The following is a 121896-nucleotide window of genomic DNA, read 5'->3' as shown; positions in this document are numbered from 1 at the left end:
AAAAATCCCGCTCAATAGCCTTTTAAAAGAATGGCAGAAAAGATGGGAAAGGAAAAGCACAGGGAGGAGAATCTACAAGTTGTTTCCGAAAGTTACATGCTCAGTTAATACATACAGCGGAGCACAAACTCAATTCTACACTGGTCATGGTCCCTTCCCACATTATCTTAAGAGATTCGGCAAACGAGCATCAGAACTGCGTGAACGCGGTGCGGTAGGTGACAACTGCCCACAAACCCATAAAATGCATTTAAAATTGTCAAGCAGTGAATACTGGCCACAATGGGTGGAGAATACCTCCGGCAACAAGCAGACGAAAATTAAAATAGAGGTGATCAGGCTATGCTCAGCAAGGCACTAAGAAATTCTCTCCCTCCCTTGAGAATTGTATCTTCGCAGCATAATTTTAATAGCAATTCAAAGTATTACAACAACTGAAAATCAACACTAGAAAAATAGCTCACCCCGTAGAATAGTAATAGGATTGTAAGAGAAAAACTATTGAAATGTAATTGATATGTACTTGATAAAAATAATATTGTAAAGCAATTTAAAATGATATTGAAAATCCAGTCAATGTGTAAATGAATTACAAGTTTACTTTGATTATCTCAGTAAAAGTATTGTAAATATGAATTCAGATAATGTTTAAATGTATATATAACTGTCATGATTTTATGTAACTATCACATGTAACTTGTACAAGACAATGTTTGTAATTAACATATCTATGCTTATACACAAGCCTTGTATGCCCATGTAATATTTATATATTTACACGGAAGAAATATTCCCTTCTGCCAGGATGACTATTAACACTGTAAGACTTTTACAACAAAGTCAAGTCAGTTGTTATCTCAGGCGGCACTCAGCAATTTCTGCAGTCCACTTTCTATATGCTCTCAAAAACTTGCTGACCAGGGCCCAAGAGGAGAATGGTGGTGAATTTCAGTATCTGCTATAATCAAAGTTAGTACTGTATTCCTTTTCCTTTGCTGTGTTTCTTTGTAATCTGGAACTTTGTTCTCTGGGCTTATTTTATTTGCTTCACACTGTATATCCTTCATCAAAATATGTCTACAGATAATTCAAAACACATGTGCTACATGCTGTAAAGAATCGTGTTCATTATTTTAAAAGTGAGTAATCTTTATATAAAATCTACGATAAGTATTATAGATAAAAAACATTTTTGATAATTTTGGGAGGAGGGACTTTTTTTTAACACGGAATCCGCTGCTGATTGAGCCTATATTTCTCTCGTTAATTCGGTGGTAAGCCGTGCCAGTTCTTAAATAATATCGCTTTAAGCTTATCTCTAGAATGCATACTTTTCTTTTTTTAATGTTGTATGCATCTAAATTTATCTTAAACATTTATTTCGCACGTGTTTGTAAATGACGTTTGTACCTTATTCATATAATATTCGCACCCTTTTAACTGTTTACATTAACTTTATTTATTTATTTCATTTGCACTAGTATCATGTTATATGAATTCATAAGTGATTAATTATTGCATGTTTACTTATTTTATTCATGCATAAGATAAGCAAATATGATATATATATATATATTATTGCAGCAAAATCTTTTTTTTTAACAATTAATCCGCCAGCACAACCCATTTTAGACAACCTTAATGTCTCACGTGTTTCTGTCTAGTACCTCCCATTTTGGAAAGTGAACTCTTTTTTATGGTTCGCCTATTTAGATTCCCAGTTTGGCACTGCCGGAATTAGTGTTAATTCTTAAATTCAGTCACGTGCTATCTGCAATCGAATCTTATTTCTTCAATATGTTTGTGATATCCTTTGTCATCCCCCATTCAATGGCAGATACAATACTCAAAAACATGTTTAACAGAGTTACAATCTGAGAATCAGGAGTCAAAAATTCATGCACTACTTCACGGGCACGAAATTGTCGACCAACGCCCTTCGCAATTGTTTTCCCGTATGCAAAATTTTGCTGGAGAAAGTGTTGAAGAACCCGTACTAAACTCCCTATGGATATCGCACCTCCCGAAAAGCAAGAAGCTTCTCCTCGCTGTTTTAAATGATGAACTCACAAAACTCGCGGTCACGTCAGACGAAATTAAGGATCTTACCAGTCTTCCTAACATCAGTAGTGCTGACATAACTTCTACTTATCTCTTTGAACAGCTTTGGCTAGCTGCAAAAACAAATGTTCCCGAGAAGGCTAAGAAAATTTCTCTCAAAATAAAAGAAGGTGTGAAGTCCAACGAACGCTATCGACAGTATGAAAAGCTGAGCAGTAACATTTGCTTCTGTAACACTAACTTTGGTTCTGTAGCACAAAAATTCGTTTCGCCATGCAGTTTCCAGCAGACGAAAAATGTAGACTGGCAATGGCCGATTGCGACTGCCACATTAATCGAATTCTTCTGGCGGATATGACCTTTTTATCCCGGCATCGATCAGTCGTTCCTAAGTTATTGTCGGCATTCAAACAATACTGCTGCAATTAGTCCTCTTTGCCGCCAGTGGCACAAAAATATCAATATATGGTACCAAATGCTTGAACATCAATTTAAAGTTACGTCGCTCATTTACCTAGCCTTTCATCATAGCAGACGTCAGTCAAAACATCATAGGTGCTGACTTTGTTATAAGATTAAGCTTACATACCGATGTTTACATGCCGAAAACAACCGTTTAATTGGTTAACGGTCAAACAAAATTATATTCTTGTGGCAGACTATCCTACGATAATCCGTTCAATACCAACATTCATATTCTGGTCGGTAACTCAAAATTTGACTAAATTCTTGCCGATTAAGCTGAATTCAAAAACCCTTTGCAAATTTTTGATAGGACTGATTTATTGCTTATTGTTCTGTTTTATTAAATATTTTCATTTAATATTTGTTTTCCATTTGAATAAGGAAGTCGAGTTGTTCAAACCATTTATTTTTAAATTTATAGTAAAAAATGCAGTAAAAAACTTAGAAGAAATTTAAATGCCTTATTTTTTTATGGCTTTTTATGGCTGTTTCGCATGAAAGTGCTATCTCGTGGTATCCAATTATGAGTTTTATTCAATTAAAAAAGCAGCTTTCTTTTGATTGTTATCTTGAAATACAGTAACTCATGCCTGCTCATTGCTGTCTTCCTTTAAGAATTACAAACATGAGCACAGAGGCAGCTGGAATGTCCCGTAGAGTAGGGTTTTAAATTCTTAAATTATGTTCCTAATTGAATTATTGTGAAGTTGTGCGTAGTAAGAACTTAAATAACTGTTATTTTGTATAAGAATGAACGTTTTTATAAATTCATGCGGTAAGTGCCACCATCTTCCCGTAGTGTGACGAAGATCCTTCATATTTAATAATGGAATGGAATGATCTCTATTTTCCAAGACTATATAATTGTAATTCTTAGGGACAACTACTTGCTTAATTACATTAGTAACATTTTTTTTGTAAGAGGTAAAAAAAATTGATCTGTATACCACATGACTTCTTTGCACGGAATATTAAATTATACGCATTTTTCCTGTATTTTATTTTAAACTTTATTGAACTGAATTAAATCTTTGCGCATAAAACACAATAGACTAAATGCACTCTTTAAAACTCACAATATTTATTTACCATAGCGATACTCTGGCACTATGTTCCCTTAACAGCGTTACATTCATGTAGATTCTTTATTATTTAGTTTATTCGTATATAATATAGGGAGATGATATTTGGTGGGAACAATTTAAAAAGCGATTCGACGCAAAATGCCATTTTCAGCCTATTAGCCCTTCTGGGCTGACGGCCGTTTGAACTAAAAAAAGAATATTAGAGCTGAATTAAATTTATCTAACTTTAAAAGGAAAATTAATTATTTGTTATTAATGCAGTCGAACCTCGCTTAATGAATACTGGCTATTAATGGACAGTTCCTAAACTCCTGATTTCTCGAAGCAGGAGATCAGTATACTCCCATATAACAGAAAAGTCCCGCAAACAGGCAAAATTCACGATCCCGTGGATTTCCGCTAAAAGGAAATTCATTTCTCTCTTATTTCAATTTCTTTTCTTCTGCCTTCATAAATAAAATTTAAATCACTGGGAAAATGTTTTAAACAGTCTAGACAGATCTACTTTAAGGAAGGCAAGTAAAAAAAAGTCTTACAAATTACGAATTTTTACTGCTTTATATGTGATTGTAATTGGAAATTCATCTAACTGTTTTATTTTTTATCATTTCTAAATGGTATTTTTTATTCTTGAAAGTAAGTTTCCACAAAATGCCTCATATTAGTTTTAACGGTAGAATATAACTCTGAAAAAATGATAATTATATGTGCCTTATACCTTCATTGCAAAACACTTTACTTTCTTAAAATATTTGTCTGCTTCAAGGCTTGCGTAATTGCTTTTAATAAACACTCTCATTTTTATGTTAAATGACATTTTATTTTCTTTGTGAAAATACATTGGTAAATAATTTTCTAAAGAATCTAATATTCAGGATAGAAGACAGTACATAAGGAGAGCACCAAGTTGAACACCACTTATTTAAATAAAGACCATATTTTCTTGTTCACATTAAAAGTTGCTTTATTTCTTTACAATTAAATAAAAAATGAGTTGTTATGGAAGTTAAGAATTATTTTTATGTCTTTTGCTTGCTAAACATATCTTCAGTGCAGAATCAAATTGTGTTTCAATGGTCGCTGTCATCCAAATATTCACGAGAACTGAACTTCATTGGAGCATATAAATTACGGCTGAGAGAATGTGGCAAGTCAGTGAGATTGTGTTTTGACTGGAATCTTGAAGGTGGCTGAAAAGAATAAAACATTTTTAAAATATTTATGTAGTATTATTTTATTTTTAGTTACATATTTAAATTCACCTATTTGAAAGCGTTCTGGTAACATGAGGTAGGAGGTAATAAATAAGAAATAATTTTAATATTTATTTTAAAATAAGCATATAATAAACCAAAAGTTCGGAATTATGTATTTACAATCAGCAGGAACAATAATTATAAAACTTTCACAAATATAAGAACTTAAAATTATAAGTTATACTAATAAATATATACTGGTTAACATGTCACTATAAAAGAGCCATAAATTCTCCAGTTTTAACTAAAATATTTAAGAAATCCTAGCTTAATCATGTGTTAATGCTCTGGAATAAATTTTTAAAGAAAGAAACGGATGTTATTCCTTCCTTACCTGGCTTAATTTCATTGACAGTAACATCTTTACCTGGCTTTATAACCATAACAATTTAGTTTACTAGCTTCGAAGGCATTGCGGATTTCCTCGATTTCCTTGTTTTGAAAAAGTCTTAAATGATTATACAATGGAGTCCGAACCGAAAGCTGTAGGATGTCTCTACCACCACGATTTGGCGATTGGGTCGCCTAATCCTCAATCGCCCTTTAAAAGGGGCAGTATATAAGGTATTTTCTGGGAGTATATATTTTTTCCCTGCTTTCTACATGCCTTTGTGCTGCAACGGTAGCACACTCTGCGGGTATTCGAGAGGTCCAGGGTCCGAGTCTCGGCCTTGCTCATTTTTCATATCTCCTACTTCAAAATAACCTAACCACTCTCCGTTTATTGCAACAACAGAAATGTTAAATTCAAAACAAGTTTGAAACAAATAATATTCAAGAAAGATTTTTCAACCTTTTTCAAAACCGGTGAAATATTTTAGTAGTACCCCATTGAGTGGGTATTAAAAAATTGATACTTTCAATTTAGAAAAATTTAAATTAATGTGTCACAGAGGCTTTATTGAAAAAAAATTATTACCTCTAAAGTAAAAACGTTAAAAGAATAAAAATGAAAAATTTTAGTGAAATCCATTAAACTTGTAGTGTATTAATTAGTTGCTAATTATGATAATTTTCATTTTAATGAAGCAGAAAAGATTTGATTACAGCTAATTCTTTTATATTTTCTTATAGTTACTTATAGTTACAAGCTAATTCTTTTATATTTTCTTCCGTTTCAAACAAATCTGGAACAAGAATTAGATTAGGTACGTAAAATCTACATCCATCTGATTAAAAGAAAATAGTTAGGGAATTTAGTAAACTGTAATATGTTACTTTAGAATAGCCGCCTTAGGCTAATTTTTCTTTTGTTTGGCTTGCCTAATAACAATGATAACGATAGCTGCGGCAGGTGGTCGATTGCCTTCCGTTTAGCATGTTTCGCTTCGTGAAAGCTTACGAATAAACGTTGTCTTGAACTATAGTCTCAAATGAGGTGGAGGATAAAAAGATGGACACGCGGTGATGAAGAGACGCGTCACGATTGTGGAGGAAAAATGAGGCAAGGTGAAAAACTTTGAAGTGTTATCGCACACGAGAGGGGTGTCATATCTTAAAATAACAGCTTGTAGGAGGCTTTGTGAATGAAATCCTTCATTCTTAAATTAATTCATAAATTAATTTATGAAAGAAGAATGTCTGAAATTAATTTTTAGAGTAAATTTAATTTAGGAAATAAATATTCCTGCAAAAAATAACTTCCGAGTTTTTCCCCTTTTTATTTGTAATGAGAGGTTGTAAATATCAAAACACATATTCAAATGTATGGAAATTTATTCATGCCTAAATGAACCTATTAAACATCAAAGAAAGTGGCAAGAATGTATTTCCGTTTCTTGTACAGTAAAACTTTATAAAAGTTTTGAAATGAGTTCAAAATATTTTTTTTCATGCATGTCTTTATTAAATAGTATTAATGTGAGTAGTGACTTCAAACTGCGCATTAAATTCACACGTGCATGCAGTAAAAATTCCAAATATTTACGTACGTGAAATGAGAATAAATCTGAAAACGTGTCTTTTACATTATATAAAAATAATTTAGATAAATATATAAAAATACCTCGAAACCGAATTTGAAATTTAGTGGTAGAGGCTACTGATTACTGCGTATATTCAAATTACTTTTTTATTCTAGAACGTAGGAGCTTTAGATTAAAGGGTCACAAAATCGCATCATTGCTTCAAAAGTGATATTAAATACTGTACTAGTAAATTTAAGTAGCAGGGGATAAACAAATATGCATTACTTAGTTTGAACCTGGTTTGAAAGCTTCTGTTTAAAATTTTAAAAATCAGTTTTACGATATTGATTTTCTTAATTTATTGATACGATATTTAGTTTGTATTCGCCTTTGAGGCTGAGGTAAAACATACGCTGTGTAAAGACTGTATCTAGTTTTTTATATTATTAAAAATTAAGAGCACATTCTAGAGATTTATTTTGTTTATAAGTCACACTCCTATGTTTGCGGTTAAAAGTAGCTAATTACGCAGAGCATATTAGAAGCAAATGCGTTGTGTATCACATCTAAGTTTTATTTTGATGATTTTATGCAGTTTTGATTTTATGCAGGCAAACTTGTTATTTCAAAGCCGTTATATCAATATTCGCAGAGCTCAATCAAATACATTAAAATTCTCACCTACAAGTAAGTATACACCAACTGTCAGATTTTTATTCATCAGATGCTTTAATTTTGCGAGTAACAGGTTTCACAATAGGCTATATATAAAATAAAGGATCAAAATTTCTCATATATAATAATCTCACTTGAGTAATATTTAAGGAGAAAAACAAAATCTAAAATTCATTAAACACTGCCTTGAAATTAATGCATCTGTTTCAGAAATGAATAAAATAACTTTTTATTAAGAAAAAATCGGAAATCAAATAGTTGAATATCTTTAAGTTCTGAAACTAACAGAGCTAGTGAGGATAATTGTATCATAATCTTATAAAACTTGAAATAATTATCAATTTATTAAAATTATTTTAACTAAGTAACGATTGAAACGAATGAGAATTATGCCTTATGACAACTGCTCATTCTTTAAATTCATGTAAACATGAAATACTGCATAGATTTGTCGAATTATAAATTTTTTCTATTACTCAATTTAAAGATAAAATCCGAAGACCTTTATTAATATTGAGCTTTAATTTTTAAAGTTAAAATAGTAAATTCTCTTAACAACGATTTTATTTATTTATTTATTTATTTTTGGAAGCCTTGACTTTAAAGCTGTTAAGTTATCCATATTGCCCTAAGATATTAATCTTCGTATCGTATTTCTTAAACTTATATCCAGCATTTTAAAATCCGTAAATCTAAGTTTTATGCAGCTTTAAATTAACTAAAGAATGCTTTTTCAGGGAAGGGAGGGATAGAACTTCTAAATTTATGCAGAAAATTTAATTCTTTCAGTTCTATGTAAATATATTTTTTATTATACATTTGCGATTCTTTTACAGAGCTTGTTTTATAATTCCTCAAAAATTTAGCTTTTTCTTCTTTCTTGAAAAATTACATATTAAAATCGGGAATATGGGAAATTGAATAAATTTTAATACTAGAAACTATTTAAGCTTTAAATACTTACACCAGGGCTGATTCCGCGACCAGATGATACGGAGCTTCGGTTTTTAGCCCTGAGTTTTGCAAGGGCTTGTTCAGACATATCTGCTCGTTCTTCAGCATCTTCGAGTTCTTGTTGCACTTTACGATACTTTGCGAGATTCAATGCCGCTATCTCTTCCTATAAAAATTAAATAAAAATTAAATTAAGCAAATAAAATATAAAAATGAATGAATTAAATAAAATAAAATGTAAACATAATAGTCATTAAATTTGTTTATCACGAATTGTTACCAGTGGTTAGTAGTCAGAATTCCATTAAAGCAGCAAATTCATTTGTCACTTTTGAAGTAATTGGAAAATTTAATTGTATTAATTTAAAATACTTAATCTGCAGTTCATTTGAATTAAATAACTATCAGTTTTATTTTTGAAATTTCGGAGCATATCTCGATCTGAGACAAATATAATTGTGTCTACATTTTAAATTAGGATTAAAAAAAAGAAAAGGCCTTCCAGATGAAATGAAAAGAATGGAAATGAAATAAATAAATACCTTTGAAATTAAGTTACATTTTAACTGATTAATTATGTATATTTAAAGAGCTAAAAATATACAGTCACTTAAAATGCAGCCTATGGATTTCTAACAGCAAATGTGTACCAGGCACAATTTTTAACAATACTAATGTTGTAAGGATCTTAAGTTGTAGTAACGTTTATTTTATTTTAAAACTTTACTATCCTCTCTATTTTCCACTTCCAGCCAGAATTAAACGCGTTAACTTGTTTTCTTGTTTATGCAAATTGTACTTGCTAACGCCCAAGTATGTGGCCAAGTTGTGGCTTTTTGCCATGAGTCAGAGAGGGAAAATGAGTCGCCTTGCCACTGCATTCCGCACCAGTTTTCAATCAGCTGCTGTCTGCCTTTAAGGCCAGAGGTTTAGTCCTCTTGATATTTAAAACGTATTGTAGTTTCGGCAGTGTGCGTACTACATACGTAATAATTTAAAAGGCCAGTTTTAGCGTTAGACCATTGTGTTAAACTAGTTCAAAGTTAACTCTTAGTTTTAGTTAGTTAGTAGTTTTTATATTTTTACGTTCAGATCACAAGTGGTTGGTCTTTGTATCCCGAAGTGTGGAAGCGCCTGTATTAGTGTGGAAAATAAAGGGTAACTAAACCCTTCTCATCTTGTTATCACTTCAATACTTCTTAAGAGTATTGAAGTGATAACAAGATGAGAAGTGATAACAAGACTTGTAGTCAAACTCCCTGTCCAGTCAGGACACGTCATGTTTCCAAAACAAATTAAAAGGAATACAAGTCCTGATAATGTGTACGTTAAGTATCCTAGCATTCTATAAACTGAGTGCATTCATAAATGTGAACAATAAGTTCTGATAAATTATACATAAATATTTTTGTAAATATGACATAAGATTGCGAATTAAACTGTCATGTAAAAATTTTCCATACGAGATAAATTATAACAGTTAACAACAATAACAGCTGCTTAAGAAGTTTTATTTAGCTTATGTAAGAGCTAATTTCCAATAAGCTAAACAATTAATAAATTAAAGCAAAAAAAAAAAAAAAAAAAAAAAAAAAAAAAAAAAAAAGAAGAAGAAGAAGATGGAAGTGCATTCACTTCACGGAACCGTCAGAAGGCATATGCAATTGAAACCATTATTGACATCATAAGTGGAAATTATAATTGTAGGATTTCCAATATTTAAGGTTTTGCATGAAATTTTTTATCTTTTTTGCAAGGCTTCCATAAATTATTCAGTTCTGAGGTCCTCATAGACTTTTAGCTTTGTTTAAAATCGGTTTATTCATTTTATACTTTAGAAAAGACGAATAGATCAAAAACGAATACATTTTTTATACCTGACCTTTCTAGGATATTTAAAATTAGCTACACTATAAGCAATTCTGTATAAACCATGATTCCTTTTTCTCCTATTTACAATATGGTGTCTTTGGTTTATTCCTTGAAGTTAATAGGGACGGTTAAATAGTGGACAGAATTTATATATGAATAATTATTCAAGAAAATAAAGTTAGAATGCATGTTGCCTATACATATTTCCTAAGAAAATGCAATATAATAATTTCTTAGAACAAAGGTTACAACCTTCACGAACAATAAATATTCATAACAGAAATCATTCAGAACTTGTTCATATTCAATACAATTAATCAATTTCAGATAACTTACAGCTTCTTCAATTTGCCTCTTGTAGGTTTTGATCTTCTGCTGAAGTTTATCTACAAGGTCTTGCATTCTTTCATGATTTTTGCGATCTTCTTCCATCTGGAACTGCACTTCTTTAAGTCTTCTTTCGGCCTTACGGTAATTTTTGGAAGCTTCCGCATGCTTTCTATTTTCATTTTCGACATCATTCTCGAGTTCCCTGACCTGCGAATAAATCCTTTACAGTTGTAATATAAAATGTATCAGAAATTATATTTAGCAAAATATATAGTACAGAATTACTCTAACGTATTCTAGTATGCATTTTACTAAAGAAAATATATTAAAGTTTTTCCCATTTCCTTGTTAGGATCAGAGCGTTGAAACTCTCATTGCAATACGAGTTTTTACGTTTCGTTAGAATTTCGATTTTATTAATTGCTTGACATTTCTCAGTAGCTATGATGCATCACAGACGGCCTCAGTGGTCGAAACTACGGAGATAAGACACTTTTATTATTAAGGATGTGTTCTGGCCATGAATTTTAGACCGTAGAGGTGCTTAAGTATAAGAAGAAAGAAACTTCTTACTTAAGGTACTTGGATTCTCCAGAAAATTTCTTTTTACTTCAAATATTTCCATGGGCCAAACTAGATCTTCTTTTCCAACAGGCGAACAACTTTTGTTAACCATCATACCTTTCGGGTTTCATAATTTTCATTCTTTTTTATGTTTAATTCTTTTAGTGCCAAGCGAAAGTATTATATTTATGCGAAGAATAGTTTGAGGAATTTGTTAAATTTTGGGATAAAGCTCATAATAACCAAACTAAGAATGATATTTGTAAAATTCCAAAAGCAGCATATTAGGAAATAAAGAAAGAATAAAGTATTGCCAATTTGTGCTTGTAAATAACCTCACTATAAAACATTATGAATACCCAAAAACAATTTAGTTAATTCTTTTGCAATGAAATTAGACCATTTATAATGTTTTATAAATTTATTTTGAGTTCTCTCGCAATGAGAATAGAAAGTGCCATCGGATACGCACCGCTATATCGTCATTCGGCACTAAAAGGTAAAAATAGGGTACATGCGTTTTGAGTAATATTCCACTAAATATAGAAATCAATTACAATTTTTAAATTTCTTTTATTTACCTTTTGTTCAAGTTTCTGTATAATTTTCTTTCCGCCTTTCAAAGCAGCAGCTTCAGCTTCGTCTAACCTAACTTGCAAGTCCTTCATTTGTTGTTCTAATGCTTTACGCATTTTCTCTTGCTGCAAGGCATGCTCTTGTTCTGATCTTAATTCATCAGCCAGACGAGCAGCGTCAACCATTGCTTTCTTTGCCTTTTCTTCAGAATTCTTTGCTTCGTTAAGCATTTCATCAAGATCAGCCTATACAGAAAAAAAGTGTTAAACATGAATTTATGTATGCAATGTGTATTAAATGAATATTAATGTCCGAATTTCCAACCATTTTTTATTTATATCTCGTAATTTCTTTTATATATTTTCTTCTAATACATCTGGATTTTATTTGGCTTAAGCAAAATTTTAATACGTCTCTTGCTGATGTATATTTTACGAAATTCTGAACCTTACGTTATGCAAAGTGATTAACATTAGAAATTAATAATGAAAAATATTAATTTTCCGATTAGTTTTTCATCTTCTTGATGTTAGTTTTAGAATTATAAAGTAATATGAATTTTTTAATTTATGGCTAAATTACATATAAAGGAAGAATTCTATTACTTAATGATATTGTTAGTTAAATAATAAATTTCCATTTTAGAATTAAACTAAAACTCAGATATAATAAGTTATTATTTACGTGTAATGCTTGCATCTCGCCTTCAAGCTTTCTCTTCGCCATAGATAAGGAAGCATTGCTTGCTGTAAGTTCGTTCAATTGTTCTCTTAATTCTGCTAATTCAGATTCAGCAGCTCTACGGGCTCTATCGGACTGCAAAAAAAGGATATCATATTTAAAACTGAGCAACATTTAGCAAAGTAAATATTAGACAATGTTATTTATAAGCATTTTGCAAGTTTATAAATTTGGGTAGATCTCAAACCTGTTCCATAAGTTGTCGACTTTCTTCCAATTCACCATGCAGAGCATTGCAGTGTCTTTCAGACATTGCATATTGCTCTCTTAACTCATCTCTAGCACGCTGTTCTTCTTCTAATGCTGCTTGAAGCTCCTTTAAGCTCAACTGGTATTTCTTGAGATTCTTTTGTGCTTCTGCATTAGCCTTGTTGGCATGGTCCAAAGCAATTTCTAGTTCATTAATATCACTTTCCAATTTCTTTTTCAGTCTTAAAGCTTCTGCTTTGCCACGAGCTTCAGCTTCCAGGCTAGCTTGCATGGAATCGATTGCTCGTTGATGATTTTTTCTGAAAATATTAATTGTGTTAAAAATGAAAGAATTTCAATCATTAATAATTTTCAATTGAAAATCGTAGGATATAATTTTAGTTATATGTGTAAGAAATATTAAATAAAACTGACTTTGAATACATTTTTCCACGAATGACATCCACCATTTACAATGGAAGATAATAAAGATAATAATATTATATATAATACTAAAAAAATGTTTAATTATCCACCATTTATAATGGAAGATAATAGAATATATATAATACTCAAAAAATGTTTAATTATCATCGATAATTTTGATTTTATGCAAACAAAATATTATTTTTTCGTTTTTTTTTATTTAAAATTTTAAATGAAGATTTCAAAGAATGACAAAAGAGAAACTATTGTAAACATTAAAAGGAGATAATATTGCACTTATGGTCTATGAAATTTTTATTTGAAATTTGTAATTATCATCAAATTTGACACCGAAACAATATAATTATGCTGAACCAACAGATCCGTATAATGAAGTTCGTTGTTTTTTGTTTGTTGCTTGAAGTTTGTTGTTGCAGTTGTTTAACGTTATATGACTGCAGAAAGGATGATACTGAGCTTCGAATCCATCTTCAAACGAAATAAATATTTCATGAATTCTTAATTCCAAAAATATCCAAGAAAACATTCTCAAATTATACTTTCCCTTTTTGCACTCATTAAATTTTTCTTGTAAATATATAATATTATGAAGAAATTATCATTAATTCATGTTATGTATCTTAATAATTCCAAGTAATATTTCAGTTTCTTACCTAGTGTTTTCAAATTCTTCTTCTTTTTCTTGCAATCTTCTATCGATCTCCTGTCTTATTTGAGATAATTCTAATTGAGCTCGAAGTACTTTGTTTTCCTCTTGTTCCAGTGCAGCTTCGGCTTCTTCCAATGCAGCTTGCAGCTCTTCTTTCTCCATTTCAAGGCGCTTACGAGATTTTTCTAACTCATGGACATTTCTTCCACCTTCTCCTAATTGGTCCATCAAATCTTTAATTTCATCTATTTTATAAAAAGATCATTATTAGTTTTTGATTAAGAATGAGCAGAAGTTCAGTAATTAAAAAAATCTGCAGTTTTAAGAGGAAAAGTTAATGGTTAAAATGTAAAGTTTTTACTTCTTTACATGAAGTAAAAAAAAGTATTGTAATCGTGAAAATTTCGAATATCATATTTCAACAAAAATATTCATTTTGACTGTTCGTTAATCCATTTGGATGATGTTTTTGCTGCACGTCTGTACGTATGCACAGAGTAAATGGACAATTTTTTTTTCTAAAGCAGATTGTAAAATGGATTCAAAAGGGATTTCTTCGTGCCGTCTGTACATACACATAGACGTACAGACGTATATAGGTATATATACTTACGCAAAATTCTCGCATAACTCAAAAAAGATTAACCGTAGAACGTTGAAATGTTGTTTATGAGATTGATGTAACGTCTAGCTGTGTACCTCCTTTTTTAATTACAGTAGGCAGTACCAAACGCATATATATACACCAATCCTCTTACCCAGCTTAAAAGTTCTTAGCCTGCCTTTATTTTCGCAGTCGTTGATCGCAATCATGTACTTCCAATTTTCAGCAAGTATTTTAAATAACGAAAATATTCAAGTTTTGGCAATGTCAAATTAAAAAAAAATTAGTTTTGGACAAATAACGACATCTAACTTTTAATGCGGCCTCCCGGTTCCTACACTTAGATTTTGGAAAGCTTCATATTCGTTATGAAAAAATAAAATTATAAGAACTTTGACTCTACTCCCGTGCGACAAAAATTGACTGGCATATTTTATTTCAAAATTTAAAATTTTTTATGTCATTTTCAACTTGCGTTGAAGGATCCGTTAATTAAGTTAGATGAAAACGTCTAAATGAACTAGAAAAAACGTTTAAATGAAATGCAGTGTGTATATTTTAATAGGCCGTACGAGGAATCATGTTGTGCCCACGTCAGATTCCTTTTAATGCTTTCATTCAAAATTTGATAAATAAAATGATTTATCAAAATGAAGTGCATTATGGAATAATAATTGAATTATTGCTTGTAGAATTCCTAGTTGTACATTAGTTTGCAATTCAAAATCAATACATTAACTAAAAAGTAAATTTCTGAGGAAGCTCTGTTGCAGTAACTAAAAAAAAGATGTTAACGTCTTTTACTCGTTATATACTTAATTCAGCACTGTTTCATTATGATACAGTCAAATGCACAATGTGTGGATATCAAAACAAAAACAAAAGAAAATTGAAAAACCTTGGAGATTTTTGTTTTCCCTTTTAACAGATTCATATTGTTCTTGGCTTTCTTCGTACTGCGTTCTGAGTTTGAAAACTTCTGTCGAATAATTTCTGCATTCCCTCTGAGAAGCGTCTAACTCAGCAGCTAAATCATCAACTCGTTGTTTCCATTCAGCTACTATTTTGTCAAAAGATTTCTGTTTCTTCTCCAAAGCATTTGCGAGAGAATTTGCCTGAAATGATTCAGTAATCCAATAAGTTTTCACAGAATGTGTGACTAATTGAAAAAGTTCGGTTCTTTATGACTTCTAACTTTACCTTTTCGACTTCTATAGACATATCCTCCAACTCGCCTTGAAGTCTGGTTTTTGTTTTTTCTAAGCTACTGCATTTGGCATTCAGTTGTTCAATGGTTTCATCTGCTTCTTGTAATTTTGCTTGCAGTTTTCTCCTTAAAAAAATAAATAAATAAATAAATAAATAAAATAAAATAAATCATGTTTTACGAGCAAAATAAATTACAGGAAACGTAAAATTCTAATAATTAAAGAAGAGGCATGTTTATCATGTAAATCTTGTCGAGATATAAAATATAAGAACATTGAGTAAATTAAATATTTTACTTGGAATCTTCTAGCTCTTCCAGTCGAGCTAAGCCTTCACTTTCGTATTTGTTTCTCCACAGCTGGACTTCGGCATTAACCTTACTTAATTGCCTTTGCAGATCTGCCTTAGCCTCTTGTTCTTCCTCCAACTGTTCCCTAAGTGTGTCCATATCGTGCTCTAAATTACGGAACTTGCCCATAATAGCTGCTCGTTCCTAAACGAAGTAATACATATAATATTTTTTTAGAATATTAAAATTATAAATAAACAAACAAAAACGTAATTCTGAACACATACACATTTTTCCTCTTTATTTGAAATAATACCCCCTCCGGTCTTATCCTTTCCTCCCCTCTACATTATTCCTCTATATGATGTCCGGAATTTAAATCCACATCAGATCGCATCATATTATTATATTTTGTAAGAGATTTTTCTCCTTCCTCACCGCGTACTTTCGCGGTGCAGTTGGAAGCACGTCCAGCTAGCAGTTGGATGATCAGGAGTTCGAATCCCATCGGAAGCTTTGCTTATGTTTTATGCTTCCTGCTATGAATTAAACACCTGTTCCCTGTATGGGTGTCCTTGAACAAAAATGTGGTCAACGATAATTCGTCACATCTTGGATTTGGCTTATTTATCCCACCTCCTCACTTTCCTTTTAAATGAGAGAGCATATAAGGAATTTTTCTCCTTTTTTACCGTGATCTAATTAGAAGTACATCCTGCTAGAAATCGAGAGATCCGGGCGAATCCAGGCTAGAACGCTGTTCATTTTTTATGTGTCCTCCTCTAAAATAAATACCTAATTTCTAATATTCTAAAGAGATTGGTTAACGAAGGCTGAATACCTATTGGTCATTATGAACATTAAATGCGAATTAATAAAATCTACTTATTGCTTAATGCAGAGTTTTTAATACATACTTATTGCTTAATTCTTAAAGCAGAATTTTATAATCCAGTGGGTTGATGTGATATGAGCTATCAGTTGCGGTTCTGATGTGATATGAGCTGTCCATTATTCTTTCGGATTACATTTGATACTTGAATGTTAAAAGGTTTAATATTTTCGCCAGTTGGTCAATTTTTGACAATAAGGTAGGTTGTCACATTAAGAATAATTTAGAGGCGGAATTACTTTTTTTAAAAATTTTATATTCAAAGATATTTATCTTTTGCATTACAAAGAGTACAATACATCAAAGAGTATTGATTGCTTTTATAATATTAACCATATTTTAATTTTAATTATTTATTTAGCAGAAAATTTTGTGTGAAAGAATGTAAAGCGAATCAGCTTTTTTTTTAACCTCAGGTGTTTGAGAGTGATGGCTAAATTAGTATTGAAAATCGTACACTGAAAACGTTCTATAGGTAGAAACTAATAATTTAGAACAGTGGTAAACGAGTTGCAACTTTTAAGCGAAAGTAACGTATACTTAAGTGAGTCATTTTCCAAGCTTATATTTTTAGATGTGAAAAATCTGTTTGAAAACATTGAAATTTAGCTTGTACCGCTACTTGGATTTCTCTATATTTTATCTTAATATGGCATTTTGCAATAACTGATTGTCATGTGCACGATTTGAACTTTTAGTCATGTCATGCACAGAAATATTTATCCAAATGCGATGTTAGAACATTTTTTTCTGTATTTAATGTGTGTTTAACTGAATCGGAAGATGTAAAAAGAAGCTATATGACAAAAGTCAAATTTACAGCAGCAACAAAAAACTATCAAATCTTCTGACAAGAATGGCGGAAGACGTTTGAAAACTAGTTATATCAATCTCAATTTTTACTTCCTTGTACGAAGTAAAGGAAGTATTGTAATTTCGAAAAATTTCGAGTATCATATTACAACAATAATATCCATCTGACCGCTTTCGAATCCATTTGAACAATGTCTTTGTGTGACTTCTGTACGTACGCACAGAATAAAGGACTCTTTTTCCCAAAACGGATTGTAAATTGGATTTCAAATGATTCAAAAGAGATTTTTTTTTTGTGTGTGTGTGATATCTATACGTACGGAAGTATATATCTCGCATAACTCAAAAACGAGTAGCCTTAGAATATTGAAATTTCGTATATGGGGGCTGCTATAACATTCAACTGTGCACGTCCATTTTTTGATTGCAATCAGTCTCAATAAACTTATATATGTATTCCCAATCTGTAACCAGGCTCGGGGAGATCAGTATTTTTATTCTGATGTGTTATTAAATTGTGCATTTTTTTGCTTTAAAAGTTATTTATTTATGTTGGTCTTATGTTCTGGTTAAGGTTTTCATGCTTTTAATTAATCTGTATGCAATAGTATAGAATTATCAATAATTAAAAAGTTGTTAAGTGCTACTAAGCCTAACGAAGTCGCAATTCTTTTACGTTTGAAATCTTTTTTGTAGAAAAGTGAATTAAATCAGTTTTTCCACGAACTTCAGTATCTTTTTGCCGAGTGGAACCAAAAGTAAGCGTTCAGTTTTGAGCACCAAAAAATATGTCTTCCAGCCCGCTGCCTGAATTGCTTGTTTTTGCGCAGAAACTCTAATTTTAATTGTAAATGTTTTTTAACTGCATTTAGTGTTTTATATTCTTCTGTATTTTACAATTTTTAAAGATGATGGTTTGAGTTTTTATGCATTTTTGCCTTGCCGCGAAGTTAGAACTGAATTGATTGAATGAGAAATATATCTCTAATGAAATTCGATGAAAATAAGTTTTAACGAAATGCAGCAAAAAAATTGTATAATTTAATAGACCGTACAAGTAAGTCATGTGGTGTTCATATCAGATTTTTATTCTTATTAATTTGGTAAATTGTGCATTTTTTGCTTTGAACGTTATTGATGTATGTTATTAATAGGTTATGGTTAAAGTTTTTATGCCTTTAGTTAATTTGCATGAAATAGTTATAGAATTTTTGATAGTTTAAAAGAGTAAGTAGCGTTATTCCTGTAGTGGAGGCTATTTTTTTTACATTTGAAGTTCATAGAAGTATAATGAATTCAGTTGGGGCACCATATTCAGTGCCTTTTCCCCCTGTGGGACCAAAGGCTAACTTTAAATGTTTTTGTGCCGAAAATTCTATGTTTCTGCCCGTTGGTCGAATTGCTTGTTTTTTTATTAGAAACTCTAATTTTTAATGTGAAAATAGTTTCTCTAACTGCTTTTAAATGTATTTACTGTTTTAGATTTTCCAAAATTTTACAATTTTTAATAAAGATGTTTTGAGGTTTTACGTATTTTTGCCTTATTGCGAAGTGAGAACTGCAATGACTCAATGAAAATTAGAAAACTATATCTGTCATGAAATTCGTGGAAATAAGTTTAAACTAATAGCAGCAAAAAATGTGTGTAATTTAATAAGCCGTACAAGGAAGCTATGTGGTGTCCACATCAGGTATTTTGTTTTGTCTTCTGACATTCTTGCGAGGAATGGGATAGCGATTTTTTTTGGCTTCATAAAAAATTTACTTTTGTCACATAGTTCCTTTTTACTGCTTCCGATTCAATTTATCTGGCTTTTTAAATCTTTTGGCTTAAACTGAGCAGCAGGAATATTAAATTAAGAAAGTTAAGAATTAAAATTAATTATTTTTGGTTATTTAATTTAAAACCTTTACAGCAACTTGTATTCTGCTTTAGCTGTTAAAATTGAAGTAAAACTCTTATTTTCTTGAATTTCCAAGGTCAAAGTTATTTTACATTACGCGCAGATTCTTATAAAGTTTGTAAATTTATAGATATATTGAAATTTCAAAAATAGCTGCAAGGAAACTTTTAAAATAGAATGTAAAAGTTCAGTGCAAAGACCGGACTTTTATTTTCTGATTCAGGGGTAGAAAATTGTCACCACATCTCTACTAACTTCCTATTCTTATTTAAAAATATAACGTTAAGTTCCATAGTTTCTAAACAAAGCTATAGGTTAATAGTAAAAATAATTAAGCCTCATGGTTTTCAAGGATCTAAGAACAAAGAATAATGAAAGTATACAAAACTGGTCACTTCAAAATATGTTTAATTATTTGTACGTTAAGATAATAATATTCGATTTTAAAAGCTGGTGTTACAAACGTATTCGCCAAGACATTGAGTTGACTGCATTTCTCACTATTCATTAAAATTTAGGCCTTTTACTGACTTTGAATGTTAAAAATGCCAACATGCAAAATTATTGGAAAACTCTAAAAATTCAGTATTTGTACGTAACTATAAAAATCACAATTTACATGGATCTAAATTCTTCATTTTCTAATTTTAGTTTTACTTCTAATTTGAATACGCTGATTAAATGAGTTTCTGATATTTCAAACAGTATTATCATAACTTCTTTTATATTTAATCTCTATTTTCTACAGTTTGCCTCTGATAAACGTACACTATAAATTTCTGATAACTTATGACCAAAATTTCAATAAAACATAATAAAAGGTATTGTATATGAAGTATATGCTACATGAAATATTGGTATATGTTATCATCTTAAGTAATATCTTTGAGAAATATATTTGAAAATAAACTGATGTAATATATAGAAAGGGATTTTTTAGGTGACTGAAAATAAAATAAAAATCTTACCCGGCTTTCTTCGTCAGCAGTTCGTTTAGCATCATCAAGTTGCGATGCTAGGGATGTTTTCAATTTCGTTAATTGTGAAACTTGTGCTTCAGCTTCCTCAAGTTGTCTCAACAGCTCACCATTTTCAACAGTAAGCCTTTTCTTGGCGGCATCGAAATCTGCAAGTGAGCGGTTAGCTTCGTCCATCTTTCCTTGCAAATCCATCAATTGGATTTCCATCTGTTTCGCTTGCTTTTCAGCGTTTGCCTTATTAAGAAAAGCCAAATTTAAACTTTAATTTTCAAGCAGGAATGAGAAATTATTTCGTAAATAAAAAAATCAAGTAAATGTAAACTGATGTTATTATATTGGGTAATACGTGCGCAATTATTTTTTCTCAAAATTAAAAATGCAAGTAAAAATACAATAATTGGAACAAAATGTTTCATGTTATTTGAAAAAAAAAATTGCTTGAACTTCATTTTTTTGTGATGCATTTTTTACGACATTATACACGTATTATTGCAATAGCTCTTCGCTAAACTTTTTGATTTAAGAATTGTCTCCAAGAAGAAATCTATATAAATGTTCACCATTTTAATTAAACCTAATTTGAAACATGCTGATGTCGTTCATTCAAATATTTTGAAGAATTCGTAGTTTGCCAGCATACGAGATTGTTCACTTATTCACAACCGGGCATTAGTTAAGACGAATAACAGAGAGTTCAGAGTAATTTTAACAGCATATAGGCGTAAAATTTGGTTGACAATTACTAATAACTGTGGATTTACGACAGTTAAAGATCAACTTACTTTTTCTTTATTTACATGGTCTACACTGGAGCGTAAATCATCTAATTCACCTTTCATTTGTAATTTTTCTTTTTCTAGCCTGAAATTAAAACATGACAAATATGAAAAACATCAATGCAAGAAAAAAAAACAGTCTTATTTTTTATACTTTGTTAAGATTCGATATGCTATCAGCACTACACCAAAATCAAGAATTTGCAAAATGATTAGATTATGTAGAGAAAAAAAAATTTAGAGATTGTAGAATCAACCATTTCAGCAAGTTAATAAATTTGAGGCAAATCGAATTAAAACTTCTGCACAATAACTTCCTTACATGTATCTCTACATGTATGCATATTACATGTATGCATACTTTTTATGGAAAGAAAAAAATCAGAGAAAATCAACACAGGACTTGTGTTTAAGGTATAAAAAGGCAAAAAATGCAGATTTGGAGTTTTTAATGATACCTAAGTATAATTTATTTTGCTTTAAAGAAAGTTATTACGAAAAAAAAACCTTAAATTAGAAAACAATTTTAGAATATAACATTTGCTGAAGAACTGAATATTATACTTCCTGAAAACAATTTTAGAATATTATACTTGCTAAAGTTTAAAGAAGTAAATTAATATATATTTTAAACATATTTATTGATTATTAATTTTTTATTAAATTCGAAGTCATTGTTTCCAGATTAAAAATGATTTCGTTTTACTTTTCATGCTTATATATGGCACTTTTTTTTATTGATACATATTCTTACCTAGCTTTGTGTTTGTTCATTTGATCTAACTGCTCACTCAACTCTGCAACAACATCATTGTGTTTTTTCCTTAGATTAGATAAAACTTGTTCATGTTGCAAATTAGCTTCTTCTAAGTCGCGTCTCAGTTTACTCATCTCAGCTTCCCTTCTTTTGTTTAGTTCAACCTGTAGCAAATATAAAGCTGAGATTAATCGTCTGATTGTATTTAGCAGGGTATATTAACATTTCAAAGTAAAATTAAACATTTTTTAGAATGATAGAAGTCATACTTATTTTATATTAAAAAATGCTTTAATAGGAATCAAACAGTATATGGAAATTTGTCTTTTTTGAGATTCCTTCACGCATGAGAGATTATTTAATTTTTTTAATCTTTAAATTCTTAGCATGCTAGTTATCTTTTCACTGTAAGGCCAAAGCATTGTCTACATCACGGGTTCTCAACCAGGGAGTAATTTCATAGTTTTTTTTTTTTTTTTGAAGGGGGGAGTAATGGGATCAAACTTTTATTTAGCTTTTAGTTTATGAATATAAAAATATGACTTTTATTCAAGTTTTGCTGTTTTCCAATATTTTCTCTCTATATATATATGTTGTTATAAAATACATTCAAAATAATCTAAATCTAAATAAATTTATATATGCCTTTTTTAAGTCTTGGAAAAGAATGGGGAATGATCTTCTAGTCATGGTTAAAGAGATGCACGGGGGAAAGAAGTTGAGAGCCACCGTCTATATTATTTTAAATGCGGATGAAAAACATTATTCACTTTTAAACATGAATAAAACTAATCTGATACCGAATAAAATGATTTGTTTAGCTCTTTTGTATTGTTGAAAACGTATTTAATAAAATGATTAACACACAAGACAAATTTATTACTTATTCTTAATGCAGTAGATTGTCGATTATTCGAATTTCAGTTATCTGCATTATTAACACTCCAGTTCGAAGGTTAAACTACGCATCAGAATGATCTGGACGATTACATATGCCATGTAATGAAGAATATCTGGAATGCAAATTGATCCAATGAAGGCGATTAGAAAAAATCCTAAGTTTTGATTAAAAAAAAGTATGAGACTTGTTAGTACTTGCATGTTGATGATACAAATAACGCTAACTCAATAGTTATGAAGTAAATGGACAGAGAGGCATGGAGATTCTGATCTAATACAGCTTCATAAATAATTCCTGATACAGCCATATTCAAAGGAATAGCTCTTTTTTGAGTTCCAGTTTCTTTTTTAATAATTAAAACTTACTTAAGTCGAGTTTCTTATTTCTTTATATTGTATATTTTAGAGCGGTAGAAGGCGTTCAATTTTGTAATGATCCCGAATGTTCCCTGAGAGTAAGCGGTTCAGAATAAATTTTAATTGAGCTGTCTAGTTATCCGAAATGTGTTAGGTATTGGCAGATTTCGATAGTTAGAGTTGTACTGTGTGTTAGAATTATGTATCTGCCAATCTGAAACTTCAATATGTTTCAAGTTTCTGATTTCATTTGTTTAATATTAATTCCAGAGTTTCAGAAGAATGATTAGATATTATTCCCTTACATAAAATGTTTATGCTCTCATTTTTGAATCGATTTTGTGATTATTTAAACAGAAAAAAATCTTTAAGTTTTTAGATAATCGATTACCTGTGCTGATGTTGCTCCTCCAGCTTCTTCAAGTCTTTCACTAAGCTCTTCAATTTCTCTTGCAAGATCAGCTCTTTGTTTCTCTGCCTAAATAAAACAAAAAACCAAAATGATACTTAAAATACATTTACATTTTATTTTTCAAAATTTTCTTTAATGCGATGAACTTCAGAATAATAAAAAATGTCTTTCGTGCATTTTATGAGGTATAAATTAAATCTGAAGCACTTTCACAAATTTAAGAATTTTAACATTAGGCTTCTTCCCTTTTTAATTTTTTGACTTACTTTCGCTCTCGCTTGCCTTTCAGCTTCAAGTTCTTCTTCAAGCTCTTCTATTCTTGCCTAAGGAAATAAAATATATCGAATCCTTAATTTTTTATTTAAAGTTAATTTTGCAAAATACTTTTGTTTATTAATAAATAATAAAGCTAATAAATTAATACAATTAATACATAAATAATTAATTTTTAATTAATAAGTAAATTGTAAAATGATAAAAATTAATTGAAATTTTAGCCTTTTTTCGTTCTGATAATTCTTTTTATGGGAATGTTTTTATTAGCACAGTTACCTGAAGTTCCTTAATTTGCTTTTGTAGTTTAGCAACCAAGCTTTGTTCATCCTCTAATTTGGCTGCTAGACTGGCCATTTCCTTCTCTTTTCTAATAAATAAAATATTTTTCATAAATTAATGATACAAGTGTTTAAGTAGATCATAAATAATTGAAAACATTTAATTTAACGAGAAAAAAATTATGGTTCTAATATTAAATAAACCTTTGGCTGGTCTGCTCGATCTCTTTTTTTGCTTTTTCCAGGTCAGCCAAAGCTTCTTGAGCTAACTTCAGATCTCCTTCTGTTTTTCGTTTCATTTTTTCCATTTCAGCTCTACATTTCTTTTCACGCTCAAGACTGTCTTCCAGCTGTCAAACACATACAAAGTAAATGACATAATGTATTTTAAGTATTTGTAAGTATTAGTGCCGAGTTTTGCTGCTTCATAAAAATTTTTGGACACCTATAATTCAATGAAGTGTATGGAATACTAAATAAAGGTGTTTTAAAAATCGGAATTTACATAAAAAATATTGGAATATTTTTAAGGTAAACTATTGGGATGAAAAGTACAAGCAATAAAGCATGTAATAACAGATTTTAGTTAAGAATAAAATAATCTTAAAATGAAGGGAAAAATACTGACCTCATCTAGAGTTTGTTCCAATTTAACCTTGACCTTATTCAAATGATTGACCTTGTCCTCTGTAACTTGTAAATCTTCAGCTGTTTTCTAAAAATACACAGATTGATGATTACCACTTAAGAAAAGTACTTAACATTTGTGAGAATATTAAAATATGTAATAAGTCAACATACATTCTGATTTCTAATTACTCTGCATGCAATCTCATGCCTATTCTGCAATTTTTCTTCTTCTAATAATATTTTAGATTTTAATTATTTATTATCTCTGAAAAACATTACTTGATTAATCTCCTGTAAATGCTTTTTCTCTTTTGTTAATTTGTTTATTAGGTCATCTTGATGAGAAATTTCTTCGTTTAAGTTTCTGATCTGGTGGTCCCTTGATGCTTTATCTTGTTCAGCCTTTAAACAGAAAAGTTTTAGAGAATAAAGGAAATACCAACAATTAAATTTAAGAGTTATATATTTACCGCATACAGTAAATTATTAAATTATTAAAAATAGTAAAATAAAAATATTTAACTCTTTTTGGAAAAGTTTCGTTCGTAAAAAAAATATTTACTTTTTGTATAGTTAGTTCCAAATCCTCGACTTCTTTTTTCAGAGCATTAACGTCAGTTTCTAACTTTTTCTTAATTTGAGCCATCTGGGTATGAGCGTCTTCCTCGTGTGTGAGTCGTTCTTGTACATCCTAATGAGTTTAGAAAAGAAGCAAGTAAAAACATTAGATAGTAAAGTTTAAATTGTATTCGTTATTATTGAGAAAAACTGGAGAATTTGTTTTACCTGTAGCTGGCAAGCTAAATCAGCTTTTTGCGCCAATGCTCTGTTTAGACGTTCTTCTAAGTCACCCGCACTCGAACGTTCAGCCTCTAATTGTAAAAATAAGTCGTTTTTCTCTTGTAAAAGTTTTACATTTGTAGTTTCTAGTTCCTTACGAACTTTTTCTTCTTTCACTAAAGCTTCATGCTCAACTTTCAATTTCTCTTCCAATGCTCTTAATTCATCTTCTACTCGAGCAATACTGAGAAGTGGTTTAACCTTTAAAAAAATCATATTACTGTTTTTAAGGTATAATGTTTCAATATTTTTGAAAACATTAAACTTAATAAATTAATTTATTTGTATCTACCACTTACATCATTGAACATGTGGATTTAACCTAAGATCATACTAAATTTAGGGGGAAGATTTGTAGCAAAAAAACTTTATCTTAACATAAAGCGAAGTTTGATTTTTTTTTTAAAGCGTTAACAGCCAATAACTTCATGTAGCACGTAGAGTAATTTAAGTAGTTGTTTGTCTGTCTTATTTTTTTATCCTTTACAATAAAAGCTTTCTGCAACTTAAATTATTTTTACAAGATGCAGTAAAAATTTCCATTTATTAACTGAAACATTAAAACACTGACAGACCGCTGTTTGCTTTAGCAAAAACACTAACAGAAATCAAAACAGAAGAGAAATACACCAAAATGAAACATAAAATTAGCAAAATAAAAACCGTGTGCTGGGCACAGATTCTAAGAATTTGACTCAATCTACACCAAACATAAAGTTGTTGTTTTGCTAATTTTACTAGTAGAAATATTATGAAGACATTACTAAAAATGCAGAGAAGAGTAAAACTTCAATAAGTTAGTGGTAAAATGTGCCAATCAGTTCGCGACTGAAGCAAATGTTTAAATAATATATTTTGTATCTTGCATTTTATTAAATATTTTTTTATAATCTTTCCAAAACTATTAGTGAATATAGCTATCAAAGTCTAGCTTAATTCAAATTATTTGATTCTTTAATTCAAGCTAAATTATAATCATTAATACTTTTTTTATTGAACATTCTCTCAGAATGCAATTATTCTTAAAGATATGATAAAAGTGAAGATATGATAAAGGATATGATCGAACAGCAGATCAATTTCGCTTCATTTATATTTTTAATATTTTTATGAGGCTGAATGTTTTATGGCTAAGGTTAGGTTGAATATAATATTTTCGTAAATGTTTTTCGAATGGGATTCTTTTCCTGTCTTTGAATATTGCAAATCAGTGCTACAAATTTCCCTACAGTGTGAGAATTAATTTCAGAATTTTATTTATGAACTTTCCATAATTTTTTATCATTGCATTTAGATTAATGTATTGATAAATGTATTAATGGTACACTGAATATTTCTCAGTTTATATGAAAAAACAATTTATAAAATGAATGAAACAATTTACAGAACATATTTTTTGAAATTTTTAATGGAGAATTGTCAAAAAACTATTTAAATTTAAAATAATGCTTGAATGTTATTATAACTCGTATCAGTGCCAGATTTGAAAATTTATTTACATAATGCATTCAAATTGCAATATATAACACCAAAATTAAATGAAAAATTATCTCTACATATTTATTATTATAAAAAGTTGTGGTCGTATTTACGAAAAAAATCATTTTATTCAATAGGAAAGGTGATAAGGTTGAAAATTATGGAAAATTTGCTGACATAACCATTACTTCAGTCAGTTAAAAAAAATAACAAATAATCTTCTATAATTTTCTTGATTGAATAATGACAACATAAGTTTTTACCTTAGAATACAACTTCCACCATAACCAATTCCTGAGCTGCAAAAACTTTCGTAGATTTCTTTGGATCACAAGTAGTGCAATTCTAAAATGATAATAAAATTTACATGCGATAAAATCTAACAAGAATTTTATATTTAGTTTCTGTCCTTTTTATATATTATGTTATTAATTTTTACGAACTAAAATTTTAATCATTTATGCTCTGACAATGTAAATATTTCTCTAAATAATTTATAACAATTTTTTAATTGAAATTTATGTTCAGTTCTTTATAATCTTCCAAAAGAACATTTTGGTAAACGTTATTAAAAATACTTAATTCGAAAGTTATATAATAGATATTTAAACATAAAACACACGGATATGAATAAAGTAAACAGTGTATGCAGGAAGAATTCGCGATTACTTACTTCTATATGATTGCATTTTGTTCTAAAGTTATTGAAGATAATTTTAAGCTATTAGCAGAAACATATCGCTAATTGCAGTTTTTAAATTTTCTGATGGTTTAATAATACAATAAACGTTAATAAAACAAGTTGTTTAGCTCACAAATTATTCATATTTAACAATATCAATATTACTTCGATACTGTAGAGAGAATTAATATAATCTATTTTATTATAACTTAAATTCTGAGAAATGAAAACACTCATATTAAAGAAAACGTTTCAACTTTTATCCTTATTTTAATTATAAATAAAAACATGAAGTAATTACCTTTGTTCTTGTAATTTCTTGAATTCTTTTTTGCATTCGTACCACCTAATCCAAGCTTGAAGCCATGTAATTATCTTTCCTAATCTCTCATCTCTCATTTCTTCTAATCGACCTAAAACTCCAGCTCGGAAAAATACCTGTTTTTGCAAAAATATATTATTTAAAACAAAATGCTAGTAAAGGTGTTCAGTGTGATATTTAAATAATATCTCTTTGCTAAAAGTAAGATTAAAATGAAATTTAGAAGACTTCTAAAATAAATTGAAATTTAAGTTACTTCCAATATCAAATTTTAATAAAAATGCTTTGAGAAATAAATGTTTTATTAATAGCATTCAGAATAACTTACCAGTTTAAAGTAAATAAAGCAGAAGTGAGATAGAGGTCAAAAGGATGTTAAAAGCAGTATACAGTGCAGTTATCCTTGATTAAGCAAAGCTGCGTACCAGTATGAAACAGCATAACTATTTCTGAACGTATCCTTACTATTATTTTGCAGTATTTCAAAAGAAATCAAGTTATATTAATATAAACTCAATACATTATTTTACTCAAAAATATTGTTATTATTTGTGAAAAGTGTTTGTGAGATATCAAATAATTCTTTTGAAAATAACGCAGAGCTTTTAGAAATAGTATTCTGTTTATGTGTGTGTGTGTACTCGAAACATTTTCTCTGTTTTTCTGAGTCATTTAATACACAAAGGAAGATTAACTTTAAAGACATTAATAGCAAAGCTATAGAAGTTGTAAATAAAGAGCATTCAGCACTTAAATATCCAAAGCCGAAAAGACATAATTATAAAACAGAATTTAACTTTCATTAGTTCTCTCAGGCATACCTTAGTGAGTCCTAAACGATACTCATTGGGATCCAATTTTATTGCTTCACAAAGCTTTTCTGTGGCAGCCTTTGCATCAATGAAGCCTTTAGGTAGGGAATTAGGTGCCAGAATGGTATATCTACAGAGTATAGTGCACTAATAACTATTACAATTATACTTTTATTTTTGAAACACGTGGATACTTTTTGCAGTTTTGGGAGAGGTACATATTATTCTTTAAATTGTGAAAATTTAAGATTATTAAAACTTACCTGTTTTGTAGCGTATATAAAATCCATATTATTACACATCACTTTTTTTATACAGAAATCACGTACAACACTTATGTCCCATTTTTAAAAAACACTACCTAATTTAAGAAACTTCAGACTGTTTTTAGTCTTTTTTTCAGTATACAATTCGTAGTTCCAGAAAATGGGGAAGGGTCAGTGATGCACTTTATGTCCCATGTCATTTAGATTATTTGGGATAAGAAGAATAGGGAGAGAACTAACGCACAAAAGTTTTCCTGTAGTGCAAGGCATTTAATTTCACTCACTTACTTTTGCTTTGCAAAGGAGATGATTTTGGATGATTGCGACGTTAGAATGCGCAGAAGTGGGCAAACACAAGTCAGGAGAAATGTCATGCTATTTTTTAAACTGCTATTTTAATTATCAGAAATACTACATTTTATTTGATATCTTACAAACTCAGATTTGGTGAAACTGATATTAGTAATTCGAACATTAATATTTCGATAAATTTTTATGGCATTTGTCTGTAGACAAAACATTACGCTTAAATTTCCGTAATATATTCAAAGCAGTACAGTTCTCAAAACATTTTTTCAAGTTAAAATTTAAATTTTTAATCGAAATTTAAACAACGAAATGCTTTTATTCTTTGTTTAAATAAATTTTGATTTATAATAAAAATTATTATGGACAGTAAGTTAGAATCCAATTAAGATTTAATTTCTCAGATTGTTTCAGTTACTGAAGTTTTTAAAGAAAAAACATTTTATGCATCAAATTATTTTACCTGCATTAAAACCAAACCAAGTTATAAAGTAAATAATTTTAGTATGAAGTAAATTCCTCTTACTAAGTTAGCTTTACTACCACGAAAAAGCATGCTATGCGAGGAAAAGTACTCTACTCAAATTACATGCCTTTGTATGACCATATCGAAATTCATTTTGATCCAGTGCTATCGCATCCAAAATCTTTTCGGTAGCATTCTTTGCATCCACAAAACCTTTGGGAACTGCATTAGGAGCAAGGATAGTATATCTGAGGAAAGGATAACAGCATGCATTGAAACAGAGTGGTAAAAGAAACATAAATTAAGATGAATAAAAAATAGTTAACCCCTAATACTTTTTAATAGTCTTATGCCATCTGATCTAGAGCTAAATATAGAAGAAAATTTAAGCAATCGATTAAAACAGTCTTGCTTTCTATAGTATGGCTTAAAACTGCTGCAATTTTGAAGTATTAGATGACAAAAATAATAAGGGGTTTACCTTAAGCCAAATGTGAAATATTACAAAAATAATATTCTGAGGTTAGAAACTGAAAATTTGTTTTCTCTCTTTTGCGGTATAATCAAAAGTTTTAAACCATTAATATTGCTAAATAGTAATTTATCTCAGATTCAAATAAAGTATCTTAATAGTGTTAATAGATAGTATCTTAATAGATTCATCAAAATGTTAAAGGGGAATTTTTTTAACATTTAAATCATTTAAAGGGGCTTACGTAATCCTTTCTGAGGTTATAATTTTGAAAGTTTTCCAATTTCTAAATTTTTTTGAGGTTATAATTTATTATTTTACTTTAAAACGTCACATAATTAAGTTTATTTCCTATATTGATATAATATATTTAATGCAAATAATATTTCAAAATAGAGTACATGATTTTGGGTACATTTGAGTACATTTCAAAATGCTTAATTTCATTTTTAAAGTTTTATTTATCAGTTCTGTTAAAAACCGTAAATAAAAAATGCAGAAATGTATTTTCATATTTCTCCGATAATCAACTCCAGTTGTGTTGCTGATATTTTTACCTATCTTTTCTCTGCTTTAAATTAAAAAAAGGTGTACAGGCGTCCATCTACGTATAATTTTTATGCTATGCAAAGGTACTATTATTTCATTTTTTTAACTTACTGACAATAAGAAACTAAGTATTTTTACACGATTGTTGCATCTTTATTAAAAGTGTAAATGTTTTATTAAAAAGTATTGAAGTAAACCAATTTCAGGCTGGTTTTGTTAACAGTAGGGCATATTATTGGGATGGGAACAGAATTCAAAGAGAGATAAAGCTAGAAGAAGGAATGAGGAACGAAAGGTAGGTTTGATAATGGGGAAGTGGATTTTCTAGACTAGGTTTAGGGCTGAAGACCTATGGGACAGGCACAAACAGGTTATAGAGGACTAATGGTTAGTTAGACATTTTTAGGATATTAATAGATTACTAAGCAGCTTGAATGTCTATAGAAATTCATGCAGCATAAATTAATAAAAACAAGTTATTTTAATAACTAAATATTATAAAACAATTGGATACATAAGAAGTGTAAGTAAGCTATGCTAAATTTTCTTAATAAACTTTTATTGGGAAAAAATATAATTAATAAATTAAAAAAAATGTTACTTTTAATATTAATGTTAATATTATATGAATAATCAATCATTTATATTTAAATATTATTTAAACAGTCAATTTTCTGTTACATTTTGTTAAGTTAATGAAGCATTTTAAAATTATATATTTTTAAAAATTGTTATTCATAAAATTTAAAAGCCATAATTTGCTGTATTTATTTGCACAAGTCCTCTACTTGTTGTAGATTCCTATACGTGCCTTGGTGTGTCCCAACCTATAGTCATTTGCTTCTAGTTGAATAGCTGTAAGAATGCATTCCGTAGCTTTTTTTGCATCAACAAAACCCGCTGGGATGGAATTTGGAGCCAGAATTGTATATCTGTACGCGTTTACAAAACAAATCAAACAAATCTTATTACATATGTCAGACAAAAAATTATTATAATAAAAACATAATTGTAAAGAAAAAATAATTCTGAGTTTCTTTTGTGAATTATATTATGTATAACAATCTCTATATACCGCATGAGTGAAAATGAAATAAAAATGAAAAATAATTCAATATATTTTTTAAGACAAATGAACAAAAGAAAAGAAGAGAGACAGAGTAAAAGAGATCAATTTGTAAACAAATTTGGTAAAATAAATACTTATATTCATAAAGAAAAAAATCCATTTTGTCACTGTTACGAATGCAAAAAGAAATACTGAAAATGTATTTAACAAACAATTTTACCTGTGTTTGAAATCTGGGTAGACCATTCGGTTTGGAAACCCTTTACGGCAGATACGGATGCCTTCTAATACACCGTTGCAGGTAAGTTGATGCATAACCAAATGTGAATCAATTACACCTGAAATATTTTTTGAGACATGCTGTATTTAAAATATACGGGAAAGAAATTTTTTTTTTTAATTCACAAAAAAATATATAATACTGCTTTGCTTTAATGAAAAGTGACTTGTCTAATATATAAGTCAGATTTATTTAATTAATCACTAAAACCTTCATCTGCCTATGAAAGTGCTTAATGTGATGAAAGGGAATTAATTGTATCATTATGAATTACAATAATAATGAATTAATTTAATATTTTTCAAATTAGATAAATGACCATTAGATTTTTAGTTGACAGTCATTAGATTTGTAGTTATAAAATACTTCATATGCATAGTCAAGAACACATTTGCCATCACAATCCATATTTGAATGCTAAAAACAAAATCACATGTTATTCAGTAATATTTATAAAGGTGTTTGGACCTTTAAAAATCTATATAAAATTTAGTTCTGAATAAAATGAATATAAATTCCAAAGTATAGACAACGAAATCACAGCGAAATTTAATTCTTACCTGGAGATTTTGTTTCATTGGGAATAATACAACGAACAAAATGTGGCGCAGTACTGTGTAATGTAGTCATCAACTTGTTCAATTGTTCCTAATAATTGAGTAGAAGCATAGCAAAGCAGATGTTAAAATTACATTATATATTTGTTAAAAGAAAATGCTGCTTTTTTCATCTTTAATGCAAAGTAGTTTTTTAGGCTGAAAAATTTGATAACAAAAGCAGAAAACAGATATATAATGCAAACAAAAAGCAAAACATCTTAATAAGCAAAATTAATGTTCAAAAAATGTGAATAAAAATTACATGAAAAATAGTTCAGAAACATTACAAGAAAGTAGGCCATAAAAGGATAAAAAATATAAAAACAAAACATGTATTAAACCGAAAACTTCATTTTTACTGCTTGAAATAGCTGTTGAAAACCTTCTTCTTTGAGAAAAAACACTAATGGGTAGATAGTCACCCGTGTACAGACAGGACAACAAAGGAAATTTTTTTCTGAATACACACAATGCATAAAGTTTAATCAGAGCACGCAGGATGCTAAAAGCATGCTAACATCAATGATTATGTTATAGCATAACAATACATTTTGCATGCAGAAATGTTTTGCGTGTATCTTGTAGACTTAGAAGATATTAATCTGCTTATTAAAAGCTATGTGGGCTAATTAAACACAGAGTTTAACAGAGATTATGAAACAGAAAATTTCTGACTTGCTTATTTGAATCTTTGTTCGAAGTTTAATATTAACACTTCCTTAACTGCTTCGTTTAAATCAGTGAATCGAAAAATTAAAGTAAATATACTTTTTACAATATCTAACATTTTAGTGTAGTATGTAAATGTATATTATATTTAACGTGCATGCTGAAATAATTCAGATAATGGGGAGTATCACAAACATATCATACACATAATAATTAGCAAACTAATACTATATCTATCTACCTGGGGATTTGGTTTCATTGGGAATAATACAACGGACAAAATGAGGTTGAGTTTGTCTCAGAGTTGTCATCAACTTGTTAAGTTGTTCCTATGAAAAAAAGGTTCATCACGTAAAACACATTTAGAGAGAGAAGATAAAGTAGTGATTCATACTCTACATGCGTTAACAAACGACAAAAATTAATTAGCTATTTCTTTTATGAGTCGAACAAGTAACACAAACATACAAATTAAAATGAAAGATAACATTCTCAACATTTTTATAAAATACAGAAATTTTACACTTCTAGTATAAAGTAAGCACAGAAATAATTCACTACATGTGCATTATAATGAAAGTATAATGAAACATGAAAATTACTGAAAGTCACTCAATATGTTAATCTGTTTTTTTAATTCAAAATTATTTTTAGATTTATTTCAAGTTTAGATTTACTACAGTTTTTATTTAAATTGAAGAAGATTTATCAAATTTCTACCCTGTACAACGCAGAGACGGTCTGGAAACCAGATCCCTTCTTGCGGCCACCACCTATAAATAAACAAAAAAGCATTAAAGGTAATCATAATATATCTTGTCATATTCAAGCAAACGAGTAAAGTAGATTACTTTAATTAATTCTTATTAAAATAGCGAAAAAAGAAAATTATAAAAAATAACCTTTCTTGGGATCATCTACTCCTAAACCGGAGTGATCTTCAAAGATGTCATTGAGCAATTTATTTGATGCATGCTTGAACTGATCAACAACCGTATCATTTAGAGGATCTTTGTTCTTTTCCAGCCAGCCGCAGAGATTATAAGGCACCTTTAAGCCAGAATAAATATTTTAATAGCTGACAAAATGGAAAAGTGAAAAACTGAAGGAAACTTATTCATCATAATATTCACTAAATAACCGAAATTTTCTGTTAAATATAAAAAGGCTTCGTTAATGTACTAGTAGAAAGTTAAAATGTAACTCACTGTTCCGGCGTAATGTACAATGGCAAAGTGAGCTTCTTGCTGTCCAGGTTTGGGTGGTTTAGGTTTTACAAAATTAGGTGATTTGCCTAGATGATTAGCTTTAAGCTTCTCCTCAAAGGTTTTATCACTTGCTTTAGGAAACATAGATTCTTCTTCTAAAATTGAGAGGACACCCATGGGCTGCAACGAAGTGACAAACGTACTAGTTAATAAAATATTTGTTTAAATTATAATACGTTATACTCATGTTAATGAGCACAAAGATAAAAACAAACGATACTATCTCGTAAACAAAAGATACTATCTCGTATATTATCTCATGTAAATATTGCATAGATTGCTTAAAAATTAAGCATAAAATAAACGAAACAATTAGCTCCAATTTTTAAGAAAGCTTTGAAAACCACTTTATGCGGAAGTTCATTGTAATGATTAAAATTATTATTCAAATCAATCAGTTTATTTACAACTAAAGAAATCAGTTTAATTACAACTAAAGAAGTCATACTGTAAGAATTAGGTAGTAAATAAAAACCATTAAATTCGTTGAATGAAAACGATTATGATTTCGGGGAATTTAAATATTTGATTCTATAAACTGAAATGATTCTGTCATACGTTGTTTTATTTGTATTTGTTTATTCAGTAAATTTATTTCAATGAACTTAGCAGTGTACTATAAATCTAAAAATAAATACTATAGGAAAAACTACGCTTTAGAATTTGTTCTTTTATTGCTAAAAATGATAAAATACTCTGTTCAGAAAAACGCCACCTAATAATGTTTCACTATTATGCGGTAGTTTGGGTATTCCCTGAAATTGCATGCGGTATCGGTAATGCTGGGTTGGTTTAGGATTTAAAGCTGCTAAAGATTGTTTAAGACTTCTAACTTCTACTGGGTGGAAACGCAATGGAAATTTTAAATAAGAAACACTTCTTATTTATAATTTCAAAATCCCCAAAACATTGAAGGGAATTTCAAAATCGGGAGTCTTATAAAAAGCTTGAATTGCTATAAAACTTTACCTAGAGCTGGTTTACCGAATATTCTGCCATTTGTAAAACGCCAATTTCGAATTAAAAAAAAAACTTTACTTTTGATAAATAATGCTCCAAGCCATCCAACGCATTTTTTCGTCTTAACAACCATTTAGCCACTGTAACAAAAATTATAACTCTTTATAAACTGATAGAGTTTATAAAGAATGACTTGAATTTTAATAGAAGTTCGAACGCAAGATGAAATGTCATTAATGCAATGTCGAAAACCTGTTGCTGAAGGGAAAAGGCAAGCAATGCTAAACGATTTCTCCAAGGAGAAAAAAAATGAAGTGAGGAAGAATCTTCCTCATCACAAAAATAACTTCTTTATTTGAACCTTTCTTTTTTTGGTTTTCGTAAATGTTTCATGAATAAAAATTGATATTAGCAATAAATAATTCTATTCTTAAGGTAATAAAGTAACATTTAAAATAAATATTACAAAATAAAAAATAAAATTAATAAATTTTCTTATTCTTTCTCCTATTTCACTTATTGCTAGTACTTATGTGTTAAGATGTCCTCCTTTAATGCCATTTCGCTTAGCGCTGGAACTTATCAAAACGTGTCCCTCGCATTAAGAGGGGTCTTAATGTATCATGTGACAAGAATGAAATACCAAATTTAAATTACATTCAGAATTTTTATTGCCATTTTTATGTCTCTCAGTAGACCGAACTATTGAATGACTCTGATTTATTAAACTTAAAACATGAACTGACCTCAAATTTAAGTTTGTATAGTAAAATCAAATTTAGAAAAGCAACTTTTAATTACGAATACTATTTTATATTTAATAAATTGCCCACTGATGTTTTCTGTCTATGAATTAAAACTTATAAATTCAGTAAGAAAGGCATCAATAATCCGGTATTACTAATCTATACACAAAGTAGAAGACTTATAATGCAGATTATTTGGCTGTTATTTGGAAATGCTAAACCAAGTTAATCATCTTCAGATGCGATGTGAGAAAATATTGGCAGATAATTCATTAATTTAAAACACTGAGTATGGGAACGAGTGTATTCTACATCTATATCAAATACAATTTAGAGGTTAAAAACACAAATACTAGCTAAACAAACACCGTAGAAAACAGTAAGAATTTCTGAAGTTAAAAAAAAAAAAAAAAAAGAGTTTCTATACGAGAAGATAAAAATTTCATCTTCTTTTCTATTTTAATTGGAAAATTAGGGTCTACTTAATAGGAAAATTCTACGTTTGATTAAATGAAAAGCTAAAAATGCTCTTAATTTATTGTAGAAAGCTATCTAAACAGCGAATGACTTTAAAGCTACAGCATCATGCTGAAGTCTGAGTTATCGGCAAGCAGCATTCTTCGTTACCTTTTCTATGAGTTCAATGCAGGCTTGTAAATCAAGGCCAAAATCAATGAATGTCCATTCAATGCCTTCTCGCTTGTATTCTTCTTGCTCCAGCACAAACATGTGATGGTTGAAGAATTGCTGAAGTTTTTCATTTGTAAAGTTGATGCAAAGCTGCTCAAAGCCATTAAACTGCAAGTGCATATTTTATTAAGCAAGCAAAAAGAAAAAGTGAATTGAAGTAAGCGCAGTGCACAATAAACATAGTTCTAGTTGTAGTAAATATACCTTCGAACGCAATCGGATGTCGAAAGTAAATACTTTCGGCTCATTAAGTTTCGAAAACTTAGATATATATGCGTCTTATCTCATATGACAGAACTTGTTTCTCATCTGTTAGAATCTGATTTCATTCGCAGCATAGCGCCGTATAGGATAGTTTCAAAGCATTAAAAAGTATTTTAGACAAGCGTGTATAGTAAGAGACATGTATTTTTTTCTTTTCGTCCTCAACAGCGTAGTTTCTAGTCAGTTTTATTTTTTTATTACTTTTTTTTACATATCCTACCTTTTCTATTAGATCTATACACGCCTGTAGATCCAAACCAAAATCAATGAAGGTCCACTCAATGCCTTCGCGTTTGTACTCTTCTTGTTCCAAAACAAACATGTGATGATTGAAGAATTGTTGTAATTTTTCATTAGTGAAGTTGATACACAGCTGCTCGAAACTATTGAACTATTAAAAAATACGAAGAGTTAATGGTGCAAATAACAAATTTTTAAAAAATAACGTAAACAGATAAGTGATTATATCTTTTCAAATTTAATTAAATTAAATATTTTATTATTTATTATTATAGAAATATATTTTTCTTTTAAATATATTTCAAAAGCTAGAATGATATGTTATTTACATTAAAAATATGTACAGAAAATAAGTTCATTAAAACGCAAAATATATTAACTTTCAAGCAATAACGATTTTAAATTTTATGACTGAATTCTCAAAAATTATATTTCGTATTATTAATGTTTTAAATGTTGCCTTTGATGAGGTCTTTTATAAATAGGCAGGGGGATTAAGATGCGTTAAATCCCATACACTAAAAGTTCTTTTTTTTTTACCATTCGTATTATTTATTATCTTTGCTGATTTAACCAATTCTTGAGTAGAAATTTTACTTGAACATAGCTGAATTTTTTAAAAACAAAGAGATGCCTTCAGCGCTTTCGGTTTAAAAAAATAAATGAGTTAAAATAAATAAAGCATTGAAAGAAACATGTATACATAAAGAATATTATCAACAATTAAATCTATGATTTTAATAAATAAATGTTTAAACGAAAATAAACATTTTAATGTTTAATAATGAAAATGAAGTGATCATGATTATAATATAAAACAATAAAGAAAAATATGTACATAAAAATAACATTTCTTGAAATTTCAAGAATTTGATTTCATACGTAATCAAAATGCTCAGATGTCAAAATCAATATATATATATTGATTAGATTCGGAGTATTGACATTTATTCAAAAATCCTAGATATAATTTTGTATTGTTTTAACAGATATAAATAACAAAAATTATGAAAAATTTCTCCAAAACCATACTTACGTCAAAAATTTCAAACCCAGCTATATCCAATACACCAATGAAATATTGCCTTTTCTGTTTAGTATCTAAAGTTTCATTGACCCTCTTGACAAGCCATTTAAACAATCTATCATACATTGCTTTTGAAAGAGCTCCCACAGAATATACAACCTTTAAAATAAAGGATAAAACATTAAATTTCTCATAATACACCTGTAATATACTAGAAACACGTGAATGATTTAATAATATTTTTCGAACTATTTGTTGCTTTAATAATTTAAATGGAATATTTGAGCAATAGTTCAATCCGTAATAATTCTGCAGAATGAAGTTCATAGGCATTAAACTGATAATTAGAATGTTTTTCTAATGTAAAACATTCTCACTAAATATTTATTACTTAAATACTCGGCTATTTCAACTAATGAGATTTTGTTATACAGTCTTGGCAATAGCATTGTTTAAAAAAAAATTGACAAAGATTCCAAAGCAAATATTAATGTAATTGCACAAACTAGTAGGCAGCGGGAGTAATATTTCACTGTTTTTATGTACGAAACATAATTTATCCACGTGACTCATACATCTATCTAATTATGTATCAGGTTATCAGTTATTTACACACTCATGTGGCAAAAGTCATGGAATAGAAATATGCAAATATACAGATTATAGAAGTATCGCATAAAAATAGTATAAATGTGTAGGGCATTGGCAAGGCTTTCATTTGTATTAAAATTATTTACATTAAAAGGTTTCTGATGTGATTATGGCCGCACGACAGGAATTAACAGACTTTGAATGCGGAATGGTAGTTGGAGCTAGACCCAATCGGATATTTCATTTCGGAAATCGTTAGGGAATTCAACATTCCGAGATCCATAGTGCCAAGGATGTGCCGAGAATACCTAAATTCAGGCATAACCTCCCATCATAGACAACGCAGTCCTACCGCCTGCATTTAAGGACCAAGACCGGCGACGTGTGCTTAGACTTGTCAGTATTAACAGGCAAATAATACTGTGGGAAACAACCGCAGAAATCCATGTGGGACGTACGACGGACGTGTCTGGTAGAACAGTACTGTGAAATATTGCTTTAATAGGCTATGGCAGCAGAGACCAAGTCGAGTGCCTTTATTAAAAGAATGACATCGTTTCGTGGCCAATACCTGTAGGACACAGTACTAAGCTCTTTATTTATGTTTATTCATGTACTTATTTTTATTTCCATCGACGGGATCAAACAGGCTGAAAAGCACCTAACTCAGTGGGCCAGCTGTTCCGTCAATGGTGAAAAGAAAGAAAAAATGACATCGCCTCTCGTGGGCTCGTGCTATATCGGTTGGACCCTAGACTACTGGAAAACCATGGCTTGGTCAAAAGAGTAACGATTTCAGTTGCTAATAGCTGATGTAAGGTTTGAGTGTGGCGCAGACCCCACAAAGCCATGGATTCAAGTTGCCAACAAGGCACCGTGCAAGCGCCATAATGGTGTAGGCTGTTTTTTCATGGCATAGCCTGGGTCTTCTGATCCAACTGAACCGATCATTGAATGGAAATGGTTATGTTCAGCTATTTTGAGACCACTTGCAGTTCATGAACTTCATGTACCCAAACAATGATGGAATTTTTATGGATGTCAATGCGCCATGTCACCGGGCCATACCTGTTCGCGATTGGTTTGAAGAACATTCTGGACAGTTCCAGCGAATGGTTTGGCCACCTAAATGAACCGACAGGAATCCCATCGAACATTTATGGGACATAATCGAGAGGTCAGTTCGTGAGCAAAATCTTGCAACGGCAACGCTTTCGCAATTATAGACGTCTATAGAGGCAACAAGGCGCAATATTTTTGCAGGGACTTTCAACGACTTGTTGACTCCATGCCATGTCGAGCTGCTGCGCTTCACCGGGCAAATGTAGATCCGACACGGAATTAGGAGGTATCCCATGATTTTTGTCACATCAGTGCTTATAAATCCGTTTAAGTAGTTTGTTGAATCTAGAAAAACAGAAAGAAAAGTCTTAAGATTTTTAATAATAAATTATTTCAGCACTACCAACTGATACGTTCTAGAATTCTCATTTTTTTTCCGAGCATATAAAAGTATGGAGATTTTTTAAATGCATGTTTCATCATATCCTCTTCATTTGGCATGGAAAGGCAAATCAGGTACATAATAAAATGTACACATTAGGCGGATTGTTTACGGCAGATTGTTTCAGTTTTATTAAAAACACTCCTCTTAATTTCTGATAATAAAGTGACCGTTTAGATCTTTCATAGGTAAATCGTTTGCTACCAAATATTTTCATGCTAGAATAGCTGTTAACTACAATCATCTTATTGTGATCTCAAGGAATTCTGCATACCGTTTTTCAGAAGTGAGAGGGGAAAAAAGTCTTTAATTCTACAAAATATTAAATTGTTTTGACATCTTTTCAAAGCGTATGCATTAGAAATAAAATTTTGAAAGCCTCAGAGGCAGCATATTTTTTGCCGTTTTTTTTATACTCAATGACAAAAACACAAATTCTTTGATATTACTGCCTAATAGGGCCGCAAAATCCCTGAATACTGATAGTTCGACTCGGTTTCAAATCCCTGTAAACTGGCTGGCTGCAAAGGAACTTTCATTGTTTTCCTTGCATGTAACGTGAATACGAGCCACCTTTACATTAGGAAGAAGGCAAATAGCTTTCAGGTCCTTTCCCTTAAACAATTAACCTAACCTAATTTTACTGCTTGCGGTATTATTAAGTTTTGGAGAACATTACAAGTAAAGTAATCGGCTATTAGTTAAAGAATGTTAATAACAAACCTGCTCTTTGTTTCTTCCTTGTGTAACAAGTTCGTTGCCAACTCTAATTTTTGGCTTCAATAAATTTTTGTATAAATCAGCAGCATTAAGCCCGAGAAGATGAGCAACTTTTTCTCCTGCTTCAGTTCCATCAGCTTCTGCCTGTTCTTCTCGAGGTCTTTGCTTAAATTTTAACTCTCCTAAGTGCATAACTGAAGCCGTGATTTTGTAAATATTGAGCTTTTCTTCATCTGTGAAACCCAGCACATCAAAACCATTCTAGAGATAACGAAAAGAAAACAAAAAAGTTTTGCTATTCCAGTTCTAAAAAAAAATTATGCTTCGAAATCTGTATTGTTGAGATCAAATTATTTTGCATTTTACTGTAATGAAATAAAAGAAAGAAATGAATTAATCGGCAATATATTTATTAAATACAATTGCTAATGAATCCATAATCTTTCAAGGGATAGCTAAATTTGAATTTAAATGAAATTACTTAGTGATAACCTCGTTATATTATATATATATTTAATTCCTAGTGACTAATGTGAAACTACATGCAAAAATTTCGAAGTTTATTATTTTGGGGAAAAATAAGATGAAAATTGTCCTTTAGCCTCTTTGAAAAAAGGAAAAATGTTTTTAAAATGAGTTTTAAGTTCCAATAATTAACTGCGTTTACATAGTTATGTCAAAACAAATTTCATGTTAAAATTAAATATTAACTAAAAGCTGTATTAACATACTCTTTCTCTTTACTTAAATTAATTATGGTTGCAGAAAATAGTTTCTTAACGATTTAAAATAGGGTTTTAAATAAAATGTCATTTATAAGTATTATATTTATTATTATTAATTTGTATCTCTGACTTTCTGTGTCTTCTCAAACATAACAAAGTTTTTTCATTAAAATATAGAAACCGAAAAATATATTAGCACTGTGTCGACTTATATTGAATACATAACGAAGAAAATCGTGGTATTTGGAAACTTTCCAGTAAAAAAAAAGATAAATTTTTTATTACTGGAACATCTCGTAAAATTTTCGAAATTTAAGCAACTCTCTTTTGTGATACTGAAAATATTAAAACTCTGAGCAAGATGTTTATTAACGAAATTAAATACAAGAGCTTGAAGGAATATGATGGATCATCTAAAATGAATATTATGAAATAAATTCCTGGGGAAGAACAAGGTCAAGTGAGAAACTTGCTTAGTGAGGTTCCTTTACGTTATTTAACCAGTTATTTTGTTTTGAATCTGTACTGTCATCATTGCTACCTTTCCGTTTTCCCGCCAGAATGCAAATTAGTTCATGTCTACTTAAGGTGTGGGTTTTGAGATTATAAGACAGAACGTGTTCTGTCTGTCGTGCCCAAGGTACTAAGTCGCTATCTTACATAAGAGTGCTTGTCTTCGGACTTAAATTATAATTGTCTATAGTTGAATTCCCTGCCGGTTACGTTCTGGGCCAACTTCGAGTTAAATCGATTGTATAGCCTTCGAACACTAGTTTATTTTAATTTTAATTTCAAATTTTACTTACTGTTACTTTAAGTTATCTCACCGCTAGTGGTTGGCTTAGTTGTAAGTGCAAGTTGGTCTTCTGTTCTTATTTAGTTTCAATAAAGTGTCTTTTACACCCTTCTCCAGTTTCAGTTACTACTTAGTCATAACTTGCTTCCCCTCTACCAAGAATTATACTTCAGTTGATTGCCGAGAATACTAAACTCTACAACTTGAACATCTCTTCTAAATTTATAATGCCAAAATTGTATTAAATTTTTATAACGTTTTTACTAAATTATCTGTAAATCTATTTATATAATTACAATGAAAACATCTCAAGTAACATGCTTTGATTTTGATCTTCGTCTGTTAATGCGGCTTCATTTTTTTTCGTTGTAATTAGTGCCTAACATCTGATATTAACTTCCATAGCCACAGCTTAACATATTGGAAGAGAATTCTTTATCGTAGCAGATGTGAAACTTTTCCAAAATGAAAGGGATAACAGCTAATAGGGGTATAAATAATTAACGCAAGTTATTTTATGCGTTCAGATTTACTGCAGCGAAATGAAAAGTTTCATTTATAAGTTGCATAAATTTCACTGTCAAAAAACATTCTCTCTTCCGAAGAGTTTATTATTTTCTGCGTATAAATTTTAACTAACCAATCATACGTCATATTAAACTGCTTATGTTTCTCCTTGGGCCTCAATCAAAACTGTTTATTTTTGGCTGAGATCACAGTTAATGAAAAATATACATCAGAAAATATGTATTAAAAAGTGTAATCGCAGTTCTCTCAATCTTAGAGGTTTAATAATACTACTGATTCATTTTATTATTATACAAAGGTAGTAATTTAATTTAATGTTTCTGTTTCAACTCTTATGGGAAATACATTAATGCAGTGAATCGGAACTTACCCCATGAACATAAATTCTTCATAAAAGCAACAAATGTTTAAGTACTTACGTCAGTTACCAGCATGTCCTCACCATCATCTACTCCGGGAATATCAGTCTTACCCTGAGATACGAAGTGATAATCGTGGACGTTGTTTGAAAGAAGGACTTTTTCTGTAAAGGGAGGAAGGTTGAACGAAGAACAAGGTTAAGGATTGGCTGGGAAAACATGCAGAATCCGATAACACATACTGTAACTAATTGTTAACCTATGAGTTAGAACAAAATGGGTACTAACAAAGAATATTTGGATTAATTTCGTTTTGGGTCCATTCTTGCATTTTCACTTATACAGACGAAATTCTGAGACTATTTCAGTTCTAATAAAAAAACCTTTCCTTAACGCTTATAGATATAAAACATACTTAAGTTTTCAGATTTATCAGAATGAAAAGTAACATAATTCTGCAAAGATGAAGCACACCTCTCATACAGCGAAAATTCAATGCATTGCAGTTTATTATTTGCAAAGCGAAGAGAAACGAACAGAGATAATTAGCTTTGCTAAAATGCTTTAGCTCAGCATTAAAGCAATAGAGTTTCGATCCTGATGAAAACAGACCTCTCCATGTTTTCGCATGCATTTAATTTCTTTCTTTTAAATTAAAGAAGGAAGTTGAATTTTAAAAGCTACTAAGATTCCTTATGCAAATACAATTAATGACTCTTGACTAATTGTATTTGATTTAGATAACAGCAGATATTAATTTTCAGACAATTTATTCTTATGTGTACAACCAAAATAGTGATATCGCTTTCTTTCCCTCTTAATTTTATTTTCGGTAACTGCGTTTCAACACTTACGAAAGTGCTCAGAAGCTCATCCTAGGAATATTTGATTGCTTGTTTACCTTAATAATGACTCAGATATCAACAGTCCTTTTTTGTTTATTTGTGAATTAGCTGGGTATTTAAAACTGTAATTCTGAATTTATGCTTTTCATAAATTTTAGAACACTATAGTTTGATTTTTCTCTTCAAAAATCAAATCTTATTTTTTGATTCAAATTCTGCGTCGTTAATATATCGTAAAATAAAAAATATAATGTAAAATCTTGATTCAAATGTGCAAAAGATTTTGAAAATGCTGGATTAAAAAATGCAGTTGAAAACGATTGCTTCTTCTGGTATCCACAACCGATTCAGTATGGAATGCGCTCTTCCTTTAACGTAAATTCGAAATCCAATCGACGATGTTGAAGTATTCAGTTAGAAGTGAGGAATGAAGGAAAGGGGAAGGAATGACATGAAGAATGATTTTTTAATACTCTTATGATTTGAGGATTTATAAGGCAACGGGAAAAAAGGAAAGGTACTTGGAGGATACAAAAGATTTCAGATGGAATGTGGGTAGATTGGGAAATTAGGTCAGGAAGGGCTAATTAACTATCTACTACTACAGCTGGTCGTGTTTATAGTACTCACATCAGTCAACTGCATTTCCTCTGCATCATCAACCCCTGGGATGTCTATTTTACCCTGGGACACGAAGTGATAATCGTGAATGTCGTCACTGAGCAGCAGATTTTCTGTTATAGCAAATGAAGAAGAAAAAAAAAAAAAAAAAGCATTTAATAACAGCATTGCTTGTAGCATCAGAGATAGTAAATTGGAGTATAGAGAAGATGGTTAAACTAGATAATAAAAATATCAGAGTGACAACTTCCCTGCTGGACTTTTTTTTAAAATTTCTTATAGTTTTATAATAGAAATTTGTTATAAAAACAAACGAAATCAAAAAACGTCCTAAACGGTTTGAAATGAATTTTATCATTTAAGATTAAGATAATGACAAAGTTTTCATTGATTATCTAGTTTAGCCAGTTACAATGCAGAGCGAAGCTAAAAAGAAAAAGAAAAAAAAAGCTAATTATTTATTTGAAGAATCACTGAATTAAATTTCATTTTTCGAAATAAGTAAATGAAACGACTTAAGGTAACTACTTATACCTAAAATATTTTTACTTCAAAGAAAAAACTGAAAATGCAAGTTTTGAATTTTATTAAACATTTATACACATAATATACAAATATACAAGAGATAATTAGCACAAAATTCAAATCTTTCCATAGTGGCAAACCTCCTAATAGAAGAGGCAAAACGGTTTTTTTTTTTTTTTTTTTTTTTTTTTAAATCAAAGTTAAAACAAAAGAAAATCAATACATCAAAATTCATGCAACATTAAGTAAAAAATAATATTGCATGAATTTTATTGTATTGACTTACTTTTGTTTCAGCTTTGGTCTTTTAAATTTTATTTTTTCTGTCCTGTAAGTTTGCCACTGTGGTAAGATTTCAATTTCGTGTTAATAATATGTTGATTATAAAATTACTTTTGCAGCATCTTGCAAAAATTTTAATAATTAATAATTATTAATTTTTCCAATTTCTTATCTGTAAAATATATGTGCATGTACATATTCGTAATCTATCTGATTTAATATTGTAATCTTTATTTACTGTATTAGTAGACTAAATGAATTTATCGAATGTTTAATATTCAAAATAAAATAGAAAGTAAACTGCTTTAAATATAAGAGACTGTAAATTTTAATAAAATGAATTTATAAAATTTTAATGAAATTGTAAAAATAATTAAACTGGTAATTTATCTCATATGTTAACAAGAATAAAATCTAAAGTATAATTAAATTGAAGTTATCTAAACTGTAATAGTAAACTATAATAATTATTATTATATTTTTGAATTAAATTAAAAATATAACAGTAATTTTGTTTTGGTATTTTAACAGTAAATAAAATCTAAAATATTATTTAATCAAAAAATTTACCTTTCAAGTTCTTAATTTTTCCAGACATAATTTGATAAAAAATGTGGTAGGAACGTTCAAGTGGCTGTTGAGATATCACACGTGCTTTTTCTAATAAATCTGTTAAGAAACGTAAAACTTTAGAATATGAATAAAACCTAGAGCGAATAGTTTATGCATTTATGCTTATACTTACAAGTTTCAATGTCAGCACCAGCAAGTTTGCCCATTGGTCCAAAATGGATGCGGATGAATTTACCCTAAAAAGGAACTGTTCTGTCATTTCTGATTAATTTAATATGAATATACTAAAAGAAAAAGATTAGAGAAAAATTCATTCCGACACCGATGATAAAAAAAAAAAGTTTTTTCAGAAGATACTAAAAACTGATACCCCTAGGTACTAAAAAACCGATACCGATAAACTGATACCGGAAAACGCTACATTTCCTTTTGAATTTTGCTTGAATATTAATTACCGTAATTAATTTACATTTCAATATAAAATTCTTCCAACGTAAATACTTACAAATCGAGATGAGTTATCATTCCTGACAGTTTTGGCGTTTCCAAAAGCTTCTAGAACTGGATTGGTCTGAATAACCTGGTCCTCTAAATTACCCTGTAAAACACGTTATCGTTTAATGACATATATTCGAAAATTAATAGTTGGATTCAAAATCACATTCAATCATTGTACATAGGAAAATATTTATTAGTTTTAAAGAATTTAATAGGAAAGATAGGGCTTTAAGACAATTTTTTGTGGAATGTAAACATTAGTAGACTGAGGTGATGTACTTCATAATTACTGAAAATAAATTTTAACACTATATTCGTTACGAAATTTATTAATGTCATACATCTATGGAAGCAACGTAGTAAGTAAAAAATTCAAAATGTTCAATAGGTAAATTTATTAATTTTTAAATCAAAAGTTGCAGTTGATTTTCAACAAATTAAGAGTAATATTAATAATATCCAAATTTTTCAGTTGCCTGAATTTAACTCTAACTTTTATTGCAATCATATAATATCTTACTAATGGTTAAATAAAGTTTTAAAAACTCCCTGACTTTCCTCATACTGGCTGCTTCCGCGGCCAACCGCTAAAAATAAAATAAAGGAAACATATGAACATTTTAATGAGCCCAAGTAGTATAATTTCACAGGTCCGGCTAAACAATTAATAATAACAGAGTGAAAGACGACGACTACGATACCTAACTATTGCTGACAGCAATTATGCCGGTTCCTGAAATACAGCCCGGCACATGACGTAATAAGTTCTGGACGTGGGAAATCTCAAAAGAGAAATCGGAGACGAGGGAAAGGGAAGAAAAAGGAGGGTTACCAAAAGGTCCAAATGCCGAAAGAGTGAATAATGCAAGTATCCTCAGACAGAACGAGTGTCGGATAGAATATCAGATAAAGTAATCGAAGTACATTATAGAGACATTAGGTTATTTCAAAGCAAGAGATGTGAAAAATGAGCATTGCTCTCACCGGGATTCAAACCACGGACCTCTCGACAGGCGCCGAGTGTGTTGACCACTACACCAAGAAGGCATGCTAAGAAGGCGAGAGAAATACCTTATAACATAATACAAGTTACAGAAATCAAGATACAATCTACAATCAAGGTAAAATGTGCAAACAGAGAGAGAGGATTGCATTTATTTCTTGTAAATCGTTTAGTGTGCTAATCAGTAACACGCAGATTAAACTTGAAAGAAAAACTAAATTATTTACACTTTTCAGAATGGCAACACTCTGATGCGTGAAGAATAAAAGTGCTTTTATATTTCTTACAGTGCAGTAACATCACATTTCTTTTAAATCGCTGAGTTTCTTGAATAAATTTAAATAGAAGTATCTTGCAGTTTTCCGAGTGGCAACACCTTGCTTTTAAATCGTTAAGTTTGTTAATCGAAATGTCATTGAATCCGCACTAAGAATGAAATAAATGAAAAACAAATTCGAAATTCAGGCTTCGAAGTGAACATGTTCGGATGAAGAACAGGTGTTCGCAATTTGGCCGCTCTAAATGTCGCCATTTTTTTCATAACGCGATAAACTAAATAATATTGTCGTATACATTTCTTTTATTTTATTACGATTAAATGTTAATAAGTTTTTTAGTATTTGTTTCCTATAAAGTGAAGAAGAAATTAGGAATATAATGCATTTCAAATTTACCTTCTTTGAAGATGCTTCTTTTTCTTTCTTTTCCTTAGCTGATTTTGCTGACACAGCACCCACATTAGCAAAATAAGCAATAACTTTTTTCGTGTTTTCTGTTTTTCCGGCTCCAGACTCCCCACTGTAAGTGATATAACATAACTATAATAAATAGTATAACTTATCTTATTCAAAACCTACATTTTGGCGTTAAGTTCGATATTTAAGGCATTAAATATATAAGAATTCCATGAAATTGTTAGTTATTAAATAATATTGCTTTAGATAGCTAATTAGTATGGGATTTGGTCTGACAAATAAAATAATAACATTCAAAACAATTTCAATATAATCAAAATTAAAAAGTGATATGTTTTAAAGAAAATAAGTTAATCAGAATAACATGAGAACTGCAGAAATCTGAGAAATGATCTTTTTGAAAATCAGTTACAATTTATGCCAAAAATAGGGCAGTAAAAATACTTACGTAATCAACATAGACTGATTTTCACGATCTGAAATATAAAAGAATGTACAACTTAATTAATTGAAGCATAGTTTAAAACTTCTACCAGTTTATATTTTGTGAGAATGAAAACATTCTGAACATTAACAAATAAATTTTATGGAGAACACAGGAAAAGCAAAGAGGCAAAAGGTAATATCAAATGAATAAATTACAATTTTAGTTGTTAACATGTTAGTTTATTTCTTATAAATCTGTCAGACTGTTAAGAAATTTTATATTGATTGATTTTAAAAGATAAATTAAAATCTTATGCTTTGGCTAATAGCAACACATTAAGAACTATTCATGAGAAAGGCCTCATGAAAAATAAACGTTTCTAACGTGAAAGGTGTTTTCACATTCCAAAGAATTTATTGCAAATGAATTTCGTGATTAGCATTCATTACTTTTAAAATTACGTATTGATATGCAAATTTAATAATTCGAAGTACTTACTTTGCAACATGTCATTATATGCTCCGTCAGAAACAGCAAATATATGAGGTGGCATCTCTCCTCGCCTTTTTCCTTTATACATTTGGACCACTCTGTTAGTGTAGATAGGAAAGCGTTTGTATGGATTTATTGCTACGCAGAACAAGCCTGAATATGTCTGCGGTGAGAAAAAAAAGCAATAAATAATTCTTCTTCTCACAAAGTATTTTTTCCTCTGCCCTTATATTTATAAAAAATCTTGTATAACATGCATCTTCCTTATACTCGTATCTAACAATTCTTCAATTAAATTTTTTCATAAATAAAAAAAATCTGATGTGTACGCCACATGACTTCCTTGTACGTAATATTAAATTGTACGCATTTTTTCCTGCATTTCGTTTAAACTTATATGCTCGAATTTCATTAGAGATATATTTATCATTAAATTAATTTGGTCTCACTTCGCGAGTGTCATCTTTCTAATAATGTAGTAAAGTCTCTTCAAGTTATAATGTAGAGAACCATCGCCAGTCCGTTGCAGCTTACTACAAGTTTTTATTATACACATATATATATATATCGGCATACGAATATTGGGTAATGAAGTAGTACGCGATCTATTGCTTTTAGTTAACTATTTACGCTTTTTGGTTGACGCTACTAAAATTGGTTGTTGTTTTAATCACTTCACTTTCTCTCAATTTTATCGCACGTTCGACCATGAGAGTTACTGAAGTTTCACTTGTACGAAGTAAAGGAATCGCGAAAATTTGGGGCACCATATTTCAACGAAACTATCCATTTTGACCGCTCCTGAATTCATTTGAACGATGTTTTTACATGACATCTGTAAGTACGGGCTGAATGAACGACATTTTTCCCCAAAATGAATTTAAAATGGATTTAAAAATGGATTCAGAATAAATTTGTTCACGAAGTCTTTACGTACGTATGTATATATCTGGCATAACTCAAACACGAGTTAACTCAGAACATTGAAAATTTGTGTATGGGACTACTATAATACGCAGTTGGGCACCTCCCTTCTTGACTGCAGCCCACCAGCGGTAAAGTTACTGGCGATACTCAGGCAGTCTGTTCGCGGGATTCGAATCCCGCGAACGGGTCTGCTGGTGAGCATTTTCATGGTTTTCCCCATGTTTAACGTGCATACGAGCTAGCTTCCCTTAGAAAGTTCTCCATAAAGGCGTCCCCTCTCAGGCAAATAGCCTTCGAGGCTTTTCTGTAATCACATAGAACAAACCCTTTTTGACTGTAATCAGCGGCACCAAAAGTAATTAACTATACAGGGTGTTTATAATGTCCCGGATCCCTTTTGATGTTTAATAACTCATAAAATAATGAAGATATAAACAAACTTATGGCAATTATGGATGGAATAACTTATATATTTTCCTTTTCAGGTTTGAATATCTTTACTTTTGTAAATATCGTCTGCGCGTGTGGTTAATTTCAGATAATTTCATTTTCCAGTCTAAATATCTGTACTTTTCTAAATATCGTCTGCTTATTAATTGCATTTTTCTCTCTTTTGTTTTTGGCAACTTTGGCAACTTGCCATATGGGGATCTGAAAACCCCCATGAATACCGTGAGGCACAAAGGGATTCCCCGAAGGTTAATGTGTGGTGTGAACTAATGCACGACCGAGTTCATTGGACCTTTCTTTTTTACAGATTTTTTTACATCAGTCGTATACTTAGATATGTTGGAAAACTTCGTATTTCCACAACTAGAAGACTTTCAGCCACATGTCTTTTTGAAACAAGATGGTAAACCACCTTCATTGGTGTACCATCGTTCGTAGTTCTTTGAATGACCATTTTACAGGAAGATGGATTGGGTGAGGATGTCCAATTCCTTGGCCACCCAGATCATCTGATATAACGCCGCTGGACTTTTTCCTTTGGGGATTAGTAAAGGACAACGTTTACAGAAGGAGAGTGCCGAACATTGATGACCTAAAAGCCAGAATTACAACCGCAATAGCCTCTGTGGATGTCGACATGTTTGCCGGTACCTGGGATGAAATTGAATATCGACTTGATATTCTCCGTGCGACGAACGGGGCACACGTGGAATTTCATTGACAAGGGTCATGAAACTTTTTGAGTCTATCTAACTATTTATGTTATTAATTTTAATCTATCTTTATTATTTTATGAGTTACTAAACATCAAAATGGGTATGGGATTTTATAAAGACCCTGTATACATACATACCCAGTTTGCTATATGGCTCGATGAGTTCAGTTTATATATATATATAAATATATTGGTAAATTATACATTTTTTGCTTTAAAAGTGATTGAATTATGGTGTTCTTATGTTCCGTTTAAGATGCCTTTAATTAATCTGCTTGTATTAGTTGTAGAATTATCAACAATTTAAAAGGTATTTAAGAATGCTACTAAATCTAACGAAGCCGCCATTAGTTTACATTTGCAACTCTTAGTGGATTAATGAACTAAGTCAATTTCTGCACGAACTTCAGTGCCTTTTTGCCGAGTGTGGCCGAAAGTTAACTTTCAGTTTTGTGCGCCGAAAAATCTCTTTTCCTGCCTGCTGGGCGAATTGCTTGTTTTTGCACAGAAACTTTCATTTTAATTGGAAAAAAAAAATTTAACCGCATTTGTTTATTTAGCTTTTCTTGTATTTTACAATTTTTAATTAAGACTGTGATTTTATGTATTTTGGTCTGAAATGAGAACTGAATTGATTGAATGAGATACATATATCTCTAACAAAATTCGAGGAAATAAGTTTAAAATGAACCAAAAAATGAAGTGAATGAATCAAATACCACAAAAAATGCATATAATTTAATAGGTAGTATAAAAAGTCATAGGGTGTACACACCAGATTATTTATTTTATAAAGCCATTATTATTGAATTAATTATAAAGCTACTCAAACCCGGATTACTACATCGCATTACTTCCACGTTATCTCGCAGAAACATCGTGGAGATCGTTTAATGAAAACGATGATTTTTTAGGGGGGGCTTGATGAACGATATTCGTAATGTATATGGTTGAATGACTCTTAAAAACGACCTTTTAATTAACGCCTGATTTTTTTTTTTTTTTTTGTAAAATTAGAAGGAATTTCAATTTAATGGAATTTGAAATTTAATAGGTTATTAAGTTAATTAATGGAGAAATTTTTATTTATATATTTTTAATTATTTGTATTTATTTTCATATTTAAAAAAGGCGTTTTTAATGTCCCCATCTCAAAAACAAATAAATAACTAAATATGATAGATCATATACTATGTCATTACTGAATTTTGTTCATATCTCCCTAACAATAAAATGTTGTTGCTGAGTATCTAATAGTAACAAAATTCCTTACAGTACTGAGACATGGATACTAACATACATAGTTGCACACGGGTACATATATATAAATTTATAAATAGAGATCATACGCTGCGCATACAATTTAAGGATTTATTAACTATATGTAGGAGGTAATTAACATACATGTAAAACGTTGCAAAGGGAAAATAATCAAAGGATAACTATATTGCGTACATATGTATAAATTCATAAAGAAACATGCGAATAAAAAAGCTTCTTAATTATTTTATCACTACTTATTCTTTTATTTTAAATGTTTACATTCTTTAAAACCGTTCAAACGGCCAAAAGGTTTTCACCTGAAACTCTGGATTTCTCAAAAAAAGCTCCTTTTAAAGCTTTAAGAAATACCTTTATCTTAAAGGTATTTCTTTAATGTCAATTCGAAAATGTTTTTGCTGCTCTGTAAATGAACTCTTTTCCTTCCGGAAAGCAGTCATAATTTTGGGAACATATTTCATGATGCAAGTCTATATATTTATTTAAAGGACTGTGGAAATGTATCTTTGAAAATATATACGAGTATACACTGCTCGGCCGATTGAAAGATTTTAAATGCAAAGAAATGTTATTAATTAAAATGTCTAATACTCTAGCAGTACATATACATATATCTTACATAATACACAAGTCTCTTTTATTCTTCTAAAACATTTCAAATTCACGATTGCCATATTTCGTATAAAAGATCTGATTTTGACGCTTGTGTTGCTAAAAAAGTGTAACTTTGTGATTTCTTTTAAAATCACCTTCAGGAGTATTTTAATAATGCCAACTCTTCTTTGTAAGAAAAATTCGTGAAAGTATTGTGCTAAGCATAAAAAATTACATAAAATCAAAATGTTACACTTCAAAAAATAGCCAAATTCAAAAAAAAAAAAAAAATTACATAAAATCAAAATGTTACACTTCAAAAATTAGCATAAAAAATATCAAAATACTTCTAGCCGGATTAAATTTTATAGGTATTCCTTCAAAAGTATTTACTAAAAAGAGAAAAAAAACTTCGCAAATATTCATGTGGAAGGTTAAAGAGTAAGAACTTTTAAACAGAAAAAAAGCTTGCAAAAACTAAGTTACATCAAAACAAATACAAAAAATAAAATAACATTACGTACTAGCATTTTCGCGTATTGCCTTAAAAATGTTCACTTTTAAAAATATCCTTCTTATTACGAAGCTAAATAAATCTAAATCAAATTCCTTTGTTAGCAAAACTTGTTTCAAAAACTTAGTAAAAAAGATCAGTCATGCAGGTTAATAAGCATGCTTTTTCAGGCAATACTTACGTAGATGAGTTTGGCATAATATCGCTCTTTTAAATTGTAAAGTACACTGGGGTCATTTAGATACGTAAGGTTCGACATATCTTCAGTTTTTTCATATTTGGGAGGATTCACTTGTTGGAGTTGATCTTTTTTCACTTGTTTCTATTTTCAAGAGCAATAAAACAAGAAACATATTAGAAAAATTAAGGAGTAAAAAATGATCGGGAGGAAAGACATTTTGGAACAGCTTTATCATAAATGGTAAGAATGTTCTTTTATAAATTGTCATAAGATATTTTCGGTGTTTTCATTTTGCACAAGCTTTAACAAGACTTGCTGAAGGAGTTTTGTTACAGTCACTTCCAGTTACTTTTACCAAATTTTCTAAAATATTAAAAATTGCAAGGTAATTCTTGTGACTGAAGATTATTTATTTATATTTATTAATTTTATGCCAGAGTGTGCAAGGCAGAAAATCATGTACCATCGTCCCAATAGTTTTTGCAAATGCTTTAGAATGTATGTATTCGTAAACAATACACGATTGCAGGTTCCATGTTATATGCTTGGGCAAGGAAACCTGCAAAATAGTTTCTCCTTATGCTTGAAAGTTCTTCAACAAAACAAACTTTACAGTTAAATTTATTCTTACTATCAACGACAGCCTTTCGTTGTTCAGAAGTTTTACCAGCTTGTTTCCATAGTGTCTTTCCTCTCGGCCACAGATGTGGCCGATTACATTACTTACGTAAATGAGGTTACAGTTGATATACCGATCTCTAAGGTTGTGCAAGACGCTTGCTTCGTTCAAATATGTCAACGAAGAAACATCGTCACATTTTTCAAACTTCGGTGGGTTCACTTGTTGAAGCTGTTCTTTTTTCAGTGTTCGCTGCAGAAACAGGTAGATACTTGAGAAATTTGAAATATATAAGATCTTTGAAAGCCGCAGTTAATTAATGCTGCGATGCATAGTTTACTTTCAGTTTTTAGATCTAAAATGCTCTTTTATCAGACCACATGATAAGATTTATAAGCACACTCACCAGAAAGATAAGTGACAAGAAAAATTTTGTTGTATTTTGCTTGTAATTTTTAAGCGCAATCCATAAAACGAGAAAATAAGAGAATTATAACGAATATAATAAAGATTTAATTACCTTCTCGAGTTAAAAAAACTGAAAGCATTACGTAATAACTTTCTGGTATGAAGTGAAAAAAATGATTTAAGCCCTGCAATAATTCTGTTAATCTTAACATTTAAAGCATAATATAAATACCGTTTGCTGGAATATTCGAAGTTTAATAAAAATTTAATTTTGCTTTTGTAAGAATTCGATATCAAAATGTTTGTGGTGCGCAACTAAATACTAAAACATACGTTGTAGCATTGGAGTAATATCAAAATTTTATAGCGTGCCAAAAAATTAATGTAATTTTTTATTATAGTTATTCCCAGTTGAGTTTCAAAATACTTCTAAACTAGGATTTACTAATAACAACGTTATTCAAGTCTAGTCACAGATTTTGCGATTAAACCCATTTTTATATTTTTATTTAGCGAATGAAATTAAGTCCTAAATTTATAACTCCTTTAAAGAATTATATTGCAAAATAATGTTAAAGTAATACTATATTTACAGGCAAACTAGTGAGCATTTACATCAGATTGACTAAATTGTTGCGCCCTAAATCTGCATTCAATTAAAACACTTACATATTAAAACTCCTATGCGACATAAAACCTGTTTAGAAAAGTTTCGGTAATTTAAACTGAACGCGTGTGCCTGTTAACAAATTAAATTAAATATAAATGTTGTCCAATAGTTTAAATTAAACATGCACATCTACCAGTAATTTAAATGTGCCTAATAATGTTTACTGAAATTTCAGTAATTTAAGTTTAAATTAAATTACAAGTAAAATCATTTACAATTTACGCAAAGCTGAAACTCTTTGCGAGTAACTGCAATATTCTTCTGCATTATTCTGCATCGCAGAAAATGATTGTTAATTTTAGGCATAATTTCAAAATATTAAGACAGTTTTCTCAAGCCTGTCAAACGTAAGAATAAAATTTCCCGCGTCTCACCTCATTTGCATTAACGTCAACTGTGCACATGTCACCCTTAGTGGAAATGATATTTCCGAGCACAAATCCTTCTTTCTCATCTGGAACCCAAACCATCTTCTTGCCATCGTACGGCTTTGTCTGATCTTTTCGTTTCTGTTCCAAGGAAACGAAAAGATATTCAGAGGGATCAGGATCCTCGCTTGCATCGTGGTGCTTCGTCATGGCTGTGTGATTTCAGACGTTCGGTGCGGTGATCAACAGAACGTTTTCAGCAGATTTCCTGTAAGAACGCTTTTATAAATAGTATGCAAAATATTCTAAATTTGTTATCAAAATTTGACTTTTTTATCTTTCTGCTTCAATAATTTTATAAAACTGACTTATTAAATGCAGTTTTTAAGCTTTTGAAAAAAATCTGAATGCGAAAGTAACTTAGGTTTCTTTGAAAGCAGCAAACAGGAAAAAATCAGTTACTCTTTTGCTGGGATTTGTGTCATGGATATTACATTTGCTTTTTACCATTTATAGCACAACAGCCCGCATAGAGAAGAGCGAAATTCTTTTACATTCTCCCACACTTAGAAGGCGACTAGAAAAGGGGCACGAGACAAGTCAGGCAAATACAGGTTCCACCATATTTTGTCTTAGGCGCCACTGTGAAGACATGTAAGATATTTTCTCACTCGTTTCTGCATGCCTTCGTGGCGTAATTGAAAACATATTCGATACGTATTCCAGAGGTCCAGGATTCGAGTCTCAACAATGGCATTGCACATTTTTCACGTCTCTTTCTTCAAAAAGAACCTAATGACTCTACAGACTGTAATGTTTCTTCGAAGCAAAAGCATTAAAACTTAATTGTACATTAATTGTACATTGTTGTTAATATATCTAGTTATATTGGAGGTTTAGAGGCTTCGAACCACTAAACCTCCAATATAACTAGATATATTAACAACTTACATCACGAAAATACGCACAGAGGAATGCGATAATTCCTTACAAGCTCACTTTCTTACGAAAACAAAATTATCAAGAGAGTCACTAATGAAAAATAATTTTATAGCCCTTTTTAATCTAAATTAACTATCAACTCAAGTAAAAATGGGTAAAAAAGAAAATTGAAGTCAGATATTACTTTGGTATGGGTTTTAGGGATGGATATATTTTGATAATATTAATTATAATTAAATAGAAACTGGCTTATGTCGAGTCCAGTTTCACTTCGAGTTCAATCTGATTATTTCAGATAACAGTCTCGAAGAGTTAACAATTAATTACAATCAACAAACTTTAAAAAGTTTAAAAAATATTCTCATATTTAAAAAAATTATAAATTTTTTAAAATGCAATTTTCAGATGATTTGTATAGGTCCTAATTTTTTAATTTATGCAGTTCTTTTTGTAAAGTTTCAGATGCTATATGTTTAAAATTTTTTGTCAAAACTCAGTATACAAATTTAGTGCCTAAAACAATCTTAAGCTAAACAATTACACTTAGCCTACCATTTTAAGAGCTAATCTTCCAAGAATTCGAGATATGGTACTAAAAAATCATTATATATTTAAAACCAACTTTTAAAAACAATAATGCTAAGTTGTACAAAAAAATTATTAGAATATTATTTCATCATAAATTAAACCGCGATGACACTTCTGCATTTATTTGATAAACCAAAAACTTATTTAATCAAGATATAGCAGTGCATTCATTTCATTAGATCGCTTTCGGATGATGTTTACCGGAAGTAGATTGTTAAATGATTTTATTGAAAAGAACAAACCCCGCGAAAAGGTGTTTAAAAAAAGGAAATCTGCAAATATGAGGAAAGATGGAAAGATGCAGCACAACATTTATCCGTGTTTATGTGTAAATCTTTATATACTTGCATCGAAGGAGTTATAAAGCTGTGGATTCCAGCTGGCATTGAAGCTCGGGAACTTTTCACCCCCGCCTGATATGACGTGACAATTGCACTTTCAAAATGGATATGAGCCCATCCTCATTCAATAGTTAGTTTAGGGATCTGAGCTTTCTCACTCCTGCACAGACACTCACTGAATAGGTACGCTGCAAGGTTCTAGGCAGTATGCTATAACAGCCAACTATGTTCCTTATATCCATCATTTGCTGTGTAAGTTCGTTTCAGTGCCAGATTTCATTAGCCAAATTTTATCAAGGTTCTGTTTTTCGAAGTGAAGTTAGCAAATTAAAAGACAAAATTATGAGCCAGATCTCTTGAGACTAAGGTTAAGAAAGGTCAATAAATTGACAGAAAGAAGTATAAATCTTCTTTTATCTAAGGATAAAGCTCGGAGGATTTAAACTTGAAGATTCTGTATAACTAACACCAGCATTCAAGATTCGGAATTTGACAGAGGTTCTCCTCAGAGCATATATTGCGTAAATTCTTAATTCTGTAGCCGAAAGCCAACTTTTGCAGCTGTTGCAACATTTGCAACATTTGCAGCTGTTGGTAAAATTTCTTTCACATGCTGATAATGGTGGAATTTTCAGATGATCATTAATAGATTCTTAACAACTAGGGAAAATTATTTTAACTTAAAAGTAACATGCAAATTAAAATTAAAAATCAGGATTAAGCAGAAAAAAATGGGATTAATTAATAGTCATTGATATTTTTATTTTAAACATGGATTTAAGAAATCAAAACATATCAGTTGGGGAACCATATATGGTTTTGTTCATGAACTATTTAATTAGAATGAATTAAGATAACTTTACCAATTATTCTTAGCTTTACCCTTTGAAATAAATATAAATTGTAATTTCTGTTTAAATAGGATGTTATATTCACTTTATAAGCTAAGGAAAATAAATAGAGCTTTGTCCAACACATTGCGCTTTGTCATGAACTACCAGTGCCTTCGAGAACTTTAAATACATGACTAACAAATTTAGTTAAAGGAATTCGGTCAACTAACGTTTAATTCCATATTAAAAACGTTTTCACTTAGTTAAACTATTTACTAGAAGATTTGTTTAACACAAACTATTTTATGAAATACATATAAATCGTAAATGAATTTTTAGAAGATCAACAAAAATAAGCGTTAAGATTATTAAAGCATTTCTTTAAAATTCTTCGAAAATTAATGTATTCTTAATTGTATTTTTCATCTCTGTTTCATATTCATCTAAAAGTCATTTCAGTGTTATAACATAATTTAGTGCATAATAACTTTAAAAAAATTGCATTTTATTTAAAATAAATCCATTATCTTTATAAGAAATGAAGAAGGATGCTAATCTACAACTGAATAAAATTTCTAATTTGGAATCTCAAAAACGCAATTATACAGTGCTAATTCCCGCCCTAATATTTCATTCTGATTAAAATATCGCATATATATATATTATTTTAAAATTGTCACGCTCTGCATTCTACCTTTTCATTTGAGGTGGATATCATGCACAAATGTAAGTTCCTGAAGGATAAAGCTTTTAAAGTTGTAAAGACATTAGGAATTTTGGAAGCAAAGGAAATAAAAAATGAGCAACCGCCTTCACCGTGAATCGAGCCACGGACCTCTGAAATACCGGCTCAGTGTGCTGACCACTACACCACGAAGGCACGCTAGGAAGGCGAGAGAAAATACCTTATATACTCCCCCATTTAAAGGGCTACTGGGGTTTTAGGGGACTCAATCGCCAAATCCTGGGTGAGGAGAATCATCATCCAACACCCTTTTAGTTCGGGGGCCACTGTAGAGACATTAGGTATTTTTTGGAAGCAGACAAGATGAAAAATTAGAAACGCCTTCGCCGGGAATCGAACCATGGACCTGTGGAATACCGGCCCAGTGTACAGAACCACTACACCACAAAGGCACACTAGGAAGGCGGGAGAAATACCTTATAAAGTAAACACAATTCTCTTCTAGAATGATATTAATTTATGTTTTAAAGAGTGATAAATTTTGAAAGAAAAAATAATTGAGGTCTGTGTTACAAGGACAAGCAAGTGTTTAGCATCAAACAGAATACTCGATTTGAATTCCTAAAGATATCTATTTAGCTGTTTTATTTCTAAAAATATATTCAATTTATGATTGAAATTAACGTCAGTCACAGAATAAATTTCGCTTATCTTTTTTAAAGTCAAGTCATAACCCTGACGAAAGTTTAGTAAGAATAATAAACATAAAAGTTGTTTTCTCTAAATTGGTTTCAAAGAAAGAGGAGTGAAAGGAAATATGTGATGATTTTATTCTCGCAGAACTTTAAATACATTTTTTAAAAAGAAATATCCAAAATTGAGGGAAATAAAATCCCAATTTGTTTAAACTGATGCTTTTGAAGGCCCTTTTATTATCTTTCCAAATTACTTATAAATTTTTCCTGGAGCTTGTTATTTAGTAAACGAAGAGAGCTTATTTTCAATAAAATGCAACTTGCTCTGAAATTTATTTAAAACTTTACAAAATAAGTTAATTCTTCTCAAATGAAATATTCTTAACTTCATATTCGAAACTTTTCTCTTATATAATACTAAATTTCTTTCAGCAGAAATATACTGTTTTATAACCACAATAATGTACAAATGTGAGTGACTAAAAAATCTTCTATTTTTACATTTTCCTTAACTGAAAAATAACCTATAACAGAACAAAAGTATGTAAATAGTCATGGTGGTTCTCGTCATTCATGAAATAATTACATTTTCCCCGTCTGCTGTGATTAATTTTAATTTCAGTTGTATTAGTAATTGTAATTTAAATCTAAATACCATATTTATAGACATGTTAATTTAAATTTCTATGTTTTATCTTATATAAAGTGAGTATAAATATTACGGATTTAACATGAGAAATATAATTATTCAAAAATTTTAAACATAAAGGTTTGATAAGTAATTACTTTAACATGTTAAAAATTCTTAACAAACCCTTTCATAATTTCTTTTTTCGATTTATTTAGATTTATTCATCCATTAATTAACAGAATTTTTATGTATTTTTTAAAATGTGACAAACATCAATGATTTACAATACGTTAATTTCAAGCACTAAGCTTTGAATAAAAAAGACAAAAAAAATATAAAAAGCAAATCATTTTTGAGGTGCAAAAAATATATCTCATTACTAGTTTGTTTTTAATAATTATTTTAATCAAAAATAAGAATTATGAAAACTGCGTGGTCTAAAAGTCGTGACTGCAAAATTTCGGGAAACTTCAGACTGGATATTAATAGCAAATTGTTTCAATGACTGAGATCTCTATTCTGTTACAAGTATTATACCACTTGAAATTTCATTTGTAGTTTATGCTTTTAATCACTAAGTCACTAACACGATTATCTAAGTAATCGAACAACTTTAGTTCTTTAAATCCTTTGTCGTGAAATGCTAGTAAATGTTTAGGGATGATATAAAATGGAAACTAATTTAAGTTATCAAATTACGACTTTAAGTATGATATTTAACTTTTTATAGTTATCACTTGAAAATTCCATTTGCAGTTTATGTTTTTAATTTTAAAAATCATTTGTTTGGTGCACGATGAGTTTATTCCAAGCAGAGGGAATTTTTATGACTGAGCGTATTTTGCAAGCATTCCTGGGGTAAAGTTACCATTGAAGCGTTTAAAAAACCTTCCCAAATGTTCGTGAACTTAACAAGACAACTATTTTATACTTGGTAACCTAATTTTGAGGAAAGGAAAACGTTCACCATAATCAATGAAATAGTTGCCTGTAGCATTTCAGTTCAGACAAAACGGAAGAGATCAGAAATAAAATGTTGTAGTCACCAACTAAGATTGTGATAAGATGACGTCGCATCAAATTTATGTTCTGCGAAGTAATGCGCAGTCAAAAAAATTCGTTTTGCTTGGGAAAACTCCGTTTTTCAAAGCCAATAGCATTTCTTACAACTGAAAATTCAAGTTACTTGTAACAGAATAGGGGTATCATCTATTGAAACAAATTGCCATTAATATCCATTGTGGAACTTCTATAATTCTTTAAAGTTTGATGTCCGTGACTTTTGGATCACCCTTCATTTTCCAAGCTTAAATTTAAAAGCCTAAATTTTTATAATTTAATTTTTATTTATATAACGTAATATACATATTTTATGGATAAATCGAAAATTTGATGCATAATTTGTTACAAGTCTCTGAGTTATAACAAGAATATAAATAGCTACAATGCAATAAATATAATATAAAAATAGTTACACTATAATAATTCTGAAAATGATATACTAAGCAGAATAAGTGAGCCTTAAACATATAATACATATAATGATAAATATATATAATATTTAGATGTCCAAATTAAGGAAATTTTTAAAATGCTTCTCAAATAATAATTATTATTTATTAATTATATTAAGTACATTGCATCCCATTGTTTATATAAAGTAGTGAAAACTGACTTTAGAAGTCTTATTTTTAATTTATTATAACATAACTATTATTACTAACTTGGTTCGCAGTAATTTAATATCAAGAGGTTTATTTTCAAAATAAGTAGCTAAAAGTAACGATGAGTAGCACGCAATTACTTTAAGACAGCTTTTGTTAACAAGAGAATATAAATTTCTTTTTGATGCTATAATGAATAAATTAATATTGTTTATAAGAATAGAAATATTTTAAATAATATATTTTAAAATTATCGGATAAAGCATTATTATATTATTTATGCATTTTAGCAACATCGTTAGTTAATTTCTTAACGAAAAATATGGTTAGAAAATATTTGCAATACAATTTTCGTAGTCAAATTGAAATTTAGGAATAATTTTCTTAATCCTAATAACAAATAAACTATAGAATATATTTATTTTTAAAGAATAAATACCGAAATCGAAATCCAGACGTTGTTCAGGAGAAAGAAATTCTGCTGTTGTGAGTGATATATGAGAAAACAGCGACAACGTTACGTCACGGAACTTCAAGAACCAACGAGCTTATTGTCTTTCAAAACCGAGCCTCGTTTGTTCTCCAAACGAACAACGGTGATTGGTATAATCGTTCTCCATCCCTTGCACACGTAATAATATCATAGAATATAAATACAACTAACTCATTATTGAATGAAGAATACATATTTCTTTCTGAATTATTGCCAATATGCATCTTTTTTTTTTTTATTTTTAGGAGCTTCCTGGCAATATATTTAAGATATATAGTGTTAAGCAAACTTATAGCTCGTATGATGTATGCCATTATATTTAAGATAATTAATTTTTACTTTTAAAATGTTAAGAGCAACATTTGGCCTTTTAATATTTTTATCTGGAAATGAGAGAATTTAAATAAGATAATTTTAAGAGAACTCTTACTGGTGACAAAAATAATAAAACTTATACAAAATAAGTTATAAAGATAAATCTAAGAACATGCTGTAAAAAACTAAAATATTACTCTAGTAAAATACTTCAAAAACCCCGTATTCAAAATCTGAAGTCAATGGAATCTGCTCCATTTTAGATCATAATAAATTAATGTATAAATTTAAAATTTCATTTTATTAATAAGAAAGTTCCATCCTTATCTAAGTAATCGAACTATTTTAGTTCTTTAAATCTTTGTCATGAAATACTAGTAAATGTTTAGACAAAGTATTAAGGTATTGAGAGCGGATAATATTTTTTAAATAAAATGGTAACTAATTAGAGTTATCAAATTACGACATTATTTCTAAGTACAAGATTTAACTTCTTATCGTCCCCATAAACCTTTTTCTTCATGGGGAAAAACTTCGTAAATAACATTCAACATTAATTAGATTAGGTTTTCTTTTGACCGAATTCAAATTATAGTTTTATAAATAAATATGTAGAAAAAATAATAAATAATAATTTTGCAGACAAAGCATTATTTCTCTTTCTGTAACAGTAAAACACGTAACGGAGGAAAAAGTTCAGTACTTAATTCAAACATTTACTTCGTTATTTAAGAAGAAACTTAAACTATTACTCCTTTTAGGTCTTAAAATTTGTTTTAACATATAAATTATTTAAAAGAAAGTAAATTTTTCTATTTCAGATTGTTACCACAGATGAAACTTTTTCTCATTCAAAAATTTCTTCTAATGATAAATATATAAACCGATGATTAATAATCCATTTTCACATTCCAAAGTGAAGTAAAATTATCAAACCCCAGTAATCAGTTGAAATTTTCGGGCGAAAGCAAATCCACGGTAAAAGAAAGCAGAGAAGGCCTACAGCGGATAGGTATCCTGGGAGGCGTACGGCACAGAACAAAGGCAAAATACACACAAGAATAGAGAGGTACTAAACGCTTGTGAGACACTTACGTCCGAAATCCGTTCTGTAAAGTGAAAATAACGTAGAAGCACTTTTAAACGGGTGCAACCAGATATGGTCTCCGTATACGAAAAGCGTAGCGCAAAATTAGCTCACTTCCTATTGGATGAAAAAAGCACGTTTGGGTGGGGGGTGCGCTCCCTCACACGTGCGGCACGCGGTCAATAAGATCCCATAGAAGTTTCGAAGAAAGAGAACACGGCTGAATTCCTCCCTCCCCTTAGGCACACGTCTAGGGGTGGAGAATAAGACCATGCCATTTTTGGGCCCAGTGAATCTTCTCATGTATAGCATCTTCTTCGTGATCGTTAAACTTTACCTCAGGGATTTTTGACAAATTGAGAAGAATTCTGGTTTCTCTCCGAGGGAGCACACTAATGGTCTTGACTTATTTAACACCGTCCCCTTTAGCCGAATATTTCAGCCCGAAATCTCTTCATAAACTGTTAAACTGTCTTTTGTACGTGAATGTTTTGGCCCTGATTCATGCTTAATAGTTTTTTTTTTTTTTTTTAATTTTTTTATTCTGAATTAAGCTTATTTTCTTATTTTTTTTTTTTTTATTACTCTGTTTTGACGCTCGTTCTCCTTCATATGATGGATTAAGTCTTCTTTTACTGAAACGCATGTTCATAATTTAACAAACATATCATGTTAGCTAATTATTATTTAAGCCTTAAAGGCTTAAAATTATTATTAATTCTCTGTCCCTTTAAATGCAATTTTCGGATAACTTAGAGCGAATAAAAGGCCTAAAACGGATACGAGCTGTTATAAAACAGTGGTTTTTTTAGTTCTACTAAATTAATATTAGTAATTTGCTAAAACGTCCGTTATCAAGTTCTCAAATGAGCCGTCCAGGCGAGAAAGATGTTAGTGACTTTAACTGCGGTACCAAAGAGCCCGGGTTCGAATCCCGGAGAAGTCAGGGATGTAATTTGCCCGTTCCTTCATGGGAGTCAACGGTGCCCCTATGATAAAGAGACCACCGCTACCGATCTTAGTAGAGGTCAACACATATAAACGGCTAAAGCCCGTCATTGAAAAAAAAAAAAAAAAAAAAAAAAAGTCGTAAAATGAAACTGATAACTTAAAGTGCTCAAGAACAGTTGCTTAATAAATGATGTTTCGGAAGTTCTTTAGGAATAAAGCTAACTTAAAGTGGTATCTGATCTTAAGATGCTAAAAACAATGGATTTCATTTGTAACTTCAAAAGCTTTTTACATCCAACATGTTAGTATAGTTCAACAAATTTCAAATTTAAGTCAATTTTGACCAAAAGTTCTTTTAAAGTATAAAATTCTGTGAATTTCTTTTCAACATTAGATATCTGATTCGAGTGGGATTTCTGAAAATTCCTTTTAATAAAGTTTTCTTTTATACAAACTCGAACTGTGAATACAAATTAATTCTATGACAATTTTTTCAGCGAAACAGAGAACTAATCTAAGAACTTCTAAATATTTTTTTAACACTTTAATAAATCTTTACTCACTTTATAGAAGTAGAGAATTTCTGTAAAACCTTTCTTAAGCCAAAATGGCATAAAACAAACAGCAATCACATTAATTTATAATTTGTAACAGAAATTATTTTGAGTATTTTCAGGCCTTTGGCCCCATTAGCTGTCAAGTGGTTAAGATCCTTGAATCCTGGTAGTTCTACCCGGGTTGCTAAAGGGCTGGTTGCATAACTGGTTTTCCTAGATTTCTCCAAGTGTAATGTGAATCCGAGCTAGGTTTCCTTAAAAAATCTGCCGCGAAGGCCTCCCTTGTAGAGACATTAGGATTTTTGGAAGCCGAAGAGATGAAAAATGAGCTATCGCCGGGAATTGAACCGTGGACCTCTGAAATACCGGCTCAGTGTGCTGACTACTACACCACGACGGCATGCTAGGAAAGCGGAAGAAATACCTTATATACACCCCTTTTTTAAAGGGTGACTGGCGTTTTTAGGGGACCCAATCGCCACATCCTGGGTATGGAGAATCCTCATCCAACACCCTTTTAGTTCGGGCACCACTGTAGAGACATTAGGATTTTGGGAAACGGAAGAGATGAAAAATGAGCAATCGCCTTCGCCGGGAATCGAACCGCGGACCTCTGAAATACCGGCTCAGTGTGCTGATCACTCCACCACGAAGGCACGCTAGAAAAGCGGGAGAAATACCTTATACCTTATGTAAGGTAGCCGCTGTGTGCTTCGCTATATTCAAATAGTCTAGCCAAGCATATTCGTACATCATGTAGTTTCTGTTTCCAACTTTGAAAGATAGAGAGCGCACTGAAAGATTTACTTGTGGGGTTAAAAACATTTTTAACATGGGGCTGAGTAGTGTAACGCTTTTATTTGTTAAAAACTGCTTGAAAAGAATGGAATCGCGTTACGGCACATTGCTGTGAAGCAGAAACCAGCTATTCTGTTTCTCAGTTCTAACGCTCTATATTCTCTTCAAAAGTGTGTTCATCACGTCTTTATAAAATATGTAATTCGCTATCTATCTCTTAGGGAAACAATCCTCCTGAGTTATTACTTTTAATAAAAAAAAAGCATCAGTATGATCTTTATTCAAGAGTTTTGAAGTCAGAGCTGCTGTTGCCATGATCAACAATTTTGAACTTACGCAGATGCTTGCCGTTTTATCTTAGGACCATAAAAAAAAGCCCCGAGCTTCATCTCCGGTCACAATTTGTTTGGAAAAAAACTAGGATTTATGTATGTCATTCGGATCATGATACGTAGAGATTCGATTTTCTTTCTGTTCTGCGGTCAGTGCATCAGGAACAAAACAAGAAAAAAATGTTCTTTTGCAAAAGATTTACCAGGACAATTTTGTAAGCAGTGCTTTTATTGATTTAACCTCATCAGCTATCATTCGAAGAGACGAGTCATATATTTTCAGCTACAGTTGCCAAATTTGTTTGATTTTTCCTATGTTCAAGACTTCAAATGGTTACCAATCCTAATTATTATAATTTTAATTATAATTTCTAAAGCTGATAAGGGCAGACAGATCATTGTTATGCACAAACATATATATATTGATGGAATCTCGAAACTGATAAAAGAAGACGCATACTAAGCCAAATGCTTGATCCCGAAAGCTCCTTCATCTTCTGATATCACAAAACTAAAAACAGGAGTTCAGTTTTCTCATGCACTCCCAACTCAGTTTAAAAAAATTCACTTTTTCCACGTACTGTTAATTGTGCTAGGCTCTATATTATATGATCATACTGCATAAACAAGTTGCAATATGCAAAAACTTAATAATAAAAAAAATAATAAAAATAATTCAAGCGCAGTTAACCAAGCCGAAGCAATAGCTTTAAAATAAGCCTTTTTATGGCGAAAATGCTTTTCTCAGAAGTAACAGGTCGCAATATATGACATTTATACAGAGAGCTAAAGTGTTCTGAAGGCGTTATATTCTATGAAGAAAACATCCTCGGTCTCTTCAAAAAGAGAGTTACCTCTCTTATTCAGAGAGATAAAAAGAAAAACTTGCAAACTATTTTGGTCTTTTTGGATATTAAGAGCGCCTTCGACAATGCGTGGTGGCCTTGTATTCTCAATTTTCTCAAAAAGGTGAAACTTCCAATGAATAATTTTCCCCTTGAAAGGGGTTGCCCTCAAGGCTCAGGTTCAGGAGCTACGTTTTGGAATATTATTACTAATGATCTCCTATCAAAGCTGGAAAATCTTGCTTGTTGCGATACTGTAGCCTTTGCGGATGATATCTTGTTTTGCTTCCAGAGTAGGGACATTTCTGCTACTTTTTTCGAGGCACAAGAGACTTTAAATCTCACCTCCGACTGGTCAAAAGGTTTTAAATGATAAAACCAGAATTATGATTATTGAAAAGCGAAACATTTGTTAGGATGCATTTCATTTATTTCTCGACGGCACCCCTTTGACTGTGGTAAAGCAAATGAAATACCTTGGGTTTTTTCTTGACTGTAGATTTGCTTAGAAGCTACACTTATATATCCGAGAAATGTGATAAATTACAGCGTGAATTAAGTCGAACTTCATGCAACACATACGGTATTAATTACAACGTTCATTCGTTCATCTATAAACAAGGAATTGCACCCTTCATTATGTATGGCTCTAGAGTCTGGGGTATATCGCTTAAGAAGAAGATAAATTATAAATATTTACGACGCGTTCAAACGCGGATTACTTCTGCAGGTCATATGTGGATATCGTACCTTTAGGCATGAGCCTATTTATGCAATTTCTGGTTTTCCTCCAATCGACATTGCCATTCTTCATTATATTGCCTATAGGGAAAATATTTCTGCTTCTGCTGTCTCTCGATATGATTGTATTTTACCTCCCTCTGATCTCCCTCATCCTTCAGAAAGAAATGCTGTTAATATTATTCAATTTAGCAATAAAATAATAGATGATTCACCTGCAACTTGTTATACTGATGGCAGAAATTGATGGCAAGGTTGGTCTCGCATTTATTGTCTTCATAAATGGTCTTGAATTTGAGTACCTTCAATTTAGAATTAGAGATGAATGTACTGTTTTCATAGCTGAATTTTTGTGCTTAAACTTCGCCATCAAATGGATCTCTGAACAAAATATTGCTGTTTCATACTATCCTATTTGTACTGATACCTTGGGATCCTAAAATGAATTTCTTCCTCTAATAATATCATTATAGAGATTTAAAAACAAATGAAAAAAACCTAAAAGATAAAAATATTTCGTTGTATTTTCATTTGTTCGTGGTCATACAGATGCTATTAGGAACGAACGTGCCGATTTCCTTGCTAGGACTGCGACTAAGCGGTAAATTGGCCCTTTTGGGTCAATATCCCTAATTTCTTTTATAAGAAGGTCATGTAAGAAAGTATTGTGGAGTTGTGGAACCACGAATTTATTAGCTCAAATAAAAGGAGCTTAACTAAGAGATTTTTCTTTCCATCAAAATGAGATTGTCATGTCATCACTTCTTCACAAACTATAAATTAACCCAATATCTTAAGAGCCATGGAAATTTCAAAAGTTATCTGAACATATTTGAGCCCCGAGTCTGCCTGTGATTGTAGCTTCGGTGGCGAGGAGAATGTTGAACATGTGCTTCTTCAAAGCCCTAAATATGAGAGCGAAAGGAAAGTCTTGAAACTGGGACTGAAAACTTTTAATATTAACTGCCTCCAGAATTTTACCAATTTATTTCTGAGAGAAATGCCTTTAACAGTTTTTGTCAATTTATTGTAAAACTTTGTATGCATTCTTAATTTTGTTTCAATTTTTTCTTCTGTTTATTTTGTATTGTGTTTCATACTTACTTCTGTACGCCCCATGTGATACTAATTACAAAGGGGTACGTAGGAAAATTCTTGTGTTTCTTTTAGTAAAAAAAAAAAAAAAAAAAAAAAGAATACTAAGTATGGAAATGAATATTCGTTCTATTAGTTTAAGCTGGATACAGGGATTTAGAAGTATAATAGGGAATGAATCTGTTGACACTGCAGCTAAGGAAGCCATATCAAAAGATGTGTTTGATATTTATCTTCCTATTTCAAGCCTTACAATCAAAAGTAAATTTCTAAACAAGTTTTAATAAAATTAATTACAAAGAAGATAAGATGAGCCAGATACAGGAAGATTAACTCACGAATCTTTCCCGCAAGTCTTCCTAAAAAGAATAAAAATGAATTTTATACTAGTACAATTAGCAAAAAATCATGGAAACTTATGGAAACAAAAAACCATCTTATTTCCAGCGATTCTTAAGAAGAAATTTATTTCTTCTTAATTATTTATTTCCTCTTTACTGGTAAAAAAACTCTCACCAACTCTAGTATCATCATCAGTATCACTATTACGTATGCTGTGTGTATATAAGAGCTTATTATGTTACATGGTGTTAATAAAATATGCTAAATTAAACAATATTCTTAATAATTGGCAAAACATTTTTGATAATATATGACTAAAAATAAAATCGTAATACGCTATAAAAATAATTGTTTTGTAACATTAAAGGAACTCTAAGCAGAAATGGCGTGTGTTAAGAATGATTACTGTCAATTTGATTAATTTCTTTTTTGATGATTTTTACTTAAACCTCGGTCATTCTGAAGAGCAGCATGATTTTATGTTTAGTCATATATGACAAGAATGTCATGACTAAAAAAAAATATTTTACTTTTTAGTGTATTTTACTAAAATCCGATGATTTCAAAATTTTTTTCCTTTATATAACTTATTCTAGAATAAGAAGCTGATCATTTTCGAAAATTGGAGTATCAGAAATTATTTACTGTGACTGATTTGATATTTGATTTCTATCAGTGAAATAGCCAAGAAATGCATTTACTAATCTAGCTTCGAAGAAGGTGTTATTTTTTTCCCTATGCTAATTCTACGCCTTGACAAAATAGAAATTGTTTCCCTTTCCTTCGAGGGAATTACTTATCACAAAACTAATGAACAGTCGATCCAATGAAAAATGCACAGCTACGTCTTTAATAGTTAAGTCCCATTTTTATTATACAAAAATAATAGTTTCTACATGGCCATAATATATGATGGAATAATATTATAGCAAGTCTCCCCACCATCATTTGGGATTCGCACATGAACTTTCTTTAAATTTTTTATTTTATGTTCTAATATCAGGTTCAATGTTTCGTCTTACTTTCTTTGGGAACATTTCTTTGGGACCTGACTCGGAACAGAGAGCTTACTAAAGCTATGTTCAATAACTGTGGGAAGTAGACAGGATACACAAGAAGGGTATACAAAACCCTTTATATTTCTCTCTTTACAATAATTTCCGTACTTCGGAATACAAAGACCCACTACTTGTGGTCTAAACGTAAGAATATAAAAATATAACTAAACGCTAACTTGATTTTGAAATAATAAACGTGGAAGATTGGCCTTATATTAACAGGAAGCCGTATGTAGTACAGAGAACTGTTAACACTACAATACGTTTAAAAATTATCACGAGGATTAAACCTCTGGCCTGGAAGGCAACCAGCAACTGAGTAAAACCTCTAAGGTAAGCGGCCTGCTTCGACTAACTCCTTCCTCTCTCTCGCTTGGCAAAAAGCCACAACTTAAGTACTTGGCGTTCGCCAGACAAATTTTGCATAAATAAGTTAACGCTTTTAATTGTGGCCGGAAGTAGAAAATAAGAAGTGATAGTAAAGATTTAAAATAAAATAAACGTTAGTAAAACTTAAGATCCTTACATACTTCCCGCCAGAGTTAATTAGTTTGAAACTGAGGTCTAAAACGATCTTGTTGAAAGCTTTTAGCTCTAGAATCTAACGCGAGGCCAATCTTTTACAAACATTTCTCACTAGAAACTAGAAATTTAAAAAAAAAAAAAAAAAGAAAAGAAAAGAAATTTGTTTTTACAATAGCAGCTCCAAAGACACGCAATTTTTCATCTGTACTGCATCTAAACAGGAGCTTTTATTCAAATCTGGTTCCTTCCAGAGATCTGGAAGGAAAACTAGTTTAATGAAATGTTACACAATGAAATGGCAAGTAATATGCATATTTATATTTCTCTTAACATTCTTATTTCATTCATGACTATTTTAATTATCTCTCCCCCTGCTCTCTGACATGTGTTGTAAAAGAACACCAAACACGATTGTGTTTATGTATACGTGTTCAACACTTCCTCCTACAATCAAAACACTAACGTGTTAAAATTCAACATACCAAGACCTCGTAACACACCCTAACTTCAACTCTAAATCCTGAGGTACTATTCTGAAAGTGGCTAACTCTGAAGTGTAGCGTCAGAGAGCCTAACTACATTCATTCAACCTTTAACACATATTCACAATAATTTGCTCTTTTTACAGTCACACGAATAAAAAAAAAATTTTTAACATTACTTTCACTTTTACCATATCACGGTATTTCTTAACATTTAAAATAACAGTTCACATTGTATATAAGAACATATTAATATGCCGTTAATTTTACGCATTTGAAAACATACATTAGTAGTACATTGTTAACTTCTATTCTTTTCAAAGCAAGTGCCAATTCTTTCTACATTGAAATACTACATTTCAAAAAGTCTTTCAGACTAAAACTTCTTTCTTGCCAGAATGTTTTAAATAAAATTTATACAATAACTTTTACAATATTTAAGTCTTTACATATTCCTATTATACATCAACTTTAGTTTTACGCGCGAGTAATTGAAAAACATAATACCAAAATCGGTAACAACTCATTTCTCGCCCTTTTGGCGATAAAGGTAGACCTCGCATGAGGTAAAACTTCTTGAAATCTGCCACTTGCAGTAAGAATGAAAGATTAACTTAAGTTTCCAAAGTAACATAAAATTTTACTTATCTTTGTGATATTCGGACATTCTTTTCTGAGCCCAGTCCTGGAAGGTAGCGCAGATTCTCGCTTGATTTATCCTCCTTCTTGTGCGGGCTCGCCCTTCGGTGCCTTCCTCTAGAAGCTTTCGTTTTTCTCCAGTTCGGTCACCCTTGAATACCTTCTTTTTCACCTCTGCCTGTGGTCTTGGCCGTTTGATGGCAGCTGGTCTTGGCGGAACCGGGAAACTTCTTTCGCGTTCCTGCTTGGACCTCGTTGCTGGCCGTTCAAATTTTCCTTGTAACTTTTCCTCCGCCGCTGGTGGCCCTTCCGCAGTTCGGCGACATTTGCTGCGGAGAGTCCTGTCGGATGAGTAGATCTTCCGTTTTAGAGCCGTGTTATAGTTGCCGTCATTTCTCCTGGCTCTCTTTGCATACGTCGTCCTTCTCCCTTCATTCTGGGGGTGTTCGTGAGCACTCTTTTCTGGACGGTGGAACGGCTTCTTTTCCTTGTTACCTTCAATTTTCCCGCCGGGAAACTTTCTTTTCACTTGCTCCTGCCTCTTAATGGCTTGCCCTTGTACTTGTCGTTGTTCCACCTCTGGAGCTTGTGCCTGCCGTGTCTGCCGTGCCGGATCCTGCAAAACATCTGTAAATATTTGCATTTTATTACGATCATAGTAGGGTTTGATTTGATCAGTTTTTGCGGAGCAGGTTTCACCATTCCTGGCTTTTAACACTACTACAGCGTGAGTTATTTTTTCTATGACATATGGTCCTTCAAATCGTGGAAAAAATTTGGCAGTTTTATCTTCTGGTGCTGAAGAAAGTGAATGCATAGTTTTTAATACTTTATCCCCTACTTTGTAAGTTACTCCCCGTCGTTTCAAGTCATAATACAGCTTTTGTTTTCTCTGTGCTACTTCAGTATTCTTTTTTGCTTTTGTTTTCTCTGTGCTACTTCAGTATTCTTTTTTGCTTCTTTAATTAGTTTTTCTATATCACCCATTTTAAATTCTGGGGCTCTTTGTTGCACATAAAATAATTTATCTAACGGCGTTATAATCTTTCTGCCTAAAAATAACCCAGCAGGAATTTTGCCCGTTGTATCATGTTTTGCGGTCCTAAGGGCGAAAGCAAATTCATTGACATAGTTATCCCAGCTTTTATAAAAAATTTTAACATAACTACGGATAATTTTCACTATATTTCTATTGACCCGTTCCGCTATATTTGATTGCGGCCGATACGGGACCATTTTTAAATGATATATGCCCAGGTTTTGGCACATGTCTTCAAATACATTACTTACAAATTGAGGACCATTATCCGATATAACTTTTAAGGGCGCCCGTATTTTAAAATATATTTATTTAAAATAGAATCAGTAACTAATTTCGCGGAGGCTCGTTTTAAGGGAACAATTTCGATCCACTTAGTAAAATGATCAACCATAACAAGGAGATAGCGACTTTTATTTAACTGACTTTTTGGGAAAGGGCCCAATAAATCGATGCCAATTATTTCATTTGAAAATTCGGATTTAATATTATTTAGAAACCCGGCCGGGCGGAAATTAATATAATTAACTGCTTGACATGTGACATGTTGGGCAGGACTGGACATACGCCCTTGTTAACTTTTGCAGTTCAGGAAAATAGACTGCCTCGCGTACGCGTTGGATAGTTTTTCGAATACCAGCATGAGAAGCTAAAGGGCTGTCATGGAGCTCCTGCAGGATATTTAATCTAAGACTAGCTGGGATAACAGGTCGAAATTCGTTGTTGGAATTCGTAGTTTTTGTATAAAATAATAGACCGTATATTAGTTCGTAATGGGCCGCCCTATTTCTTATCGCCACAATATCTTGGTGGCTAAAATTTTCAGGATCCTTTAAATACTCATAAATGCTTCCAAACTCAGAATCCTTACCCAGTTCGGTTATTACAGTTTCACGGGAATTTATTGTACATGCTGTGAGCATTGCCACCTTTACAGTATTACCTTCTTCATCTATTTTAATTCTGGATAGGGCATCTGCTACGATATTTTCCTTTCCGGGGGTATGCTTGTTTACCAGATTATATTCTTGTAGCTTGAGTGCCCATCTTATTAACCTTGGGGATAAGTTTTTCCCTGAGTACAATCTAGTTACCGCCGCATGATCAGAATACACAGTTATTGGCGCCTTTCCAAAATAGACTCGGAACTTTTGCACTGCTAACAGAACTGCAAGTGCCTCTCTCTCGGTCGCGGAATAGTTTCTTTGTGTTTGATTTAAAGTTCGGCTAAAAAATGCCACTAGCTGCTGATTTTGCGAAAGTACCGCTCCTACCGCATAATCCGAAGCATCCGCTGAAATTTCTAAATTCTCATCCTTTTCAAGAAATTTCAACACAGGGGCTTGCGTTAATGCTTGTTTTAATTTTTCGAAAGCACTATTGGCTTCGGCCGTCCACGAGAATCTTGCCTTTTTCCTTTTTAATTTTAACAATGGTTCAGCAATAGCTGCAAAATCTTTTATAAAGGACCTATAATATGAACAAAGTCCTAGAAAAGAAGAGAGCTTCTTCGCCGTGTTTGGAGTCGGATACTTTTGTACAGCGATTATTTTTGATTCGTCTGTCTCTATTCCTTTCTGAGATATTTTGTAACCTAAATATTTTAATTCAGGGGCTGCAAATTTGCACTTTTCGACATTAACTTTTAGACCGGCCTCATTTAATAAAGAAAACACCTGTCTTAAATCCTGTACATGTTGGTCGAGATTATCACTAGTAATAATGATTTCGTCTAAATAGATAAATGTGGACTTTCCAAGAACAGGCCTTAACACAATGTCCATACATCGCTGAAATGTTGCCGGTGCCCCTGAAAGGCCAAACGGCATACGCAGAAATGCATAAGTGCCAGACTTGGTTATAAAAGCAGTCTTAGGCACGTCCTCAGGCCTAACCCCTATTTGAAAATAACCAGTCGTTAAGTCTAAAGTCGTCATGTATTTGGTGGATGTTATGTTCCTTAGAATTTCTTCAATAATAGGTAACGGATATACCGGATATTTAGTTATGGAGTTTAATTTACGGTAGTCAATTGCGAATCTCCACCTTTTTGGATGTGTCAATGGATAGTCATTATTTTTCTTACATAAAACAACCGGGCTAGCATAACTATTTGAGATGGGCGTTATGATCTTTTTACGTAGCATATCGGTGATATGCCATTCTATAATTTTTTCCTTATTCTTATCATACCGGTATGCTTTGTGGCGAACTGGCATTGAATCTCCGGTGTCAATACTATGGTTAGTAACCTGAGTAAATCCTGGAATATCACTAAATAACGAAGGAAATTCACTTACCACTTGTCGGATTCTTCGTTGCTCTTCATTAGGCAGGTGGTCAAGGTTTAACATCGGCGGTTCAGCCTTTTCTTCTCGAACTGGTTTCATTGTCAGCTTCAGGGACGCTTCATTAAAATCTAGCGTTGCTTGTGCCTCTGAAAGAAAATCTCTTCCTAAAATAATATGTGCTTGCAGATTCTTTACTATGAAAAACATAACCTTTACTTGTTCGTCCTTGATACGGACATACAGCGGTAATTTACCTATACGCTTATATCTTTCTCCTTGCGCAGCTAACACTGTCGTATTATCCGAATTATATATACGATATTTACGAAAATACTTCCTAAAAAATCTTCTGCCACACAGGAACACTGCGCGCCTGTATCCAGGAGTGCGGTGGCTGGGATATTATTCACCAACACTTCAATCTTCGGAAGAGTCAAATTTTTCACCATTACTGTATTTAACCTAAAGAGGGGTTTTCGTGGCCTTCGGATTTCCGCACCCTCCTGTCAGCAGAAATCCGTTTTAGTTTAAATTATTTTTCATTTCCGTGCTTTCCTTCTTTTTCCACTGGCCTTGAGACTTTTTTCCTGGATTGTTACTTTTTTCCTGTTTGATTTTATTGAACTGTCGACGTTCGCCGCCTGTTTTTGAATCCTCGGGTTTCCTTGCCCACTGATTAGCTTTGCTTCCGTAGCCGTGTGCTTGAGTTTGCTGTAGTCTTGGCGCAGCAAATTGGTTTCGCTGTTGATATTGGCGTCTTCTTTCAATGTCCGCCATTCTTCTACTTTCAAACTGGATTGCTAGCTCAAATAACTTTTCCAGTGTAGTCGGATTTCTTAATTCAATAAAGTCTTGCACTTGGGGCAGTAACCTCAGCAAAATCACTTGAATTATCTCAGGATCCGGACGGTTTCCATACAAGAGTTTGAAGACGTGAATTTTTCTTAAAATAAAGCTTGAGAGCTTTTCGATTCTTTGCTGATATATGCTGAAAAGTTCCGTTTCTAATTTCGCACGATCCCTTACAACAGGGAAGGCTTTTACTAGGGCAGTCTTGAAATTTTCGTAAGTATATGTGGGACTTCCTGCTTGACCCAAGAGACTTCTGCCTATACATTTGAACCAGTTCAGCGCTTGGCCCCTCAAAGCGCTGGTAGCTAAGGTAAATTTTTGGAACTCGTGCACGGGGTAGAGCATGAAGTGGTCATCCAATTTTCCCAAAAAACTGGTTACCGGTGAGTTTCCATTAAATGTTGCTTCTGGTTTCATCGAAGCGCGCATGGTCTGGACGATGTAACCAAATCCTTCCAGGGCGGCATCTGGCATTTCTGGATTCTGAGCCGCTTCTGCAGGCAGCACATGTTCTTCTTGAAACTCGGCCATGGTTATTCTTCTTCGTTGGGCGCCACTATCAGGTTCAATGTTCCGTCTTACTTTCTTTGGAACATGCAAGGACCTGACTCGGAACAGAGAGCTTACTAAAGCTATGTTCAATTAAAGCTATGTTCAATAACTGTGGGAAGTAGACAGGATACACAAGAAGGGTATACAAAACCCTTTATATTTCTCTCTTTACAATAATTTCCGTACTTCGGAATACAAAGACCCACTACTTGTGGTCTAAACGTAAGAATATAAAAATATAACTAAACGCTAACTTGATTTTGAAATAATAAACGTGGAAGATTGGCCTTATATTAACAGGAAGCCGTATGTAGTACAGAGAACTGTTAACACTACAATACGTTTAAAAATTATCACGAGGATTAAACCTCTGGCCTGGAAGGCAACCAGCAACTGAGTAAAACCTCTAAGGTAAGCGGCCTGCTTCGACTAACTCCTTCCTCTCTCTCGCTTGGCAAAAAGCCACAACTTAAGTACTTGGCGTTCGCCAGACAAATTTTGCATAAATAAGTTAACGCTTTTAATTGTGGCCGGAAGTAGAAAATAAGAAGTGATAGTAAAGATTTAAAATAAAATAAACGTTAGTAAAACTTAAGATCCTTACACTACATCTTTAATTTCTAGGGACTAGGTCCATCGCCACTGTTTAACTTAAAAGTGCTTTAAGGGTTAAACTGGAATTTGAGTATGAAGACCATATTGCAATTTTTAAATTTTTTTGCTTTTTTTTTTGTACATTGTATCCTTTTAAGATTTAAATATTTTTTCAATTTACAATTAAACTATTTTAATTAGATATATGTTTTTGAGTTATGCATTTTTTGAAAGTTTTCTACAATTTGCACGGTGGGAAATAGGTATTTACATGTTAAGTGTCGAAATCTGTTGGTATACTTTAATTCAACGCACGGATTTTTCTTCTTTTATTACAGAAAGTATTTTAATACTTTGCAGAGCAATAAGACTGCTAATAAAATAGATCATTTTTAGACAGAGAGTACTGAATATCAGCGTTGTAGTCATTTATACTTCTAAGATGCCTTCTCATAAAAGTAAACTAAAGAGAAGAAATCATAATTAGAATAATGCCACAGGCAAAGACACAGCAAGAACCCCTCAGCTGTCCTAGTTAATCATAAAATAAAGCTGTATCAAATATTAAAAATGGATGGTTATGATATTAAGGAGAAAAAATTTCTTTCTAAGGACTTCGAGTATCTTAAATCGGTTAAGCACCATACGTATCTGTTATATTACCGTAATTCGGGAATTATGATAATATCACATGATTAATTATTATAGTAATGGTTACTCAGTTGCTTAATTTGCTAGAAAGCTTGTAAGATTCCGTACTGTGTACTTTTAAGTTACAATTGAATTTGAAGAATCTTAAGAACGGGTAAGCGAATAATCGCTTGAGTTTGTGATATAGAAACCAACAAGCAAGAAGCGTGAAATAACCCTTTATTATTACAATAAGGTGTAACAGAACTAAGCCTTGAAGTTTTACAATAAAGCCGACACTCGGGCTTGAACTTAAGAGACTAAGAACTAAGCTAATCTCAACTAAAAAGGCATAGCCGAAGCTATCAAACTTCTAACAGAGTTGGCCCCTTAAACCTGATTAACTGCGAAGCTATCAAGGGCCTAAAGTACGGCCGAGCGTAACAATAGCTTAAGAGAGAGTAGCCTAAAAAGGCGGAAGCGTGCTAGCCAGAGTCACTGCTTCTCTTTAACTAAGACAGTAGAACTTCGCGGTTAAATACTACTCTTTAAATTTGCATTCAAATGTGATTCTAAAAATACGTTCTGGCCGGAAGTTGTAAGTTGAAATTAAGAAGCGATAGAAAAGGAACTTTAACTCAAAATTTAACTGTTAGAAAAATTAACATAATCCTTACAAGCTGCCTATAAAAGAAGAGATTAGGAACAATTTGATATGAGAGAATTTATTTTTTAGAGACCGATTTCATGAACTAATATTAAAACTAAGGTACAAATAATTAATATTCTTCTATTTTAATGCATGATCTAATAATGAACTCTAAAAAATAAAATTTCTTATTTCTTGCTCAAGCTGCAGAAGGTTTAAAAATAAATAGCACTATTTCATAATAGCTAATGATCATAAGCGCGATTTTTCTCATTAAATATGCGCTAATCTCATTAAATCTGCACTAATAATTAAGAGTGAATTAATATTAGTTTTTAGGCTTACTAATAGGCAGTGTATCTTAACTACTATCTTGCTATTTCCGGTAGCTGTAGTTGAAATTCTGTCAGACTAATTTCGAGTTATATTAATATTTATAGCTGTATGACATCAAAATATATTAAATATAGAAAAGCGAGCTTGAGATATTTGGGTCTTAAAATACAGTTTTATTTCTTGTGTATTTAGTAATTAGTATTTAATGCATTTGTGAAAGGATGTTTTGAGGACTGAAAAATAAAGCTAAAATTTTACTTTTGGAAACAGTTTTTTCAGTTTTTTACCTAAACGAATGAAATGCAAAATAATAATTAAAAGGTCTTTTTATTTTGTCTTCGGTTCATTATTCTCCGAATGAAAATTCATATAGGTACAAAATTTTATTTTTATTAATTATGATTTGCTCACACTATATCAAAAACAAAAGCTGAGTACAGAGCTCTAATGTCCTTCGTATCACATGCAATTTATCGAAGACCCTTTTAAAACCAGGAACAAACCACTCTCTATTCCTGTAGAAAAACACTCTGAAGATCAAGAGCCGTAAGGACAGAAAATATTAAATGAAAGCCGCGGGTTTTAAGTAGTTTATAGTTCAACGAATTTTAAGTAAACTCTCAACTGACACTGCTGTGAATAATCAAATATGATTAACTTTTGAACTTTGAATTCTGTGCATAAAGAAAGCAAAATTAGGTCTCTAGAAAGTTTCTCGTTTGGGCTTTTAAATCGATTTTCACAAAGCTCGAAGACAAAAAGTTGTGAGATTTCTAAATGCTAAAGAAATTCTTTCTGCTACGACCAATATTTAGGCGGAGAAAGGGACACGATATACAAAATTCTATATATTAAGCATGGCACATATATAGTCCTGTATATATTATATCATTTATATATAAAATCTTAAACGCTGTACTGATGACGCAGGTTTCAAAATTTTGTTTTTTAGTTTTATTTTATTTTATTTTTATTTTTATTTTTATTTATTTATTTATTTTGGTCTCCTGGTTAGAAAATTCTTCTCAGCTGCGATGAAAACTGCTCTTGTGAATGAAATGTTCTTGTCAGCTATCTTCATGTCTGGACCAAATGGAATCACCATCCTATTAAGGATTTCGTGGGAAATTGCTAATTGAGAGAGGGTAGCGTCTAGAGAGAGGTCTGGAGTAGAGGACTAGAGCCACTCAGTTTAAGAGCGTCTACCGTCTACGATACTGACACATGAAGGCCTGCATTGCCATGCAAGATGAAGGCCCTTTTACCGAGGCTACTAAGATGATTCTCCTTAATATTTGATTGCAACCGAATGATCAGAGCAATATTGAAATTCGTTGACCATTCGCAATCAATAATAACAATAATAATAATAATAATGAAATAAAATATTATTAATTTCATTTATAAAAAAAATCTGAAAGGTTTCAGATTTTAAATTATGTCTAAAGGGGCCTCGTTTTGTGTGTACCTTTATTTATTTAATATCATGTTCTCTGCACTTAAACCATAAAATTCAGTTCAATAGCAATGTCGCAAAATAATTTTAAAATGAGCCTAAGTTTAGAATTTCCGATACACAGTTCCGCGCCCTGGAGATAAAAAGGTTCCTGCCCCCCGTAGAGTGTTGCCATTGCTCGTTTTGAAATCGTTGAGTTTGTTACTCAAAAATTCGTTAAAGTTTTACAAAAGATGAAATCGATAATGAAACAAATTTCAAATTTGGTCTTCCACATGCCCGTATTCATAGGAGGATTACGTCATTGAAAATTCGATGGCTCTACGTACCGTTGTTTTATCACAATGCGAGAATTATACATACATTTATCCAGATTTTTCATTATTTTATTTCTTCAAATATAATGCAGGACTCTAATATTTGGTGGCAACAGTTTGAAAAGTGATTCGCCGTTTATAGTGATTCAAAGCCCCTTTTAAAAAAGAAGAAGAATTTCTGTATTCTGCACGAATCCGTAACGAAAATGCCGTCAGTATGCATCGCTCTTGCCAATTACTGAGAGAGGTGGTTGTCCATGACCGTAAAGAGCATGACCGTCGATTAACACGCTCGTTATGTTCTAGATTACTGCCTCACACAATTTTTAATATTGTAATATAATTACAATTCTTTACCAATTATTCACGACTTTTATGTCTGTTCTTTCTATATGTAGACCAGACCTACCAGCGGCCAAACGGTAAAATCGCGGAATACTGGTAGTTCGGTTTGGAGTTCGACTCCCGGCGAACAGGCTGACCGCATCTACGTTTCCATGGTTTTACACTTCGAAAATCCTCCACTAAGGCATCCTTCAGGCAGATAGCCCTCGAATGCTTTTCCATATCTAAAATCCAACTTTAATACCATCTGAATATATACAAAAAAAGCAGTTATAAATTGTAGACTTTAACATGCTACAGAAAAAGGACATTAGACAACCAAGAAGAGAGTTACATATGTAATAAACTGTAGTTTAAATGTTAAATGCTGCACACAGTATGTTAAGTCTTCGTTTTTAACTACTCCTTCTGACCTGAAAAGCAACCAAATCGGGTCAACAGATTTTATGATGGCTAAGAGGCAAACATTAGCGTCTGTCTTTGGTCTAAGCTTTAGCCACCTTATATAGGTAAGAGTACGGATTTCGCCAACTCCATCATAGTTTCGACAGAGAACACGCCGGAGGATGGTTTCCAGAATTTCTAGCCGCCTTTTCCTTTACCATCAAACTGTCTATAGTATTTTCGATTCAATAGTATTTTAAATACCCCCATACAGCATGCATACTATACACTGATAAACATTCAAGCGTTCACTGGGATTCGAGTTCGCTTTGCAGAAAAGAATGTTTTGAATCATTTACTTTTTAATCGTAATTACAGAGAGATCTAATACCACATTATTTGACTAACTGAGAAAGAAAATTTGGTTAAAATGATTCGGTAAAAGACTTAAAATTTACATTTACTATCAAAGAGTAAATAAAGAGACATCTTTTTATGTTAAAATTTTTCAAAAAAAAAAACAGAAATCCAAGGCGGATAATTAAAATGTTGCATCAGAAATGCACAAGGTAAGCAAGCTCTCTCTTTAAAATGAAAAAGTAATAATCTTGAAAAAAAAAAAAAAAGACTAAAAGTTTGAGGTATAATTTAAGTATAAGAACTGTAAGAACTGGAGGCTCCCTTCAGCCCACCTGGACACGAGTGCCCCATAGCTCAAAAGAAGAGGCCCCGTATCTCCCCAAACGAGGGCAACCAGCAACCCAGCCATCCCAAACAACAAACAAAAATACTAAATTAAAAATAAGTGAGGACATCCAACACAAAATTACAGACCAACAAAGAAACAAACAAACAAAGAAAAAACCATAAGCACAAATTCACAACTTGAACACCACAGCTATCTAAAACCCGTATAAATACAGAATTCAATTTTAACAGAAGATTCCTACCAGCGCCCTATTTTCATTGATAAACTTCATTAGAGCAATAGAATATGATTTAAAAACTTTAAAATTAATGACACTTACATTAAAATCAGTAATGTTAAAAATCTGTCTAACAGGGGCTGTTAAACTACAATCAACCACAAAATGCCTAGCATCACTAATCAACCTGACAACTATTACATAGTTTATTTTCCTGCAGATTAAATCGTTTCACTGTATTTTCCATTTGTTAACGTAAAATTCTTTCATTCTTCGAATAGCAACTCTCTTCGAACCTGTTACTCAATATCCATTGCACTGACATTTGAGACAGCCTGCTTGGCCAGGCTATCGGCCCTCTCATTACCAATAAAGCCTAAATGGGCTTTAACCCAATGTAGCTTAATATTTAAATATGAACTCAAAGTTTCTAAATGACTCTTAATTTCGACAGTTAATGGATTGAAATTGTCTGGGCGGGAGATCGCATGTAGAAGTGACAGGCAGTCAGTTAAAATATTTACAGACGTAGGTATAAACAAGGTTATAATTTAAGTGTATCATTAAACACATATAAAAATAATTGCATAATTTTAACAAATTTTTCCCAAATTTTTCTGAATAGGGTAATGTACTGAATACATTACCCTATTCAGAAATATGAAATACCAGTGCTTAAGGATCCAAAGCTCTGAATAGTATAATATGCCGAATGGCAGAACTCATGCATCAAGAGCACAGAACTAGAATTTCTATTTACATTATTTTCATTCAGTAAATTTAGAAACACCTTAAAAGTGTTTTAAATAATTTACTTGTAAAATAAAATGCAGTTTATAGAACAGTAAAACAATATAAGCTTTTCTAATATAAAAATTTATAAAAACAGACTAACAAATCAATTTTATTTTTACTTATGTACCTTTTTCAGAAAATCTGAACCCAAAGGGATATGCATTGTAGAATTGATTTACTTACTGTTGCATAGACTAGAATCATTTCAATAGCCTAATGTTGCATTCAAAATGCAAAAGAAAAAATATTGAAATGAAATCTGGTAATAATAATATTTTCTATTACTATAAAATGTTAAATTTATGAAAGTGATTCTTGATTCTGCAAAATTTAAATGTAAAATTTACAGATTGTTGACAAAAATTATGTTATAAGTTACATAAGGGCATCATGTTTCCAGACAATAATAATCGTGAAATGGTATTGATGAATAAAAATTCCATATATAGTAACAAACTTGTAAAATAATTTTGTGAAATAAACTAAAGATAATAAAGCAAAAACGTTTTGATTGATAATATGATATAATGCACTGCTTATAATTACATATAATTAATTATTTATTGATTTCGTTTAAGACAAATAATATAATTACTGTATATCAGCAATAATTATCGTATTTATACATAGAGTTTAATGCGCGTTTCTGAAGCGTTTACTTCTGATTATTTCTTAATTGGATCCAGTTAGCAATACCACGCAAATATGAGTTTATAAATGTTAAAATATTTTTAATTCACTTTGAAGTCACAGTTAAAATCATTGCTCCACTTACATTTTTTCAAGTAAATCATACTTCAGCATCTTGTGCATTCAAAAATAGTTGTAAAAGGAAAAAAATGTAAAAATGTAGCTCGTAAAAAATTTACCGTTCTTTCTTTATCAATAAGGAAATCAACTCAACTTAAAATGGCTGCATGTAATTTAATACTAGAGAAAAAAGCTGAATAGACAAAGAAAGCTGAGCGGAGCTCTATGAGCCTTTTCTTTGAATCACGGAATAGATGAATGGGTCACAGTTAGATATTTATAAGCATATAACGAGTACGTAATTACTTTGTTAAAACTGCTACTGAATAATACTTGTCAAAAATCATTACAAACAAGTTAGTCTTTAATGGAGTTGAGTTTTAAAAATGCGCCTTAAAGACACGCAATAAATAATGATGATTAATATTAAATTAAAAAGCAACAAATAAACTTTACGTGGTAACTGTTCATTTATCTTTCTTAATTCATGCAGCTGAAAATGATATTTTCTAACGATTTTGAAAATTAAGACCACATTTTATTTTGATAAAAGCTTATTTGAATTTATTAACTAAATAATTATAATAAAACAATAAAAAAATCTGAAAATTTCAGATTTTAGCAGTAGCCCAAAAGGGTTTGTTAGATTTTTCTCGCTGTCGCTGAACTTGCAGTCTGCCAGTCTTTGCTGTCACCACTAACTCCTATTAACACATTTTTTGTCTTTTTAGCTTTCATATTAAACTTCATTTTCTTCGCACTTAATGCCATATACAATTCAACGGCAAAATTACAAAAAATTTAAAAGCAGTATAGCAGTATGCATTTAGAATTCCAGGTGTATTGACATATATATACTTTTTTCATTTTTTTTTTCTCAGTTCATCATATCAATATTCAGTTTTCTTACTAAGATGCCTTTACAAAATTTTTTTGTCTTTTTCTTAGTTAAGTTTTATTTTTTTATTTTATATATTATTAAATATCATGTTCTTGGCGCTTACGCTCTATAGAATTCGATTCACTAGCAACATCACAAAATATTTAAAAACAGCATATCTTTAGAACTTATGATAGACTGTCTCGCTTGTTGGAGATAAATATGTTTTATTCCGTACAATGTTGCCGCTGCTAGTTTTGAAATCATTGAGTACGTTAATCAAAAACTTGTTAAACTTTTATAAAATATGAAATAGATAATGAAACAAATTCGAAATTCAAAATTCGGACTTTCAAGTGCGCATGTTCAGGTGGAGGAGTGTGTTATTCAAAATTTGATGGTGCTAGGTACCGTTGTTTTTTCATACTCCGAGAAACATACATACATTCATCCAGATTCTTCATTATTTAATTTCTTTAAATATAATACAAGGCGAGAATATTTGATGGCAATAATTTGAAAAGTGATACAACGAATTTAAGTATTTCGATGGAAAACGCCGTTTCAAGACTAATATCCCACTCGGATCTAACATTCTTTTGGGCTAATTAAAGATCAAATTCAACATTTGAAGAGGAAATGAACATAACCCTTTATTATATATTAAATTTCTAAGTGAGGAATGTAGTAAAAATCTTGTAAGATACTATTCATATATTTATGTTTTGAAAACTTTTTACATATTCCGTTCACCTGTAGTAATTCAATTTTATTATTCCATATTTGAATTTAATAGTTTTGTTATCAAATTCTCTTAAGATATATTAATATTTATATTAGAAGCACACTGATGAGAAAATTAAAAAACAATAAAATTCTATGAAACCTGAAGGATTTTTGCCGCTAAGGATATAAACTTATATAAGATCTTTATTTTCTCATGCTTGAACTATCTTCAAAATACAGAATACCCTATTTCTCTAGAAAATAAATTAAAGGTTAGGAAATATGATATAATGTGGGGTAGAAAAAAGTTGGTGTTATAGCATTTTAGAGAAGATATTTTGGAAAAAGAAAATTGATAAGGGAAATGGTCACATCTGACCGAAATGCAAGCTTTGGATGGATTTTGAATTATGTGTATTAATTTATTATTCCTCGTCACGCTCCATTTAATAACTTTGCATTTTCTTATAAAGCAAGAGATATGGGATGCTCTATTCACATCTCTTGAAGGCTTTTTATTCCAGCCCAAATCCTGACCACCTCAACCCCTTCCGAGGGTGGGCTAACTGTTACACACCATGCACGGTGTAGAGTTGCATGAACCGACGTCTAAAGCAACTGATTACCGGTGCATCTTGACCAGAGGATGGAAATAATATCCCACTTCGTGTATGATGTGCCTCCAAAGCCGAGATAATCAAAGTACCATCAGTTAGATATGTAATTCTACAAGCAATATTTGTAAACGTTTCGAAATTGATGCTTAAGTTCAGTAAGTAAGTAAGTAAAGTTTAAAATATTAATTTTTTTCAGACTGCTGAGCTATGTAACATTGCAAATTGAAAGATTAAATTATAAATGAAGATAAAAATTTGCAGAAAATGCATGTGTTGTTTTCATATCGCTATGCCTTGTTGCATTGATAAGAGGCACGTTATTGTAATCTGAAAAATAAATTAAATATTCTAGATATAGGTAATGACAACAGCTTTCAGAACTGCTAACTTGAGAGATCAAGAGGTCGAGTGGATGCTGAACGGGATCCGAAACAATAAAATACTATACTATAGACTTAATAAATCAACCCTGTGGCAAAGTAAGTGCATCAAGAGATCTGCTTCCTATAATTCTATTCATTACACTTATATCTTTATTCTGTATAAAAGCATTCAACATTTACAGGTTATGAAAGGCTTATCTGTCAGGGCGGAATTTTATAGATGACTTCAAAATTATTTTATGCATTCAAAATTATCCTGTTGCAGTTCGAGAGTTAAAAATTTGAAATAACTATAAAGTCCCTCTTTTCCCTTAAAATAAAGATTCCTAGAGAATATGCGAGATGATGGTGCGAGGTCATCATGTACCTAAAAATAAACACCCTCCCTCACTGAGGTGCTGAGTGTGCAGCTCAGAAATTTCCGATCTTTCTGACTTTTCTGTGCCTTCCAGAAACGGCACTCATGTGGAAGGAATGATACATCATTTATGCCAGTCATTGTGAATTGCTTGTTATTTCCGCTTTCAATCTGGAAACGCAGCAGGTTTTAACATTTGAGGCGAAAAACAATTTTAAATTTATGATAATAAATGCAAACTGAAATCTTTCCATTTTTGGAATTAGACGTATCTGTTTCTAGTTTAAATTTTTTACTTCAGATTATGTAGCATTATGCAATTAAAGCAGTAATTATCCGTTTAGCCTCCAAACAACCAGCAGTGTTATTCTTTGAATGTAAAATCTTTAATTTATACTATTAAATATAACAATGCATTACTTATTATTATAATAAACTAAATTATTTTAAAACAAGATATGGATTTCGTAAATACTTGTCTTTATTTTTTTCTTCTTTCAAATAATAACAGTACACTCGAAACGTTTAAAAAGAATTACTTGTTTAAAAACAATAAGTTCCTTATTAATTTATGTGATTATCAATGTTAAAAGAAAGTATTTACAAATATTATTTGAGTAATAAATCTCATTGGTAATTTTTATTAGCAATTACACAATTAGTGCAATTAGCATATATTTTATATTTCTCATAACATTTATGGTACATTTCACTAAAAACATTTATTATCTTTAAACTAAAACAAATATGCCTTTATTGTATAAGAATTCTTCGTACAGTTATAAATTTTGCAGGCTACATTAAATTTCATACTTCAAAATGTTAGCATAATATTTTTACGGAAAAAAGTACTTTCTCTCCATGTAGAGGGGTCTCATGCTAATTTTTCATAAAGTACATAAGTTTTCCTATGACAACAATGTCAATGTAAAGCTGAATTTTACTTAAATTTCAAATTGATGAAAATTTTCTGCTCGTATATTTCGAAGTTTTTTAGGAAAACTGCGTCGTTAAATTTTAGACGATTTATGTTTTTATAAATTTGAGTACAGAATCATGTATTAATTTGTTGTTTACAATGTAAGATAGTATATATTAGTCCTAAATTATTGGTATTTCGGCAGAAATGTTCTCAGTTTCACTCTCCGCATGCCGTAGATTTGGTTCCATTTTACACTTTTAATAATTTTATAACATCAAGCTCACAATTTAGAAGTTTCCTTTGTAGATATGCCTGCTATGCCCAGCAGCGGTTTATAGCTAAACAGTGGTAGTTCAATATGAGTTCGAATCCAAGCGAACGAGCTGGTTGCATGGTTAGTTTTCGTGATTTGTCCCATTTGTAAGGTGAATACGAGCCATTTTCTCCCAGAAAGTACTTTATGAACACAGTACTCCTCATAGGCATATAGCTCATGAGTTGCTTTGCCTTAATCAATTAACCTAAACTGAACGGAACTTAACTATCTAAAGTATTAAATTTTGGCTTCCTAATGATGGTCAAGCGACTTTTTCCCACACTAAATCACCCAGAAAAGTAACATTAGCTTGGGAAAAGATTTGTTTAAGCATTTTCACAAGCTAAGTTAGTAAAATAAAAAGATGATGAGTTAATAAACTCAAAACTCTACACCTTATTTAAGAAAGCTTTAACTGTTTTGCGTGCTATTCAATTCTTAAATGAAATTTGGAAAAACACATAAAAAGGTTTCGGGTAATTCAGAGTTTATTAAAAAACTAGACAAAGCTGCATGCAGATAAAAAGTGCAAATATCTGATCCCTCAAAAAGTAAGCAACGCAAATTACTTTTAATTTTTAAGATAAAAAAAATAAAGATGCAGCACCTCTGAAAACTAGTAATATCGTAGACGGTATGGAAGATAAATAAAAACAATTATGCCTCTCGTAATGGCAGCATCCGCCAGACCGAGTAGGTGACAAATGTCCTAAAGCAATGTAACAATAAAATATGTCGCAATAAAACATAAGATAAAGCAACGTAAAACTTAAGATAAAGCAACGTAACAATTGAATATAAACAAAACATAAGATAAATCAACACAACAATAAATTATATCGAAATGTTAGCAAACTGTTCAAGTTACCATCTAAAATATACAAAAACGTAGCTCTGGAATTAGAATTTTAAAATATCTTTATCATTAGAAATATAAAGGTGTCATTTAAAATACTCTTCATGTGTTTGTACCTAAACAAGTGAAAGATTTGTACTTGTTAGCTTCTCTTAGAGAAAGAAAAAGAGAATTTTTGATACCATTATTTTGTAATACAGAATTAATATGCAACGTATGATTTCCATTCAGATTCAATCCTTCATTCAAACATAGTTAACTGATAGCAGCCCAAACTCAGCTGATTTATAGTTTCTAAAAATTCCTTTACTCAAATATCGTCTCTGATAAATAGCGAAAACAACAGTAGAATTTTGATAATTTGATATTTTCAATGAGGAATATAAACGTTTCCCATACTTCGTTATTTAATTAATTGATTATGCAAAGTAGGTGGCCGACTTAGAAAGGATGCCTTTGAGGAGGGCTTTCTAACAGAAATTGGTTGATTTATGCTTCACATGAAGAAAACTACTAAAATAATTGAAATGAACTCTCGGTTTATCGGTTGGCAGTAAGCCAGCCAATTCACCACGAATCGAAATTCAAGAATTTCCAGTGTTATCCTTTTGTTCACTTGACCACTGGTGGGCTCCAGCTCTAGTACATGAAATTTATAAAAATACTGATGTTAACTTTCCCTGATAAGTGGGATTTCTTTAAATTGAAAATGTTAGATAATTCGAAATTTTCTTTTAATGAAGCTTAAATTATTTTCTTTACATTTTCTTCATATTTTCTTCTCGGTAAGCCGAAACCATCAAATCCTGGAAGTAATACCTCAAGCCACCTTTATAGAAAACTCAATGCAGCTTTTTTTAACAATGCTGCTATAAGGCCAGTTTTCAAGCTTCTGGTAGTCCCTAATCAACTACACGCTTGTTTTTATGACTATTTAATATATAGGGGAGTGCAAAAGTTATAAGTTATAAGATATTTTCTCCCTCCTTCCAGCATGCCTTCGTGGTATAACGGTAGCACACTCGGCGCGTATTCGAGAGGTCCAGGTTTGAGTCCCGGTGAGGGCACTGCAAATTTTTTCAGGCCTCCTGCTTCAAGATAACCTAATTACTCTACACAGTTATAAGAGTTCTTGTTTTCTTTATTAGTACTTATGTATTATAATGAGTTCTTGATTGCGAAAGAAAACTTTAGATGATCACAAACAGGATACTATAGGAATTACAAGTTAGTACAATTTCTGAGGTTCTCAAATCGCCTCTTCCAGCGTTTACATATTCCTGCAGTCTAGTTTCTACACTCAAGCACACTTTGGCACAGAGGCTTTCATTGTCATTAATAGCTAGGCACGCTTCTCGTATGTCATTAATCATGTCGTCGATAGTCTTTCTGTATTCAGCATTTCCTTATAGAACTGTCGGTGATCTGGATGATCCTCTAATTATCCATTAAGCAATCTTGGGCGATGTTGCATCAGACGCCCCAAAGATCTATGAGAAATGTATAAATAATCAGAAGCTGTCGCCTCCTCCATTTATAACAGGTTTATAATTGGATACCTACTTTCTATCTACATTTGCAAATTCCTTTGTATTCCTTTAAAAAAATTAAAATATTATAGGTAAAGCGTAAGGTCTTTACTTTAGCGGAGAACGTTTTCCCACGAAGGGGCATCCCTCTTGACAGATGGCTCTAGTTCGTTTTACCGCAATCAAATAATTCAGTTTCCAATGTGTTGACATTCGGCAGCGCTTTAGAGTTTTAATTATTTTAAAATTTAATTCGTTTGTTATTGATTAATATACTAAACGATTTAGAAACAATAAACAAAGTTCTTAGTAATAAATCTTTGTTTAAATTTTGGATATTCCTTTAAGAAATCTAATGGTCATGAAGAAATTTTGCAGCTTTGTTGTAATTAATAAGATATATTTATACGCCATTTGTTAAGTAACTGATATAGAATACTTTTTTAATTTCTTATGCTTTTTTACATTATTTAACATTTCTTAACATTCCTTCATTTTTAAAACATTTTTAATGATAAATTGTTCTTTGAGGTGATAAACTGCAGTTTTAAGTCTTCGGATTGTTATATTATGTTCCCTGCTCCCTACGGTCACTGCTTACTGAAATCTGATTTTGCAGTTTAGTGTTTTAACAAATAAGGCAACAAATAGATCAATAAGACATGGTACCTTATTCCTCCTTTTTTAAGCTTTCAGTTTTGGCATTTACTTATTCAGCTTTTGTTTTGGAACTGAACGTATTTTTTTTTTTTCAAAAAAGCAGTCTAGTTAAATTTCAGATCTAATGAGCCATGTTTTTGGTCAAAATAGATTTAAATGATATATACCACCCAGCAGACGGCGGAGGGATGAAAATACGGTGAAGCGTGGGCTGTGATAACATATGTATCGTGCACTGCAACCTGCAAAAATTGTGTGACTGATACATTACCTTCGTCATTCCTACAGTTGTTTATGATACTAGGTTTTCCTCTGAAACTGGAATACAGACAAAAATCTATAAATAACTCCTACCGTCTTCTTTACCCACTCAAATATAGTTCTTATGCAATGACTCTCTTCCTAAAATAAATATTTCAGTTTAGAATGAGGTGAAAATGAAAGATAACAGGGTTTAGATCATCAAAAAAAAAAAAAATATTGTGCGTAACATTATATAAATGTTGAAATCCTTAATCTTTGTTCACAAATTTTTAATTTCTTAAATAAATGATAACAAATGCTCTTTATACATGTAACATGAACACATAATTTTGAATTTATAAAAACTGATTCAATGTAAATCGTGCTCTAAATTAAAATTTAAATAAGTATGCAAATTGAACACTTTTTTATTAATGCAACTGAGATTAATAATTAATTTAATAGTATAGGTGCAATAATAACCGAAATAAATAACACGATGCTTTGTATCTAGAGCCCAGTCCTTAAGCTTGTATTCAAAGTATATATATATATATATATACGTTGGTCAGTATATAAGTAAGCTTTATTCAAACTTATTGACAAATGTCACAGTAAGCAAATTGAGAAAAGAAGTAAGACTTACAAATTTGGTAATTTGTTATTTAATTTCAGTTCAATTTATTATCAAATTGAAAAACTTTTCTTTACCTTAAGAATAATTTTAATGTTATTTACTATATAATATAATTAAATTTTATCTGTTTACATAGAATAAAATGAATATGGGAAGATTTCTTATGTTTCATTTGGTTTAATTTTCCAAATACATTTATCATTGGAACTTCTGTAATGGTTGAAAATTCAGTATTATTATCTGTCTATACTTTCATTTACTTCTGCCTGGACAGCAAATAGCACGGTTTTAAAAAAGAATACTCACTGTATGTACAAAGATAAAATAAAAGAATATGTTTCCTTAAAAAAAATACATGTTAGGCACTAAATCAAATGTAATAAAAATAAGATATTAGCTGACAAGTATAAATAAGTAAAACTTAATTTTCTTTCAATTAAACATAATAAAATCTTCTTTTAATCACGAGATCTCAGAAATAATGTCAATTTGACATATTACTTTTTCTCAATCAAAAAAAGCATATTTGAAAATTAATATTTATTTAAACTCAACAAAAAAACGTAGAATTTTTCTCTCTATTCTTCCGAAATGCTTTTATAAAAAAATAAGTAAGAAATTCTTAAGAAAATGTATGACATTTGGAGATAATGTAACCATCTCATCCACCTGAGAAAAACGGAAATGAAGGGATTCAAAATCGTGACCAGTCAATGGGCACCTTTTACAAACGAAAGGAACTTGGCTCATGCCCTTATCTTTGTCTTAAGCAGAGACAGAAACTACTTAGCCTTCACCTTCAACTCGAAATAGAAGGTATGAGGGTCACAAAAATTAAAAAAGAAAATTGGCTACACCTTGCGGCATACAAAGGAGGCAGAGGCAATTGTACTTAATGCTGTGTCAGCCGGAAACAAAAGAGAATTCGCCAAAAAAACTAAGGCATCCTTCCAAGTCTGTTCTATGTAACTCTTTATATTCAAGAACAATGACCCGAATGTTTCCTAAATAGATTCTCAAGTTTTGTTTCCAAACAATCTCACAGGTGGTATATAACGAGCTGTACAAACTTTGCTTCTATCACGTTCACAAGATCTATGAAAGTAGCCCCGAGTAGCCACGGATGTTTAAGAATATTATCTAACCTGAATATGATTCTTCTATAATATCGCTTAAGTGTTTGAGAACAGGTAAATTTGTGATAACAAAGATGTTAAATGATAAAGATAGCATTCCACAGATTTCTACGTATATTTAAATGATATATGAGTTGATTGATTATTTTGCTTTGAAAATTATTTTCATAGAAACTGCACTTTATCGTTCGATAAGTAAATGAATTTAGTATATTGAAAAAAAATATTTTTACGCATCTTAGCTGAAAAATTACTATTTCTAAGCGCTATAAAATAATTACAGCTATTTGGCAACATTTAGATTGCCGTTATGAAGTTGTAGTAGGAAACGGAAATTCTAATTTCACCAACATTTAACTAACATTTTACTACCTTTAATTTTATATAAATTTTCAGATAATTTGATAATTTATTTTACAAAGAAAAAGTGTTCACCTGTGTAACTCAAAAGGGATCAAAGCAAATTCATAGATTTATTTTTTATTAAGATACCTTATATACTTCCCTTTTTAAAGGGCGAGTGGGGATGAGGGAAACCAGTCGCCAAATTCTGGTAATGACGAATTATTAGCCGCCACCCTTTTTCGTTCTGGCGCCGCTGTAGAGTCATTAGGGTATTTGATGCTGGAGACATGAAAAATTAGCAATGACCTCCCCGGGACTCGAACCTTGTACCTCTCGAATACTCGTCGAGTATGCTTCCAACTGCACCTCGAAGGCATTCGGAAAGGAGGGAGAAAATACCTTATAGAACCATTCAAAAAAAAAGGTCCTATTACCGTTAGAATGGTTTCATGAAAATTCCTTGTCATGATATTAATGCTCGTGATTTGTTTAGAGCACATTTTTTAAATATCAGTAATAAGAAATATTCTAGATTAGAAAGCTTTTATAGAAGATGCAGAACTCATTTAAAAATTGATGCGACTAATTACCTCATATATTTCTTGTTCACCGTGTCATTACATGTATGAACCTATAAAATGCTGGGCATAAATTTTGTCACAGATGTATAACGTGTTCCGAGTAATATGTGTGACATGTAAAAGTTAAGACTATTTAAACTCGGTAATGTTTCTTGAAGATTGATAAGTTGAAAGGTCAATGAGATGAAGCCAAGAAGTGGCGCATGACTTTGCTAGATCAGAATGAGTATAAAATGAAGATAAGGTTGATGCAAACCGCAGCAAATGAGGGTTGTGGAGTAGACTGTGATAGAGCATGGGAAAGAACAATGTGAGAGAGAAGTGTGTGTATAAATTTGAAGTAGACATATGAAATGAGAATAAAAAGGTGAATGGTGAAATCTTAAAAAGGCAGAAATTGCAATACAAAATTTGCAAAAATGAAAATATAATGGAAGAAACACTAAGAAAATGGATATGTACAAACTTAAAAAGAAAATACGGGCGGAATAACTATAATTCTTGATTAAATATAGCTACAAAACACAAACAAGAACTTGAGTAAATACAATGTGTACAAAAGAGAATTTAAGTAGTCAAGTACTATGCGGTACTTAAGGTGGAGAAGTGAATAAAAGTGCTGTGTGTCTGTGGTACACTATACGAAGAGAGAGAAAGCTGAATTGACTGGACAGAAGTAGAATTGGAAAATGGAGTAAGGTCATACACTCAAATATCTGACATGGAGAGGGTCTAATTACTGATTTTTTAAACTTGCCGTAGTACCTGGAATATGTAAGTAACAACTAGCTAAATTTTCAGAAATCCATTATAGCGTTTTAATTTTGATTTTTCCGTTTCTTATAGCTTATAGCTTATAGTTTCTTATAGCTGACGACATGCCTATCTAAACCATTACATGCCGTGACAGTGCCTGAAAATAACATCGTAACAAGGTAAGATAGGATAAACTTAGTCCTATTTTTTAGAAAAGCGCAATGGATGTAGCCTTTTCATAAAAGTATTTTTCTGCATAAAAATTGTTACCTTCAAGGCCTAAAGCATATTAATGAAATCTTAATTAATTAGATTTTTAATACCTCTTTCTTTCCAGCAATTCGTTTTTTATAATCTTCAAACTAAATACTTTCAAACTGATGCTAATAATCATCATATAATATAGAATTTTAACTGTCATAAATAAAGAAAATATCTTTGTACAATAAAATATAAATTTACCAAATTAATCTTTTATATTTCCATAACAACTACATTAAAACTTAGCCTAATTGCAACATGCGATTTTGTAAAAATGTACCCTTTATTGAAATTTGTTCTCAAAAAGGTTTTAGGGCGTTAAACTTATCCTGGTGTTTGTGAGACATCGGAATGCTAATTTTTCATCTTAAGAGATCCCCACGTGCTGTCAGCTCAAATTTAGTTACATTGTTCGACCATTTAGTCATCCTTTTAGAGCTCTAAGAATTTGATAGTAAAGATATTTAAAGAAAAGTTTGAGAGATGAATGTGCAGCCAGGCAGCTCTCCATAGCAGTCAATGTCACCATGAGAAGCTTCGGGAAGAAAACAAGATGTCATTTATTTATAGAGAAACCTCTTGTTTTGGAACTCTTTAGCTTTTTTTAAGACAAGAGGTTGTTTGAATACTAAGAATATCAAGTAATATACGCATACTAAATTCCATGGAGATATGCTTAAGAAGTAGCGCACGTGTAACATTATGAGAATTATGAGAAACGTTTAGAAAACTGGAATTAAGTAAAAACAACTTTAAACTTTCAAGCTGCTTTTTTCTTAATTTTTATTTTCTAAAAGTTTTTTTGGCTGAGAAACAACGACTGATCTCCCTTATGAAAGTGATTATCTTTATGTTTCTTTAAACCAAACCTTACTTATAATTTATTCACCAATGTTTCTTCTTCGCATCTTTAATATTTCTAAAGCAAGCAGCTAATTTATAATAGTGAAATAAATCTTTTCTTAATAGTTAGACTCATAAATCTGAAAAGCAAATGCAAAATCATCTGCAATTTAGACTTACCAGCTTAAAGATATGAGTTATTTTGCCTTGACATCGGAAATTAAAGAACCGTTTTAACAAAATGTTTAAAAAAAAAGCAAGTACTTAAAATGTCTCCTTCGATAATGCTAAGAATTTATTTTAGTTTACATTTATTGAAAATGTTATATTGTATGAATATGTGGTAGCTTTATTCAAATGATTTCTTAACACCACCTTAAAATCTCAATAATTCGAAAAACATAATTTACAGGTCTCACGCAATTGGTGCTTTCGCAATGGCAATTTGTCAAGTTTGAATAAAATATATCTACATAGTTAAAAACTTAAAGTGTGTTAATTAGAAAATGGCATACTAAATTAGCTCAAAAATATTATGTAAAATGTTTTTCTGAAAGGAAATAATTAATAAAAGGTAAAAGAAAACGTAACATACATTATCACGTAATAAATAAGATTTTTAAAATGCAGTATAAACATCGATAAAATGAAAGATCGGCTTTTCAAATTCCTTAATTGTCTGGAGGAATGTTGGCAATCATTCTATGAAGAATCTTAATATAACAGATACAGGTTTAATGAGAGAAATTTGATAAATCTATGGCTTGCTGTTCCCATAATGCAGTTAAATGTCTTATTGCAATCAGTTTATAAGTAAGGAAATTAATTGTACGAAAGACTGGATAAATACATATATCAAAGGAAAATATATTATGTATAATAATGCAGATTTTGGACAGTTGATTTCAAATATATGTGCCTATTATGTCATATTTTTAAGAAAGTATTTTAGAAACGAGCAAATGGCATTCCGAGGGTAGGAGGAGCTCTTGGAACTGTCATTTTGCAGTTACTCATATTTCTGTTCATAGGTATACAACGACTATTATTGCTATTTTTTATTATTTTGTTTAAATTACATTTAGCGCCTGCTAAAATATTTACAATATTCAGTTTACTTTTTTATGTGTAATTATAATCATATATTACACCTCTTTAATAACTTTAGAATTGTTATTTAATTTCGTTTATTATTATCGTTTTCATTAAATACTTATTTTTGAAAGTAATAGCTCTTATTATTGTATTTTAGCTTATTTCAAAGTACTATAGAGTACCCACATAAACTGCTCTTTTTTTTTAAGTTAAGTAACAAATTAAAAAATTGCGATAAATCGGCTAAACGTAGCCCGAAATTCTTGAAATTTTGATATATTAACAACAAGCTGCATCGAGTAGCAACATGCAAAAGAGTGGTGGTCTCGCTTGACATAAATACAATTCAGCTTAAAAAACAGCTGTTTAGACGTGAATCGCTTTTCAATGAATAACGATGTATTAAACAGTTTCGATAAAAATGAGTTCGAAGTGACATTTGCCAGCAAAATTACATTATAGAGCTACAGGCCGATTAGAAGTAAGTCGACGGACGACAGTCTGACATTGCAAGATGGCTAAATGGCGACAGTTCCCGTAAAACGAAGTCAGCATGCTAGGAGACCGACTTCTGCGTTCCCTTAACCTTCCGCCACCGGAGGAAGCGTTTGCATTGGGCACGTAGTCATGATTTACGTGATCAATGGACATTGCTGCCCTTGCAGCTCTTTAACAACTTTATAAACAGTATGAGACATCGCTGCCAGTCCTGTATTGCTGTTTAGGATGATTACAGTCACTACTGTCAAATTTTTTATATTCAGTTTGTATGTTCGAAGTTAGGAGATATTATGTTCATGTTGATATCAGAAAATATAAATATTCTGTGCAATATTTTCTTGCATTTTTGAGTTCCAAGTGGTATCATAAATATTATTATTAAGTTTAGTCTAACTTGCTTGCATACGTTTTCAGTTACCATCGGTTTTCACTTTGTTGCTTACTCTATAAGGTATTTCTACGCCTTCTTGGCATGCCTTCGTGGTGTGGTGGTCTGCACGCTCAGCACGTAATTGAGAGGTCCGCGGTTCGATTCCTGGCGAAGGCGTTGCTAATTTTTCACCTTTCCTGCTTCTCCAATCAATCTAATGTCTCTGCAACTCTTATTTGTTAAAAAAAACCCACGAATATAGAAAACTGATCGCATAATTAATCCTCGTAAATGCAAAAACCCATTCAATTACATTCTGTTTCTGTGAATCTTCCTTATTTTTATTTAAGTAACATATGTAATGTGTTTCAGGTGTGCATTAGATCGCTAATTCTCAAACCTGTTATCCTATTTCATAGTAGCCTCACGACCCTCATGTATTTGGTTCTAATTTATATGCTTAAAATTATACTGAAAAAAAAAGGCGGGAGCAAACAGAGACTTTCAGAATAAAACAGTATTACAATTACATAATAATGAATAAAAATATATAAAATTAACAGTTTAATTAACAATTAATTCGCAATTACTGGTAACTACATATAATTATACAGTAAGAGAAAAAACACTTTTAGTCAGAAATATGATTGGTCTGGTGAAGTCATTCAGTAAAGAAAGAAATAAAATTTTGGCCCATCCCTATAAAACACACTCTCGGCTCTTTTACTTAAATTTCCCTCTAATAACTTAAGTGATAGGCAAAAAGGATGTTATATACAATTCTTACAGGAATCCTCTCAGGTTATTGTAATGAATGTTAATTATTATTGTTAGATAATGTACTACACCCGTCAAGAGCAAATGTAAGATGGGAAATATTGCAAAAAACATTCTTAACTATCAAAATAGCTTAATAGGTAATTATTTAATAATAGTTTGCGAAAGAAATTTGAGTACAAAATGAACTATATATGGAAAAATATACGCACAATTTTACATATATAAATTAATTAATCTTTTTATTTCATTGTAATTTTATTGTGCGCATAATATATTGTATATTAACATTATCTGTGTCACAAAGTCTGCACATAATGACGAAAAACGAAAGAAATTTTTTCATATAGGAATTCATATAGGAAAAAAACTGTTTTGATAAACTATACTGGCGTTAAAAATTAAGATTACAAACACAAGGCATGTGATTTCTCGAAATATCATTGGTTTATTGTGATGGAATTTTCTACATAAACGATTAATACTATGAGATAGTGAACAGTAACATAGTGAACATTGAACAGTAACTATAAAAGTGAACAGTGAACAGTAGCTATAAATGTAACTGAACTAACCACATAAACTTCGAGATATATAAATGAAACTAACTAAGCTCTGTTACTATAAATGAGATTCTTCATTATGAGCTTGTGGCAACAAATCTCTTTCTTCTAAAAGTAAGGTTGGCCAAAATGCCCTAACAGGATAATAAAGTTATGCAATAGCTTTTCTAGAGTATCCCATATATGCTTTATAGGGTATAACCCAAAGGACTTTAATAGTTCCATCGACAAAACCCCTCTTCCTTTAAAAATCATTGACCATATACGCTATGTTTGCGCATATGGTCACAATGCGCAAATACATTGCGCACCAAAGTCACAAAAATTTCAAAAGCAGCATAGTAGTATATGTTTAGAATTCCCAATGCAGGGTTGAGACTTATATTTTTCTATTTTTTCTCAGTTTATAATACCAAGGTTCAGTTTTCTTAGCAAGACAAACTTATTTTTGTCTTTTTATTATTAACGATTTATGTGTTAATTTTGTTTATTAAATATCACTTTCTTCGTACTCACGCCACATAGAATTCAGTTCAACAGCAAAATCACGAAATATTTAAAAACAGCATACGTTTAGAGTTTCCAACAGTCGGTCTCGAGCGTCGGAGATAAAAATGTTTAATTCCGTAGAGTTTTACCACTGCTCGTTTTCAAATAGCTGAGATTGTTAATCAAAAATTCATTAACATTTTACAAAATATGAAATAAATAATAAAAAGTATGTAACTTCATTGTACGAAAATGTTGAATATTTGTAATTAGAGGAATCATGAATTAAATGTATTTTCATTATTTAAATCAATCCGGTTCAAATGTAAGAAACGAATATTCATGATAACTGTATCCATTATTGCTTTCAAATAGCTTAATTTGTTAATCTGCAACAGACAGACAGAATTGAAAGATAAATATTTTACACATTGCCGAATGACAACAGACGCGAATAAAAAGTGAAAGGATATATTTATAGTGACTCTAGCAAAATTGCGTTTCGAGACTAAAAAAAAAAAAAAAAAAAAAAATCTGTCCAAACACTAAAAATAAGCATTTTTTTAATTGCCTGGAAAATTATTTCCCTTCAAACTAAAAAGTAATAAAATTCAGGGTATTCGGCAAACGTCGTTCAATACACATGCATGTTTTAATTGCGTCATGTCTTGCGTCTTGCACTGTCTTCAAAATCAAATCTAACTCTTCTCAAGATCCGTCAAGATAGGAATGGTATTAAACTTGTCTCTATTTCTCCCCTCGATCGAGCGTATGAATGCATCTTGAAGAAAGAAGCTTGAAACGATAAATTTCGAGCAGAAGATCGCTTTTGCTCGGTTTTGCGTATTTAAATTATTTTTCTTGGTAGAGCTTTTTTAAAATAGCTTTTCATAACTTAATATTCTATGATATAAGGTTGTAAGGATTACGTTCATTTTATTAACAGTTAAATTTTGAGTTAAACTTCTTTTTCTATAGATTCTTAACTTCAACCTACTCCAAGACGGAGTTTTGTTAAACTTTAATTGAAATAATAAAGGGATATTAAACCCTTCTTACTTGTTGTTTCCTGTACACGAACTCAAGAGATTCTACTTCTTAAGGTTCTTCACTTTCAACTGCAACTTAGAAACACACAGTGGAGAATTCTACAAGGTAGTGATCGTGTTTTATCAAATCGATAGCTAGACAAGTTGCTAACGCCTCAGTCTGAAATGACTTATAGATGTGATTCTACGTGAAATTAGATAGGCCGCGAACACATTGACTGTTTGGTTTGAGGAAAGCAATTTTCTAGATATGTATATAATTTCTAGGTGATATACCTATTACAGTATTTATAACAGATTTTTTTATTGTTAATTTAGATTAATTTGAATATAGAAAAATCAAGAAGGCTATCTGCCTAAGAGGACGGATGCCTTCGTAGAGGAGCTTTTTCAGGGAAACTGGCTCGTATTCACACTAAAATTCACATTCTTGGGGAAAACCACAAAAACCAACTCTGTAACTAGCCCATTCGCCTGGAATGGAACCCAAGCCAGGCCGAACTACAGGTAAGCGGTTTTTAACAACTCGGCCACTTATACGGCCGTCGTTAGTTGTAAATCATACCTAAAGAGGAATAATTTGTTTACTGAACACATTTCCTGCAAATGTAAAATAGTTCTTTTTATAACGGGCCCACCAGCGGCCGAGCGGTAAAGACGCTGACACTGGTAGTTCGGTCTGAGGTGCGAATCCCGCGAACGGGCTGGCTTCATGGGCGTTTTCGTGGTTTTCTCCATGTGTAACGTGTATACGAGCCAGTTTCCCTTAGAAAGTCCTCCACGAAAGGCATCCCTCCCATTAGGCAGATAGCCCTCGTGTGCTTTGCCATAACTGAATAATCCTTTTTATAACGAATTTACAGTCCTTTTCTTGAGTGATGGTATATTTTGCAATTTGGTTAAAGTATTTTTGTACCAAATTTATAAAATAGTATTATATATATAATATTACATATATATAATATTACATGTATATAATATTAAATGTATATAATATTACATATAAAATAGTATTATATATATATAACATTTTTCCTTTTAATTTTACATAAAATATTTACAATAGATATAAACTTCATATTCGGGTAAATAGCAACTAAAAATATAAAGTATCAGCATCAAACAAATATATAAGCAAATGCTAAACCTTCTCTTGTTCATTGGGCGTTTTGCAAAGGAAGATAATTATAACTGGAGGTGAATTACGTCTCTGTATGTAATAAATATATATTACTAAAACTCACAAAAGTAAGTTTCGCTAATTAAAATAAGAGATACAGTGATCCAAGTTCCTACTCTTTGATTCCTATTTTATGAGAGATTCTGAATTTCCTTTTAGCTGTAGATTTCATTATCATATGGTGAGAGGAGAAAAAAAAGGATGCCTGTCGCTTGGAATTTAACATGATTTGTTTGTGTCTGAAAACTAATTTTATAGAAAAATGATAAATATAGATGGAAGTACTATAGTTTTTTTCTGTCACTAATGTCTGACCGGGATTCGAACCATATTATTCCTCTTTTATCTTAAAACATTGCTTCTGTGGCATTTAGAAATAAGTGTAATTTATTTCAAGATTTAATCGGCCTTCAGTTTCTTTTGTGCGTCATTATATTTATGAAAAGATAGCATCTGATTCAGGAAAAAAACACATAAATTTGTGAAGGACTCTGTTTTTGGCACTTTCTCTCCTCCTCGATCTCAATGTTTATAACCTAATGAACAGCATGCACATCAGTTTCACAATATGATCAAGCCTTGCCAACTATAACGACCTCAGAAATTCACAGACGCCAGTTTCCGCAAGAAGGCCCCATTTTTACATTCGTCCCTTGCTTCACAAACACCAGATGCTTCCTCGTGTTTCCAAGGGAAGAAGAGTGAAGGAATCTTTCCAATATAATACGCGTGCGGCAGACGGGGCCATTTTAGAATAGGCGTTGCCCCGGCAACTGCAGACCAAATATGGTACGAGAATAGGGATGCGGGGGAGTGTAATGCTGTACTCCTAACCTGGGGAAGAAAAGTTGCTTCGACTATTTTTTGCCACTCTGCGGAAAGAAGAAATATTTCAGAAATAGAGACAGTTCTGCAGAAGGCATTCCCTCTCTTCCTGATTCCTTTTCATTAACAGAAAATTGTCAATTCTGATCCGCGGAAAATACCTTTTGTAAAAGAGAGCTGATCACTTATTTTGGACTTTTCGAAAAGTCTATTTAAGAAACGGCCTGGTAACCGCTAAGCTTAGATCAGCTTAAGTTGACATGCACTTGTATTTGGTAACAATATTAAAACATTTTTTGTTTAGAAATGATTGAATAATTTTCAGAAATTTGGAGAAACTTCGAAATAATTTTTAAACATCATAGGATAATAAACGTAATTAAATCTGCGATTGTTAAATTTCTTATTCTAGAAGAAACTAGATATTTTTTAAACATTAAAATTGAACGAAGTTCGTTCTTATCATATTTTATTTACTTACTTATTCCAAATGCATACCTGTTTGATCATATAGTTACGCTAAGTATATCGGTATCTCCAGCTATTAATGCAGAGTTTTATTTGACTACATTCTCATTTAACTTTATTATAATTAATTACACAAAAAAGTGAAATGCACAACACAGAATATTATAGTATGGAAATATAAAAGTTAAATCAGGAAATCTATAAAACATTTCTTTTGCCTATATACAATTGTTTTGGATATTAGGAAGTGGTCTGAATAAACAGTATAAAAATTATTAAAGCACTAGAGAGCAACTGTTTTCTATCTGATACTTTTAAAACTTCATCATTGTAAATAATTCTAAGTAAGAGTAACTATGTAAACTTTTTGTGCAAGAAATATTACTTTCTTTCGGAAAAAAATCTCAGCTGAAAAATTTTTTTTCATTCTTTTCCAACTACTATTTCCTTTCTAAAAAAAAGCCCAAATGTTATATACAATGCCGGAAATTTATGTGCATATGATAACATTAACTTCGGTGAGTTCTTCTCTACTTAACTGCTACAGAAAAAAATCTGATGTGTACACCACATGACTTCCTTGTACGGAATATTAAATTATACGCATTTTTTTTCATTTCATTTAAACTTATTGTATTAAATCTACTTCGCCGACAGCGTATAAACCACAATAGAATAAATGCATTCTTTAAAATTCACTCTATTTGTTTACCATAGCGACACTCTGGCGCTAGTTCACTTAACAGTATTATATTTCGTTCATATTATAACTCAGAATGCACAAAATTTATATCATTTAAAGAATTATATAATCGTTGCCACATGTTGTATTCAAATACTATAATAAATCTAGAACGAAGTATAAAAGAAATTAAGCAAGCAAAACAAAAAAGAAACAGTTTTTCACAGACGCTTGAGTACTTCTCATTCAATTAATTCAGTTCTCACTTCACGGCAAGGCAAAAATACATAAAAAGTGAAAATATCTGTATTAAAAATTACGAACTAAATCTTAAACACTTATTTCCTTGAAAAAATTCCAGAAAGGATTAAGCATGATTTAATTCGCAATAATAAATGAAGGCGTTATCTTTGTTGTTGCGAGGCTAAGTTTCTCTAGATTGCAACAAATCCACTATTCTGCTGTTTCAAATGTAAACAAACAATGGCCGCCATCAAAAACATTATTAGGCTTAGCGGCACTTAAACAACTTTAAAATTATTGATAATTCTAAAAATATTGCATACAGATTTACTAAAGGCATAAAAACCTTAATCGGAAGATAAGAACAGCATAATTCAATCATTTTTAAAGCAAAAAATGTACAATTTACAAACATATAAGAGTAAAGAAACTGAGATTACTGAGCCGGGAATTAGAGTGGATATATATATAAATATATTTATATACGTTTGGTGCGGCCGATTGCAGCCAAAATACGAAGTGCAGGATTAACATAATGATCTAAAGGCATAACATCGAAAGCACAATATAAGTTTATAAACTCTTGAAGACGTGTGAGCCGTCTGCTCACTTCTGCCCTCCACTCTCGACCAGGTCTCAGCGCTGTCTGGGATGATTCTTACTGCGCTGGGTGATGCTATACTGATGACGTCATAACGGGCAATTCTAATTCAGCATTGGACGTTGATGACTCCCACAGCTTCGGCCAGCCTGAAGAGGCATCGTCCTCGATGTCTGTTGACTGGACATCACTATCATGTACCTGCAAAGATAATAAAAAAAAAACAAAAAGAAAAGAAAAAGAGAGTATCAGGTCCTTAGGTTTTGAGCTGATACAAACATCAAATCAATTTGACCATGGCTTCATATGGTCAGCCGCAGTAGATGTCAAATTTGGTCCTTCATGGCATCCTACTTTCACGACTTCATATCTGTCATTTGGTCGAACAGCTATGATTTTATACGGTCCATGAAATTTAGGTCGTAGTTTCAAACCAGTCCCATATTGAGTTCTCTGAATGGCTACCAAGTCGCCAATCTTGTATAGTTTCGGTTTCTTACGTTTCTTGTTGAATTGTTTTCGATTCTCTTCTTGAATCCTCAAAATGTTGTTTTTCGCATCTTCTCTCATTTCGTCACGTTCTTGCATCAATTGTTTTAGATATTCTTCATTCAATATTTCACTAATTCTCAAATCTTCTTTATTCTTCATTTTCGTGCCTATGAGAAGCTCAAACGGTGAATATTTCGTACTTCTCGTAGTTGTACTGTTGATTATTCTCTGAACATCTGGAACATACTTAAACCATTTCGTTGAATCTTCATGTGATAATTTTGACAAAACAGGAATCAAAATTCTATGAATTCGCTCAATTTGTCCGTTACCTCTTGGAATACCGGTAGTAATTTTGACATGTTCTATACCTTCTTCAGTACAATACGCTGCAAATTCTTTCGATGTAAAGGCACTACCTCGATCTGAAATGATTCTGGCTGGATTTCCAAATACAGTCTGTTGTTGCTTCAATTTTGAAATAACTTCTTGCGTAGTTGATGATTTCACTGGATAGAACCAAGTAAATTTCGTAAAAGCGTCGACAACAGTTAGAATGTGTTGGTATCTCTTGTTCATTGATGGAAGAGGTCCAATAAAGTCGATATGATACGTACTCAAGGGAACGTTTTCTTTCGGTACAGGATGAAGAAATCCTTCTGCTTTTCCTTGCTTCTTCTTGTACAGTATACATTCTATACAGTTAGCAATTACTTTTTCAACTTTGCATTTCAGTCTGGGAATATAGAATTCTTGCTCTACAGCATTCACAGTTTTATCTACAGCAAAGTGACCTTTTGTATGTACCTTCTGTATGATTTCATTCTGTAAGGATTCTGGCACTACTAGAAGATCTTTACCATTTTCAAATTTGTACAAAATATCATTTCTCACGAAGAATCCATTTTCTTCTCCTTTCTCAACTAAATTCTTGATTAATTTCACATGTTCATCTTCATTCTGTTGTTGTGCTAACCGAATCTTCTCAGTTACATCGGATGTATATGATGTTAAAATTAAAGCATTTCTACTTAAAGCATCAGCATGTTTCGTTTGGCTTCCTGAACGATGTACAATTTCGTAATCGAATTCTTCAATAAACATTGCCCATCTCGCAATTTTAGGAGTTAAATCTTTCTTATCTAAAGTTTTCTGAAAAGCGCTACAATCAGTTACAATTTTGAATTTAGTCCCTAACAAATAGTTTCGAAATTTCTTCAGAGCTTCTATTATTGCAAGGGCTTCTAATTCGTAACTACAGAGTTTCTCTTGCTGTGGTGAAGTCTTCTTACTCATATACTGGATTGGGTGATAATTACCATCGTCAGACAATTGGAGTAATACCGCACCAAAGCCTTGACTACTAGCATCAGTATGAAGTTCTAATGGATATCCTTGCCTAAATATGCGTAGAACAGGTGCCTGAGAGAGAATTTTTTTTAATCTGCAAAACGCTTCCTGTTGTTCGGAATCGAACTTAAAACCAATACCTTTTCTAAGTAAGTCACTAAGAGGTTTAGCTATTTTAGCATACTGAGGAATGAATTTACGAAAATATCCCGTTAGTCCTAAAAAGCTTTGTAGTTGTTTACAGTTACGCGGTTGTGGAAAGTTTCGAACAGCAACAGTTTTGGAAGGCGATGGTCGAATAATTCCGTTTTCAATTACATGTCCCACAAATTCAATTTTAGGTTTTAAGAATTGGCACTTTTTGAAATTTATTTGTAATCCATACTCCGAAGCAGTTTTGAATACTCTTTCTAATTTGTTTAAACATTCAGTTTCATCATTAGCCGGTATGACTATATCATCCATATAAATAATTAGTACACCTTCATTTAACAAGTCACGAAATACTGAATAAATATACCTTTGAAAAACATTTGGACTAATACATAAACCAAAAGGAGCTTTAAGAAATTCGTAGATACCATTATGTGTTACAAATGCGGTATATTTGGTGCAATTTTCGTCTATGTCTACATGGAAAAAGCCATTTTTCAAATCTAGTGTCGTGAAGACTTTGGACTGTTCTAAGCGATCAAGTACTTCCGGAATTAAAGGCAGTGGAAATTTGTCTTTAATAATCTTCTTATTCAATTTCCGATAATATATACATAAGCGTTTCGAATTATCACGCTTGTTACACAAAACAATAGGCGCCGAATAATTAGAATTGCTAGGCTTTATTATGCCCTCTTTTAACCATTCCTTAATTTGATCGTCAACAACTTTTTGTTCCGCAAAAGACATGTATCTTCTATTTTGACAGACAGGAATATCATCCCATAAAATTATTTGCATCTTGAAGTCAGATTGTCTATTTTTCCGTGGTTGGTACGAATTAATTAAATTACACAGTCTTTCTTTATGTTCTGCATTCGAAATATGCGATAAATCAATCTCGTTGACAGAAATAGCATTCACCAGATGTGAAAGGTAATTAAACGTCGATCCACTTCCGCTTTCGGGACTTTTGTTTACATTAACAGAGACGCCAGACGATTGCGAAGGATCATAAACATTCTTCAATGAGACAGCAATATTCAAATTTCCCATAACGCAACGAACGGTAGAATTTCGATATGACTCAGCAGTTATCAAGTTTACATTACTTTTATTCCGATGAGAAATTATTTGAAGGCCATTCTCGGTAAAAGAGAAGTTAAACTGACTCAATACATCCAAACCTAATACAATTTGATTACATAATGACTTAACAACATAAATTTTAGTACGCAGTGAAAAACTATCAATTGAAATATCAGAAATGAAAAAGCCGATGGGGTACGTTTGCTTTGATTCAATTCCGTTTAATGTGATATCGCTACAATTTAAATTAGGAGAACCAATCTGCTTGTATAACTCTACGCTGCATATCGTTACATCTGAACCAGTGTCAACTAAACTATCAACTAAATGATTATTTATTCCTACAGTCTTCCTAATTCTATGCTTGTCGGAAATTCGTTGTAATAAAGCTGCTTGTTGTGTCTCGGGGGTCTGCTCTGGACAGTTTGTTGAATAATGCCCGAACTTCTTACATTTTATACATTTTACACCCTTTGATTTGTTTACACAATGCTTTGAATAATGCCCAAATTCCTGGCAATTAAAACATTTGACCTTATTAACGTTAAATTGACTTCGGTTTGATGACGAAAGCTTACTTCTATCTTTAACTTGAGTGTCTACTTTTGGTTTCGGATTTTTAAACTTATCATTGTCCGATCTCATTTTATCATAAATTTTAAGCCTTTGTTTAAATTCAGATATTGTTTCGCAACCATATAGTATAGTTTTCCTCACTACAGAATCGGGAATACCATCAATAACATATTTAATTAATGAAGCATCTTCAATGTTACCTCGCGAACACATTTCTTTCATTTTCAAAAAATACTCATCTAAAGATTCATTAGGCATTAATTTACGTTTACATAACATTTCATGCAACTCATCAGAATTAAAAGCTTTACCATATTCAGATTTCAAAAGATTTTTTAACTTACACCAATCATTAACTTTAGGTTCACTCTGAATAAATAGTTTCGCTTTACCTTTTAATGATCTTTTAGCAAAAACTAATTTATGCAAATCACTCAATTTCAAAGAGTTTATAACATCTTCAAATTCATCAATCCATTTATCAACATTTTCATATGCATTACCAGAAAAAGGATTAACAATACTTTCAATATCAGAAAAACTAAGATGAGGTTTAAAATGATCTTGAATTGGAAGCTGCATACTGTTGTTTACTTGAGACTCATTAAAACCAGGATTGTCTCTTTGATTATCATCAAGCATTACTTCAGAAATTTTATTAATAGTTTCATCTTCAATATCACTATTTTCTTCATGCAAAATATTTTCAAATAATACAGATAAATCACATAGGTAAGAGACAATTCGGGTTACGACTTCCGTTTTTAAACCTTCTGAATTTATGCACAATACATTGCAAATTTTAATTAACTCATTCAAAGTAAAACTATTCTGTACTGTATCTATTTTCTTATTAAATTCTTCAGAATCTGGTTTAAATATAAAGCCAGAAAATTCACGTAATCTTTTCCCGTTATTTCGATCTCCATCAGTATTAAAAATAAGCTTATGCAAACTTTTGATTTCAGAACTTTTACTGTTCTTTAAAGCTGCTTCCAATTCTGTAATTTCTACTAACTTCATATTGGAAAGAAAGTTTTGTACTCACCCGACAGATGATCGTCGTCAATTGGGTAATCCACACTTTATACGAGTAATCCAATAAATCGAATAACTTTCACTCAGTAGTTCAAAGGACAGTTCTACTACTCGCACATTTTGGAATTCGAGGCCGCACGATTGGTCGCCATATTTTTTTGTAGAATTTGACTTAATTCACAGCATGAGAGCACGAAGTAATATTTAAATGGTTTATTTAATAGAAAGAAATAAAAGTAAATAAGAAAAGTAAATAAAGATGAAGTTAACGGTATGCAGGATTAACATAATGATGTAAAGGCATAACATCGAAAGCACAATATAAGTTTATAAACTCTTGAAGACGTGTGAGCCGTCTGCTCACTTCTGCCCTCCACTCTCGACCAGGTCTCAGCGCTGTCTGGGATGATTCTTACTGCGCTGGGTGATGCTATACTGATGACGTCATAACGGGCAATTCTAATTCAGCATTGGACGTTGATGACTCCCACACATGTTATAGCAGTCCTATATACAAAATTTCAACGTTCTGAGGCTACTACAACAAAATATACAAAATTTCAACGTTCTGATACGTACGTACATACTTTCGTACAGACGCCACGAAGAATTATCTTCGGAATTCATTTTAAAGCATTTTTATATATTTTTTTGGGGAGGAGGAAAAGAGTCTTTTATTTTGTCCTTACGTACAAATATCACGCAAAAACATCGTTAAATTTCATTCTATAGCTGTCAAAATGGATATTTTCGTTGAAATATGCTGCCTGAAAATGTTCGCGATTACAATACTTCCTTTTTACTTCGTACAAGGAAGTAAAAATGCCATCTTTCCCAACATTTTCAAAGAATGAATATTAATAAGATAGTCATAATATCTGCTGAATTAATATCTGCGGTTTTAGATCAGCTTTTTTTTCCCCCGAAAATTAAAGAAATTTATATTAAGAAGGTATAGTTAAGGTAATAAATGTTATTACTAACAATTATTTCTTTAATTAATAAATAATATATAATTTATTTCTTTAATTAATAATAGTTAAAAGAAATAAATGTTAAAAACAAGTTACAAAACGCACCAAATTTAAATAGGATAACAATAGCAATCCATCAGGCAACAGCGCTGTCCTCTAGCAGAAATTGCGATTTTACAGATAGGCATGCACTAGACATATTTAAATTACTTATATAGTTCTTTGATGAATAAACAGCAATTTTATAGCTCTCTGGTACTTAAAAACTGTACATCTAACTCTATAGTATGAGATCAGAATATTTTCATTGTTTCATTCATGAAATGCCGTACCTAGAAAGAAAATGTTGAGGTTTAGGTTAAAAGGTCAGAATCTCTTACTTTTACATCTATGAGAGAGTACACTGGCAAACTACAGTGCAAAGCGGAATATAATTTCTTGTTAATTTATATGATACTGCCCCATTTTGCATCTTAACGTACATAATCTATCAATTTTAAACTTTACCCTATTTATAAATAATGTTACTTATACATACGAGCTATATATATAGCATTATGTATTTATCATATATAATGTCACATCGTAAAGACTGTTAAGTTTTCTGCACTAGAAAACGTGAAAAATCAACTATATCCTAGCCGTGATTTGGGCTACATGTTTTACAATTGCTAGGTAGACGCGTTAACCATTTAACAACACAAAACCAAGCGCTGAGAATGCGATAATTTCTTATACCGTACCTATGATAAATGTTACAACGTATTACCCTTAGATACACTAGATGGACTTCTATGCTCATGTTAAATAAATAAATAGTAATTTGAAGTCATAGTATGGTTATACTATTACTGTTGCCTCCTACGCGGCAATATAAGTTATGTACAGCGCATTGTTTCTGCGCAATTTCAGTTAGTTAAGATTCGAACTCCTAGCGTAGCATACATGTTTTGATCCCGTATGGTCGGGAATTTATCATTTTCGATTTAGATTTTTAGTTATGATACAGTCCACGAAATAAAATTGTTTGTTGTTGTAGTAAAGTTGTCTTTAGTATAGAGTCTAACCAGCGACCTCAAAACATTGGTCAACGTCGAACCGCAGCTAATTAGAATAAAAAAATGGCTAATGAAAACATAACTACTTTGAACAGAAAACGTGCGGGTATTAGAGCACAAATAACGAAATTAAAGACTTCTATCAATGGAAAAAGTGATGATTTTGGTTTCGAACAAATAGAAGTATTGCAAGAAAAAGTGCACAAGTTTAATAAACAAATTGATGAACTTCGCTTGGATTATTACAAAGTGTGTAAAGATGAAGAAATACCAGACATCGAAGCTACTTTTGAAGAAATCGAGATGGATATTACCAATGTTCAGGTAAGCCTGAAATGTCTTTATACTTCATTATGTAATAAGAATGCAAATAATGAGTATGCAAATAATAGTATCCCAGAAACAAGAAGTAATTCATTGAATTATAAATTGCCTGAAATAACATTACCTAAATTTTCTGGCAATTTCGAAGACTGGAATTTATTTAAAAACCAATTTGTAGCTTTAATTTCATCTAATAGACAATTAACAGATTCTCAGAAATTGTTTTATTTACAATCTTGTTTAATTGCTGATGCAAAGCAGATACAAACAATAGAATAGATACAAACAATACATTTTCTTCCTTATTTAAAGCACTTGAAGAAAGATATGATAATAAGAGATTGGTTGTAAATTCTCATATCAATGAATTACTTTCTATTGAAAAAATAGTTTATGAAAATCCTTAAGATTTACGCTCATTAATTGATAAAGTTCAGAGACATTTAAGAGCATTAAAAGTTATGGAATTAAATATGGATAAATTAAGCGAAGCTTTGCTGATTAATATTATTCTCAATAAATTAGATAAAGAATCACGTAAGCAATTTGAAATGTCATTAAATAGTAGTGATTTATGTGAATGGGATTCTTTCATGACATCTCTTCAAAAGCGATGCCAGATGTTAGAAAATATGCAAAACAAGACTGTATTTGCAAAAACAAAACAAAACATTCCTCCAAATAAGGTTCGATCGTTAGTGACAAAAACGAATAATAATAATAAATTTATGTGTTTCCCCCCCCCGGTTTGCGAAGATAATCACGCAGTTTTTAAATGTGAAACATTTCTAACATTAAATCCAATGGAACGATACGATATGATTAAAAAGCTTTCTTTGTGCATTAATTGTTTACGATCAAATCATAAAGTAGCTTCCTGTCAGTCTAGACACTTTTGTTCGGTTTGCAAATCAAAACATAATTCACTTCTTCATCGGAATGATGGATCCATGTCGTCTGCAACAAGTGGGGGAAAGCAAAGCGAAACTACACCCTCCCCAGAGAACCGCAAAACTGAGGCTATTTTGAATAGCAATGAATCAACAGAAAAAGCCTTATTGGCGTGACGTTTTTCGAAAAATAAAACTGTTCTCCTTTCAACTGCGATTGTTTGGGTTAGAAACATTTATGGCCAATTCGTTAATGCAAGAGCAGTCCTTGATTTAGGATCAATGTCAAATTTTGCTACAAATGAATTCTGTGAGCATGCAAATTTAAAAAAGGAAAGAATAAATATTCCCGTTTCTAGTTTAAATGGGCAAATTTCAAACATTAAATCTCGTACTTTTGCTTCTATTTTTAATGGAAATAATTCGTTCTCTGATTCATTAAATTTTTTAGTTGTAAATAAAATCCCATTTTATAGATTTAGTACCTTCTACAAAATTAAATATTGAAAATATAGATATTCCTAATACATCAAGTTTGGCTGATCCAGAATTTGCAACTCCATGTAGAATAGATCTGCTTTTAGGAGCAGAAATATTTTATGACATTTTTATTAATGGACAATTTAAATCTTCTACGAAATCACTCGTTTTCAGAAATTCTGTGTTTGGTTATATAGCTACTGGTTCTTTGAAAACATATTTTGAAAATTGTCAGAATTATTGTGGACTTCTCGGTAATGTTGATAATATTGATAGATTAGTAAAAAAATTTTGGTTAGTGGAAAATATTGGTGAAGAAAAGCCAATGCTTAGCCAAGAAGAAGAATTCTGTGAACAGCATTTCAAAGACACTTACAGACGAAATGAAGATGGAAGATTTATCGTAAAAATGCGTTTGAAAGACGAACAATTAGGAGATTCAAAGTTCTTAGCCAACATTAGACTCAATCAATTAGTTAAACGTCCTAGCAAAAACGCCACATTGCAACATTTATATCAAGATTTCATAACAGAATATGAAACTTTGGACCATATGGAAAGGGTCGATGATAATTCAAAACCGGAACTTGAATATTACCTTCCCCATCGTGGAGTATATAGACCAGAGAAGTCAAGTACAAAATTAAGAGTTGTGTTTAATGCTAGTGCCCCAAGCTCAAATGGCTTAAGTTTGAATGATTTACTTTTAGAGGGAGCAGTCCAAGAAGATACTTTTGATATTCTTATGAGATTTAGAAAACATCAAGTTGCAGTTATTGTGGATATACAAAAAATGTACCGTAAAATTTTAGTTGATGAATCCCAAAGAGATTTACTTCGAATCTTATGGAAGAGAAACCTTAGCGACTCACCTGTGACATATAGACTCAAAACGGTGACTTACGGTACTAAAAGTGCTCCATTTTTAGCCATTAGATGCATAAAGCAAGTTGCATATGATGAAATGCATAAATATCCTGAAGCTGCCAAAGCTGCCTTGTCAGACTGTTATGTTGATGATGTCATCTCTGGTTCATCAAACTTAGACTCAGCAAGGGAATTTAAAAATCAGCTTATAAAGCTTTTTCATAGTCGTCGAATGACTTTGCACAAATGGAACTCTAATTCTCCTGAACTGATGGATAACTCTTCTACAAGCTCTGAGCTTCCATTCTCCTCCAAAAGTGACAGTGTGGTTAAAGCTTTAGGCATTACATGGAATTCTCAAAAAGATGAATTCAGCTTTAAAGTCTCAATCAAGGAGAAATCATCATGTACTAAAAGAGACATTTTATCAACAATTGCCAGACTTTATGATCCTTTACGAATGATTGGTCCGGTAATCACCAAAGCCAAGATATTTTTACAAAAATTATGGGTTCAAAAACTGAGTTGGGATGAACCACTTTTTGCAACTATTGCTCACGAATGGCAACAGATAATTTCAAATTTAAAGGCTGTTGAAAACATCAAAATTAATCGTTGCATCCTCTCCAATCATCCAAACAAGATTTCACTCATTGGATATGCAGATGCTTCGGAAGCCGCTTATGGTGCAGTTGTGTACTTGATTTGTGTCGATGAAGATCACGGCTCGTCATCTCATCTATTAGCCAGCAAATCTCGTGCGGCTCCATTGAAAACTTTATCTATTCCAAGATTGGAACTTTGTGCATGTTTGTTATTGGCTCATCTGATTTTGAAAGTTAGCAACTCATTGAAAATGCATTTAGATGACATCATTCTGTGCACTGATTCAAAGATAGCACTGTCATGGTTGAAGACTTCACCTCATCTTTTGAAGACCATTGTTGCAAATAGAATCTCCAAAATCCAAAGACTAGTAGAGCCGCGACACTGGAAGCACGTATCATCAGCAAATAATCCGGCAGATCTCATTTCTCGTGGTGCTTATCCTCATGAACTTGTGACATCTTCCTTGTGGTGGAATGGTCCTGAACAGAACGAACTTAGTGATGCATCTTTATTTGAACCTGACAAGACTCTCATAGATTCTCCTGCTTATCAGAATGAACTTAAAAACCTTTAGACGTTAATTTGAACTGCAATTTAAACTTGTTTTGGAATACCTTTCTTGAATTAACAAATAATTATGTTAAACTAATTAGAATCTTAAGTCTTATTTTCAGGTTTCTGTCTAATCTGAAAGGTCCAGTGAAGAAAACAGGCCCATTAGTAGTACTGAATTTCAAGCTGCAGAAATGCACTTGATAAAAATGGTTCAGGTAATAGAATTTGCAGAGGAGATTAAATCACTTCAAGATCAGAGGGTAATCAAAAGTCAGGTAAAAACTTCAAATCCATTTTTAGATGGAAAAGATATATTACGCGTGGGCGTTTGCTTAACTCATGCCACAATTAATTATGATTCTAAACATCAAATTTTATTGCCAAAAAATGATAAGCTTACCAAGCTAATATTTATTCATTATCATTTGAAAAATTTTCATGCTGGTCCTCAAGCATTGTTACATTTTGTTAGGGAAAGGTTTTGGCCCATTGGTGGCAAGGACGTAGCTAGAAAAACAGTTCATGACTGCTTAATTTGTTTTCGTCATAAACCTATCATTTCACATCAATTAATGGCCGATTTACCTCCTGAACGTGTAAATCCAAATCTAACCTTTCATAATACAGGGATAGATTTTGCAGGCCCTTTTCTCCAAATCAAATATAATTGATTAAATCAAATATAATCAAATAAAATTTTCTAATCAAATATAGAAATCAAAGGAAAGGTAGTTTACATAAAGTTTATATAGCAATCTTTGTTTGCTTAGCTACAAAAGCGATTCATTTAGAAATAGTATTTGACTTAACATCTGAAGCCTTTATTGCATGTTTAAAACGATTTTTTTCGCGTAGAGGTAAAAGCTCATGTCTGTTTAGTGACAATGCAACTAACTTTGTAGGAGCTCACAAAGAGTTAAAGAAACTTGCTTCTTTAGTTACTGTCCCTGATGAAGTTTTGGGTAAGTATTTGGCATCTGAAAATATCTCTTGGAAATTTATTCCTCCTCGTGCCCCCAATTTTGGTCGAATTTGGGAGGCCGGAATCAAGTCTTTCAAATTTCATCTTAAAAGAACTATTTCCGATGCAAAACTAACATATGAAGTATTTTTAACCGTAATTGATCAAATTGAAGGAATACTAAATTCGAGACCTCTTTCTCCTTTATCGTCTGAACCTTCAGATTACGAACCCTTGACGCCAGGTCACTTTTTAATAGATAGACCCATAAACTCAATTATAGAACCTTAAATTTTAGACTTGTCAGAAAACAGATTGTCAAGATGGCACTTGCAACAACGAAAGAAATGGTATTTTTCAAAGGACAATATAAAGAAAAATACAATAGTTATTATTAAAGATGATCAGTTACCTCCATTTAAATGGTTACTAGGAAGAATTGATCAGACAATTCCTGGTAAAGATGGTAAGATACGAGTAGCAGTGATTAACACAAAGTTTGGTCCAATTGAAAGGCTAATATCAAAAATTTGTTTATTGCCTATTGAAGATAACTTCAAGGATTAAGTTTCATTGTTAATAAAATATACATTGTTCTTTATTATACTTATATTTTGGTAAATTTAATGAAAAACTGTGAATTTTTTTTACTGTTTGAAATGTTGATATACTTACTATAATTATTGAAAAAATTTGCAAATGTTTTAACTTTATGAAATTTTCTGAATTGTTTATTTCATTCTGTAAATGATTTACTAACTTTAAGTCTTTTGTTAATGCTTAAAAAATGATAGCTGAATTGCTAGCATTTGATATTGAATTGTATACTTAGATTTAGTTTGCATATCATAGATATTGCAACGTAGGGCGGTATGTTGCCTCCGCTTCAATATAAGTTATGTACAGCGCATTGTTTCTGCGCAATTTCAGTTAGTTAAGATTCGAACTCCTAGCGTAGCATACATGTTTTTACCCCGTATGGTCGAGAATTTATCATTTTCGATTTAGATTTTTAGTTATGATACAGTCCACGAAATCAAATTTTTTGTTGTTGTAGTAAAGTTGTCTTTAGTATAGAGTCTGACCAGCGATCTCAAAACAATTGCCTTAACGTTATTCTTTCTTGTAGCAAACATGAAATAAACTATATTTATAGCTTTTAAGCACTTTTGCTTAAATATATATAGCAATGATTTTCTTTTCTGTCGATGTTACTACAGCTGCTATACAGATCGCATGACTTATCCTGAAAATCGGTATTTATTGGGTTGGCAAAAAGTAATTTCGGTTTGCACAAATAGATAACATTATCTTCGTTTTTTATCTTTTGTTTTCATAAAGGCAAGAAGTGGCTGAGGTTTGTAAAATGATATATGAAGGTTATGGAGTTGAGTGCTTAAGACCATGCATGGGTGAAAATTAATTTTAAAAATTTCCTCCTCGAGATTCTTCACTTGAAGTTGATCAACGTTCTGACCGACCTTCTCAAATTGATGATGACAAACTTAAAACCATAACTGAATCGAATCGTCATATCGTACGAGAGACTGCAAAAAGGTTAAATGTATCAAACACAAGAATTGAAAAATCACATAAGATCCTCTGGACCCGTTGATAAGCTTGATATTTGAGTTCCGAAAGAATTGAAAGGAAACCATTTAACACAACAAATCAATATTTGCAACACTCATTTTAAACGTTATGCAATCCACCCTTTTTGAAGCGAATTATCACTGGTGATGATATATGGATCGTCTACGAAAAAAATAATTAAAAAATATCATGGTCCAGGCATGATGAATCAGCACAAATCTAATCGAAAGCTAAATTGAATCAGAAAAAGATCGCGTTGTCAATTTGGTGGGGACTATTAAGGTGTTGTGTATTTCGAGATGCTTTCAAGACACCAAACAATCAACTCAATTGTTTACTCTCAACAACTTATGAAATTGGACAAAGTAATCAAAGAGAAAAGGTCAGAATTGGCAAATTGCAAAGGAATCGTGTTCCACCACAACAATGCGAGGCCTTACACAACTTTTGCGAATCGTACGAAATTATTTGTGCTTGGCTGGGAATTGATGTCGTGTCCGCCATATACTTCCGATCTGCACTATCGGATTATCAATTATTTTGAAGTTTACAAACTTCTTACGTGGTAAAATTTCAGTAATAACGATGACTTCAAATCGCACTTAATTATGTTTTTTGCTGATAAAGACCACAAGTTCTAAGAGCGCGGAATCATGAAATTACCAGAAAGATGGCAAAAGGTCATCGAATAGAATAGAAGATACTGGACTGATTAAAATTCATTAGCTATTGTAGGAAAATTGAGTTTTATTTCACACTAAAAAACGAAATTACTTCCTTGCCAACCCGATATTATTTTGTAAGTTAATGGCAGGTTACCTGCAGGCCCGCGTCAACCCTAATCGGCGCCGTCGTGCAAATGTCTAGAGAGCGCCTTTATGCAGTGACGATATTAAAGAGAAACTGCTTATGGTTAACACTTAAAGTGAAGTACTATTAACGATAAAAAATTACATTTTCTCTTCTAATTTTTCTAAATGTAAAAACATTTTATGCTTTCTTAAAACCCACATTCAAACATATTTATTGAAGAATTATACCAAAAAATAACATTGCAAGTGAAGCGAAATAATATACTAAACGCGTTGGATAACAAATATACTGCTTAACACTATTTATTTTCTTAAAATTAAAAAAATAATAATTTACATATTTAATAAGTTTGGACCGAATACGTTGTTGTTCGCAGCGTCGTTTGCGACAAAATTCGAACTGTGATTACGGTAGGGCACAAAAAAATGCTCTAGTGTTGATGTCCAAAATTCTTTTTTGCCCACCTCTATGTTGTTGACAACAATATCGAGTTTCAACCGGCGATGGTACATATTTTCCAAAAGTATCCAAAACCTGAAGTTCATGCACAAGATCTATACTATTTATATCGCTTTCATTGTTATTAGTTAATGTTTTTTGCAGTTTTTGACATATGTTCAGCTGATCTATAGATATCTATCAGATAACTTGTATATATCTGATATAAACGAAACTTAGCCTTTCGTGGTTTCAGTAACAAATAATTCGAAAGAAATAATGATTTTTTGAAAGTGTATAGAAATGATCACAAAATTTGCCCCTATCATGTCTGTACATTAATGAAACTCAAAACAAAATGCCTCATTGCCTTGGAGGTAAAACTGAAAATGAAACAATTAGCATATTGTGGGATAACATAAAACAAATTATTTTAAATAAGATCAAACAGGCAAAGTATTTTTCTATTTTACTTGATTGTACCTCTAATGCCAGCCATCAAGAGCAGATATCAGTTTCTATCAGGTATCTTAATTTAGAAACTACAGACCTAATTATTAAAGAAACGTTTTTAGTATTTTTGTCTTGCAACAGATACGGCAGGTGAAGAACTAACAACATTCATATTAAAGACTTTAGAGAAAAATAGTTTAGACATTAGTAATTTACGCGGGCAAGGATATGACAATGATTCAAAAATGAGAAGTAAACATTTTTCGAGTAATTATGCTCAAATCGTTGTTTTTCTGAATTAAAAATTTAACCTGAGTTTAACATAATACGTAACTGGGCTTACCTTTTGTAAAGTGAAATAACAATAACAACAAGCAATCAGTAAAAGAAAATCACAAAAGAGATAAATGTTGCACAAATTACTACGATTGCAACAGTAGACACAAAATAACGATTAAGCAATTTATCAATCGCGTCTACGATGCCGACACATTACCCTTACATACATAACCTTTCGTTCAAATAAGACAGTGCGCTAGGAGGAAGGGGCACCCAGACCTGGCAAGCTCGAGGCAGCCTTAACGCAGTTAAGCACCCCAACCGCTAGAGGAGATCCAAGGGCCACTAACCTATCGATCGAACGATGAACCAATCCGAGTCGACAAGGATACTCAGCAACTCAGATTCCACGTCCCCGTTCTGGAGGGAATGCAAAAACATCTGCCATCAACAGGGGCTCCAACCCCGGACAACAGAAAAGTCACTTAAACACTATCAGACAAACCGGGCCACCAATCCGGCCTGCTAACCCTACGTCATGGTATACAGACATCGGTTCCAGGCGCCCCCAGAGGGAACCAAAGGAGGATATAAATATGCAGTTTTGAGGCTCCAGGCGCCGCCTGAAAACCTCAAGCAGTCTAAAGGCTCGCTGAACTCGCCGACTTCACCGACGGAGGTGTTTCTTCCCG

At 31.4% G+C, this 121896-nt stretch overlaps 1 protein-coding gene across 11 annotated transcripts; it reads right to left on the bottom strand.

Annotated features, from left to right (window-relative positions):
* Nucleotides 1-4409: 4409 nt before the first annotated feature.
* On the bottom strand, nucleotides 4410-65065 carry LOC118203462 (myosin heavy chain, muscle-like). Of its 11 annotated transcripts, none has more exons than XM_085819236.1 (43): nucleotides 64889-65018; nucleotides 56772-57033; nucleotides 55428-55571; nucleotides 50045-50201; nucleotides 49568-49595; nucleotides 49099-49222; nucleotides 47429-47521; nucleotides 47096-47159; nucleotides 46921-47019; nucleotides 44138-44241; nucleotides 41673-41930; nucleotides 38864-39013; nucleotides 37808-37978; nucleotides 34868-35047; nucleotides 34562-34709; nucleotides 34380-34432; nucleotides 33901-33988; nucleotides 32332-32449; nucleotides 31854-31974; nucleotides 28151-28287; nucleotides 27431-27512; nucleotides 25635-25889; nucleotides 25411-25539; nucleotides 25128-25250; nucleotides 24847-24933; nucleotides 24423-24568; nucleotides 24217-24307; nucleotides 23931-23987; nucleotides 23644-23730; nucleotides 21993-22159; nucleotides 21245-21323; nucleotides 20451-20696; nucleotides 15881-16077; nucleotides 15576-15708; nucleotides 15274-15490; nucleotides 13776-14016; nucleotides 12674-12995; nucleotides 12430-12561; nucleotides 11751-11990; nucleotides 10612-10812; nucleotides 8414-8569; nucleotides 7456-7535; nucleotides 4410-4801 (listed from the first exon to the last, which is right to left on the bottom strand). In XM_085819236.1, the coding sequence occupies exons 2-42, from the start codon at nucleotides 56973-56975 to the stop codon at nucleotides 7488-7490; spliced, it is 5877 nt and encodes a 1958-aa protein (XP_085675362.1). In that variant the 5' UTR covers nucleotides 56976-57033; nucleotides 64889-65018; the 3' UTR covers nucleotides 4410-4801; nucleotides 7456-7487. The 11 variants fall into 11 exon arrangements, with proteins under 11 accessions (XP_085675362.1, XP_085675363.1, XP_085675356.1 ...); XM_085819237.1 differs by having other exon boundaries at nucleotides 7460-7535; XM_085819230.1 differs by lacking the exons at nucleotides 7456-7535; nucleotides 64889-65018 and adding an exon at nucleotides 65048-65065.
* Nucleotides 65066-121896: the final 56831 nt, after the last annotated feature.

Source organism: Stegodyphus dumicola, chromosome 6, assembly GCF_044657685.1.
Source record: "Stegodyphus dumicola isolate Sdum_Otavi_A_Nest chromosome 6, ASM4465768v1".
In the NCBI taxonomy this organism is placed as follows: Eukaryota; Metazoa; Arthropoda; class Arachnida; order Araneae; family Eresidae; genus Stegodyphus; species Stegodyphus dumicola.
Note: the sequence above shows the minus strand (reverse complement) of the source record. Positions and strands in the feature narration are given on the sequence as shown.

Bases quoted from the DNA above. Each gene is read 5' to 3' on its own strand.
- LOC118203462 (XM_085819230.1), bottom strand. From the start codon at position 56,975: ATGACGAAGCACCACGATGCAAGCGAGGATCCTGATCCCTCTGAATAT. The intron at 44,242-46,920 runs GTAAATTTTTTG...CTCCCTTTACAG, and splicing joins AAAAATTAAGAACTTGAAAG to AAAAAGTCCTTCTTTCAAAC. The intron at 25,890-27,430 runs GTAAAAACTTAT...ATTTTTTTAAAG, and splicing joins GGTGGAAGTTGTATTCTAAG to GTTAAACCACTTCTCAGTAT.